The sequence below is a fragment of the Apium graveolens genome, chromosome 6 (genome assembly GCF_009905375.1).
Source record: "Apium graveolens cultivar Ventura chromosome 6, ASM990537v1, whole genome shotgun sequence".
Lineage (NCBI taxonomy): Eukaryota > Viridiplantae > Streptophyta > Magnoliopsida > Apiales > Apiaceae > Apium > Apium graveolens.
Genome location: NC_133652.1, coordinates 56,938,317 through 57,082,495, shown reverse-complemented (window position 1 = coordinate 57,082,495; position 144,179 = coordinate 56,938,317). Strand labels below are relative to the sequence as shown.

The 144,179-nt window shown below is 35.9% G+C and overlaps 6 protein-coding genes and 1 long non-coding RNA gene across 10 annotated transcripts; 6 read left to right on the top strand and 1 right to left on the bottom strand.

The window, feature by feature from the left end:
- Nucleotides 1–54,535: 54,535 nt before the first annotated feature.
- Nucleotides 54,536–57,854, top strand: LOC141668401 (uncharacterized). Of its 3 annotated transcripts, none has more exons than XR_012553050.1 (7): nucleotides 54,536–54,730; nucleotides 55,519–55,598; nucleotides 55,773–55,832; nucleotides 56,009–56,168; nucleotides 56,271–56,687; nucleotides 57,246–57,329; nucleotides 57,566–57,854. It is a non-coding gene; the product is annotated as an uncharacterized LOC141668401 (long non-coding RNA). The 3 variants fall into 3 exon arrangements; XR_012553051.1 differs by having other exon boundaries at nucleotides 56,271–56,903; XR_012553052.1 differs by lacking the exon at nucleotides 55,519–55,598.
- Nucleotides 57,855–96,785: 38,931 nt separating this feature from the next.
- LOC141667453 (UDP-glycosyltransferase 43-like) lies at nucleotides 96,786–98,564 on the top strand. Its single transcript, XM_074473957.1, has one exon. It carries the CDS (start codon nucleotides 96,936–96,938, stop codon nucleotides 98,385–98,387), a length of 1,452 nt encoding a protein of 483 aa, XP_074330058.1. The 5' UTR covers nucleotides 96,786–96,935; the 3' UTR covers nucleotides 98,388–98,564.
- A 126-nt stretch (nucleotides 98,565–98,690) lies between these two features.
- On the bottom strand, nucleotides 98,691–100,836 carry LOC141667454 (F-box protein SKIP19-like). The gene is made up of 2 exons (XM_074473958.1): nucleotides 100,373–100,836; nucleotides 98,691–99,503 (listed from the first exon to the last, which is right to left on the bottom strand). Exons 1-2 carry the CDS (start codon nucleotides 100,723–100,725, stop codon nucleotides 98,969–98,971), a joined length of 888 nt encoding a protein of 295 aa, XP_074330059.1. The 5' UTR covers nucleotides 100,726–100,836; the 3' UTR covers nucleotides 98,691–98,968.
- A 2,524-nt stretch (nucleotides 100,837–103,360) lies between these two features.
- Nucleotides 103,361–104,852, top strand: LOC141663815 (phosphatidylinositol N-acetylglucosaminyltransferase subunit C). Of its 2 annotated transcripts, none has more exons than XM_074469641.1 (2): nucleotides 103,361–103,496; nucleotides 103,852–104,852. In XM_074469641.1, exon 2 carries the CDS (start codon nucleotides 103,869–103,871, stop codon nucleotides 104,778–104,780), a length of 912 nt encoding a protein of 303 aa, XP_074325742.1. In that variant the 5' UTR covers nucleotides 103,361–103,496; nucleotides 103,852–103,868; the 3' UTR covers nucleotides 104,781–104,852. The 2 variants fall into 2 exon arrangements, with proteins under 2 accessions (XP_074325742.1, XP_074325743.1); XM_074469642.1 differs by having other exon boundaries at nucleotides 103,378–103,496; nucleotides 103,858–104,852.
- A 5,694-nt stretch (nucleotides 104,853–110,546) lies between these two features.
- Nucleotides 110,547–111,350, top strand: LOC141665098 (protein AGENET DOMAIN (AGD)-CONTAINING P1-like). Its single transcript, XM_074471080.1, has 2 exons — nucleotides 110,547–110,942; nucleotides 111,282–111,350. The coding sequence occupies exons 1-2, from the start codon at nucleotides 110,547–110,549 to the stop codon at nucleotides 111,348–111,350; spliced, it is 465 nt and encodes a 154-aa protein (XP_074327181.1).
- Nucleotides 111,351–115,112: 3,762 nt separating this feature from the next.
- LOC141668772 (polygalacturonase QRT3-like) lies at nucleotides 115,113–118,077 on the top strand. The gene is made up of 3 exons (XM_074475780.1): nucleotides 115,113–115,612; nucleotides 115,712–115,957; nucleotides 116,952–118,077. Exons 1-3 carry the CDS (start codon nucleotides 115,343–115,345, stop codon nucleotides 117,939–117,941), a joined length of 1,506 nt encoding a protein of 501 aa, XP_074331881.1. The 5' UTR covers nucleotides 115,113–115,342; the 3' UTR covers nucleotides 117,942–118,077.
- Nucleotides 118,078–120,951: 2,874 nt separating this feature from the next.
- Nucleotides 120,952–123,038, top strand: LOC141667917 (polygalacturonase QRT3-like). The gene is made up of 3 exons (XM_074474559.1): nucleotides 120,952–121,201; nucleotides 121,303–121,533; nucleotides 121,744–123,038. The coding sequence occupies exons 1-3, from the start codon at nucleotides 121,016–121,018 to the stop codon at nucleotides 122,818–122,820; spliced, it is 1,494 nt and encodes a 497-aa protein (XP_074330660.1). The 5' UTR covers nucleotides 120,952–121,015; the 3' UTR covers nucleotides 122,821–123,038.
- The last annotated feature ends 21,141 nt before the right edge of the window (nucleotides 123,039–144,179 follow it).

Genomic DNA, 144,179 nt, shown 5'->3' with positions numbered 1-144,179 from the left:
ATTAATACTTTGAGGAGCCCTCTTTTGATGTTGTGCAAAGTTGTAAGACTAAGTATTCTTATTGGTTTTCTGGCATTGTTTTTTATTATGACAATCATATGCTATTTTAAAATGGATTGATAGATAATGTTTGATCATGGTGCGCCTTTCTTTAGGGGGTGCCTTTGACATTAGTAGATATTTAGATCATGATTTTTTCCAACTTTTGATTTAGAGGGCGCGTCCACCTATAATCCGTAGGTTTTACACATCCCTTAATATAAGGAATTCAACTGTTATAGGTGAAGCATCACATCATGGATATCTTTTTGTTTGTGCAGTTTAAATTAATACAACTTTTCACAAATTATCATCATTAAGGCACTTCTAAGAAGGGCGCGCTTTATCTTTTTAAGAGTATAAACAAACAGCTGAAACAACCTTTTTCTTATATTGATAATGCACTCTAGTGTGAAAATTACACCAGTCCCATGGCTACTATGCTCTATGGGGAATTTATTTGAAAATTTTATCCTTCAGCTAGTTCCAAGGTTCGTAGTCATATATACTACCCCCATAGGCTAGGAGGAATTTATTTGCCACTAGTCTATTACATAAAATTCAATCATAGGAACGAGGGGGCCAAGGCCGCACCCTACTAATAATACTTTCGCAAGTGCTCTGCATTCCAACCCCGATGGATTAGCTTGCCATATAAATCTTCCAAGAGATAAGTTCCCTTCCATAGTATAGCTTTGACCCTGTACGGTCCTTTCCAATTAACTCCAAGCAATCCATGCTGAGCTATTTTAGTATTCAACATGACTTTTCGCAAAAAAGATCTCCCACCTTATACGGCATAAACTTCACCTTCTTATTAAAATACCTTACAATTCTCTGTTGATATGCATCAAGTTTTAACTGAGAATTCATTCTAGTTTCGTCCAGCAAGTCCAAGTGGAGCCTTTGATTGACTTATGCATCTTCCACAACGAACAAATCCCTTTACAACGATTCAGCTCCCACTTCTACGTGAATCATAGCCTCATGCCCGTAGGTTAGCATAAAAGAGCATTCACCCGTAGTAGACCTTGGAGTTGTGTTAAAAGACCAAAGGACCACTGGCATTTGCTATGGCTAATCTCCTTTCTTTTCCTCCAGCTTGGCCTTTAGAGTATGTTTAATGATCTTGTTGATGGCCTCTGTCTGGCCATTACTTTGTAGGTGATAGAATGCGGAGAAATCCTTCTTGATGTTCAAGTCTTCGCAAAGCTTCCTCAACTCTTTGCTGTCAAAATGCTTCCCCTTGTCAGATATGAGTTTATATGGGATACCAAATCTGTAAACTATAGAATTTAAGACAAAATCTTTGATTTTATTAGCTGTGATCGTGGCCAATGGCATAGATTCTGCCCACTTTGTAAAGTAATCAACAACTATGACAACATATTTCATCCCTGGCCTTAGGAAGTTCTCCAATGAGGTCAATTCCCCACATAGCAAAAGGCCAGGGACTTGCCAACAAAGTTATGGACGTTGTTGGGGTGTTTGAATAGTTAAAAAATCATTGGAAATGATCACATGCCCTAACAAATTTGAAGGCATCTTCTTTCATGGTTGGCCAATAATATCCTTGTCTAAGGATGTTAGGTTACACAACACTGTAGAAGGGGGTTGAATACAGTGTTTATACAATCAAATCAATTTCAACGCAAGTATGTAACAAAGATCAAGTATATTTAATAAACTATTTTACAATATGAACTATTATTCTCTCTCAGCGATGAACAAATATCACTAAGAGCTGCTAGGTTACAATGTATAATCTTCTCGATAATGATAACACATATGGTGTAAACCCTAAGCTGTGTTTATATAGTACACAGTTACAAGATATATTCTAATTGATATGGAATACAATTTTGTCTCCTAAAATATATCAATCAGATATCTTCTACAAGTCTTCTAGTCCTCTAACTCTTTTCATGCATATCTTCTATTGTTTTAGTCTTGATCTTCTCTTATAAATCAACTTCATTCCTTAACTGAAAGTCTTCCCGCACTTAAGTTCTAACTTCAGTAAGTCCTGATTTCAGTAAGTTCTGATTTCAGTAAGTCCTGATTTCAGTAAGTTCTAATTTCAGTAAGTCCTGATATGTCCTGTTATTAAGTTCTGTAAACTAAACACAAATCATATTAGACATGACATCTCAAATGTATCTAACAATCTCCCCCAACTTGTAAATTATGCAAAATATACAAGTTAATAGATTTGATGATGTCAAAAACATTTAAGTACAAATACAAATAAGAGTTTAACTAGATAACTAACTACAACTTACAGTCCTTGTAGCTTTTACCAATCTCACTGAGTCAATCTGAATCCAAAATGATTCTTGACAAAGTTTGATATCAACTTTTCTTCTTTAATCCTCAGGACTTGAGATAGAGTAGTCTTGACTTGCTTCAAATCTTCACCCTGACTTCCAATCTGGTAGATTTCATTCCCTAAAGCAGAAATATGGTTTCTTTCTAAACCATCACCCAGTCTTATTACCCTTGGATGAGAAGAATCTTCATTGTAGCATAGACATTTCTCTTTTAAAATCACTTCAAGTTTAGCAGAATCCTTCTTCATAGGAATTTCACTTCCATCATCTTCAACAATATTAGGAATGAATTATGTAACCCTTGAATCAGAAATTCTAGCTTTATCTCTTATGGTCTTCATTATGAACTTTGACCATCTCCTCGTAATATCAAAATTTATCCCTAAAAGATATGAAAGAATTGAAGTTCTTTCAGGGATTTGTTCAGCACATCTGATTCTGACATTTGATATGTCCTTCCATCTTCAAGAAATAGAATCGGATTTTCTTTGACATTGTGCTTGTCATGAGCATCCAGTACCACTTGAACAGAGATAACCTTATCAAGATGTTTCTGTGTAACATCTTCAAGAGGTTTGTCAGTTAACACAAATGGATCTATAGTAGAAACTTCAACTCCTGTCTTGATCTTTGCTTCATCTGAACCTAGCCCTGCTCTGTCTCTTGGTTATCTATCATTTAACCCAATAGTCATGAAATCATACAACTGGCTATTCTTTAGATCTGATGATTTGACATTTTTCCATATAAGTTTCTTTTTGTCAGCTACTTTCATCTTGTCTAAATCAACTTGAGCACTGTCACAGGTTGATGTCTTGAAGACTTTATCAGAACTTGCTGTTTCTTGTTGTTCTTCACTCTGAACAACTTGAGCTCTGTCAGAGGTTGTCTTGGATTCTTCAGTTATCTTCCTTCTTTTCAGAGTTTGAACATCTTCATCTTCAACAAGAGTATCATCGTGAACTTGAACTAGTTTGCACACAGGTTTTATCAGGATTTGAGGAATTTTCATCTCCTGTGGCTTTATTGGTTCATTAACTTTTCCCTTTCCTTTATCTTTGGGATCAATATCAATCTGTGATCTTGTTTTGGGCTTTGATGCCTCAAAATTTGATATCTCCTTGATCACAATGCTTTTTACCTTAGGCCTTGGAGGTTTCTTTGCAACAGAAGCTTTTGACTTTAGATTTGTCTTCTCAGCTTTAAATCTAGCTTCTTCCTCCTTGAGATTTTCTAAATCCATTCCTGGATTATGTTTCAGAAATAGTCTTCTAGCAATCTCTTCATCAAGTGTCTGAATCTAAGGATCCTTGTAGTAGACAATAGTCTGCTTTCCCTTGAGCTTCAGAGTTTGTAGAAACTTCCGAGAGTCTTGACTTCCACCTTGAATCAGAACATCAGGATTTGTCATCAGACTTTGCTCATTAGAACTTGATATCAGATTTTGAGTTTGAGCACTTGCTATCAGATTTTGAGTTTGAGCAGCTTCAGAACTTGTCTTCTTTTGAATAGAAGATTTTCTTGCATCAGTAATTAGTTTCCTAGAAGAAACCTTGCTGCTCTGACCTTGACCTTGACCCTTGCTAGGGTTTCCCTGGTCATCTTCATTATTATCTCTTTTCTTCAGTATCTGAGTATTAAAGCATTTGGACTTAACTATCTTCTCCCCCTTTTTGGCATCATCGGGTAATAGGAGAGAGAGAAGAAGTTCTACTGAAGATTGAATATCATCCAGTCGAGCCTTTTGAGAAGCTTGATTCTGCAGAACCTCAGTGATTTGGGCTTGTTGCTGTTCTTGAATCTTCTCAATGGCTTCAACTTTCTCAGAAATAGGTCTGATAAACCTCTTTTTATCAAGCTTGGTCTCCATATCCAGCTTTTCATCCTTTTCAAGAAGTTTGTCAACCTTTTCATGAGTTGTAGAGTGTTGACCTTGAAGAGTCTTGACACTTAGAGCTGTGACTTTGAGTTGAGTCTTAAAATCAGAACTTGTCATCAGCCTTAGCAATGTGCTCTGTCAGAACTTTAGAGCTTGGAATGAAATAAGTTTCATTCCACTTCTTGGTCCACTCCACACCTCTGTGAGTATCTTCCCAAGGAATAGGAGCAACTTGCTCAACAAAATTCTCAATAAGTGCCTCCTTTCCTAGAATGAGAGCTGGAGTATCAACAGAAACACTGTCTTCAAACCTTAAAGAAGACTCATTATCTTCTAACAGTACAAGTGTATGTGTTGCTGTTGGAGATTCTGCAGTAGTTTCATCTAAATTCTGATCATCAGAATTTATCTCCAAAATTGGTGTAGATGGTATCTTAGCATTTAAGATTGGAGAGTTGACTGTAGATGGCTGAGCTGCTGTAGGAGCTTCAAGATAGAGCACAGTTGGAATGATCAGCTTGTGGATGTCAATTTCAGGACTTAATCCTGAATCTTCAACTGTTACATTTTCATAAATTGGAGAGACGGGAGGTGTGATCACTGTATCCTGAACAATGTCTTCAGCCTGAGTAGGAGGTGACAAAGATTCAATCACAATTGGTTTTAAGATCAGAGATTCCTGATCCCCTTCCCCAGCTTCATTAGTATCCTCAGATTGAGGTTGAGCCATGTGCCTTCCTGCTTTCTGTTTCTTAGGTCTCCTAGATGGTGTAGGAGTTGCCTTAGCAGCATCAGAACTTACGGTTCTCTTTCTCTTCAAAGTATCAGAATCTTCAGCTTCAATATTTATCTGAGAAGTTTCCTTTTTAGCTGCTATTTTTATTCTGAAAATTGACATTTTCAGCTTCAACAGTCATAGGTTCTGATGCATGAACCTGTACTTGCTCCTCTTCATTATCAGATTCATCTCTGAGAATCATCCTTCTTCTCCTTGGTGGAGATTTAGGAACAGACTTTGCTCTTTTGGGCCTAGAGGATGAAGGTCTGATGGTAGGTGCTGATGGTTGTTGTTGTTGGGATTGAGCTGGTTGGAAGTATGTTCTGAAGGTAGGTTGAGTTGTTGAGGTTGAGAGGTGGTTGGTTGTGTAGTGGTTGGAGGTGCTGATGGAGGTTGGGATGGTTGGACATAGGATATTGAGCAGTATGTGGCTGGGTCAGAGTTTACTAAAAACTATTTGACTGATTGTGGAATTTGGAGGGGTCTTAGAACAGTTTTCTTATTATCAGTAGATAATAATTCAGTAAATGCTCTCTTAGCAAGTTTAAATGGTGAAATTAACTCACTTGCTAGTTGGGGTGCATCAGAGTTACAAAAGTTGTAAATGAGTTGGCAGAATCTAGCAAAATATACAGTATTTCTATCTTTTGTCATCCCATCCCCTATGAATCCTAGTACAACAGTAGCATAATCAAAATGAGATTGAGTAATTAGAGCATACCCAATTTGCCGACTTAGAATATGTAATATCCGGGATATATCGTGTAATTATTTTTGTTAATAAATAATTATTATATATGTTCAGTATCTATTCTGTGAATTAATTGTTTAGTGTTATCTGTGTTTGGATATTAAAAATAATATTAATTGAGTATTTTATTTTTTATATGTCCAAAATAAAATATAGATAATTGTCATATCTTCCTAATTATTTTTATGTTGATTTATGAATTTATAAGAATCATATGAAACTTATAAAATCTTTTTCCGGGTATTTAAAATCTATTTTATAAAAACGGAAACCAATCGACGTCATCTGTTTTTACATTTTTAGAACCCGAAACTCTTCCGAGAACTCCTTCCTAACCTAATTGCAATATTTCGAGCATTTTCCATGTTTCGACTTTTTCGATCCGGTGTACGGTTTGTCCTGCGCGGGTCCCGGCGCAACATTTTCGATACAATATTCGTTTTGGTAAATCAATAAAACTCGTATTTTTGATAAACGGGAGCTTTTTATTAAACTATTACAATTATCATCTCGTAATACGTGTAACCAGGCGCTGAGACCAAGACCGCAGTACAAATTGTACTGATCTGGATAATTATCCCGAAAACCGATACCGTTTGGATCAGCTTTTATAAATAAACGTACAGTTTTATATCCGGAATGATCCAACGGATACTAATTTTCCATAAATATAAATAGCCTTTTCCCGTATTTTATTTCGTATCAAAATCATTTGCAGACAGTTAATTATATAATTTTCCAGAGAAAAACCTTATATTCATATAATCTTTCAAGAATCAAACAGCAAAACGAAGGTGTTATTGATCTCTGTTTTCAAAGCTCGAGTACTCAATCCAAAGGTCTTGAGGTGTTCTATCAGATTCTGTGTTCCAAATCACTGCAGAAATCAAGGTTTATTTTCTGAAAATTTATTTATTTTCGAATTATTTTTATTAAAAATATGAATTTTTGTTCGGATGATTGTTTGTATGATTTGATGATTGCATGTTGTAGAGCTTATTTTCCTGATGATTTTCATATGTCATACGTCTGATTTGGAGTTCAATAACATGCTCAAAAGTGGGTTTAATTTTCGAATTTTGAAATTAGGGTTTATAACCCGTATGAATGTTTTTTTATCGTAGGTAACCCGCAGCCGCTACCCTTCGGGTGCGCACTGGGTAAACCCTACGGGTTTACGTAATAGCCTGCAAACCACGTGAACCAAGGTAAAACGCATTTAAGCGACAGGCTCTGGCTCAGGAGGCATAATCATAAATTCTCCTCCCGTGGGATTCGAACCTGTGACCAAGAGGTTAGTTTTCCTCTCTTTAACCAACTGAGCCAACCCTTGCGGGCACCCGTATGAATGTTCTTAATTGAAATTTGGGGGTTTCTTATTTCGGGATAGATAGATGTTGTGGTATAGTGGGTTGTGTTCTCTGTGAAATTTGCAATCTATTCGTACAAGTTTCACAAATCAATGAGGTCTGTAGAGAAGGGAGTTGTCATTTGAAGTCCACGTCGAGTTCGCCGGAAACTGGAGAACTTCTCGGCCAAATTCCGGCCAACTCAGGGACTGTTAGGTCGATTTGATGGCATGGTTATGTTCCTGGTGATTTGTAGATGTGATCTGGAGGTGGTGGTGGCCTGAGCATCCCTGGATCTTCTTCTCCGGCGAGACATGGCATTTTCCGGCGACCCCCCTGTTAAAATTACAGTTTAGTACCTGGACTTTTGGGGACGATGCAGTTTGGTCCCTGAAGTTTCCAGAGTTTGCAAATTTAGGATTCCTGTTTTAAAAATATTCAAAAATCATATTTCCTATTTATTTTTATTATAAAAATTCATTTTTAATTTCTGAAAATTCTAAAAATTATTATTTTAATTCCAAAAATTATTTTTAATTCAAAAATAAATCTGAATTAATTAGTTAATTAATTTCAGTTAATTTTTAATTGATTAATTGGTCAATTAATTAAAAAATTAATTGATTAATTGACTTAATTAATTATTAATTGATTTTAATTAATTATTTAATTAGATTTAATTATTTAAAAATTCCGAAAAATAGTTTCGAGCTTTAAAATATTATTTAAAATTGTTTTCAAGGCTCGATAATTATTACAAAATTGTTTCGGAGCCAGAATTGGCCAACCGAACCCTGTTTGTCTCTCCAAAATTGATCCAACGACCCGTTTTAGTTCTGAAAAATGTTTTAAAAATCATTTTAAGTACCCGAAAGCTTATTTATGACCCGAGACTTCTTTATAAATGATATATCATTGATTGTGTGATGTGTTATGTGTTATATGTGACTTGTTGGTTGACTATCGGTCTGTGTATTCGATGTTTACTTGTTTATTGCGTAACTTTCAATCCGTTAATCGGATTTGGGTGAAACGAAGGGTAGATAGAAGTATGTGTTGAATAGAATCGTATGAGTTGAATATTGATAAATGGTTATGATATATGAGCAGAAGAGGCAAGACGTAGGAAATGGAAATAGGTAATTGAGGAGTAAGACGGTTGTGATTGGAAACGAGTGCAGTGTAGTAAGCTAATACCAGGCAAGTGTTCTGAACTTTCTCGAGGTATTATAGTGATTGATAGTCCTGTTTTATATTGCAAGTGCTTTGAAGCACTGAACCCTAACCATGATTCCAGTTATTGATCTTGAGCCGTAAACCTGATTCTTTCTAGACCATTGTTTGTTGTATACCCAAATACGAACCACAAATATGCGATACTACTCCACAAATACATACAAACTAATTCCAAACACTGAATCGAATTACCTACATACTCAAACCATTGTATCTTATGCTTTGAAAGACCAAATCCTTGAAATTCTGAAACGTTGATTCCTTTGTTATCCAATTCTTTCATTACCTAGCATCCAAGCTTTGAAAATGCCATATTAATCCTTATGAAGATTGAACCCTTTCATTACTGAACGTTCAATGTTGTTAATGTTTTTGTTCATTGCTTTACATTGTTATTCTGTTATTATGTTAGAATTAGATTGTTTTTATAAAATTATGGACCATATTCGTGGTCAGACCATATAATGGTCAAGTTAGGCCAATGTGTGCCTTGGATCCAGTAGTTAGAGCAGTGTTGTGTGCTTTGCTCGGGGTTAGTGCATGACTGATCAACAGCCTAACCTTGGTTTTTTAAAATGAAAATATAATATCCAATTCTAAATCATAATCCATTGTTCACCTGATATTATAACCATATTCACCTGATGATCATTATTCTCAATTTTGTCATTGTGACTTGCTGAGCTAGTTAGCTCATTTGTGCGATGTTGTCTATGTTCTTTCCAGTTAAAAAGGAACTAGTTGGTAGCGAGGATCCCTAGTCCAGCGCGAGAGCTAGGGGTTCAGGTAGATCAAGTTGAGCTAGTAGGCTTCTTTTGGGATAATTTAAGTTTGTAAAAGACTGTAATAATGTTTAATACTCAGTTCTGAATTTGAATAGTTGGTATTTGAACGGTTTGTAATATAAGTAGATGTGTTTGGCTTGTGTGCATACTTTAACCTGTTGCGGTCCATGGTAGTTGGTAAGTAGGGTCAATGCATATTATTATTATCTTTATTATTGTTATAAGCAGGTTATAAATAAGGTGTGTGTGTGGACCCCAAACTTCTGACCCGGGTTTGGAGGGCGCCACAGGTTTGGTATCAGAGCTACAGGTTATAAGTCACTGACACAAGCCTAGGATAACGGGAATGGGTAGATGTTTAGGATTAGAAGTAAAGAATAAAAAGATAGAACGTCGAGAGATTGAGTGCTTCAATATAATAGGTACTAGTCTAATTCGCGTTATGGTTCGAGATTCTTATATTGTGATATGATTTCAAATAGCAGCGATGGCCGACTCTTTTATACCCGTTCAGCTGATCACTCAGAGCCTTCCGTTGGAGCGCCATCATCTGATCCATGTCCTGTTATTCCACCAGCATTGGCTATTCTACCTCCACCTGTGTTGCAGCCCGTACCACTGCAGGCTATTTCACCTCCAGGCATGAGGCCACCTATCAGAGGACCCCCACCTGCTGATTCAGATTCTATTGGGCATTCAGTTGCGAGTGCCCCATTCAAGTCTACCTTACCCCCAGTTCCTTACTACCGGTATGAGGCTCTTCTATTGGAGCGTGATTCCTTGTTGGCCCAGATTAGAGAGCTACAGCATATCATTAGGACTACTGATGTTGATCGTGGTGCGAGGGAGCTTCGAGAGGGGATTCATGTGACACGGAGGGTTCTTGAGGCTAGGCTACATGGAGCTACACTACCCGGAAGAGGCCCTGATGCACTGATGGGCTGGGCTACTGAGGTGATGGAGGACTTTGAGAGGCTGGCAGGACCAGAGTTTCCTTGGAGTTGAGTCAGAGATCCAGAGATGGAGAGGCTGAGCAGTATTGTATGGTGGTGTAGTATGTACAGTAGTGTGTAGTGTGTATCAGTAGACTTTTGAATTGTATTTATAGACTAGCTATGCTGACTAGTGAGTAGGTTGTTGTACCCTTTTGCTTTTACTTCCGAAGCGTCTTTACGCTTGTACTACCTAAAACTTTTGATCTATATATATCAGTACCTTTTTTTCCTTTCCAGCACTGTCATTTACTTTATTGCACATGTTTTACTTTACCTTATTTATTGCACCAGTTATACCCTTGTGATACCATGTACCCTATTTTTTTCATAACTATTTATATTCTGTAAAGAAGCATGCAATTTACTTAGTTCAATTGTTACAACTATTTTTAAAAAGAGATATTCCTGTTTTATAAAAAATTTCTTTTCTGTAAAGAATTTGATTTAAAAGCTAAATAAGTTTTTGATTCTTTACAGAAAAATGCCTCCCAGAAGAAATACCCGCACCAACACCCAGAATGAAGAAACCAACAACAACAACAATAACAACCAAGATGATACAAACCCATTTTGCAAACGCATGACCCATAAACCCAGCAATAGCCCAGATTCTTCAAATCTTGGCCCAACAAACAGTTCACCTGGCACAACAACAACAAAGACAGACAATCCCCAGGTAACTTTCAAAACTTTTGAGGCAGTAAACCCACCAGAATTCAAGGGTTCCTTAGAGCTGATTGAAGCAAATGTTTGGTTAAAAGAAATAGAGAAGGCATTTACCTTAGTGAAAGTAAAGGAAGAACAGAAGGTTGAGTTTGTAAGTTACTATTTGAAGAATGAGGCCACCTATTGGTGGGAGATGGTGAAGACATTGGAAGGTACAGATGTTATTACTTGGGAGAGGTTTAAGGAATTGTTTTTAGAAAAGTATTTTTCTCAGTTTATTCAAGATCAGATGGAGCTGAAGTTTTTAGAATTAAAGCAAGGGAATATGTCGGTGGCAGATTATGAAAGTAAGTTTGAAGAATTGTCAAGGTATGTGCCGATGTATGTGGATACTGAAATGAAGAAGGCTAAGAGATTCCATCAAGGTTTGAAACCATGGATCAGAGGGAAGGTAGCCATTTTTGAATTGGATACCTATGCAGGAGTGGTACAGAAGGCTATGATCGCAGAGACAGAGAGTGAGATGTCACAGAAGGAGAAGGAAAACAAGAAAAGGAAATTTGAAGGGAATGAAGGTCAGTCACAACCGGGGAAGTTTCCAAATTTTAAGAAGGGCAAGTTTCAGCCAGGAAGGAATTTTAATTTCAAGAGACAAAATACAGGTGACGGAGGCCAGGGCAACCGTCCAGTTAATGCGAATCAACCGAATCAGTTGAGGTTAACTTTTCCAGATTGTTAAGTATGCGGAAAGAAACATGGAGGAGTTTGTAACAAGTTAAATGTGGTATGTTTCAAGTGTAATCAGAAATGGCACTATTCGAGGGAGTGCCGAAATCAGCCAGCAAAAGAGCCAGCAAGTAAGGATCAGACTATTCGGAATCCAGCAGTGAAGGTTCCAGCCATTGGATTTATGTGCTTTAAATATTGAAAGCCAGGACATATAGCCAGGGATTGCAAGACACCAGCCCCAGTCAGTAATGCATTGAGGATTATGGGATCTACCACAGCAGTGAGTGAAACTCCAAGGGCTAGAGTGTTCGACATGTCTATGAAGGATGCTATCCAGGATACTGATATCATGGCAGGTACGCTTAATGTGAATTCTTTATGTGACAAAGTGCTAATAGATTCGGGAGCAACTCGATCGTTTGTTTCGCAAGATTTTGTTAGTAAGTTAAATTGTCCAGTTGAGTATTTAAATGAAATAATGACTGTGGAATTATCAAATCAAGAACGTGTATCTGTTAACCAAGTTTGTGGGAATTATGAGATTGAGATTTCTGGTAGTAAGTTTTGTGTAGATTTGATACCATTTAAGTTAAGAGAATTTGACGTTATATTAGGAATGGATTGGTTATCTAAGCACGATGCCCAGATAGATTGTCGAAATAAGAAGGTAATGGTGAAGACGCCAGATGAAAGAATAGTAACGTTCAAGGGCCAAAAACAAGTAAAGAAGTTTTTAACAATTATTCAAGCCAAGAAGTTACTACGGCAAGGATGCGAACATTTCGTGGCATATATGATTGACAGAAGTCAGGATCCAGCAAAACTTGAAGATATTCTAGTAGTGAAAGAATTTCCAGACGTGTTTCCCGATGAGTTACCAGGACTTCCTCCGGATAGAGAAATTGAGTTTGCGATCGATTTAGCACCTGGAACAGAACCAGTATCCAAGGCCCTGTACAGAATGACGCCCGTTGAAATGAAAGAGCTAGCGAAGCAATTGCAAGAATTATTAGAGAAATGAGTAATCAGACCCAGTGTATCCCCGTGGGGAGCCCCGATATTATTTGTCAAGAAGAAAGATGGAAGCATGAGACTGTGCATTGACTATAGGGAGCTCAACAAGCTTATAATCAAGAACAAGTATTCGTTACCCAGAATTGACGATCTATTTGACCAATTGAAGGGAGCCAAGTTTTTCTCCAAAATTGATTTAAGATCGGGATATCATCAACTGAAGATCAAGCCAGAAGATATACCAAAGAGAACTTTCAGAACAAGGTATGAACATTACGAATTTTTAGTGATGTCTTTTGGATTGACCAATGCCCCGGCAGCGTTTATGAATCTGATGAATATAATTTTCAAGGAGTATTTGGATAAGTTCGTTATTGTGTTTATAGACGATATTTTGATTTATTCAAAAACGGAAGAGGATCATGCGGAACATTTGAGAACAGCTTTGGAGATTTTAAGGAAAAAGAAGTTATATGCTAAATTCTCAAAGTGTGAGTTTTGGCTACAGGAGGTTCAGTTTTTAGGACACATAGTCAGTAACAAAGGAATCAAAGTGGACCCAACAAAGATCGAGGCAATTACAAACTGGGAAAGACCGAGAACACCCACCGAGGTGAGAAGTTTCTTGGGATTAGCGGGATATTATCGTCGATTCGTTCAAAATTTTTCAAGGATTGCAACACCATTGACAAAGCTTACACGGAAAAATGAAAAGTTTATATGGAACGACAAATGCGAAGAAAGTTTTCAGGAATTGAAGCGAAGGTTAATCACGGCACCTGTTTTGTCACTTCCAGACGATCAAGGGAATTTCATAATTTATAGCGATGCTTCTCACAAAGGACTAGGATGTGTTCTAATACAACACGATAAGGTGATTGCGTATGCGTCAAGGCAATTGAAACCACACGAACAGAAATATCCTACTCATGATTTGGAGCTAGCAACCATAGTTTTCGCTTTGAAGATTTGGAGACATTATCTGTATGGAGAGAAGTGTGAGATTTATACGGATCACAAAAGTTTGAAGTACATATTCACCCAGAGGGAACTTAATATGAGGCAAAGGAGATGGTTAGAATTGATCAAAGATTATGATTGCTTGATTAATTATCATCCCGATAAAGCGAACGTTGTAGCAGACGCGTTAAGTCGGAAGGAAAAGTTAAATGTGTTATCAGTACCCGAAGAGATATATAGAGAATTTCAGATTGGAGATTAGGGTTTGCAAGTCTGATGAAGCAAAAATGTACAGTATGACTTTCCAGCCGGAGTTGTTAGAGAAAATAAAGAAGTGTCAGGAAAATGTAATGGATCAAGATATAAATCATTTGGTAGGTGAAGAATTGTGCACACAAAAGCACGATCAAGGTATTCTTAGGTTTTCTTCAAGAATTTGGATTCCACCAGTGACGGAACTGAAGAATGAAATTTTACAGGAAGCACATAATTCAAGGTATTCAATCCATCCAGGGAGTACCAAAATGTACAGAGATTTAAAGGAGAATTATTGGTGGCCAGACATGAAGAGAGAAATTGCGGAATGGGTTAGCAGATGTTATACATGTCAGAGAGTTAAAGCAGAGCATCAGAGACCAAGTGGATTGCTACATCCATTGGAGATTCTAGAGTGGAAGTGGGAACATATTGCCATGGATTTCATAGTTGGATTACCAAGGACAAGGGCTAATCATGATGCCATTTGGGTTATAGTGGACAGGCTTACCAAGTCAGCTCATTTTCTGCCTATAAATGAAAGATTTTCGCTCGATAAGTTAGTCCATATGTACCTAAAGGAAATCGTAGTTCGTCATGGAGTTCCATTGTCTATTGTGTCTGATCGAGATCCAAGATTTAATTCAAGATTTTGGAAGAGTTTTCAAGAATGTTTGGGAACAAGATTGAATATGAGTACGGCTTATCACCCCCAGACGGACGGCCAAAGTGAAAGAACAATCCAGACAATCGAGGACATGTTGCGTAGGGCTGTAATTCGAGCCGAGTTGAGTTCGAGTTTTTTGCAGTCGAGTTCGAGCTTTTTTTTATCGAGTCGAGTCGAGCCCGAAAATAATCGAGCCTGAATTGTGTATTCGAGCTCGGCTCGGGTAATACACGAGCCGAGTTCGAGCAGTTCGCGAGTTTTCGAACTTAACGAGTTTTTTAACGAGTTTTCGAGTTTAACGAGTTTTTAACGAGTTTATCGAGTTTTTTCAAATATTTTCGAGTTATTGAGTCCTTATCGAGTTTATCGAGCCTACGAGTTTATCGAGTTTTTAACATGTTTTCGAGTTATCGGGTTCTTATCGAGTTATTCGAGTTTTATTTTTACCTTCATAAAAATATTTTTTTTTGCAATTTTGACTTATAATTTAAAAACATTAGTTTCACTATTAATAACAATAAATAAATGTTCAAAATAACATACATGTGTTCTGAGGTAAATCTAACAACATATTCAAATACATGTATAAACTAGAAAACAAATAACAACACCTTTGTTAGTATAATTTTTCAAATCATCTATTTTAATAATTTTGTTTAACTCTATCTTCATATTTCTTAAAAATGTACTTATTTTTCTATATTGTATATTATATATCTTATATATATCATAAATAAAGTAAAGTGATAATTTTATTATTGTCGGGACTCGGGGGAGAAAAGTTATTTTTTTCTTTTTTAAAACAAAAGTACGCAATAGACATTAAATCATTAATAAATAAAAATTATAAAAATAATAATTTTAATTAATAGAATACATCATAATAAAACTTTTTTAGGTGTAATTAATATCATAGTTGTATAATATACCAATTAACTTATCACTATATGATAGGGATAAATAAATTATGATTGTATAATTAAATACTGCATTAATTGTACAAGCTGTGGGCTGCTAGGCCCAATAAAAAGATATATGAAACTCAGACCAGAAAGGTCAAGCCTGATGGACCAGATCAGGCCTGATGGAATAAAAAAGGCCCAAAAGCCCTAATTATTAATTAATTTCGTAATTAATTAATAAGGGAAAAATTAGCTATTGAGAAGAGTCCCGATAAGGATATAAATCCTTATAGATTAGCCTCAAGGGGACCTAAAAGGATAAGGAATCAGCTTCCTACTTTCTAGGACTCCTAAGTCTATCCTAATTCAGAGGCTTGTCCACCAAGTCTCCTATACCAAGTCCAATTCAAGGACTCCCACATCTATATAAGGGGCCTCACCCCACAAATCAGAACTACGTTTTTTGGCTTGATTCTCTAATTCACAGAGATACGTAGGCATCTCGTAAAGGCAGATTGAGTCACGAAGTACGAGAGCAGCCATTAAAGGCCTTGAGCTCCCGAATCTTAGTATTAAATACAGCAAGTAATAACCTTAGTTTTTTATCCATAACATTTGGCGCCGTCTGTGGGAAAACGCAACAACAACCATGGCGAGAACACGGAGAACAATTGGAGCTCTAGAGGAAGGAACACCATCAGAGACAACCCAGGTGATTTCATCAACCGTGGAGGTTCCTCCCCATTCAACTTATGCATCTACTCAGGGGGAAGCCCAGACAGGGGCAACTCATCCTCAGCCACAAGGGACAACTCCCACGACTATTCAAGGTATGAATCCTCAAGTTCAGCAAGTACATATACCTGTGAATTCTCGACCCGTCGGGTATGAATATTCAATTGTTTTTACTACTAACCCCCCTTATGGGATGCCCCTTCACCTTGAGGTTGGAGGAAGCGGATATGCTGGGCGAAGTGAAGCACGAGGGCGGTCGCCCCCCTATATACGAGATTTGGATCCTATCCCTGAGGATCGGGAATTTTCTGGTCCATACACTGAGAGAGACTCCGAATCTTCGGATGATGAAGTGGCCCCGAGAAGGAGGCGTCCTGGAAAAGAGCCAATAGCCGATGGAAGGCAACGCCCCCAAAGCACCCCAGGGGCGAATCCCCAAGAAGTGCAGGAAAAGATCAGGGCTCATGAGGCTGAAATCCAAAGGCTGAGGCGTGATTTGGAGGCTCACCAAGCCACCAGACCCCACATACCTCCTAGGGGGAGAAATCCTCCTCCTATCATAGACCTGGATGGTCCGGTAAGAAGAAGGGCTGCTGTCCCAAGAACTGATCCGAGCAATCTCCTTCCCCTTGGAGATCCTGATGATCCAACTCCACCCTTCACAGAAGAGATAATGAATGCCCATATCTCAAAGAAATTCAAGATGCCCACTATCAAAGCCTATGATGGCACGGGAGACCCCGTTAATCATGTTAGGACATTCTCTAATGCACTGCTGCTGCAACCCGTGAATGATGCTATAAAATGTCGGGCCTTCCCTCAAACCCTGTCGGGTATGGCTCAAAGATGGTACAGTCGCCTACCCCCAAATTCTATTGGATCATTCAGAGAATTAAGTCAGGCTTTTATTAAGCAATTCATCAGTGGAAGAGTCCATGAGAAAAGTTCAGCATCTCTTATGAGTCTTGTGCAGGGAGCTAAGGAATCCTTAAGAGATTACCTGAATCGTTTTACAAAGGAGGCTTTAAAAGTCCCAGACCTTGATGATAAGGTAGCCATGATAGCACTGCAACAAGGAACTAGGGATGAGTTTTTCAAGATGTCTTTGGCCAAACGACCCCCTGAGAGCATGTTGCAGCTCCAAGAGAGGGCAGGGAAGTATATCAAGGTTGAAGAAAGTATGAGGAAGACCGTAGTAAGTAATGAGCCCACTGGAGGCAAGAAACGAAAAACTGATTTGGAGTATATCGCTAAGGATAAATATCCTAGAACTGAACAAAACCCTGATTCAACCCCCAAGAAGGGAGGACCTGGGCAAAAGTTCACTGAATACGCTAAGCTGAATACTCCCAGAAGTCAGATTTTGATGGAGATTGAGAAAGACAGAGATATTCGCTGGCCTAAGCCCTTGAAGGCTGATCCCGCCAAGCTAGATAAGGGCAAGTATTGCAGGTTTCACAAAGATGTTGGCCATGACACCGATGAGTGTAGGCAGTTGAAAGATGAAATTGAGTTTTTGATTCGAAAAGGAAGATTGAACAAGTATACTGGAGATGGAGGAGACAGAAATAATAATGGAAGGAAGAACTTTGAAGATCGTAGGAGGGACCAAGACGATCAGGGGCGAAACCCCCAGCCTAGAGGACCAGTTATAAACACCATTTATGGAGGGCCGAGACCTCGAGGGCCTATGATAAACACGATCTTTGGAGGTCCAACTGCTGCTGGATTGTCCAAAAATTCTAGAAAGGCATATACTAGAGAGGTTATGCATATTGTTGGAGAAGCCCCGAAAAGGGCCAGGACAGAAGTAACATTGGCTTTTGATGACTCCGACCTAGAGGGTGTGAAGTTTCCCCATGATGACCCGCTGGTCATAACACCAATAATAGGAAATAGCCCGGTTAAGAGGGTCCTTGTGGATAATGGTGCTTCTGTGGATATCTTGCTCCACGACACCTTTCTAAAGATGGGGTATAACGACTCCCAGTTGACACCAACCGACATGCCGATATATGGATTTGCTGGAGTAGAATGTCCTGTGGAAGGGATAATTAAATTGCCAACCACCATAGGTACGGAGCCAAGGCAAGCAACGCAGATGCTGGATTTCATGGTGGTAAAGGCTAGTTCAACTTATAATGCTATCATGGGGAGAACAGGGATACATGCCTTCAAGGCAGTCCCCTCTTCCTACCATTCAGTCATGAAGTTTCCCACCCGAAACGGGATTGGAGAAGAGAGAGGAGATCAAAAAATGGCTAGAAGCTGTTATGTGGCCTCTTTGAGGGCAGATGGAGTCGGGGGGCAGGTTCTTCCTATTGAAGATATGGACGTTCGAGAAAATGATGAGAATAGAGGAAGGCCAGCAGAAGAATTGGTTTCGGTTCCTTTAGACCCCGAGAATCCTGAGAGGACGACTTTCATTGGAGCCACATTAGAGGAGCCCCTTAGAGGGAAGTTAGTGAAATTTTTGCAAGAAAATAGTGATGTGTTTGCATGGTCAGCAGCTGATATGCCAGGCATAGACCCGGAGTTAATTACTCACAAGCTAAACGTAGATCCAAGCCGGAAGACAGTGAAACAAAAGAAAAGAAATTTTGCCCCGGAAAGACAAGAGGCTATAAAGCAGGAAGTGGAAAAGCTTTTAGAGGCTGGTTTCATTGAGGAGATTCAATTTCCGGAGTGGTTAGCAAACCCTGTAATGGTGAAGAAGTCTAATGGAAAGTGGAGGATGTGTATAGACTTCACCGATCTGAATGATGCATGCCCCAAAGACTGTTTTCCGCTGCCTAGAATTGATACTTTGATTGATGCCACCGCTGGACATGAGATGCTGAGTTTTATGGATGGGTTTAGCGGATACAACCAGATCAAAATGCATAAGGATGACATTCCAAAGGTATCATTTATCACTGACTTTGGTGTTTATTGTTATCTTGTTATGGCGTTTGGTCTCAAGAATGCAGGAGCCACCTATCAAAGGTTGGTGAATAGAATTTTTAAGGGTCTTATTGGTAAGACTATGGAAGTCTATGTTGATGACATGTTAGTCAAGAGTCTAGTGAAGACTGATCATATAGCCCATTTAAGGGAAGCTTTTGAGGTCCTGAGGTACCATAAGATGATGTTGAATCCGACGAAGTGTGCTTTCGGAGTAGGATCTGGAAAATTTTTGGGATTGATGGTCTCGAAGAGGGGAATTGAGGCAAACCCCGATAAAATAAAGGCAATCCTGGACATGGAACCCCCCAAAACTGTCAAGGATGTTCAGAAGCTCACAGGAAGGGTTGCTGCGTTAGGACGATTCATCTCCAAGTCAGGAGACAAGTGCTTGTCATTCTTCAAGTCATTAAAGAACATTAAAGACTTTGTATGGAGTGAGGAAAATCAGAAGGCATTTGAAGAGTTAAAGAAGTATATGGGCCAGGCCCCGTTGTTGGCCAAGCCAGTTCTGGGTGAAGTTTTATTCTTGTACTTGGCTGTTTCAGAAAGCGCCTTGAGCGCGGTGTTGGTTAAGGAGGAACTGAAAGTCCAGAAACCCGTATACTATGTCAGCAAAATTTTGCATGGTGCTGAGTTGAATTATTCAGCCATTGAGAAATTCGCTTTAGCCTTGGTAATGGCTTCAAGAAAGCTGCGTCCTTATTTTCAAGCTCACCAAATTGAAGTGCTAACAAATCAGCCACTGAGAAATATCATTCACAGTCCCAAGGCAAGTGGGGGACTGATTAAGTGGGCAATAGAGTTGGGAGAGTTCGATCTCAAGTATAAGCCACGTATGGCCATAAAAGCCCAGGCACTAGCTGACTTCGTGGTGGAATGTACCATACCCAACCAAGAAGTCGGGGGGCAGGAAGATACCATACCTCAAGACAAGGGAGTCGACAATGGGGACAAGGAGAAAGAATATTGGGTTCTCTATTTTGATGGAGCATCAAAAACAAATTCCAGTGGAGCAGGGTTGGTTTTGCAAAGCCCTGATGGATTCTTAATTGAGTATGCCATGAAGCTAGACTTCCCAACCACAAACAATGAGGCAGAGTATGAAGCCCTGATTGCTGGCCTTGGTCTAGCTGGGACACTTAGAGTCAAAAACTTAAAGGTCCGTGGAGACTCGAAGTTGATCATATCCCAGGTAAAGGGAGAATTCGAAGCAAGGGATGATACGATGGCTAAGTATGTTCGCCTAGTAAGGGCTGTGATGATCCAATTTAATGAATGCCATGTTGAACACATTCCAAGGGAAGAAAATGCTAAAGCAGATGCGCTATCAAAGTTTGCTTCATCTGAGATTGAAGAAAGTTCAGGAAGTGTGTACTTCCGTGTTTTGAAGACACGTAGCATAGATGTTAAGCTTGTGGCTCCCGTAGGCTTGGGGACGTCATGGATTGATCCCATCAAGGCTCACATTCAGACCGGTTGGTTGCCAAGCGATGCAATTGAGGCACGGAAGTTAACTGTTCGAGCACTAAGGTACTCTTTGATAGATGGGATTCTATATAAAAGATCTTTCGTGGTTCCTTACTTAAGGTGTCTCAGGCCCGATGAGGCACGCTTAGCTCTTGAGGAAGTGCATGGAGGTATTTGTGGGCAACACTTGGGGGGCAGGGCCTTGGCTCATAAGATAACTCGTTTAGGCTTCTATTGGCCAGAAATGATGGCTGATGCCAAAGAATATGTAAAGAAGTGTGATCGTTGTCAGAAGCATGCACCAGTCGCCAGACAACCCCCCGAGATGCTGACCTCTATCAACTCACCTATTCCCTTTGCTATGTGGGGGATGGATATTCTAGGGCCTTTTCCTATGGCCACAGCACAAAGGAAGTTTCTGATTGTAGCCATTGATTATTTCACCAAGTGGATCGAAGCCAAACCTTTGGCCAAAATCATAACTAAGCAGGTTGCACAATTCCTGTGGGAAAATATTATGTGCCGATATGGAATTCCCCGTATCCTCGTCACTGACAATGGAACACAATTCAACAACGAGGAATTCAAGAAGTATTGCGAAGAAAATGAAATTGAGTTACGGTTCACCTCTGTGGCTCACCCGCAAGCCAATGGGCAAGCGGAGGTAGCAAATCGGATAATCCTGGATGGACTAAAGAAGAGGATCGAAAAGTCAAGAAATAATTGGGTGGATGAGATACTTTCCATATTATGGGCCTATAGAACTACCTGTAGAGTCACGACAAATGCAACTCCTTTCATGTTGGCATATGGGGCAGAAGCAGTAGTTCCCGTGGAGATATCACATTCCTCTCCAAGGATTCAGGCTTTTGATGAAAAAGAAAATGAAGAAGGGCAGAAGTTAGCCCTGGATTTAATCGATGAAGTGCGAGATAAAGCACATGCAAAGATAGTAGAATATCAGAAAAAAGCTTCATTCTACTACAACTTAAGGGTTAAAGAGAGGTTTTTTAAACAAGGTGATCTAGTTTTGAGAAAAATAGAGGCTTCTGGTGTTGGACAGAAAGGAAAGCTCGCCCCAAATTGGGAAGGGCCGTACAGAGTCAAGAGCGTTCAGGGTAGAGGAACCTACAAGCTGGAAACTATGGATGGTTTTGAAGTCCCGAGGACCTGGCATGCACAAAACCTGAAGGTTTACTACGTGTAAGATAGGCTAAGTACGATTCTCACTTGTCATTGTGACAAATAGGTTTAAAAGCACCTGGAAGCTTTGTTTGCATAGGATTTTTATTTTTTAGCTATTATAGATCAGGGTCGAACCCATATTATGTAAGGTTTAGGAAAACTAGACTTGAAATGGAAGAGTTTGAAATTATTTCAACCTATGGATGTTTGACTTGTGATAATACTTGTGTGGCCCATTAAGCCGAGTTTGAATATTAAAGTATCGGAAAAATGAAGGAGAGAATGCAAATAAGGAAAGTAGCATAGCCCCGCAGGGTAATAAGTTTTAATACAAACAAAAGTCCAGACATAAATTAAGGATAAAATTACAGAATAGAAAAACTACTCCTCCATGCGGGAGCCTTCATTCTCTTTCTCCTTATCAGCGCCTTCAGCGTCCTTCGCAGGAGAAGCGGGAGGAGAAGCAGTGTTAGGATCCAAGATGCGATCATCTGGCTGAGGGGAGTTGAAGAGGGCGTCTATGCTGTCCTCTGACTCAGCCTGCTCAGGACTTATAAAGTCCTTAGGGTCGACTAAGCCCGGGTACTTCTCAGAAACAGCCTTCACGGCCGCATCCCATCCCTGAGTGAACTGTAGGGAATAAAGACCCTCATCATGAATCTCCATGAGATTCTTAAACTTGTCAGAATCCATGTAGTCATCAATGAGCTTATCCTTATCGCTCCTAAGTTTCACCAGCTTGGAATGAGCCTTAGCCAGCTCCTCTTTCTTCGTGTCCAGCTTCTTCTCCAGGACCTTGGCTCTCTCCTCCCACTTCTTCATCTCCTTCTCAAAAACATCAGAGTTACCCTTCCAAGATCTAGCCTGATGTAGGGCCGCCTGGAAATAGGTATTACTCTGTAAAGAAATATGTATGAGTTGGCGCAAATTCATTGGGATACAAGAAAAGTTGAAATTCACAAAAGGAAGAGAAGAAAAAAGAAAATTACCGCAGCTTGGGCTTGAGAACCCAGAAGCTCAATAGTCTCGACATCACTCCCCGTAACAATGTCAGTGAAATCATGGGGAGTGATGGAATGGTACGACCAATCCTTGGCATGTTTGGTGGATCCAACCACCGTATCGCTCCTCCTGAAGCCCCAGTTAGGCCTGAAGGAATGTGCCTTAAGTGGAGGATCCACATCGTCCCCCAGCTCGACCACCGGGACGTGGGGCTTAAGGAAAGTAGGACCGTCAGGTTTGCTCCTGGGGTCCCTGTTTAACTTGGCCCTCTTCTGGCGGCCAGATTCCCCCTCCTTGGGCCTATTGACATTATTAATAGCCTCACAAGCTGAAAGGAAAAGCAGAAGGAATATTAAAATCCAGAAAAAAGAAAAAGTGCGATTAAAGAGAAGGAAAAATAATTACGCAGGTATAAATTTACCCTTATCACTGGCCTGGGAGAGACCAACTTTCTTCAAGGAAAATTCCTCTAAAAGGGTCCAGGTGTCTGTTTTCCCATCATCTGAAATTAAGGCTTGGTAGGCCACCTCCTCCTCATCAGTTAATCTGATGCTACCAGGACTACCATCTGATACTTTGCAAAATGGCCTACGGAAGAGTGTGGCCCAATCACCCCCAGCCCAGGTCAGCCTGACAAACTCATCCCTCCATTTAGGGTTGTTCTCGACTATAGAGTTACTATCAAAGATATGGGGAATTTTGGGCCGTTGGCGAATTAAAACCCAGCCTGGCTGACTCATGGAACTATTATAGAATTGGAAAACTTTCCTAAAGACAGCTACGGAAAGAGGGAAGCTATTCCTGAGACAAAGGACCATAAAACAGATAATGTTCCTCCAGGCGTTAGGAGGGAGTTGACAAGGGTTGATTCGTACATCGGCTAGTAAACGAGGAATAAATTCATGGAATGGGAACCTAAGACCTGCGGTCAGGGCTCCTCGATAAATGAACAGGGTATCCCCCTCCCAATTACAAGTCCTATCCCCAGGGGCGGCTGGAGTGATCCTAAGGTGGGGTGGAAGTCTGTACAAGGTGTTCATAGACTCTATCCTACCATCTAACTCATGAAAAGTGTTACCATGATTATACGAATCTAACTCAGATAGAGAAGGATATTCATCACCTCTCAAGTTAATCATATCAATGAGGGAAGTATATGGAGATTGAATTTGAATGTTTGTACCTCTTTTAGAGACATTCATCTTCTGCAAACGAGCCAGGTCACGGTCCGCCATTGATATGCTTCGGTTGAAGGCTTGAAACCCAGAAATACTTGAAAATGGTGGAGCTGCGGTGGCTTTGGCAGCCGGAAATCGCCTTCTCAAAGGGAGAACTCTAGAGGAAATTGTGAGAGAAAATGAGAAGTGGGAAGTGAAGTGAGGGTTCTCACTCCACACTACACTTATATAGGCGAAAAGCTCGGAATACGAGGCGTTTTTAGGCCCAACCTAGAGGCCCATCTACAAGAAGTATCAGGAACAATCTAGAAGCTCCTGTGGAATTTAAAAAGTCAAAAATCGACCAGAACCTTAATATGGTTCGATCAGAGTCCTGATCGATGCAAAAGAGGATCCTGATCAACATCTTATTCGAACAGGAGGGAAGAAATCCTTTAAGATCGATCAGAGTCCTGATCGACACAGAAGAGAGTCCTGATCGATATCTTATTCGAACAGGAGGGAAGAAATCCCCTAAGATCGATCAGAGTCCTGATCGACAGAGAAGAGAGTCCTGATCGATATCTTATTCGAACAGGAGGGAAGAAATCCCCTAAGATCGATCAGAGTCCTGATCGACAGAGAAGAGAGTCCTGATCGATATTCCATTCGATCAGAATGGTCGAGAGCCATTTAATTCGATCAGAGTCCTGATCTAAATCGATCAGGAATCCTGGTCGATTAAGCCCGTGTAACAATCGACTAGGGTGTCACTTTGAAGGCCAATTCGGTCAGAATCCTGATCGAAATCGATCAGGAATCCTGTCGACCAGAGTGTAAGATCCTGAGCTAATTCGATCAGGATCCTGATCGATTTTGGCTGCATCCTGATCGATTTTGTCTGCATCCTGATCGATTTTGAATGCATTCTGATCGATTTTAAGCCAGAAATTAGGGAAAAAATCCAGAAATTAAGGATAAATCCCAGAAAATTAGGGGAAAATCCAGAAATTAGGGAAAAATCCCAGAAAATTAGGGAAAAATCCCAGAAAATTAGGATAAATCCCAAAAATTAAGGGAAAAATCCAGAAATTAGGGAAAATCCCAGAAATTAGGGAAAAAATCCAGAAATTAAGGATAAATCCCAGAAATTAGGGAAAAAATCCAGAAATTAAGGATAAATCCCAGAAAATTAGGGAAAAATCCAGAAATTAGGGAAAAATCCCAGAAAATTAGGATAAATCCCAAAAATTAAGGGAAAAATCCAGAAATTAGGGAAAATCCCAGAAATTAGGGAAAAAATCCAGAAATTAAGGATAAATCCCAGAAAATTAGGGAAAAATCCAGAAATTAAGGAAAAATCCCAGAAAATTAGGGAAAATCCCAGAAATTAGGGAAAAAATCCAGAAATTAAGGATAAATCCCAGAAAATTAGGGAAAAATCCAGAAATTAAGGAAAAATACCAGAAAATTAGGGAAAAATCCCAGAAAATTAGGATAAATCCCAAAAATTAAGGGAAAAATCCAGAAATTAGGGAAAACCCCAGAAAATTAGGGAAAAATTCCTGGAAATTAAGATAATTTCCGAATAAAAGGAAGATTCATTGTAAATGTGTAGGTCGCTCCACACTTTACGCAAAAACGAAACCCTGAAAGGGAACGAATAACTTCTGCAAAACCTAATCAATGTTTCCCAAAAGTTGGGGGGCAAATGATAGGGATAAATAAATTATGATTGTATAATTAAATACTGCATTAATTGTACAAGCTGTGGGCTGCTAGGCCCAATAAAAAGATATATGAAACTCAGACCAGAAAGGTCAAGCCTGATGGACCAGATCAGGCCTGATGGAATAAAAAAGGCCCAAAAGCCCTAATTATTAATTAATTTCGTAATTAATTAATAAGGGAAAAATCAGCTATTGAGAAGAGTCCCGATAAGGATATAAATCCTTATAGATTAGCCTCAAGGGGACCTAAAAGGATAAGGAATCAGCTTCCTACTTCCTAGGACTCCTAAGTCTATCCTAATTCAGAGGCTTGTCCACCAAGTCTCCTATACCAAGTCCAATTCAAGGACTCCCACATCTATATAAGGGGCCTCACCCCACAAATCAGAACTACGTTTTTTGGCTTGATTCTCTAATTCACAGAGATACGTAGGCATCTCGTAAAGGCAGATTGAGTCACGAAGTACGAGAGCAGCCATTAAAGGCCTTGAGCTCCCGAATCTTAGTATTAAATACAGCAAGTAATAACCTTGGTTTTTTATCCATAACACTATATTATAAATTTAGATCTAATTAGTTGACATCTCAATTAGAATTTAGAAAACTATCAAAAGTATGAATCAAATTTATAATAAAATATTAATATAGTAGTAATACATTATTACTATAAAGGACTGTTAGATTATGAAATAAATGATAACTTTTGAAACTAAAATAAAGGAATACTCTATAGATTCATGATTTAAACAAAAAAATAGAAACCCTATATTGAATAGATTATTTGATGTAAAATTCGTAACTGTCCTTTTTATTTTAAAATAAAATCAAACGAAACTCGATAACAATTTTACTTGCTTCAACTCCAACTTGATTCTTTTTTGTTTTACTCTTTCAAATTAATAAATTCTTATTTTTCTATAAAATATTAATAATTGATGCAATACAAATCGAATTCAGTTGAAAACAAAATTAGTTTCGAAACAAAATAAATGTTACATGATAAATTGATAGACTAAAAATGTGACCATAAATTTTTACTTCAAAAAATTTAGTATGACAAGAAATCCGAGTCAACAAGTATTTATAAATGATACGCTAGAATGAAATTAAAATATTTTTTTAATAATCATTCGAGCCCTATTTTGTGTACAATAGCAATAAAGAAGGCTTTTTAATATCGGTAGCTAAAATATTTTATAATTTATATGTATAATGGAATAAAACAATTACATATATATTGAGAAAAATTTAAAAAATCTTTAAATTAAATAATCTTTATTAAGGTTGACCAAAAAATACCCTTGGGTAGAAAAAAGGACAATATATAGGAAGACATCTGAACTTTGAAGCAACCGATTGAAAAAACAAACAAATGTAAACATTTTCAAACAAATAAAAGTATGGAAGGGGTCCCCTCAAATATACACAAAGTGACAAAGGACCAATGTCAAAATATATATACATATCCAGAAAAAATTATCAATCATGTAAATAACAAATATAGAAAGACATAAGTCATATTAATAATATAAGTAAAATAAAATATCATTAATCATGTAAATAACAAATAAATATAGCATCAAGTTATATTAATGGAAAAAAATAAATATATAAAAAAACATAAGTAATATTAATAACATAAGAAAAAACATATATAAAAAATAAAAAAATTAATAAAATATAAAAAAATTAATCGAGTTCGAGTTCGAGTCGAGTCGAGTTCGAGTTCGAGTTTATCGAGTCGAGCTCGAGTCGAGTTCAAAAAAACTCGGCTCGGCTCGAATTTTTAATCGAGCCTAAAATCTTGTTCGAGCTCGAGCTCAATAACGAGTTCGAGTCGAGTCGAGCCGAGTTAATCGAGTCGAGTTCGAGTCGAGCTCAAAAAAGCTCGGCTCGAATTACAGCCCTAATGTTGCGTGTTTCTGCTATTGATTTCAAAAGAAGTTGGGACGAGCATTTACCTCTCGTAGAGTTTGCTTATAACAACAGTTATCATGCCAGTATTGGGATGCCACCCTATGAAGCCTTTTATGGACGCAAATGTAGATCTCCAGTATATTGGGACGAGGTAGGAGAACGCAAAATACTTGGACCTGAATTGGTGCAGCAGACAAAGGAAGTTGTTGAAATAATCCAGAAAAGATTGATAGCAGCACAGGACCGTCAAAGGAAATATGAAGACCAGTCAAGGAAAGACATGGAATTCGAAGAAGGAAGCTTGGTATTACTGAAAGTATCACCGTGGAAGGGACTAACGAGGTTTGGAAAGAAAAGAAAGCTGAGCCAAGATATGTCGGACCTTTTGAGATTCTAAAGCGCGTTGGCAAAGTAGCTTACGAGTTGGCGTTACCTCCGCACATGGAGCATATTCACAATATTTTTCACGTATCTATGCTTAAGAAGTATAATCCAGACTCCAGACATGTAATAGAATATGAGCCAATAGAGCTTCAGGCAGATTTGTCATATGTAGAGAGTCTGATAGAGATTCTAGAGGAAAGAGAGAAGGTATTGAGAAATAAAGTGGTAAAGCTAGTAAGAGTATTATGGAGAAACCCAAAGGTTGAAGAGTCAACCTGGGAGTTAGAAAGCAATATGAAAGAAAAGTACCCTCATTTGTTTTCTTAGGAGATTCTGAGGACAGAAGCCTTTTAAGGGGGGAAGGTTGTAATATCCGGGATATATCGTGTAATTATTTTTGCTAATAAATAATTATTATATATGTTCAGTATCTATTCTGTGAATTAATTGTTTAGAGTTATCTGTGTTTGGATATTTAAAAATAATATTAATTGAGTATTTTAAATTTTTATATGTCCAAAATAAAATATAGATAATTGTCATATCTTCCTAATTATTTTTATGTTGATTTATGAATTTATAAGAATCATATGAAACTTATAAAATCTTTTTCCGGGTATTTAAAATCTATTTTATAAAAACGGGAACCAACCGACGCCATCTGTTTTTACGTTTTTAGACCCCGAAACTATTCCGAGAAATCCTTCCTAACCTAAATGCAATATTCCGAGCATTTTCCATGTTTCGACTTTTTCGATCCGGTGTACGGTTTCTCCTGCGCGGGTCTCGGCGCAACATTTTCGATACAATATTCGTTTCGGTAAATCAATAAAACTCGTATTTTCGATAAACAGGATCTTTTTATTAAACTATCATAATTATCACCTCGTAATACGTGTAACTAGGCGCTGAGACCAAGACCGCAGTACAAATTGTACTGATCTGGATAATTATCCCGAAAACCGATACCGTTTGGATCAGGTTTTATAAATAAACGTACAGTTTTATATCCGAAATGATCCAACGGGATACTAATTTTCCGTAAATATAAATAGCCTTTTACCGTATTTTATTTCGTATCAAAATCATTTGCAGACAGTTAATTATATAATTTTCCCGAGTAAAACCTTATATTCATATAATCTTTCAAGAATCACACAGCAAAACAAAGGTGTTATTGATCTCTGTTTTCAAAGCTCGAGTACTCAATCCAAAGGTCTTGAGGTGTTCTATCAGATTCTGTGTTCCAAATCACTGCAGAAATCAAGGTTTATTTTCTGAAAATTTATTTATTTTCGAATTATTTTTATTAAAAATATGAATTTTTGTTCGGATGATTGTTTGTATGATTTGATGATTGCATGTTGTAGATCTTGTTTTCCTGATCATTTTCATATGTCATACGTCTGATTTGGAGTTCAATAACATGCTCAAAAGTGGGTTTAATTTTCGAATTTTGAAATTAGGGTTTATAACCCGTATGAATGTTCTTAATTGAAATTTGGGGGTTTCTTATTTCGGGATAGATAGATGTTGTGGTATAGTGGGTTGTGTTCTCTGTGAAATTTGCAATCTATTCGTACAAGTTTCACAAATTAACGAGGTCTGTAGAAAAGGGAGTTGTCATTTGAAGTTTAAGTCGAGTTCGCCGGAAACCGGCGAACTTCTCGGCCAAATTTCGGCCAACTCAAGGACTGTTAGGTCGATTTGATGGCATGGTTATGTTCCTGGTAATTTGTAGATGTGATCTGAAGGTGGTGGTGGCCTGAGCATCCCTGGATCGTCTTCTCCGGCGAGACAGGGCATTTTCCGGCGACCCCCCTATAAAATTACAGTTTGGTACCTGGACTTTTGGGGACGATGCAGTTTGGTCCCTGAAGTTTCCAGAGTTTGCAAATTTAGGAATCATGTTTTAAAAATATTCAAAAATCATATTTCCTATTTTTTTTATTATAAAAATTCGTTTTTAATTTCTGAAAATTCTAAAAATTATTATTTTAATTCCAAAAATTATTTTTAATTCAAAAATAAATATGAATTAATTAGTTAATTAATTTCAGTTAATTTTTAATTGATTAATTGGTCAATTAATTCAAAAATTAATTGATTAATTGACTTAATTAATTATTAATTGATTTTAATTAATTATTTAATTAGATTTAATTATTTAAAAATGATTTAAAAATTCCAAAAAATAGTTCTGAGCTTTAAAATATTATTTAAAATTATTTTCAAGGCTCAATAATTATTACAAAATTGTTTCGAAGCCAGAATTGGCCAACCGAACCCCGTTTGTTTATCCAAAATTGATCCAACGACCCGTTTTAATTCTGAAAAATGTTTTAAAAATCATTTTAAGTACCCGAAAGCTTGTTTATGACCCGAGACTTCTTTATAAATGATATATCATTGATCGTGTGACGTTTTATGTGTTATATGTGACTTGTTTGTTGATTATCGGTCTGTGTATTCGATGTTTACTTGTTTATTGCGTAACTTTCAATCCGTTAATCGGATTTGGGTAAAACGAAGGGTAGATAGAAGTATGTGTTGAATAGAATCGTATGAGTTGAATATTGATAGATGCTTATGATATGTGAGCAGAAGAGGCAAGATGTAGGAAAGGGAAACAAGTAATTGAGGAGTAAGACGGTTGTGATTGGAAACGAGTGCAGTGTAGTAAGCTAATACCAGGCAAGTGTTCTGAACTTTCTCGAGGTATTATTGATTGATAGTCCTGCTTTATATTGCAAGTGCTTTGAAGCACTGAACCCTAACCATGATTCCAGTTATTGATCTTGAGCCGTAAACCTGATTCTTTCTAGACCATTGCTTGTTGTATACCCAAATACAAACCACAAATATGCGATACTACTCCATAAATACATACAAACTAAATACCAAACACTGAATCGAATTACCTACATACTCAAACCATTATATCTTATGCTTTGAAAGACCAAATCCTTGAAACCCTGAAACGTTGATTCCTTTGTTATCCAATTCTTTCATTACCTAGCATCCAAGCTTTGAAAATACCATATTAATCCTTATGAAGATTGAACCGTTTCATTACTGAACGTTCAATGTTGTTAATGTTTTTGTTCATTGCTTTACATTGTTATTCTGTTATTATGTTAGAATTGGATTGTTTTTATAAAATTGTGGAGCAGATTTGTGGTCAGACCATATAATGGTCAACTTAGGCCAATGTGTGCCTTGGATCCAGTAGTTAGAGCAGTTCTGTGTGGTTTGCTCGGGGTTAGTGCGTGGCTGATCAGCAGCCTAACCTTGGTTTTTTAAAATGAAAATATAATATCCAATTCTAAATCATAATCCATTGTTCACCTGATATCATAACCATATTCACCTGATGATCATTATTCTTAGTTTTGTCATTGTGACTTGCTGAGCTAGTTAGCTCATTTGTGCGATGTTGTTTATGTTCTTTCCAGTTAAAAAGGAACCAGTTGGTAGCGAGGATCCCCAGTCCAGCGCGAGAGCTAGGGGTTCAGGTTGATCAAGTTGAGCTAGTAGGCTTCTTTTGGGATAATTTAAGTTTGTAAAAGACTGTAATAATGTTTAATACTCAGTTCTGAATTTGAATAGTTGGGATTTGAACGGTTTGTAATATAAGTAGATGTGTTTGGCTTGTGTGCATACTTTAACCTGTTGCGGTCCGTGGTAGTTGGTAAGTAGGGTCACTGCATATTATTATTATCTTTATTATTATTATAAGCAGGTTATAAATAAGGTGTGTGTGTGGACCCCAAACTTCTGACCCGGGTTTGGAGGGCGCCACAGAATAGGAATTGCATCAAAGTTTGAACACTTGTTTGCAAAGGTTCTTGTGATGCAGTCAAAGAAGAAACTCCACTCTCTCCTGATGTGGGGTCTCTTTAGTTGTCCAAGCTTTGCCGAAGTCTTTTCATATCCCAGGTTGACCATTAGCTGTTGAAGAGTTGGCTCCTCAACTATGGAAAAAGTGCAGTTTTATGGTAGATGTAGAGCTTGGAGAACTGTAGACACAGTCACCACATGTTCATCCTCCCCTGTTGTGAAGATAATACTAGGGGACCCATTTGCTCCACCATCATAATACACACCACTCCTCCAAAACTCCAGCACTTGAGTTCCTAAGAGTGTGTCTGGTTGGGTCAAAGCATAACTTATTTCACTTCGAGACAAAACCTCTTGGATGAAGTGAAGTTCTGATGGAGCTTCATCCTTGCTAAGAATAGCTGAGTAATTGTTAGGAAAAAACTTAGCTCCATTGAAAACGATGTCTTTTGGTGCCATTTCTGTGAAAAATAAGTGAGAAAATAGAGTGTACACAAGGTGTTTGATAAAAGGCCTGTAAGAAAATAGCTTCAGAGAATATTAGTGAGAGAGATAATTAGAGAGATTAGAGAAAGAAAAGTAGGTAAAAGATTATAATATCTTTTAACTCCCATATATATACTCTCTTTTTGACAACTGTTATGATTGAAGTAGAACAGACTTTAGACACCTGGCAGCATATCATTAGTCAAAACATTATTAGTGGGCACGGGTAATAAGCAGTAATAAATGTGCACATACAGTGTTTCAAGAAAAATACGCTTCCCACTTACTAAATGATTATGACTATTTTTATCTCTCCTAATTATATTCCAGATAAAATATGACCGTTACAAAATTTACCACAAATAAGTCAAGTAAATAAATAATGCCACGTAAGTATCAGAGTTTGCATCAGGATTTAATATCAGAACTTGACTATTATCATATTTTAACGGTCATTAGAATATGGCTTCTGTACTCAAAAAGTGAATGTTTGTATCTGTGATTCTTCATACAAATACTGACTTGTTTCTTCAGAGTTTAATCATCAGAACTTCCATCAGAACTTTTCCTCAGAATTTATGCATATGACACTTAACTATTTGTCTAAAATAACTTAATCAACACAGTAATTTTCATCATTCATATGGAGTGATAGTGTGTGCATTAGCAAAATATTAGATAAAGATTAAAGTCTGATAAACTTCAGTACATCTTAGAAATAAGGCATAACTAAGAAAAGTGCTTAAAATCTGTCATTAATAATGAAGTCTACTATAGAATAAATTTATGCAAGAATTCACCTCAACTGTTTGTGCTTATTTTATGCATCTTTTGAAATTCTTTTTGACAGTGGCTTTTCAGTGTAAGTGAGTCATAACTGCTATAAGAATTTATGCTATTATCAGAGTATTTCTCCAGTAATCAGAGAATGTGAAAAGTCACCAAGAAAAATTTATTTGCTTTTCTAATGCATATTACTTAATACCAGCAATGCACTTGGGTCTTCCCTTCCACATATTTACTCTAGATCTCAAAGGAGTACCTGACTTCAATTTTCTTTTCTTTTCTTTAGATAAATGAGGCTTATCAAGCATGTGGTTCATCCTTAAGATTTACTGACATCAGAATTTGACAGATAACAAGCAAGAATCTAGTTTGTGACTTAGTAATAAGATACACAAAGTAAATTTGACTAAGCTCAACATCAGAATTTGCTTGTGTTAATGAATTTCCACATAAACAACTAATTCAAATATGGGATTTTTAGTATGTTAAAGACTACTAGGTCAGCATCTAACACAGTTATCCTTATTGGATTGAATAGTCACAGAACATTCAAAACACTATCAGAGTATATAAATCCATGTCAGATAACAATCAGTATTTAATGTATTAAAATTTAAGCACAGATTACATGAAGATAAGACAATCTGTAAACACTGATCATAAAGTCTGATCCATGAGAACAAAAACTAAGCAGATTTAGAGAAAGAACCTGAAATCATTCCAAGTTCATTTACCAGTCTTGTAAAAGTAGCTTCGCACAGTGGTTTTGTGAAGATATCTGCTAGTTGTTGATCTGTTGGAACAAAATGCAATTCCACTATACCTTTCATCACATGTTCTCTTATAAAATGATACCTAATGCTGATGTGCTTTGTCATTGAGTGTTGAACTGGATTATCTGTCATAGCAATTGCACTTTGATTATCACAGTAAATAGGTATTTTAGAAAATTTTAACCCATAGTCCAGTAACTGATTCTTCATCCAAAGAATCTATGCACAACAGCTTCCTGCAGCAATATATTATGCTTCTGCAGTTGATGTGGAAATTGATTTCTATTTCTTGCTAAACCAAAAAACCAATCCGCCTCTAAGAAATTGGCAGCTTCCACTAGTGCTTTTCCTGTCTATTTTGCATCCTGCAAAATTTGCATCTGAGTAACCTATTAGCTTAAAATCTGAATCTCTAGGATACCGCAATCCTAGATCAGCTGTACCCTTGAGGTACTTAAAAATTCTTTTCACAGCTATTAGATGAGGTTCTCTTGGATCAGCCTGAAATCTTGCACAAAGACAGGTAGCATACATGATATCAGGTGTACTTGCAGTTAAATAGAGTAAAGAGCCAATCATACCTCTGTAGTTAGTAATATCTACTAATGAACTAGTATCTTTATCTAACTTGGTTGCAGTGGCCATGGGAGTGGATGTAGTTAAACTGTCTTACATTCCAAATTTCTTGAGTAAATTTCTGGTGTACTTGGATTGATTTATGAAAGTACCTTCTTCATTTTGCTTGACTTGAAGTCCCAGAAAATAACTAAGTTCTCCCATCATACTCATTTGATATCTTGATTGCATTAGCTTTGCAAACCTTTCACAGAGTTTGGCATTTGTAGAACCAAATATGATATCATCAACGTATATCTGTACCAAAAGTAAGTCCTTTCCATGGTTGAGATATAACAGTGTTTTATCAATTGTGCCTCTGTTAAATCTACTTTCCAGAAGGAATTGAGCTAAAGTCTCATACCATGCTCTTGGAGCTTGTTCAAGGCCATAAAGTGCTTTGTCAAGTCTGTAGACATGATTAGGAAATTTTGGATCTACAAATCCTGGAGGTTGTTCAACATATACCTCTTCTTCCTGGAGGTTAAGAAAAGCACTTTTCACATCCATTTGAAAGACTTTGAACTTTTTGTGAGCAGCATAAGCCAAAAAGATTCTTATGGCTTCCAATCTAGCAACTGGTGCAAATGTTTCATCATAATAAATACCCTCATGTTGAGAGTATCCTTTAGCAACCAGCCTTGCTTTGTTTCTTGTAATTATACCATCACTGTCAGTTTTGTTTCTGAACACCCATTTTGTGCCAACAATTGATCTGTTTTTTGGTCTTGGCACTATAGTCCAGACTTTATTTCTTTCAAATTCATTTAACTCTTCCTGCATTGCTTGCACCTAATCAGCATCTTGAAGAGCTTCTTACACTTTCTTTGGTTCAGTCTGAGATAGAAAAGAATGATAGAGACATTCATTGATGTTCTAGTTCTGACACCTACTTCAGGATCTCCAATTATTAAGTCAGGTGTATGTGCCTTAGTCCACTTCCTTGCAGATGAAAGTTGTTCTCTAAAACTGGATCCTCCCCCATGATCCATGTTGTCTCTATCATAATTTTATGATGCTCCCCCTGTAGTTATGCACTCTGAGACTTCAGAATTTGAGTTGGAACCTTCAGGATTTGAAGAATCAGAGTTTTCAGAATTATCAGAATTTGGCTCATCAGAACTTGATGAATCAGAACTTGAAGAGCCAGTGACAGGTTCTGATGCGTCTTGAGAGTCTTAAGTTGTGGTAGGATCTTCAGCTTGCTCCCCCTGGACAGGTGCATTTTCCCTTGGAGTAGTTACCACAGTTTCAATGACATCGGAACTTAACCCGTCAGAACTTACAGGATCAGGATTTAAGTCATCACAATTTCCAGAATCAGAATTTAAATCTTCATTTTCAAATCTCAGTTGATCATGATCATTGAAATCTTCAAGTCCAGTAATCTTCATATCATCAAAAGATACATTGATAGATTCCATGACAATCCTTATTCTTAAATTGTAGACTCTGAAGGCTTTTGTGGAAAGTGGATATCCAACAAAAATTCTTTCATCAGCTTTTAAATCAAATTTTGACAGCTGTTCAGGATGAGTCTTAAGAACAAAACACTTGCAACCAAATACATGAAAGTATTTCAAATTTGGCTTCTTTTTCTTCACCATCTCATATGGTGTTTTTCCATGCTTGTTTATGAGTGTAGCATTCTGTGTAAACAAGCAGTCTGCACAGCTTCAGCCCAAAAGTAGGTTGGTAGCTTTGCTTCATCAAGCATAGTTCGTGCAGCTTCAATGAGAGTCCTGTTCTTTCTTTCTACAACTCCATTTTACTGTGGAGTTCCAGGTGCAGAAAATTCGTGCTTAATTCCATGCTCTTTACAGAACTCTTCCATTATTGAATTCTTGAACTCAGTGCCATTATCACTTCTTATAATTTTGACAGAATCTTTGAACAATTTATCCAGCTGTTTGACATGATCTTAGAGTAGATACAGTCTCATTCTTCTTGTGCAAGAAATACACCCAAGTGTACCTTGTAAACTCATCCACTATTACCATAACATATTTCTTCTTTTCAATAGACATGACATTGACTGGACCAAATAGATCAACATACAGTAGGTGATAAGGCTCAAGAATTGAAGATTCAGTTTTGCTCTTGAATGAAGATTTTCTTTTTTTTGCCTTTTGACATGAATCACAAAGGCCATCAAGAGCAAATACTGATTTTGGCAGTCCTCTCACAAGATCTTTCTTTACTAGCTCATTTATGTTGTTGAAATTTAAATGAGAGAGTCTTTTGTACCAATTCCAGCTTTCTTTAGTTGATGCTCTACTCAACAGACAGATTGCAGAACCATCAGAACTTGTTGAAAGTCTGGATTCATAAATATTTCCATGCCTGTAACCTTTCAGAACCACTTTGCCTGTAGAATTGCTTACAACTTCACAGTGTTCTTCAAAGAAATCCACATGATAACCTCTGTCACAGATTTGACTCACACTTAGTAGATTGTGTTTAAGTCCTGAGACAAGAGCTACTGATTCAATGATGATATTCCCAAGATTGATATTACCATATCCCACAGTATTTCCCATGTTGCCATCTCCATAAGAAACTCCTGGGCCAGTTTTCTCCACAAAGTCTGATAGCAGGGCTTTATTTCCAGTCATATGTCATGAAGATCCACTGTCCATCACTAGGATATTTTTCCTGTTGCCCTGCAACCATAAAGACCACTATTGGTTAGTTTTAAGGACCCAGGCTTGCTTGGATCCTTTGGTCTTTTTAAGTTTGTTAGCATTTGCAGTGGATTTAGTTTCAGAGTTTATGCTAACATGCTGTTTATCAGAATTTATATCAGACTTTGCATCAGACTTTACACTAGAAGGAATAATACTAACTTTCTTCAAAGAAGGTTTTATTTGATAATAATCATAGTACAAACTATGATATTCCTTACAAGTATAAATGGAATACCATAACTACCACAATGAAAACAAGGATTTTGTGGCTTAAACCTAACAGACTGACTCTTAACTCCTGATCTAGGAGGTAAAGAGTTTATATCTTTATTTTTCCTGCAAAAAGAAGCAAGATGGTTAGAGTTTCCACAGTTATAACATTTCTTTCTAGGAGCATTAAGAACAGGCATATAATTATTGCTTTTATTCACACCTTATATTCCATTCCTATTTTTCCTAACTTCCTTTACCTTGTTAACATTTCTAATCTCTTTCATCTTATGCTTAAGCTGCTTCTTTGTCATTAAGCCTATGTTTACTTCAAATGGTTTATCCTATTTTAATTTGTCAGAAGTTGACTTTTCTTTGACTTCTGTCCTAGATTCTTTCATCTTTTCAGAATTTGACTTTACAGTTTTTGCTACAAACTTAACAGGATTTACCTTTGACTTAGCAGTCTGTTTAACAACAATTGGCTCAATTCGCACAGTTCCTTTCTCACTTTTATCATCTCCATAACCTAAGCCCTCTTTCCAGTTTCCACTACCTAGTAAATTCTGAGTTGTTCTTCCAGAGTTAGTCCAAGTTCTAATAATCTCTCTTTCCTTTTCTAAGTCAGCTTTTAGAGATTCATTCAATTTTAACACTTCATCTCTAACATACAAAGCATCATCTCTTTCTTTCTTAGTTTGATCAAGATAAACTAACTCTTTTCTAAATAGTCATTTCTCTTTTTAAAAGCAAGATTTTCAGATGTTAATCTTTCACATGGTAAAGTCTGATCTCTATAATTAATGAAAATGGTTTTAAGATATAATCTCTACTCAGTAATATCATCAGTATGGAAAACATAAGTTGTTTGAGGTACCTTTAATTCAGCAGTTTCAGGACTGCTATCAGCATTTGCCATCAAGGCATAGTTTACCTTATTTTCAGAATCTGAAGTGTCTGTCCAGCTTTTATTCTTTGGGACAAGTGCTTTGCCTTTGTCACTTTTTCCTTTCTTACAGTTAGGAGATATGTGGCCTCTTTTACCATAATTGTAGCATTTGACATTTGAGTTGTCTCCTCTGTCAGACTTTCCTCCTTTGCCTTCAGACTTTCTGAACCCTTTCTTATCAGAACTTCCACCTTTTCTTGAAAACTTCTTGCCCTTTCTGAATTTCATGTAGGCTATCTTTGTGATACCCTTCACCATAAGAGCACACAGTTACATCATCTTTGCATCAGCATCCATTTCAGGTAAACTTTCAGTTTCTGAATCATCATCACCAGAATATGATGACTCTGAATCAGACTTTATGATGAGAGCCTTTCCTTTGCCCCTCTTTGAGGCAACCACTTTAGGAGATACCTCCTCATCTTTAAGAGCAATTGTCCTTGACTTTCTTCCATGCCTCTTGCTCTTTTGATCCATCTCAAGTTCATAAGTCTTGAGCATACCATAAATTTCATCAAGAGTAGTTTTAGTAAGGTCATAGTTGTCTCTTATGGTAGTAGACTTCAAATCCTAATTTTCAGGAAGAACTAAGAGGAATTTTAGATTTGAATCTTCAAGATCATATTCCTTGTCCACCAGTGACAGATCATTCAAGAGTTTGACAAACCTGTCATATAAGTCAGTTAATGACTCATCAGCTTTTGAGTCAAAGTGCTCATACTCTTGAGTGAGTATAGTCCTCCCGTTCTTTTTGATTGCATCAGTTCCCTGACATCTTGTCTCCAAAGCATCTCATATCTCCTTTGCAGTCTTGCAATTAATTACCCTATTTGACATGACATTATCAATGGCACTATGCAGCAAATACCTTACCCTTGCATCCTTGGCAATAGATGAGATGTCTTCAGCCGTGTAATCACCTTTCTCCTTTGGTATGGACTTTGCTGGTTGATCAGTAACTGCAACAAAGAGCTTGGTAGGCTTATATGGTCCTTCATTAATCCTATCAAGGTATTCTGGATCTGTAGCTTCCAGAAATATATGCATCTTCACTTTCCATATGGGATACTTAGAAGGTCTCAGTATGGGAACATTAATAGTCTCATATCGACTGTGGGTTTGGGTGTTTTGAGTTTCTTGAGTTTTGGTAGGCTTAGTTGGGGTTTGTGTTTCTTCAGACATGATTGTTTGGATCTTTACTGTATGTATGTTAACAGAATAGCTCTGATACCACTTGTTAGGTCACACAACACTGTAGAAGGGGGTTGAATACAGTGTTTATACAATCAAATCGATTTCAACACAAGTATGTAACAAAGATCAAGTATATTTAATAAACTATGTTATAATATGAACTGTTGTTCTCTCTCAGTGATGAACAAATATCACTAAGAGCTGCTAGGTTACAATGTATAATATTCTCGATAATGATAACACATATAGTGTAAACCCTAAGTTGTGTTTATATAGTACACAGTTACAAGATATATTCTAATTGATATGGAATACAATTCTGTCTCCTAAAATATATCAATCAGATATCTTCTAAAAGTCTTCTAGTCCTCTAACTCTTTTCATGTATATCTTCTATTGTTTTAGTCTCGATCTTCTCCTGTAAATCAGCTTCATTCCTTAACTGAAAGTCTTCCCGCACTTAAGTTCTGATATTAATTTCTGACTTCAGTAAGTCCTGATTTCAGTAAGTCCTCCTGTTGTTAAGTTCTGAAAACTAAACACAAATCATATTAGACATGACATCTCAAATATATCTAACAAAGGACTTTCAATGCCAACGAGCCATCCCCCGAGTGATTTCCACAAATACCTTCATTTAATTCTCAAAAAATATAATTTTCTTCCTCCATATCTATACATCGTAACAGTGGTTGATTAAACCCTATCTTGTATAGCACTCCATCATACTCAACGTACTTTGCAGCCTAATAACGAGGGTATCGAGCCTGTAGCTTGTCCTCTGTTAGGTCCCAATTTGTTTGTAGAAGGGGGGTTGAATGCAAACAATACCGTTTAATCGAATAAAATGCGGAATAAAATTGTGAAACAAAATTCAAGTTAAATAAAACTTTTATTAAACTTGAAAGGTGTTACAACTACGGTATCGGTTACAAGGGATTAATCTCAAATCAATTATTACAAATTTAGAATAAATTCGACATGAACTTTTTCTATTTTTATAATTAAAAGATCAAATGCTAAATGCGATTTGAGATTAAGTTCTAGGGATTTTAATCCGCTAGATTGATACACAAGAACAAGATAAGTATTTCTAGTTGATTGGATTTAACTTTACAATCTAGAAATTGATCTTGAAGTTGCAGATGAGATGAAATATTTTATCTGCTCCTTTTGCTTTTGTTCTTTTGTTTTTGTTCTGTTTGATTGCCTATCTTTATGAACTGGTCTTCTGCTTCTTTTAAACAACACAGCCGAGTAGATTGAATTAGAATGACAATCCTTTAAGCTTGTGAGACTTTCGGTAGGACAATGTTTACAACTAGCAAGACAATTAAAAATGAGCTAGCAAGACTTTCGGTATGACTATAGATTGTCATACCGATTGTCATATTAGTTCAAATAAATTGTCTTGCTGAATTAATAACTGATTTTAATCTAAACAGAAATTCTAATAAGACAATTAAATGTATTGGCATGACTTTCGGTATGACTATCAATTGTCATACCGATTGTCATACTAGTTCAAATGAATTGTCTTGCTGAATTTAAGCAGATTTTAAACCAATTAAAATCTTGTAAATCCTTAATATTAATTCTAAATTAATTAATCAATTTAATTCAATTAATCAATAAATTAATCTTTGCAGATATAATTTATTTTCTTAATTAAATTATATGACTTAATTAATTAATAGAGAATTAATACTAACCCTTAGCAGCATCCATTCTTCTGACAATCTTCTGAAAGTCACTGAGACTTATGAATCAATTCTGCCACTTCAATGCTGACACTCGATGTACTGTCTGGTTCATGAGTGACTAACTTTCGTGACGTTTCTTCATGTCTTGACTTTTATATTCTGATTGAATCCTTGTAATAAATGATACCTTGACGAGATCTCTGTCACTTGATTAAATCCACGATCTTGATTTATATCACTGAGGCATGATCAAATTCTTGAACTTCTTCCAGTGAATCTTCAAGTCTGCAGATGAACAGTGTTTCTTTATTCTTTGACAGATGTTACATTGTGAGATCTCTCTGATGATTAATCCACTATTTACTTATTACATTCTTATTTGAGTTGAGTTAAATACTCGAATAAACGAGTAGGCTATGACATATGCCTTTCAATCTCCCCCTATTTGCTTGTTAGACAATAACAACAAATACCTAGAGGATAACTCAACTAACAAATAAGAAAAAGATATAAACAGTAATGTAAAGTAAATAGCAGAAAAGTTCTGGATTATATTTAACATTTTCCAGATTCCAAATGAAATTTACAAGTGAATACAAGATAGATGTTCCTCTAGCCTGAACATATAACTACATTAGACTATCTTGATTCATAAAGCTCTAATCATATTACATTGAGTTTTGAGCTAATTGACTTCAGTTGTCTTCTCTTCTGACTTCACCTTCTTCTAAATCTTGAAGCAATTCCTTGTCAAAGACACGATCCTTTTCTGAAGTGAAGCTTGCTGGTCTGACTGGTTGAACTCCAACTGACTTCAGCTTATTCTTGAGTTGAGTGTACCTTTTAACATTCTTTTCACAATAAGCTTGAATCAAGTCAGCAGCTTGAGTCTTCAACATGGATGAATATCCAGCAGTTCTCAAATGATGTTCCATCCAGACCAGATGCTTAGTTGAGTAGTCTTTAAGAGATTATACATCTAGCTGACAGATTTGAAGACAATCAGACTTAAAGAATCTCACCTGATGAGGATTGTTGACCACTTGAGGACTAGCCCTGCTGGCAAACTCTTTAAGCCTTTCTCGAAGAACTTCATTCAATTCTGAGCTTCTTTTGACTTTGTTTAAAAGAACCCAAATCTCTGACAAAGAACGATTCTCAAATAGATGAAGTGACACCTTGAATGATCCTTCACTCTGACAATATACAAAAATGCTCATCTCATTTAGGGATCTATCAAAAGCAGCTGTGATCCTTGAGACTTCAGTCTTGATAGCATTCATGTACATGTCATTGTTAGGATTTGAGATTTCCAGCTTGTCAAGAAGATGTAAGAACTGCCTATCATTGTTAGTGCTCAGCTGAGGCATATCGAGTACTCTCCTAGCTTCATCCCATTTTTCACCAATCTTTAGTCTGACATCTCTTCTCCTTTCTTGAGCCTTAATGTCATGAAGACGTTGCTTTTGAAGAGTTTCTGTTCTTTGTATGTCTTTCCTCCTGTCAATGATCTGAGAGACCTTCTTGAGTTCAGCTTCTTTTCTTTTCATCTCTGACTGCTCCTTCTGAAATTCTTTCTCAAACATAGGATCCACTGTATCTTCCTCTTCCCAATCTTCAAAATCACTTTCCTCTTCAGCTTCAAATAACCCATCTTTATCTTCCTGAACTGGTTCAGTGGGAATGTCAAAAATATCAAAGTCATCCTGTTCTCCACTGTAGTAGACATCATCAGCCTTTCCTTTGTTTCCAGCAGAGGTATCTTTTTCTTTCCCTTTGGCACTACTTCCTTTCTTCTCCCCCTTAGTTGAGGGATCCTCTTCTGATCTTCCTTTGGAACCTCCATCACCTCCAGAGCCTGATCCTCCACCAGACGGTCCTTCAAAATAAGTTCTTTGTTCTTCATTAGGGCAATGAGAATTCTTGATCATGTAATATAGGTGCTTCATCCCTTCATTGAGATGTTCCATGCCCGTCTCTATCTTTAGAAATCTTGAGGAGTCCAGTGAATGATTCATCTCAACGAGGTCTTCAAGAGAAGTCATTCTTGTATGTAGAGAGCAGAAGTTGGATATGTCATCAGCTGATAAAGTTGGAGTGTCCTGAATAGAATTGAGCTTTGGTATTACAGTGGTCTTTAGATCTGAGATGTCGTTCCTTATGATTGCAAGCTGATTGTTGACAGAGGTGGAAGAAGAAGACCGTTCAACCACTTGTGCTTTGAATGCTTGAGCTTCAGCTAGGCTTTTAGCAAGTTCTTCTTTTAGGGCAGCAATCTGAGCTAACAGGTTTACAGTATCAGTGTCTGTGTGTGCTCTCACCTGAATTTCACTCGTGTTTGGTTCACTCATCTCACGTGCATGTGTTTCTCTCAATATAATTGCTCGTGAGGAGTCTTCCTATTGCTGTTCTTCTGTACCTGCATTAAAAATCACCCTAGCCTCTTCAAGAGAGGTCAGTGGTGGTGCAATGGGAATTCGCGAGTCCCGATCCTCAGTCAAACCTATCAAATCTTTTGGAATAGATGTCTGAATTGCTTCAGGGATAGATTGACCGAGTTGCCCTCCACTTTCTCCAGATAAATCTGCGAGTGGAGAATCCCATAAGGGAGCCAGAGGTGTTGGATCTGGGAGGGGAGAAAATGACTCTATTAAAGATGGCGGAGAGTCAGATTTTCCCTCTGAAGCATGTGACTGCTCTTCTGCCGTAACTATGGCAGTCACTATAACCGACTCTACGTGCACTCCTCGCTGTGTGTCCTGAGTATGATCTGGGGAAGTGTATGGTTCCATTGTGAGTAATGGAATTGTGCTTGACTCAGTACAAGATGCCATGGCCCTATGGCGAATTTCAATAGATGCATCCTGTTGAGAGAATGCCTCTAGTAACTGTTCATTGGCCATTTCAAAGTCCATGTCCTGTTGGGAGGACAAGGATGGGCTTTCAGATGCCTCAGAATATGTTCTTCTTTTCTTAGGAGGAGGCAGAGCTGAGGGTTCACTCATATTTAACAATGAACTACTTCCTAGTAATCTCCTGGGTAACATTTTAGACAGTGGGGGAGAGGTTGAGATAGAATGTGACTCTGTGTTTGGCTCTATGACCTGGGATTGAAGCTGTGGTTCTACAACTTCATGGTCAGCCCTATCAACCACTGGGGGTCTTTCAACAGAAGTAGGAAGAGAGTGAGAGTGAGGAATTACTACCTGTAATGGAAGAGCCTGGGTGGCTTGAACCACTGGAGGTTGAGGTTGCTGTTCATGGCCGGGAAGATTGAAAATAGGAAGGGAATATAAGTGGCCATGAAAGCAGATACAAGTACTGGAACTTGCATGAATTTGAAGGTTGTGTCTTGGCGAGTGTAAATCTTTTTACTAACTGGAGGGGGTTCGGTTACTGCAGAGTTAGCAAAAAGGGCTTTGTGTTCAGGTGCGAGAAGATGATCTGCTATAAGCATGAGAAAACGAGCATAGTAACATGATACCCTACGATTTGTAGAATGATCACGTAAAGCAGAAGTTAGACGTCTCAAGAGAATGGGAAAAAGTAGTTTGCCAAAATTGATCCTTTGATTGAAAACAACCGCAAGACCAATATACTGCAGAGTGGAAGTGATGTTATGAAAATTGGATTTTGTGCAGTTGGCAAACACTTTGGAAAGTGTATCAAAGAAAATATCCCATTCAGACACCAAATTTGATTTAGAAAGTTTGGTTAAATTGATCACCCCCTGATAGTGAATAGCATTGAAAAAATTTGTGATATCATTTTCAGAGGGTAAATTACAGAAATTGTCTAGTGGAAAATTTAACGCACGATTGACGACTGTTTCATCAACTACATACTGTGTGTTTGCGACGGTGAATGAAAAAGATTTTGAATCATCGGCCACAGTAGAGGTTGTGCAAATCAGTCTAAGTAGATCGACGTTTAAAATCACATTTGATTTAATAGCAGAGCTAACAATCGAATTGTCATTTAAAAATCTAATCCATGGCTTAAATTTTTCAACATCACATTTTTCCGGATTAAAATAACCAACCTGATTATGCGCGACAATTTGGAAATTGAGAGCCATTTAAAATAATAATAAGACACACGCTTTTCAGAATTTTAAGAGTAATATTAAGAAAATTTGAATTAATTAAATTAATTTAATAATTCGAATTAAATTAATTATAATCGAAAAATTTAGACAGAAATGTATCTCGTTAAAATTCTTAACTCACAAACGCAGTTTTGACAAACCAAAAGACACAAATCAGAAATTGAAATAAAAATAAAAAGAACTGATTTTGGGAAAAATCGATTTGAAGAAAAAGAAAAGAAAGAAAGAAAGAAAAAAAATGGGCAGCACTTCCGTAAGTATATACGTGTGTATATATCACAGGAGTGAAGTTTTAGTATGCTGAGTGAAAACTCGAGCAAAGAAGACAGACAATTCGTTGGTTTTAGTTCGAAGAGAGAGAAGAGAGAAAACTGAATACAAATACTGTTCGAATTTTTTGAGAAGAAATGAACTGATGAAATGTGGTTTAAAACAATACAAACACACGCTTTTATATGACAGTTGGTATGACAATCCTGGATTGTCATACCGATTGTCATACCAGGCAAAAGAAGGGAAAAAAAACAACAGAAATAAATACTAAAATTATAACTGGTATGACAATCTGATAGTCATACCGATTGTCATACCAGTACAATAATAAAAGGAAAATAATTATATATAAGGTTTAAAACTGGCAAGACAATTGATAGTCATACCGATTGTCTTGCCAGTATAAAACTATACTGAATAACATAATAAACAACATTTAAACTGAAATGACTTTCAGCAAGACAATTTCAATTGTCTTGCCGATTGTCATATCAGCTTTAAACACAGAAACACACATATATAAATATGTACTGGAATAAAGACTCATATAACTTAGTAAAAATATCAGAAAATATTTACAAAATCAAAGACAATATTTCAGAATTAATTATTTTTATTCCAAAAATAGATTTCTGTTGAATTTTAGCAAATAAAATTCATAGAAAAATATTTTTAGAGAAAATAAAATATTCTGAGATATTTTAAATTAACAAGAAGGGAAAATAAAACAGATAAGATACTATAAATTACATAGAATTAAGCAAGAAATATGATAAAATGATAACATAAATTTGCAAATGAATTTTTCATTTATGAAGAATTCATTTGTAAATTCATTCAAGAACAGATCTCAGATATTAACTAAATTAATCACTAAAACTATTCAACATGCCCAATTTACCAACTAATCTGGTAAATGTGGATTCGTCAAGTGGTTTAGTGAAAATATCTGCTATTTGTTCTTCTGTTGGAACAAAAAATAGTTCAACAGTACCATTCATGACGTGCTCTCTAATAAAATGATACCTGATGTCAATGTGCTTTGTCCTCGAGTGCTGCACAGGGTTGTTGGTGATGGCTATTGCACTTGTGTTGTCACATAAAATAGGAATCTTGTTCAATACAGAGCCATAGTCTCGTAGTTGGTTCCTAATCCACAAGATCTGAGCACAGCAGCTTCCAGCAGCAATATATTCAGCCTCGGCCGTTGAGTTGGAAACTGTTTGCTGTTTCTTGCTGTACCATGAGACTAGCCTGCTTCCTAGGAATTGACAACTTCCTGAGGTGCTTTTCCTATCAACAACACTTCCTGCATAATCTGAATCTGTATATCCGACAAGGTTAAAACCAGATTCTTTAGGGTACCAAATACCTAGATTTGGTGTTCCCTTAAGATATCTTAAGATTCGTTTAACAGCAACGAGATGAATATCTCTAGGATCCGCTTGGAACCTTGCACATAAACATGTAGCATACATAATATCCGGTCTACTTGCAGTAAGATAGAGTAACGAGCCAATCATACCTCTGTAGCTTGTGACATCTACCTTAATGGAGTTTTCACATGGTCCAAGCTTGACAGCTGTAGTTGATGGAGTCCTTGCTGATGCAGAATCCTCTAGATTGTACTTTTTGAGGAGTTCCTTGAGATACTTGGATTGACAAATAAATGTTCCATCTAACCTTTGATTTACTTGTAATCCAAGAAAGAACTTCAGCTCTCCCATCATGCTCATTTCAAACTTGCTGTGCATTAACTTAGCAAATCTCTTACAGAGATTATCATTAGTAGACCCAAATATTATATCATCCACATAGACTTGGACTAATATAGTATCCTTCTTATGTGTTTTAGAAAAGAGAGTTTTGTCTATGACACCTCTAATAAAGCTATTTTCAATAAGAAATTCAGAGAGAGTGTCATACCATTTTCTTGGAGACTGTTTTAGCCCATAGATAGCCTTGAAAAGAAAGAAGACAAAATCCAAATGATCTGGATCTTCAAAACCAGGAGGTTGCTCTACATATACCTCTTCATCCAGCTTTCCATTCAGAAAGGCGCTCTTGACATCCATTTGATAAACTTTAAAGTTTGAAAATGCTGCGAATGCCAGAAATATCCTGATGGCCTCAAGTCTAGCCACTGGAGCATAGGTTTCATCATAATCAATGCCTTCAGCTTGAGAATACCCTTTAGCTACCAGTCTTGCCTTATTTCTTGTAACCACACCATCTTCATCTAGTTTATTCCTGAATACCCACCTAGTACCAACAGCTTTCTTGTGTACAGGCCTAGGTACCAGTTTTCAGACTTGTTGACTTTCAAACTGATTGAGTTCATCTTGCATAGCAATCACCCAATCTGGATCAGTCAGTGCTTCTTCAATTTTCTTAGGTTCCATCTCAGAAAGAAATCCTGAGAACAGACACTCATTTTGAGTAGCACGTCTAGTTCTGACTCCAACATCTGGATCACCAATAATCAACTCAAAAGGGTGAGCTTTATTCCAGACAGTCTGTCTTGGAAGATTTGATCTTGATGATTCGCCTTGAAATTCATTGTGATGTTGTGTCCTACTAGATGATCCTTCAGCATCTCCCCCTGAGTTGTTGCCATGTTGACTTGAAGATTCTCCGTCAGTAGCAGTGGTATCTCCATTGTTGCCAAAGTTTCCATCACTATTACCTTGAGTATCATCAGGATTAACAGGTTCTTCACCAGCAACAACCTCAGGTTCTTGACCATGTTCTGATTCTGAATCTGACGTCTCATCAAACTTCAGTTTCTCAGAAGGATCTTCAGTTTGGATACTAGGGAGTTAGTGTCATCAAATGTAACATTGACACTTTCAGTTACTTTGTGTTGATAAATGATATACACTCTATATGATCTTCTTCCATATCCAACAAAAATACCCTCATATGCCTTTGCCTCGAACTTACCACGACGATCATCTCCATCCTTGAGCACGAAGTATCTGGCACCAAATACATGAAAGTATTTGATAGAAGGTTTATGTTCATTCAAAATCTCATAAGGAGTTTTCATGAAGTCTTTGTTGATTAGAGTTCGATTCTGAGTATAACATGCAGTATTGACAGCTTCAGCCCAAAAGTACATTGGAAGACCTGATTCACTTAACATCATTCTTGCAGCTTCAATCAATGTACGATTCTTCCTTTCTACCACTCCATTTTGCTGAGGGGTTCTAGGAGCTGAAAATTGTCTGGTAATCCCTTTGTCTGTACAGAATCCATTGAGAAGTGCATTCTTGAATTCTGTCCCATTATCTGACCTTACTGCTCTAACAGGGACGTTAGAATCTAACTCAATCATCTTGATATGATCAATCACAACTTGTGGTGTTTCATCCTTAGAGTGAAGAAATAAAACCCACGTATACTTGGAATAGTCATCAACTATCACAAGACAGTAACACTTCTTTGACATAGAAAGGATATTAACTGGACCAAATAAATCCATGTGCAATAATTGCAGAACACCAGTTATGGAAGATGTGTCAGTGCCTTTGTGACTTGCTTTCTTTGACTTTCCTTTCTGGCAAGCCTCACATAGTCCTTCTGGAGAGAATTCCAGCTGAGGTAGACCTCTTACCAATTCTCTTTTGACAAGAGAATTCATTGTTTTGAAATTGAGATGAGAAAGTCTCTTGTGCCATAGCCAACTCTCATCTGACGATGCCTTTGCATAGAAACAATTGACTTCAAGATTGCTTCCAGAGTTCATGTCAGCTACGAACAGATTTCCTTTCCGGATTCCCATTAAGGAGGGTTTTTCACTTTTCTTGTGCAGAATCTGACACTTCAGCTTGTCGAATAAAACATTGTAGCCGTTGTCACAGAACTGACTAATGCTAAGCAGATTATGTTCAAGTCCTTGCACAACATATACATTTTCAATGATAACATTTCCAGCTAGCAAACAGCCATATCCCTCCGTTAAACCTTTGCTGTTATCTCCAAAGGTAACCACTGGGCCAGCTTTCTCAACCACATTTGATAGCAGGGCTCTATCTCCGGTCATATGTCTTGACGATCCGCTGTCAAGAATCCACACTACCGGTTGTACCTGTTTAATGCCCTGCAATACAAATGGATTAGAACTTCTTCGGAACCCAAGCTTGGCTGGGTCCGGCATACTTGTAAAATTGGCCTTTATCAGGCAAAACAACATTCTTAATTTCAATATTCTCAACGTTCTCAATGACTGAACATTTGACCTTGTGAACAGCCTTGACAAATTTCTGGTTAGGCTTAGGCACAAATGTCTCCTTTCTAGCTTTAGGAGGACTAGCAGTCTTAGACCTATCATGCTTTCTATTATTCACATGCTGATGAGGAGTAGTCTTATCATTAGAAACATGCTTACCATTAAAATAAGCAAACAACAGATTAAAAGCATAACACATACAATCAGGAACACCACATGCTTTATGAGAAGGATTAACAATAGGCAACTTATGCATGGTAGACATGGCATTTGTGTTATCCAACCCATGTGTGTCTGAGTTAGTCTCAGTTGCTTTCACAACCTTGACTGGAACTTTTGACACACTTGACTTGGAGACATCTTTCCCATTAGCATTATCTTCAGCACGGATTTCTTCTTGAATAATAAAAGAGGTCTCATCAAATGGTTCAGCAATTGATTCTTTATAGAGGGGTTCATCAACACCCTTAAGCACATGTGGTACTTCCCTGCCTTTAGCACATACATGAGGAGGGGAGTTTATGCCTAATTTTCCAATAGCAGCATTGTAATCATAACCTATTCCATGTGTTTGATTAACAGCTTGCTTATTGTAAAACTCTTTGGACTTCGAACAAGAATTAAAGTAAGCTTTAACCTTAGCCTCAAGACCGGTGATCTTGTCTTTGAGAATAGTTTCGAGTTGTCTATAACAGTCAACTCTATTCTCTAGAAAAGATACTTGTTCTTTTAGTTTATCTTGATTAATGTGCACAAGTCTTAATTCATTGACCTCTTTCTCAAGGTCTTTGATTTGTTGATTTAACAATTCATTATCACGACGAGCACAATCTAAGGAACCTCCTAGATGATAAACTAATTCAGCATCAGTAAATTTTACCTCTTTTCTTGACGATGAGGTGCTTGCATTACTAGCCATGAGAGCAAGATTCCCAACTTCTTCATCTTCACTGTCAGTATCATCCCAGCTTCTTCCCTTTGCCAGGTACGCCCTTTCAGATTTACTCTTTTGATTAGAATCGTAAGAGTTCTTCCTAGCTTGTTTTGGCTTCCTGCATTCTGTGGCAAAGTGTCCCAACTCATTACAGTTGAAGCATCGAATGGTACTTCGATCAACCATCCCTGTTTTATACCCACCACTGCTGGTGTTAGAGGATGAAGATCCACCTTTCTGGAATCTGTTGTAGTTGGACTTGTACTTGAACTTGGGATTCCTTTTGAATCTGACATTTGAGAATCTCTTGACAATCAGGGCCATTGACTCATCCTCCAATTGCTCCAGTTCTTCCAAGGAATAATAATCATCTCCTGATTGATTTGTAGTAGGAGAATCAAATTCTGCTACTATCACATTATCTTCAACCTTGGAAGACTGTACCATTCTTTCTGACTGTTGAGATTGTTGTTGATATTGTGGTTGTTGTTGTTGTTCATCAGCTACTAGAGCAGTAGACGTGCTGACCACTCTTCCTTTCCCGTAAACTTCCTTCTGCTGAATCTGCTCCAACTCATAAGTCTTTAACACACCATAGAGCCTTTCCAAAGAAATCTCACTCAGATCTCTTGCTTCTCTTATGGCAGTGATTCTATGTTCGAGATGAGTTGGCAGTGTTAAAAGGAACTTTTTGTTGACCTCCCTGATGGAATAGTATTTACCATTAATGTTCAGGTTGTTGATCAATGCATTGTACCTCTCAAACACTTCAGTGATTCCTTCTCCTGGATTGGATTTAAAGTATTCATACTCAGAGGTTAGGATTTCTAGTTTGTTCTCCCTAACTTCCTCTGTGCCTTCATTAATAATCTCAATAGTTTCCCAGATATGTTTGGAATCTTTACAATTCATCACATGTCTATTCATCAGGGGATTAAGGGAATCTACTAAGATTAATTGAAGGCTAGCATCCAGGGAAGCTTCTTCTATTTCAGCAGGAGAGAAGTCCTCAGGATCCTTCACATAAGTTCTCGCTTTGGTGATCACCACATCATTTTCTATTACCTCTGGTTCCATAACCATAGGAATTTTTGGACCCTTCTTCAACACTTGCAAATATTTGGGATTAGCAACCTGTAAAAACAGTAGCATCTTCTTCTTCCACATAACATAATTTTCTTTATCGAAAAGTGGAATTTTAACGGTTCCAACTTTTTGTGTAGTCATTATGAATTTTTTGAGTGAATAAAAAATTCAAGAAGTGAAAGAAACACAAAAGTCTAGGATCTAGATTTGTACGTTAATCAGAAGGCTCTGATACCAATTGTTAGGTCCCAATTTGTTTGTAGAAGGGGGGGTTGAATGCAAACAATACCGTTTAATCGAATAAAATGCGGAATAAAATTGTGAAACAAAATTCAAGTTAAATAAAACTTTTATTAAACTTGAAAGGTGTTACAACTACGGTATCGGTTACAAGGGATTAATCTCAAATCAATTATTACAAATTTAGAATAAATTCGACATGAACTTTTTCTATTTTTGTAATTAAAAGATCAAATGCTAAATGCGATTTGAGATTAAGTTCTAGGGATTTTAATCCGCTAGATTGATACACAAGAACAAGATAAGTATTTCTAGTTGATTGGATTTAACTTTACAATCTAGAAATTGATCTTGAAGTTGCAGATGAGATGAAATATTTTATCTGCTCCTTTTGCTTTTGTTCTTTTGTTTTTGTTCTGTTTGATTGCCTATCTTTATGAACTGGTCTTCTGCTTCTTTTAAATAACACAGCCGAGTAGATTGAATTGGAATGACAATCCTTTAAGCTTGTGAGACTTTCGGTAGGACAATGTTTACAACTAGCAAGACAATTAAAAATGAGCTAGCAAGACTTTCGGTATGACTATAGATTGTCATACCGATTGTCATATTAGTTCAAATAAATTGTCTTGCTGAATTAATAACTGATTTTAATCTAAACAGAAATTCTAATAAGACAATTAAATGTATTGGCATGACTTTCGGTATGACTATCAATTGTCATACCGATTGTCATACTAGTTCAAATGAATTGTCTTGCTGAATTTAAGCAGATTTTAAACCAATTAAAATCTTGTAAATCCTTAATATTAATTCTAAATTAATTAATCAATTTAATTCAATTAATCAATAAATTAATCTTTGCAGATATAATTTATTTTCTTAATTAAATTATATGACTTAATTAATTAATAGAGAATTAATACTAACCCTTAGCAGCATCCATTCTTCTGACAATCTTCTGAAAGTCACTGAGACTTATGAATCAATTCCGCCACTTCAATGCTGACACTCGATGTACTGTCTGGTTCATGAGTGACTAACTTTCGTGACGTTTCTTCATGTCTTGACTTTTTTATTCTGATTGAATCCTTGTAATAAATGATACCTTGACGAGATCTCTGTCACTTGATTAAATCCACGATCTTGATTTATATCACTGAGGCATGATCAAATTCTTGAACTTCTTCCAGTGAATCTTCAAGTCTGCAGATGAACAATGTTTCTTTATTCTTTGACAGATGTTACATTGTGAGATCTCTCTGATGATTAATCCACTATTTACTTATTACATTCTTATTTGAGTTGAGTAAAATACTCGAATAAACGAGTAGGCTATGACATATGCCTTTCATCCTCTAACAAAGTCCCTGCCCAGATTTAGTTATGAATAGGGGTCATCCAAGTTTCTTGTGGGATTTCTTGCATTTGAAACACACTTACTTCTGGAATATTTGGAATTTCTTGAATTCCTAAAGGAATTTATCCTAGCAGAATGTTGTCCATCTGTGAACCCATCTTTTCCAAGGCATCCATATTGTTATTTTCTTCTTTTAGCACGCCCTCCAACTTGGCATTTCCAAAATTTCTAAGCAAACGCTGCACACATCTCATATACAACTCAATTTGAGGTCCTCAGGCCTGGAACCCCCTATTGACTTGATTTACTACTAACTCCGAGTCGCTCTGAGCTATCAAATTCACGACTCCCACTTCCAAAGCTATCTTTAGGCCATAAAACTTCAAGTGAATGGCACTCATCAAATGATGTCCTTCCGGGGTAACCAAAACAATCCTGACTCCTACTCCATTATTATTCACGGCCCCATCAACGTGCAAGATCCACGAAGAGTGTGGGAACTCTTATTTTGTTTCGAAATGAGCATTTCCCGGTGAAGAAGGTTATGCCAACACTATAGCCTTATCATCTACCTCAGAATCGAACTCGAGTATGAAGTTAGCCAACGCTTGTCCCTTGATGGCCGTGCGAGGGCAATATTCCAGATTAAATTGCCCCAATTCCACTGCCTATTTTAGCATTCTCTCTGACGACTCTGGCTTATGTCACTACACCATAGATGGCCTATCGCAATGGTTTAATCATGAGTGTTACAAAATTATGTTACCTTAGGTATGTCCATCTTAGCCTACCGCAACGTAGTATTTTTTATGTTACAATAGCCTTTGTAACATGTTACTATAGCATCAAAGTGTTACATATGGTAACATGTGAAAATTTATGTTACAATAGGCTTTTAATGGATAAAAAAAATAATATTTTACAAATAATTAAATATATATAATTATTTGACTTGAAAAATATCAATTTTGATAATATAATTAAATAATAATATTAAGATTAGCTAAGATTTACAAAATATTTTTTTGTTAATTTTGTAAACTGTACTAATTAGTGGCTGATAATTTTTTATTAATAAAAAATTTGAGCCATATTTAAACTTAAAAATTTATCAAAAATAAAATAAAATTAGGAGTAGTTTTTTGGAATGTACTTGGGCTCTTAGCGAGGCGGGCTCTCAAATTATTTGGGCTAAACTTCTCTCTCACAATCGCTCTCTCAATCTAAACTTCTCTCTCTCAATCGCCCTCTCAGCTTTCAATTGAATTAGATTAGTTTAATTGGAGCTAGGATTTTATATTGGTAATATCTCACGAATTCCAGTCAGGGTTTTTAATTGGAATTGGGGTTTTTTTAATTGGAATTGGGAGTCAAATCAGCTTGCGATCTACATTAAGGTACAGTTATATACCCTCTCGCTCTCCCTCTCCCTCTCTATCTCTTTCTGATTTTGTGTGTATGTTATGGTTTTGGTTTATTTTGTAAGAATCAAGTTCGTTAACAATCTCCATGTTTGTTTAAATTTTCATTCGGCGATTTATTTTCTGAGATTTGTAATGGTTTGGAGATTTATTGTTAAATGATTTAGTTGATAAAGTGGCGAGCGTAATATTAACGTTGTTAGTTGTCATTAGAGATATATTATAATTTAGAATGTAAATATGTATATATATGTTCAACATCTCAAAATTCAATTACCAGTCAATTTTAAGCAGTAATTATTGATTTGATAAACTACCAATCAGATAAAATTTGAACTTCTTTGTTAATTACCCACACAGGCTTTATTGAGTTTTATGGGCACGTCATTTCATATATGCTACTAGATTTTTTTTTCAGCGTGTATGTATACCACCGTTTTTGTGTGTGGCTTCATATCATAGTTTCAATGTTTGAACTCAGCTATATAATTCACAGAATGTTCTCGAGTTCTGTATATGGTTTATAGAACATAATTGATGTGAAGATCATGTATCAGGCTATTCTATAGGGGTTTTCTCAGCGCCAATATAATTTATTGAATAGATTATTTACTATATTTTACTTTTACAAGAGTTGTCCAAACTACTGCTGCATGAATATTTATTCTAATGATTTTAGCCATCTATAAAAATATTGCATTATGTGACACTATCTTAGAAGATTTGGGTTTCTTTGAGTTTGATGTTGTTAAATTTTTTTTCAGTGGCCTTCAAGCTGTCGAAGGTAAAACCTGATGATAACCCGCAGCTTCTGTATATTATCCTTTTTGGGAAGAAGGCGAAGGTAGTATTTTATGCAGTTCTGTTATTATTGGAAAAAAATAATTCTCATAGTTATGCTAATTATTAATATTTCTCTAAATTCCCTTGTAAATCTGTTTGTTCTCATTAATCAAATTACTTTAAGATTTGATCTATTATAAGTTAGCTAGGTATTCATCACAACATTATATTGCAGGTGCACACATTAAAAAAGAACATTGGGTTGTTTTCAGGCTTTGTGTGGGCTGAGAATGAGGTAAGAGCCAAAGATCTTACATCTTGAATTGCTAAGCCTTTATTTTTGTCTGATCTTTGTAGATGGAATAGCGGAGTAGACAAACAGTCAATATTTTTTATGGCCCGGCTTAGGGAATTTTACTTTTCAGTTATGATTGTGTAGTACTGCTTGTTTATTTATAGAACATTCTATAGTTAGAACAGGCTTACAAGGTACTTCTTCAAGAACAAGTTGTAAAATGGTCGGGATAAGAGACAATAGAAGTGCATTTCTCGTTCTTACACTTGATTCGACTCTTCTTCAAGGTACTTCTTCTCATCTTTACAATTGCTGAAAGCCGGCCAATTGTGACTAGTAAGTATCTGGATCCATTTATCTGTTACTTTGACTCTTGAGAATTTCACTTTTTACATTTGTGTTGCAACTTTTTTTTAAATGTTTTATTTTTATTAACAGGGAGGTTTGCAAAAGCATCAGTTCCAACATGTGATTAGGTGTTTGGAGTGAGAAGCGGAGACACTTGCTTCGGCATTTCTAAGAGTTTTTCCCTGTCAACTACTGAATTTAGCTCCATCAATCCCAACATCAATTGTGCTGCATTGTTTGTCGGACAGTGGCTCTGTGTTGTCGGAAGTGCTTGATATATTGATTTGAATCCGGAACAGTAGTTGATGAGCTCCTGCATCAACTAAATAAAAAGGGTTGGTTAACAGTTCTATAGTTGTTCTCGGTCAATATACTGCTTCTGCTGCAAATAATGTTAGCAATTGGACCGGCACGGTTTATATGTGCTCATTGATCGGAGCCTTTTTTAGTGACTCATATTGCGGAAGATTTATGACCTCTACAATCTTTCAGCTGATACTTGTGCTGGTGATTTTTCTACTTTACTATTTTGTTTGGTCTGTACTCTCACTCTCTTACGGTGGCATTGGATTATTTTACCTAGCAATTTACTTGGTGGCCTTTGGCTATGGTGGCCATCAGCCTAGTCTAGCTACCTTTGGAGCAGATCAATTTGATGAAAAAAAACCAAAGCAACAAAAGTCTAAAGCAGTTTTCTTCGGCTACTTCTACTTTGCACTAAATGTAGGGTCACTTTTCTCAAACATAATTCTTGTGTATTTCAAAGATGCTGGCATGTGGACGCTTCTGTTTTGGATTTCCACAGCTTCTGCTATTATAGCATTAATATCTTATATTGGTTATTCCAAAAGATATAGTTTTAAGACAACAGAATTTCACAAATTAGATAAATTTATTCTTGTTCAATCATAAGTGATTTATTAGATATTAGTTCCATAAACCTACCTGTACTATTCTCAAACTAGAAAGAAACAACTATCATAGTCGTACGTTTGGTTGTTTAATTTACGAGTAATTGCATTTTTATTTTGATTTGTGATTATATTACTGTTTGGTTTTGAACAGAGGGAAAGCTAATACCTATTGAACTCAGAAATGAAGAAGCAGCTCTCCGTCAAGAAATTGACCACGAAGATCAAAACACTGCTGGTAATTTCTTGATTAATTGTATTCTTTTGTTCTTAGAGTTAATTGTCTTGATTAATCGCATTCTTTTGCTGTATTTTTGTAGATAATGTACTTTTACTCTTACATTTCGGTTGTTAATGACCTTTTTGACGGAACAATATGAAGCTGCTAAACTATTTAAATTTACTTAACAATATGATCTTGTTTAACTAACGCATTGTTCATAATAATTTGCTTGATGTTGAAACCTTTTGCAGGCCAGAGTTCAGTGTGTTCAGTTGGATGGATCTATTACTATTATGACATGAGATGCTACCATCACAAGATTTACCGAGGATCCAGATTGCGAGCTTGAAAGCAGGAGGGGTTGCAATTAATCTCACAGTGGCATCACTGTTTTTTACTATCTTCTTTTGCGTACTCCAAGTGTTATCGTACTAGATTTCAGATTTTAATTTATCGTACTCTAGACTATAGACTATGTACTTGTTCTTTGGATTATGCGGAGTTGATGGTGAAATGTGTGAAAATTGAAGTAGTATTTGGTGGGGGTTTGTGAAAACCGATTTGAATTGTTCATATGTTGACTTTTATGAAAACAGGTTTATGCCATGTTCAATTTACAAATAAATCATATCAATTTTTTTTTGAGAAATATGTTAGATTAGGTACTTCAATGTTACAAACAAACTAGTATAATATAATACAGATCATTATAAAATTGTTACAGTAGGGAAAAAAATGTTACAATGATTTTGTGGCCCATAGGTAGGCCCACATGTGGGGTCCAATTTTTTTGCAAATTCTAAGTGCGAAAGTAACATACATAGTGTGATACTATAGACATAGTTTGATGTTACCTTTGACTGCTATTGTAACACAAATGTCAATGTTACACTAGGGCAAAAGTAATGTTACCTTAGGGGCCAAAGATAACTCGAAAAAAAGCAACTTAAATTTTATGTTACCTTAGGGCTTTTTCTGGCTTTGATAACATTTTTTTGGGCCTGTTGTAACATTTTCTTGGTGTTACTATAGGTCATTTATGGTGTAGTGTGTAAAATATACCTGAGAGGATAAGCGGTGCGGATCTCTATCTGATGAGCTTGAAAATATGGCCTTAACTTTCGTGCCGCAAGGATGAGGACATATACTAATTTTTCATGCGGGTGTATCTAGTTTCTGCATCCAGCAATCTCTTACTCACGTAATATACCGGTGACTGGTGACCCTCTTCTTCTTTTACCAACGCCGCGCTGATGGAATATTCTGAGACTGCCAAGTAAAGAATCAACGTTTCCCCATCTTCTGGCTTGGCTAGCATAGGAGGATTTCCCAACTGTTCTTTGATTTTCTGAAAAGCTTCCTCACAGTCCGAGGTCCACACAAAATCTTTTCCTATGCCCTTAATTGCCTGAAAGAATTCCTTGCATCTATCTGAAGATTTTGATATAAATCAATTTAATGCCGCAATTCTTCCTGTCAGACTCTACACGTGCTTAATGTTGTTGGGAGATTTCATGTCCAGCAGGGCCTTGATTTTTGCGGGATTTGCTTCGATTCATCGGTGATTTATCATGAATCCCAGGAATTTCCCCGACTCAACGCTAAATACGCATTTCTGAGGATTCAGCCTCATCTTATATTTTCTCAGAATGTGGAACATCTCTGCCAAATCCGCTATATGATCCTCTGTTTGCCTGGATTTGACCAGCATATCATCCATGCATACCTCCATTGTCTTCCCGATTTGCTTTTTAAATATCTTATTCACCAGCCTTTGGTAAGTTTCCCCGGCATTGATTAGACTAAATGGCATCCCAATGTAGCAGTAGAGACCTTAGTCGGTGATGAAGGAGGTGTGCTCTTGATTAGGTTCATACATAGAAATTTGATTATAGCCAGAGTACGCGTCCATGAAACTTAGCAAAGAATGTCCGGCCGTTACATCAACCAACCGATCAATTCTTGGAAGAGGAAAGTTGTCCTTTGGGCATGCTTTATTTAGATCGGTGAAGTCCACGTAAGTTCTCCACTTCCCATTGGGTTTTTTCACTAATTCGGGTAAAAAGATTCTTTGATTAGTCCGATGTCCAAGAGTCTGTCTACTTCTTCTGCCAATGCTACAGCCTTTTCTCCACTTACGGTTCGACGCTTTTGCCGAACTCCTTTATATTTGGAATCAATAATTCTCCTTGACCTCGGTTGCGGCCCTGAGGTGTCTCGCGATCATAATTCTGGATATCCCTATGACCGCCATTCCCCGCATAGTTATCTCTTTTAGCACGGTCGTAAGCGCGAGTATCCCTATGGCCACGATAGTTGTCGCGGCGATATATGTCCAAGTATCTACCTCGGCCTCCGCCTCTTCCCCTCCATTGAGGTCTTCTCCAACGGTCACTTCCATATCCTCGACCATACCGGTACATCGATCCACGAGGAGGATCTCTCTCATGGTCGCGGTGCCGCTCCTGATTCTCAAGGAGATTCAGGGGCACACGCGGTGAACCACGGGGCGTCACATCTCCGTGATCAACATCTATCTGCCATTCCAAAAATATCATCCTTAGATCATCATCTCCCAAGTAGACCCCAAATGCTCCTTCGTAGCATCAAAATCTCGTTGTTCATTCGTTGTGATAGATTCCGCTTGTCGACGTTCCTCAAGAGAACGCCCGGATCGGTGCGGGTGAGTAACTACTCGATTATCTGCCCGCGGCACCTCTAGTCCATCAGTATTTTCATCAATAAGTTCAAAGATCGGGGTTGTATCGTTGGAGTAAATCAGACGTCACGACGTTATTGCCACACATTCACCTCCTGATTGACCGCGGCCAAACGGAGCATCAGTCATGGGAGCTTTCCCAGGTGCGTTAGCAGAGCGGTTACGGCGAATGCCTCTTCTTTTCTTACGCCGCTCCGCCGTACTCAATCTCGAGTCGAAACCGTTTAAGGCATCACCCATACGATAGAGCTGCTCCAACAAATTTGCGTTGCTAACAAGACTGGTGGATGGCCACCGACATTCGGGGTGGGACGATTTACCGGAGTAGGAATGTAAGGTTCATCGTAGCCCTGCTCAGAACCTTCATCGGAGCTTTCTTCATCATAAGAACTTCCATCATGATATTGAGACATCTTTCCTCCTAGATGTAGATCTTGATTACCCCCTCCTTCTAGCGCCAATTTGTTGAACGAGAAATTTGGTAGCAACAAAGTCCGAGGTTCGTAGCCGGAAACAAGATTTGTGACGGTGGTTCTTCGTCGGAAAACGTGAATACTAATCGTCGTATTTTATGAACAATGTTCGTTGGGAAATATGAACAGTGTTTGGTGGTGGTGATGATTGGTGGCTGAGATTGCTTAGGGTTAGTGGTGGCTCTTTTGTGCTCTCGCTTCTGACCCCTTGCAACTTGCCTACGTATCCATATTTATCGGGAATCAAGCCAACGTAGTTCTTGGGGAAGAAGATACCTAACGGGCTTAAATCTCTTGTCCCAAGGCCCGGTACGAAAGCTACTGGAAACCGTCTTCTACTAGCTTTAGGAATGTTCGCTGATGATGCCTAACCACAAAGGCCCAAGTCTCGTCCGTGACTGTGAGACTTCACGGATAAGGCATCTCCCTGGCCAAGGATAACCCTCCGTTACCAGCTATTTCTCTAATCTGTGGGCGCAGGTATAACCATGGTTCACCCCAAATCTTGGACGCATCCTCGTCCCCCGGATAAGGAGCCCCTACCAGATTACAGGACAAGTGATCCCAAGCTTTTGGGTGTAAAGTACAGGATACTCCGAAATCTCCCAACGAGGAAACCCGTTGACTATAGAGACAGATCTCCCAAAGCACACACCAGATTTTACCCCACATCCCCAATGAGGACAATCATTGACTATAGGAGGAGGCCTTCTGTCCAGGCATATCCCTGGAGGTCTCTGACCACGGACACTGTCTTCCTGTGGTTACATTACAGGAAGGAGTTCTTCAATAGAGTACTTGCAACAAATAGGTTAGTAATAATCATCTCCATCTTCCTTGAATCCTCCAGAAAACCCGTCCAAACAGTCAAGCTAATATCTCATCAAGTCATTCTTATTACCCTAGGACGCTCCCTAAGGCCTTCTATTGGCAAATGATCTGCTCAAAGAATCTCTTAAAGTCTTCTTACAAAACAGGGCACGCCTTCCTCCTCCCATGAGGGCTCGCCTTCAATATTCATGGTCTACATTCAACGAACAACCCTCTTATTTATCTAATACACAGGGCGCGCCTTCCCTTATTCAAAGGGCGCACCTATTCCCTTGACAGAAAGGTAACTTTCCTTATTTTATCCTTAATTCTAGACATTTATATCTCAATTTTGATCACATTATCTGATTTTGACCTAGTTATAGTTTATACCAAATTTCAGGCATAACAAAAGTCTAATCAAATCATGCACCTGGTTTGGTTTTGATCCTAATTTAATAAACAAACCACTGATAACCACTACAGAAACTTTAACATGCATATTAATTAACTATAATTAATTAACATCTATACTATATTATAAAAGACGAAACATTAAAAGTTTGGTAGTCGGTCAGTCGGTACTTGCTGAAATTACTTAATTACTCTCACTTAATTATTCTGATTCTAATTATTCGGTCGATCAATTCTAATTTTAATTGATATTGAAGTCAACTTACTCTATTGTTTTACCAACTTCAATTATATTTCATATCGAACTCTATATCATTATCATTTATATTAAATTCAACTTCCTGTACCAATTTATATTTTAATTCATATCGAGTTCTATATTATTCTAATTTGTTACTTCAGGCTAAATTAAATTTAAACAAACTAAATATAATTATTAAGATTTAGTTGATATATCATGTGAATCGGGGTAAGATAAAATTATAATACTATCCATCCTCCTAAACAAATTATACTAATGAACTTGGATAAACAAAATAATATATTTTATTTATCGAGGATAAAGAAATACATTATACAATTGATTCAGACTAACACAAAACTAAAATAAAAATACAATTCGACCAACAAAAATAAAATCATATATACTAATTATTCGGTCTAAAACAAAATTATCTTATTAATCCAGACTTTTAAAAAAATAAAATTAAACTAAAAATAATTAGTTTGATTTGGTCGATGTATTATGCATCAGGATAAAATAAAATAATGTAAACCACTGATCCGAGATAAATCAAATTAATATTAGACTAAGTATAATTCGTATCCTATTGATGTGAACTCAAAAATCAATTTTTAATTAAAACATAAATATTTTTTTAAAAAAAACACACACATAATTATCAATAAAACTATATCGTTTAATCAGTAATATTGTCTTTTTTAAATATCTTTTATAGAATTATAATTAATCGATTAAGTAATCATCATGCTAAAATAATATTTTTTACGGTCCGAACAAAAAATATTATATTTTTACCCTCAATAAAATAATAATTTCGTTATAATAACATTTCCCCCTCTTTACCAATGCTATCACTTTAAATAAGTTTAAATGTTCTAAAAAGTTATGAACATATACGTCTACAAATATAATTATTATGAAGTCATATCATTTAAAGTTTTAAATGAACAAAATTAATAATTGAATTCAATTTTTTTTAAAAATATATAATATTAAAAAAAATCTATGTGATCCGTGCATCGCACGGGTTTTAAGCTACTTACATTTAATACTAGTAAACTTAATTTTCCAAAGAAGCATGCATGCAATATACAAACAGAATTAAAGCGGGCTTTGAGGCCCATCACGTCAACCTAAACGAATTAGAGCTCCCAGACTGTCCATTTGTACAACATTATTTTTATATCTATTAAGCATGGTTGTAAAGATCGGTAATCGGTACTAATCGGTTTAGATACCGATTAGGGATTAATCGGCAAATCGGGGATTAATCGGAGGAATTAATCGGAACAAAAATCGGATATATTTAATTATTTTAATAATATTTAATATATTTACCTTATTTATTATGAAATATATATTTCAAAAATAATTTATAAATATTAATCGGATTTCAAAAAATAAATCGGCCAAATATTTTTTAAGAATTAATCGGGGATTTTTAGAACACTGCTCTTTAAGTCTTAATAGACAATTTAGCACAAAATTAAATTATTATAACTACTACGTATGCAGTGCACACCAAAATCACAAAATTTAAGACATAAGCTGGAGTCTAGTTCACATATACTAGCATGCTTGTGTAGCACAATCAAAATATAAAAAATAAACGATAAAGTAGTGCAAGACTGCGAGGCGCAAGCACATGCACTCACTTTCATGCTTATCAGAGATTAAATAATCAAAAGGGTATTATGATCATGTATATCAATTTCACCTGAACGATTTAAAACCAAGTAGCATATACATGTGAACGGAAGCAACACATACACAATAAGCGACATACCTCTCGACATAAATTCGTGAACCCTATACGACTTTTCTTAATATAAGGGGGTCTTTAAATGATCATACAAAAACCTATTTTATTCTAGGAAATAATAAATTTCCTCCTAAAAATTTACAATCTCTTCAAATAAATTCTAAAAATAAAATATTTGACACACATATTTACCTAAAGTAAAAATATTTTGATTTCTTTCTTATTCTTATATTCCTTTTCAAAAATAACAAATCTTTTATCAAATCAAATAACTTGCATAAAAAGTTTCAGAAATATTCTAAAAAAATATTTATCTAAAGGAAATAATATCTAATATTTAATAAATAAATTAAAATAAAATTACGGATTTCACAAAGACTAAATTATTTTTAATAACAGTTATTACACTATATTTTTGTTACATTTTTTAAATTTGATATATTTGAATACTAGTTGACAATTTAGACTTTACAAGATCCCGGATATAATCTTAAGATTGTTTAATATTTTGAAATTCGACATAGATATCTTAAAATATTTGTCACAAAATCAGTCTAAATAGAATACATATTATTAGAAGTTTGGAATGAAGTCTTGTGTAATTTGTTATAATGTGATTGTCACACTCACACGTGATCAATGATCAATATTGTGAATTTGTAACAGTAGGGCTATGCACTAGCATTTGAAATTGTATACATGCAATTAATATCTTGTTTCTTGCATTGCCTATAAAAGCTTCTTTGTTTGCATTCTTCTCTTGTTTATTTGCTTGAATGAAAAACACACTAGTAACAATCTCTTCTTTACTTGTATTCTTCTTTATCACCTCTCCACCCCTTTTATTTAATTCAGCTATTGTTACAATATAGTTAGTATTTTATAATATGTTATCAGCACGAAGGTCTGCCAAAACTGAAAAGGTATAATTATATATATATATATATGTAGTTACACACTCTACATATAATTTAAATAAATATATATATATAGACACATGATCAAATAGAAACTAAAATTATAATAGAAATTAGAAACTAATCTAAGTTATTAGATCAATATAATCTAATGGTCTCCTCCGAAAGTACCACACTCAACTAATCTGCACCCTCCCATACACAATCTCAATTTCCCCCTTCATTTTTAATTTGATTTTTCCTATCAAACGGTAAGTTTTTTTTTAAAATCCGACTTCACTGTATTTTTCTCCATATCTCAACGATCGATTTGCATATCTTATATGATATATTTCGAAGTAATTTTAAAAAAATATTTGGTTTCTAGTTTCTATTCTAAAATTGGTTTCTATTAGGTTAACCCTATATATATATATATATATATATATATATATATATATATATATATATATATATATATATGACCGGAGTAGACGTGGTTACACCCTTTACTAATAATTTAAATATATATGGTCGGATCACTGCCTATTAAAATTATTTTACGGTACTATTTAATTTTGGGTAATACCAAAGTATAGTGGTAACCTTGATTTATAAATTGCATACTTATTTGATAATAACTTTTGTGCCATAATTAACTTATGCAGGATTTTTCACTTAAATTTATTATTTGTCGGAGATAACCTGAATACGCAGACGTCCGTATGGCGTGTGAAAATCCATTTGTTATTCTATACATAGATATGTTCATAATATCAATGATAATAACGATATATATATTGATTATTGTGTATTTATTAACGCACCCGATTAACTTTAATATAAACGTTGATGAATTAAACTATAATAATTTTCATGTTAATTCAGATTTAGTATGACATATATTACAAGCTTGTCGTTCGTTGCCTTGGACATTTCTTGCGATAATTATTTATCATGGGTACAAATATAAAGTTGCACTTGGTTTCAAAGAAATTAAGCGATACAATAAAGGCAGAAAATAAATCAACGACTGAAGAAAACTTTACCTCTATAATTTTTCTCTGAAACCACATGCATGAATATTTAAAATTTGAGTACTTAGAAGTCGATGATCCTTTATTTTATGGGAAAATCTAAAGGATAGGTTCGATCACCAGAAACTAGTTTATCTACCTGCAGCTGAAAATGATTGGGCTAATTTAAGATTTCAAGATTTTAAGAGTGTCTGAGCATATAGCTCTGCATTGTTCAAAGTAAGTTCTAGGCTTATTATGTGTGGTGAAAAAGTTACTAAGAAAAGAAAAATCGATAAAACACTATCAACTTTTCACCCCAAAAATATCAACTTAGCAGAGATGTACATGGAGCGCAAATTTACTAAGTTCGGGGATCTTCTATGAACTCTCCTCGTTGTTGAACAGAATCATGAATTGGTGATTAAGAATCATCATTACCTGAAGTAAATAACATGTCATTCTTGTAGAATTTACGTGGAAAAGGGTATAGAGGTGGACGGGGCCAAGGTCGGTATCGTGGACGAGGTCGGAGTCACGGGCATTTCCGTCCGTATAACAACTCTGGTCACCGGAAGTGGCAATCTGAATCACAGAGTAAAAGAAATGCACCACGAGGAGAAAAAACTGAAAATGTTTGCTATAGGTGCGGCATGGATGGGCACTAGACACGTAATTGTCATGCCCCAAATCATCTTCTTAATCTATACCAATCTTCTAAAAAATCAAAAGAGAAAATGGTAGAAACAAATTTCGCCAACAATAACATAGATGATTTCCCGAGAATCATAACTGGAGGAATAAGCATTAATGGTCTGAATGAACCTAACGAAACTCCCATATGGGAGGCTGAAGATTAGTTTCATATAATTACTATAGTAGTGTGTATTATGTGCTTTATTTTATGTGGACTATGTAGTGTGTTATGTTCTTATCAAATAAATTATGTTTCTTAATTATATAAAGAATGGATTCTGAAGATATATGCATTGCTGATTGTGGTACAACTCATACGATTCTACAGAACCAAATATATTTTACCCATACAACCAAAACCGAAGCTCAAGTTAGAACGATTTCCGGTATATCTAATAATATAATCGAAGGTTTTGCAAAAGCAGTTTTATCCTCCATAATGGTACCCACATACACATTCCAAATGCATTATATTCAAGCAAGTCTAATAGAAATCTTCTTAGTTTTAAAGATATCTGAATTAATGATTTTCACATCGAAACTACCTCTGAGACTGATAAAGAATATCTTATTATTACTTCCGCTAATCCTAGCAACAAGAAAATCTTAGAAATTCACTCACTTCCCTCGGGATTATATATGTTGAAAATTAGAACTATTGAGTCACATAATATCATTATTTCTAAACTCATAGATCCAAAATCTTTTACACTTTCACATGAAATCTTAGGTCATCCCGGCGTCTCTATGATGCGTCGTATTATAGAGAATTCTACTGGTCATCCTCCTAAAGATTTTAAAGTTATTTCCAACAATGACCTTCCATGTTCAGCATGTTCTTTAGGAAAATTGATTACTCGACCATCTCCTACTAAAGTTCAGTTTGAAAGCCCAACTTTTCTAGAAAGGATCTAAGGCAACATATGTGGACCTATACACCCATCATCTGGCCCATTTAGGTACTTCATGGTATTAATCGATGCCTCAATGAGATGGTCTCGTGTTTGTCTTCTCTCAAATCGTAATGATACTTTTTCAAAATTACTTGCTCAAATAATCAAAATATGAGCTCAATTCCCAGATCACTGTATTAAATCAATTCATTTAGATAATTCCGACGAATTCACATCTGCAACTTTTGTCGAATATTGCATGTCTGTAGTAATCTCAGTTGAACACCCAGTTCCTCATGTACATACACAGATTGGGTTAGTCGAGTACCTTATCAAAAGACTCCAACTTATTGCAAGACCTCTGTTATTGAAAGCAAAGTTACCTATATCTATTTGGGGTCACGCAATACTTCAAGATACTAATATTATTAGCATTAGACCAACTTCCTACAACCAACATTCTCCGCTACAACTGGTACTTGGTCAAGTTCCTAATATTTCTCACTTCAAAATTTTAGAAAATATTGTATATGTACCGATTGCTCCACCATAAAAATCGAAGATGGGAGCTCAAAGTATAGGAGGTATCTACGTTGGTTTTGATTCCACATCTATAATTAGATATCTGGAGCCTCTAACCGGAAATTTATTTACCGCAAAATATGTATATTGTCATTTTAACGAGTCTATATTTCCTCCCTTAGGGGGAGATAAACAATCAAATAAAGTTAATCCTGACATGACATGGAATGTATCAGGATTATATTTTCTAGATCCACGTACCAGTCAATGTGAACTTAAAGTTAAAAAAATTATCCATATGAAAAATATTGCAAACCAAATGCCTGACATATTTAATGATATTTAATGATTCTAGAAATATAACTAAATCTCATATACCTGCAGTAAACACTCCAGCTAGAATAGATATACCAATTAAAAAATCAGATACAAAAGAATTGCTTACAGAATCAAAGACACGCCTGAAGTGTTGTAGACCGGTCGGTGCAAAAGATGTTGCACCACGAAAAGGAAAAATAAAGAAAATTGCCTCTGAAGTGGCACATGCTCCGGAAGAAGCAAATACCCCCAAAGTGGTATTATCTCCTGAAGAGATTCCAGTCCCTGAATATACGGGATTAAGCAATCACGAAATTTTAATAAATTATGTGTATGATATTAAATTATGGGATCGAAGTTAAGCCATAATTGATGATGTATTTGTGTATTCCGCAGCATTGAATGTCGACATAAATTCTGTTCCTGAACCACAAAGTGTGGATGAATGCCGTCGAAGAAAAGACTGGCCAAAATGGAAAGACGCAATCTAAACAGAACTAAATTCATTGCGTAAAAGAGAAGTATTTGGACCTGTTGTTGGTGTGAACCTTGTTGGGAACACGTCTTATGGACTTTGTTACTGGAAACCTGTATGGTTCACTTGATAGTGAAATTTTTATGAAAATTCCAGAAGGGTTAAAAATGGATGACTTCAAGAAACCTCGTCATATATACTCCATTAAACTTCAACGATCATTATATAGACTGAAACAATTTGGTCGTATGTGGTATAACAGACTTAGTCGTTATTTACAAAAGAATGGGTATATTTTAGTAATCAAATTTCTCCATGTGTTTTTATCAAAAAATCACAATCTGGTTTTGTGATTATTGCTTTATATGTGGATGATTTAAACCTTGTAGGAACAACGACAGAGGTTGATGAAGTTGTCATATATCTAAAGATAAAGTTTGAAATGAAAGATCTTGGAAGGACAAAAATATTGTCTTGGTATACAAGTTGAGCACTTGTCATCGGGAATTTTCCTCCACCAATCTACATATACAGAAAAGGTTTTGAACAGATTTTACATGGATAAATCTCATCCGTTGACTACTCCAATGGTGGTTAGATTTTTAGAACATGATAAAGATCCATTTCGACCACGAGAAGATAATAAAGAGGTTCTTGGTCCTGAAATCTCATATCTTGAAGCAATTGGTGCACTTATGTATCTTTCAAATAATACAAGACCAGATATTGCATTTGTTGTAAATTTATTGGCTAGATTTAGCTCTACTCCGATGGACAGACATTGAAATGAGATCAAGCATATATTTTGTTAACTTCGTGGAATAATTGATTTTGGGTTATTCTTCTCGAAAAACTCAACATCTCAGTTGACCGGATATGCAAATGCTGGATATTTGTCAGATCCTCATTTTGGCAAATCACAAACTGGATATGTATTTACATATTGCGGTGCAGCCATTTCCTGTAAATCCATGAAGAAAACTATATTGGAAACCTCAACAAATCACTCGGAACTCATTACAATTCATGAAGTCGGTAGAGAATGCTGGTTGCGGTCTATCATCAAGAATATTCAAGAATCATGTGGATTACCGGACATCACAAGAAGTCCCACTGTCATGTTTGAGGATAACACTACATGCATTGATCAACTCAAGGAAGGATAATATCAAAGGAGACAGGATGAATCAAATTTCACCAGAATTCTTCCACACTCATGAGCTTCAAAAGAATGGTAAAATTGATATACAATAAATTCGATCATGCGACAATCTTGCAGATTTATTCACGAAATCATTACCGAATTCAACATTTGGGAAGTTGTGACATAGCATTGGAATGCGACGACTTAAAGATTTGTTACAACGAAACTTCAGAGATTGATTAGTTTTTCCTAGGGGAGATTGCACTATTTTTATTTCGTCAATTTTTTTTATCCCAATGGGTTTTTTCTTTGACAAGGTTTTAATGAGGAAATTTATGATCCATAATGACAATCAAAGGGGAGTGTTGTTGTAAAAGACAAGCCTGTACCTTAACAAGACTAAAGACAACTTGTCAACCCTAAGTAAGTTGTATTGTTATCTAAATTTGTATTTTATAATTGTAACACTTAAAGTCTGTAAAAATGCAAAGGAGCAGACTGGAGTCTTTTTCCTAAAACAGTATCAATCCTAAGGATTCTATCTGGAAGAAGATCAAGAAGATCACGCCTCAGAAGAATTTTGAAAAAGCTTGGAGTTGAATAAATCTGTTTGGAGAAAAATGTTATAAGTCAAGATCTCTACAAGTCACAGATTTAATGTTATAGAGAAGTCATTCGAGAACTCCAGAATGGCTTATCGAGAAGTCATTCAAACTCCAGAGAGTACCGATGAATGAGCAAAATCTACTCGATAGATGAGCAACTTCTACTCGATGGATGAGAAACTTCTACTCGAAGGATAAGCAACTTCTACTCGATGGATGAGCAGTGTGTACTCGACGGATAAGCAATATCTACTCAATGGATGAGCAATATCTACTCGACGGATGAACAATGTTTACTCGACGGATAAGCCTTATCCACCGGGAGTAGAAAAGTCAGGAAAGCTACTCGAGAACTCAAGAAGATATCAACAAGTCATTCCTTCACTAGAGAACTCAGATTATTAACAAGTCTACATTCATTCAAGAACTCAGAGATATCTATAAGTCAAAGTGAAGATATGAAGACTAGAGATCTCGACAAACTGAAGACCTCTACAAGCCAAACTCATTATGGAGTACTAGAGATCTCGATAAGCCTATGTACTTATCGAGATGTCAAGTGTTCTATTAATTCAAACTGGAGATCTCTAAGTACAGTCTCAAAGTACAGAATTGCAAATCGGTTCAATATCCAAGATAAACAATCAACAAACAATCCAACAGCTGGATTGAAAAGTCTACAAAAAATAGTTTGAAGAGTGTGCAAGATCAATGGCAAAGATTAACTAACATAGGAAGATTAAAGTAAACACGGGATGCCAAAGATATGCTAAGCCAGAAATGGAAGATTTGCTTTTCTATAAATAGAAATGACAAGTGACAGTTTAGAAAAGTTAATAGCATGTTTATTATCCATTGTGTAAACCAGCAGTTAACTGAGATATAAAGTTAACACTGGTCCTCTAGTTAGATGCGACAATTTAGATCAAAATTCTTGTAACACTCTCGAGAAGAAGCTGAGCTCATTAACTTCAAAGAGCTTAGAAATTTTGTAGCAAAACATCTTAATTTTAATACAAAAATTAATTGAGTTTTGAAGATCTGTGTTCTTTATTTTCTGCAAGCTTATATTATGCATGAACACTTTTCTATACAAGATTTAATTTACTTTGTTCAACTATTAACTTTCAAGAAAAGCCTAAAATCAGAAAAACACATTCACCCCCCCCCCCCTCTGTGTGTGATTCATTACCTAACAAGTGGTATCAGAGCAAAATCTGAAAGCAAACAGATTCAAGATCTTGGAAGAATGAATACACAGAATATCAGTAGCATCAAAATTCCCACCTTTGACAAAACTAACTACACTCTTTGGAAAAATAAATTGATGTTGTTTATCAAGATGACCAATCCACTTTACACTCAGATCCTCAAGAATGGACCTTTCATTCCTGTGGTAAGGGTTGAGGAATCTACAGATGGAGATATTGTCATACCAACTCATTTTGCTCCAAAAGATCCTGCTGAGTATACATATCCTGAAAAGGAGAAAGTTTCCCTGGATAGCAGCTTTTAAATGATATTGATTGAGTCACTTGACAATGTGATGTACAAAAATATTATCAACTGTGTTACTGCCAAGCAGATATGGGAAAAAATTGAGATACTTTGTGAAGGAACTGAGGAGGTTAGATCAAATCAAAGAAGGATACTGATTTCACAGTATGAGGGTTTTATGGCTAAGCCTAAGGAAAACATTACTGATGTGTTTGAAAGATTCAACAAGCTGATAAATGACTTGCAGCTTCATGACAAATACTATGAAGCTGAAGAGGTGAATCTAAAGTTCTTTCTTACTCTCCCTGACCATTTGGAACAAAAGATCTCAGCAATCAGGGAAGGAAGAGACTTGAGCAGAATAACTCTGGAAGTTCTGTATAGGATTCTTAAAACATATGAACTAGAGATGATTCAAAGGCAATCGCTGAGGTCTGGTCAAGGACATGTTGTGGACGGCTCAAGTGCTTTAATTTTTAATGAAAGCCACTCATTCAATAATGAACTAAGATCCCAAACTTCAGTTGCCTCAACAAGTGAGCAGAGAACAAATAATTCACAGGAGAAAGTCATATTAGAGTTGGAAAAGGATGAGTTTTACACTCTTGAGGAACTGGATGAGCTAGATCAGTCTATGGCCTATCTAGCTAAAAAATTCTCTAATATTAGAGTAAAGAAGCCAAGGCACTTCAGGAATAAATGACAATTCTTCAACAAAGATAACAGCTGGAAAGAGAAAGGGAAGTACAATTCTGACAGCAAGAGTGGTTATAAAACTGGATTTGTTGACAGATCTAATATAAGGTGCTTCAATTGTGATGAACTAGGCCACTTTGCTACAGAATGCAGGAAACCCAAGAAGGAAAAGAAAGACAAAGCTTATCTTGAACTGGATGTAAAGTATGAAGCTCTTCTGAAAAAGCAACAGAGCAAAACTTACATTGCAGAGGGAAATAGTTGGGATGATTCAGATAATGATGAAGATGAGGAAGTTGGAAACTATGCTCTAATGGCCTTGGAGCAAGGTGAATCATCCTCATTAAAAGGACAAATATCAATTCTTACCACTACTGATTTAAACGTGAATCAATACAAGGAAACTGTTGAAAAGATGAGCACAGAAATGTTTCACATTCACACGAGCATGGTTGCTTCTAATGAAGAAGTTAGCAAATTAACAAAGATAAATAAGAAGCTTGAGAGTGAGAAGCAAGAAACTGAATTGTTGATGGTTGAGCTTGAAGCTTTAAAACAAAAAAATGCCTATCTCAAGAACAAGCTCAAGTGTGCTAATAAAATTGAAGCAGTATTAAGGGAGAAGCTAGAAAAGAATGAAGTAAAGATGAAATCTTTCAAAAATACATCTGAACTGGTTGAACAGTATCATGAGAAGAATAAGCCATGTGCAAACATTGCTATTGGCCTCGACTATGAAGACATGAGTGACAAAAAGATGACTATATGTGACAAAGGGAAAGCCAAGAAGACTGAGAATGCTCCAACCTTTTTGAAAGAGGTTAATGCACCTACATTCAAAGCATGTGTAGTCAACTTCAGTGAAGAAGAATTGATAATCAAGCAAGAAATTGATGATGTAGATAAAGAAAAGAAAACTGAAGAATCGGTTCAGACTTCAAAAATTGAAGTTCTGCTCATGAACAAACACAGTCCCAAGACTCATGTTCAAGAAACCAAAGCTGTAATTGCAAGAAAAAAAAGAGAAATAGAAAAATAGGGATAAACAAAAGTAATAACTTTGCTTATATTACAAATGCTCCTAGAAAGAAGTGTGAAAAATGTGGCTCTTCAAATCATTTAACTCACCTTTGTAAAAAGGTTGTTAGCAAGCCAACTGAAGGAGCTTGCAAATACAATGAAGCTAATTCTAATGATCCCTATTCATTCTGTGACAAGTTTGACTGCATTCCTTGCAACATGAAGGTAATGAAGAGTTGCCATAAACTGAGAGTAGATCTTAAAGAATAAAGAAATGAGTCTACATCAAAAGGAAAACATGCACAACAATCACTGAATTATGTTTCTTCTAAAATTACTCATTCTACTTCTCCTGAAAAAGTTACCAAGAAGAAACTACCCAACACTGCTCGGGTTTTCAAACACACTTAAGACTCGTTGTGTACAGGGAAAGTGAAGAAAGTCATATGGATCATAGACAGTGGATGTTCCAGGCATATGACTGGTGATAAAGCCCTGCTATCATAATTTCAGGAGAAAGCTGGCCCATTTGTGACTTTTGGAGACAACAACAAAGGATTCAAAATGGGATATGGCAAGAATGTTTTGAAAATATTATCTTTGATTAATGTAGCACTGGTAGCTGATCTTGAAGTTAGTCTTTTCAGAATTAGCATATTGTAGACAATGGTCTCAAGTCTCATTCTACAAGGAGAATTGTTAGGAATATGTGTATTAGTTTGATGATAAGTTAAACAAAACACTTAAGTAGAAATCTAGTATTTGTAGCCTCAACGGATAAGACCATCTTGGCTATCCGCTGAAGGAGTAGCTTTACTTAGAAATGAGTTTAGTATTGTAGCATATTTCAGTCTCTGTATTTAAGTTGTACTTTTTAGATATTGTGGGAAATTATCAGTCATGTTGACTACCAGTGGATATGCAAATAGGAGGGCCAATTATAAATATTTCATGCCTTGTAATTTTGTATAAGTGAAATAGCATCAACTGATATTAAAGGCCTTCAACGGATGAGAAACAAAGCTTCAACGGATGTCTCTAAAGCTTCAACGGATAACATCCATCAACGGATGAGTGTTTCAACGGATAATGCATCAACGGATAAAAGCTTCAACGGATGCCTAGTTCAAATAGCAGTTGATAGTGACAATTCATAAGCTGACAGAGGCACATAGGTTGACAGAGACAAACTGGAATGTGGCAGCCTCTAGGAGGAATCAAGAAAATACAGCATTTCCATTCTGGTGCAAACAAGGAAGTATTCAAAGATTCACAGCCAAACCAAAATTGCATTGGATAGAGAAATGAAGAAGAAACATGTGAAGAACCTTTTAATTGTATTTTACAGTTTGTCTTCACTTGTAAACTTGGTGATATATAAACCAAGTAGCAGCTAGTAATTAGATGTGAATTTTCCAGAGCTGTTTAGAAAAATCCAGAGAGAAAATCATCTAGTTTGTACTAGGAAGCAGCTGTGATTTAATTCTTTGAATCACAGATTTTCTGAAATAACACATCTATGGTGGAACAACAAATCCACCAGAAAAGTTTTTAAGTCTGTTGTGTTCTTTACGTTTGTGTTTGAATATATATCTGTCTGTATTAGCTCAAAGCAATTCACACACACTTGCTCATCAAAACACATAGACTAGAAACTGCTCAAAACTTGAAAAAGTTTTGAGTTTTACAGATTGTTAGTTCACTGGGAATAACAATCGGTATCAGAGAAAGCTCTTAACATACAAAGAGTTTAAAGATCTATTCTGCTAACATCATGAGTGCACAGAAGAATCCTCCTGCTACCAACATGAGTAGGAAGGATATTGGTTTAAAGATTCCAGTCCTGGAAAAAGATAACTATCATCACTGGAAAGTGAAGATGTATTTACATCTACTATCTCAGGATGAAAGTTACATCAACTGTATTGAAAATGGTCCTCACATTCCTCATAAAGTGGCCACAGCTGCTACTGCAACATTTGTTGTTGGACAGTCCATTCCCAAGCCAAAAGCAGAATGGACTATTGAAGACATGGAAGAAATTCGCAAGGACAAGAAAGCCATGAACATTTTGTTTAATGGCTTAGATCAAGATATGTTTGACAATGTCATCAATAGCCAAACTACAAAGGAAGTTTGGGATACTGTGCAAATCATCTGTGAAGGTACTGAGCAGGTTAGAGAGAACAAGATGCAGCTTCTTATTCAACAGTATGAATATTTTCACTTTGAAGAAGGAGAATCATTAAATGATACCTTCAACAGATTTCAGAAATTGTTAAATGGATTGAAGCTGTATGGAAGAGTGTACCAAGTCAAAGACTCCAACTTAAAATTTCTGAGGTCTCTACCAAAGGAATGGAAGCCTATGACTGTTTCTCTAAGAAATTCTCAAGATTATAAGAACTTCACACTTGAAAGATTATATGGAATTTTGAAGACTTATGAACTTGAGATGGAGCAAGATGACCTGTTGGAAAAGGGAAAGAGAAAAGGAGGATCAGTTGCACTTGTAGCTGACAATGAGAAAATTGAAGCCAGGAATGAGGAGAAGACAATGCCAAGTCTCAAAATTGGCATAAGCAAATCAGAATCAAGCAAGGGAAAAGAGCAAGTAGTTGAAGATGAAGACAATTCCAGTCAAGATGACTCTGATGATGTTGATGAACATCTGGCTTTCCTGTCCAGGAGGTTTGCAAAGATGAAATTCAGGAAAAATACAAAATTCACTAAGTCAAACAAAAACATGGTGGACAAATCTAAGTTCAAATGTTATAACTGTGGCATTAGTGGACACTTTGCAAATGAGTGCAGGAAGCCAACCTCTGATAAGAAGAAATTTAAGCAAGTTGATTATAAAAAGAAGTACTTTGATTTGCTCAAATAAAAGGAAAGAGCTTTTCTCACTCAAGATGATTGGGCAGCTGATGGAGCCAATGAAGATGATGATATGGAATATGTCAACCTAGCCCTGATGGCTAATTCTGATGAAAATGAAACTAGTTCATCAAGCAACCAGGTAATCACTACTGACCTCTCTCAACTTTCTAAAAATGAATGCAATGAAGCCATAAATGATATGTCCAATGAATTATATCATTTGCGTGTTTCCCTTAAATCACTAGCTAAAGAAAACACTAGGATCAAAGAGAATAATGTGTTTTTAAGTGATAGGAATGTTGTGTTAGAGGATCAGGTAATTGAGCTTGAAAAGATTAAACTTAAATACTTGATTGTTGAGAGTGAACTAGAAGAAGCTGTTAAGAAAGTAGAAATTCTTTCTAAACAGTTAGAAAGTGAGCAAGAGGTAATCAAGGCCTGGAAAACATCTAGGGATGTTAGTGTTCAGATTGCCAAGGTTCAGGGAATTGAATCATTCTGTGAGAATGCCTGGAAGAAAAACAAAAAGGAGTTAGAATTAATTGATGGATTATCAACGTACGTGGAATCAACGAATGATGAAAGTTATCCGTTGAAGGAAGAAAAAGAGCATCCGTTGAAGGCTCATCAATTAAAACAGGCAAGTGATTCTAAAAAGAAAAATTTCAATAAGAAGGATGGTTCAACTTTCAAGAACTTTGTCAAAGAAGGAGCTAGCACATCCAAAGATGCCAGTAAGGTGAACATAGGACACATGACTTTAGATCAGCTGAAAAATAGGCTTAAATTGGTTGAGGATAAAAAGGAAACTAAAAGAAAATCTAATAGAAATGGGAAGGTAGGGATTAATAAACACAACAATTACACACCTGATAAGTATGCTCCTAGAAAAAGCTGTGTGCATTGTAAAAGTGTTAATCATCTATCTGATAACTGCAAATCTGTTAAAAATGCTCCCATGCCTTTAACTCCCTCCATGTCTAACATGTCTATGTCACCTCTGCATGTTATGTCTGTTATGACTCATCAGAATCCTCATGCACATTTTGCAAATATGTTATATGTTAATAATCCCTATTTTACTGCATTCAGTATGCCTCAGATGCCATACAACATGCCTATGTGGAATAATATGTTTGCACAATCCATGCCTTATCAAATTCAATCAAATGTGCTAAATGATTCTGTGACTAACCCTACTCTTCAACCAACTACATCTGAGATCAAGGTTGACCCAAAGTTACCTAAGTCAAAAGATGCAAGAGGAATGAAGTCTAGGAAAAAGACTAACAAGGCTGGACCCAAGGAAACTTGGGTACCAAAATCAACTTGATTGATTTTGTTGTGTGCAGGGAAAAAGAAGGAATCTATGGTACTTGGACAGTGGCTGTTCAAGACATATGACAGGAGATTTCACCCTTCTCACAGAGTTTAAGGAGAGAGCTGGCCCTAGCATAACCTTTGGAGATGACAGTAAAGGGTTCACTATGGGATATGGCTTGATTTTAAAAGAAAATGTCATCATTGATGAAGTTGCATTAGTTGATGGTCTCAAACACAATTTATTGAGCATCAGTCAACTATGTGACAGAGGGAACACTGTTTCCTTCAATTCTGAAGCCTGTGTTGTCACAAGTAAGAAAGACAACAAAGTGGTTCTAACTGGAGTTAGAAAAGGGAATGTGTATTTAGTTGACTTCAACTCTACAGATGCAGAATCAATTACTTGTCTTTTCAGCAAAGCAAGTCCAGTTGAAAGTTGGCTATGGCACAAGAAGCCGTCCCATTTGAATTTCAAAACAATGAATGATCTAGTCAAAAAGGACTTAGTTAGAGGATTGCCCCTAGTAGAATTCACAAGGGATGGGTTGTGTGATGCTTGTCAGAAAGGAAAGCAAAAGAAAGTATCATTCAGTAAGAAGCTTGAATCTGCAATTGATGAACCATTACAACTGCTACACATGGATCTTTTTGGACCAGTCAATGTATTGTCAATTTCAAGGAATAGATATTGCCTAGTGATTGTAGATGATTTCTCAAAGTTTTCATGGGTTCATTTTCTTGGATCAAAGGATGAAGCTAGTGAAATCATTATCAATCATATCAAGCAAGTCAACAATCATCCTGATTTCAAAGTAAGGAATATTAGGAGTGACAATGGAACTGAGTTCAAGAATTCAACCATGAAGTTGTTTTGTGAAGAAAATGGGATCATGCATGAGTTCTCAGCTCCAAGGACTCCACAACAAAATGGTGTGATGGAAAGGAAGAACATATCACTAATTGAAGCTGCAAGAACAATGCTTGAAGAGTCAAAACTCCCAACATACTTTTGGGCTAAGGCTGTTAACTGTGCATGTTACACTCAGAATATTTCTCTAATTAATCAGGCAAAATGCATGACTCCCTATCAATTGTTCAAGAGAAGAAAACCAACTTTAAACTTTCTGCATGTCTTTGGTTGCAAATGTTACATTATAAGGAATCACCCCGATCACAAAGGAAAGTTTGATGCAAAGGCTGATGAAGGAATATTTGTTGGTTATTCTGCTGGAAAATCATATAGGGTCTATAATCTAAGAACCAATATTGTCATGGAATCTGTACATGTTGTGTTTGATGATAAAAAGATTGATGGACTGACAGATGAGGGACATCATGAAGGACTCAAATTTGACAACATTGAGATATATTGTGATGATAGTGAAGATGAGAATGATGAAGAAGGCACCTCGAGAAGAAGACAAAATCTGCCTTTGGATAATGCACAGAATGCTGCATCCGTTGAAAGTCATAATTCAGCTTCCGTTGAAAGAAGCAATGCAGCATCCGTTGAAAGACAAAGTGCATCATCCGTTGAAGTTCATAATGAAGCATCCGTTGATCATAGTCTGTCAACGGATAATCAATTCACTTCATCAGTTGATAGAACTCCCAATTCTTTTCAAAGGATCAGCAACTCAGGGGGAGTTTCAACCAATCAACATTCTATCTCACATCATAACAATACTGAGGCAACCTCATCTAGAGCTAATCTACCACCTCAAAGGAAATGGACCAAGGATCACCCTTTTGAACTGATCATTGGTGATGGTACATCTAAAGTGCAAACTAGAAGGGCTACTCAAGATGAATGTCTGTATAGTAGCTTTCTGTCACAGGAGGAACCTAAGAGAGTGGAAGAAGCTCTATTGGATCCAGATTGGATTTTAGCAATGCAAGAGGAGCTAAACCAATTTGAGAGGAACAAAGTATGGAAGCTGGTACCCAAACCAAAGAACAAGAGTTCTATTGACATAAAATGGGTATTCAGAAACAAGATGGATGAAAATGGCATTGTCATAAGGAATAAAGCCAGATTGGTTGCTAAAGGCTATTCTCAACAAGAGGGAATAGATTTTGATGAGACATTTGCTCCAGTTGCCAGACTTGAAGCCATCAGAATCTTTCTAGCCTATGCAGCCCATGCCAATTTTAAGGTCTATCAAATGGATGTCAAGAGTGCATATCTGAATGGGGAATTGGAGGAAAAAGTTTATGTAAGCCAACCTCCAGGATTTGAAGATCCAAATTTTCCAGACTATGTGTATTATCTGTTGAAAGCACTCTATGGACTAAAGCAAGCACCTAGAGCCGGGTATGAGACTTTGTCAAAATTTCTTTTAGATAATCACTTCACAAGAGGTACTGTTGGCAAAACTCTTTTCTTTAGAAATGTTAATGGCTCTACAATACTTGTTCAAATTTATGTAGATGATATTATATTTGGATCTACAGATGAAAAGCTTTGTAAAAAGTTTGCTAAGCTAATGCAAAGTAAATATGAAATGAGCATGATGGGAGAGCTAACTTATTTTCTTGGTTTACAAGTTAAACAAGTTAGTGGTGGAATTTTTATTAGTCAAACTAAATATATTTATGATCTTTTAAAGAAGTTTGACCTAATGGACTGTTCATCTGCAAAAACTCCCATGGCCACTGCTACCAAGCTTGAATTAAAGAAGGCTGAAAAGTCAGTGGACATTTCAAGTTATAGAGGCATGGTTGGCTCACTTTTATATTTAACTGCTAGTAGACCTGATATAATGTTTTCTACATGTCTTTGTGCTAGATTTCAAGCTGACCCTAAAGAATCTCACCTAGTGGCTATTAAAAGAATTTTCAGATATCTCAAAGGGACTCCAAATCTAGGAATTTGGTACCCTAGAGAGTCTGGTTTTGATCTAATTGGCTACTCAGATACAGATTATGTAGGCTGCAAAATAGACAGGAAAAGCACAACTGGCACCTGTCAATTTCTAGGGAATAAGCTTGTGTCATGGTTCAGCAAGAAGCAAAATTCTGTTTCTACATCAACAGCTGAAGCTGAGTATATTGCTACTGGTAGTTGTTGTGCACAGATACCGTGGATGAGGAATCAACTATTTGACTATGGACTAACTGTTGACAAAATTCCTATATTCTGTGACAACACAAGTGCCATTGCCATTACTGAAAATCCAGTGCAACACTAAAGAACCAAGCACATTGACATCAAGTACCACTTCATTAGGGAACATGTGATGAAAGGTACAGTGAAACTTCATTTTGTTCCAAGTGAAAAGTAGATTGCAGACATATTTACCAAGCCACTTGATGAATCAACATTCACAAGATTAGTAAGTGAGCTAGGTATGCTTAATTATTCATAAATTTATGTCCTCTTTATAATCTGCATTGAAGCCTGAAATGAATTTGCTGCAAGAACAAAGTTGGCTTTAAGTAAAGATTATTCTATCAATGGATATTCCCTATCCGTTGAAAGCCAAAATTGTTCTATCAACGGATGTTCATTATCCGTTGAAAGACAAATACATTTCTGGTAATTTTATCCTTCAACGGATAAAAACTGTGTTAATCTTCAACGGATAACTATTTACCTCATCCGTTGAAGTGTCACATCAGTTACTTTAAGTGAGTCACAGCCGTTGATTCTTTTACTTACTCGTTGATACATATATATACACATGTGTATGTATTTGTATTAAAGGCAGTTTTCAGAATTTCTACAGTTTTCTTTATTCTCAAACGGCTGTAATTTATTTAAAAGTATCATTTAATCATTTTATTTACATTTTAATTCAAGAAAGTATAAAATTCCATTGAATTCTTATTTTCACTTTACGCTTTCTTGCAAATTTTACTCTCTTTCTCTCCCAAAACTCTCAAGTTTTTCTCTGCAACCTCTACTCACAACAATGGCACCAGTAGTCAAAATTATGTCTCAGTCTGGATTTGTTTATGAAAAGAACAATTTCATAGCCTTGGTTGAAAAGAATGAAGCCCACTCTGGTTATCACAAGATGATGGACTTCATCAAAAACTGTAAACTAAGCTATGCAATGCTGGAAGCCCCAACCATTTACTGTGAGGTAATTGAGGAGATTTGGACAACTGCAGAGTTCAACTCCACAGATATGACCATTGCTTTCTCTCTCAAAGGTAAGGATTATTGCATTAACTGTGATGATATACAGTCTTGCTTTAAGTTGCCTGAGAATAATGCCATGACACCACACACTGATAAAGATGTATCTGCTATGTTAGATTCCATAGGCTATTCTTTTAATTATGCTAGTTTAGGAAGCATTAGAAGAAAGGGCCTTAGGAAAGAATGGAGTTTTCTTGGAGATGCCTTTATCAAGGTTTTCTCTGGGAAGATTAGCAATTTTGATGCCATAACTTCATCTCTTGTTAATATGCTCTACATGCTAGTTTCTAATAGGTACTTTAATTTTAGCAACTATGTCATGCTAGAATTAGGTTCCAGGTTAGGTAACAAAGCTAATAGACCTCATAACATCTACTATGCTAGATTCTTTATGTTATTGGCTAACCATGTTGCTGAAGGTTTGGTCATAACTAATGAGAACAATAAACTAAAATGCTGGGCACAAGAGAAAAGGGTCCTTGCAGACCTTTTGAGAATCAACCTCAACAGCCAGGTGCCATTGGTATATTTACCAATAATGAATGCACCTCAGGTAAGTGAGGTAAATACTTCTGCAACTCCTACTTTTTCCAACCCCATTGTTTCTTTGCCTTCTAGTGTGGCTATGGAATCTGTGTCTTTGTCCCAACAGATTCCTACCAAAGCCACCAAAACTAAAATTCCAAAACACAAGTCAAAGAAAACCACCTCTATTGTTTCTCAAAAGACAACAGTTGTAACATCTACCAAAAACCCTGAAGGGAGTGAACAGGGTGTGAGTGGTGAGGGGAGGGGTGAACATCAAGAAACCCCCCAGGTTAAGGTGGGAGAGGTGAGTGGTACCCTAACCAGCCAAGCCACAGTCTCTCAAAAGGCTGTGGTGGTTCAAAAGGAGTCAAACACATCCCTAGTTTCATCCTCCCAAAAGGATGCAACTATTGAAAATAGTCCCCAACCAGGAACACATAACAAAAGAGGGAGGGACACTGAAGCCACACATTCACCTGTCAAAGCTTTTTCAAGAAAAAAGAAGGCTAAAACCCTAGTTTCCATACAGGGGGCACACACTGCACAGATACATCCACCTGTATCTTTACCTTCTCAAATTCAGCTTGATGTGGCTCCAGCAAATATGGAGTCACAGCCCCATTCTCTCATAATAGACACACATCAATCACCAAATTCTCCATCACCCTCTCTGGATGTGGATATGATATTCACATCAATTCCTGATTCTCCCTCTTTACAACTCAGGGAGGAGCCCCACTCAAATCCTGGTGATCATCATCTGTTAGATGACTTGTTGGATCATCAGCCAATTCTTTCAGACTTAGTTGAAGAATCTGTGTCACCTCACTTAAAATCAATTCACACGGATTCTACAATTATGTCACTTTCAATATCTACATATTTTCCTTCTTCAACGGATATCACTCATCCGTTGACAAGTGGTTGTTCTTCGACGGATAAGCTTAACAGCAGTTATCCGTTGATATCATCAGTTTCCACTTCAACGGATACTCCCTATCCGTTGATGGTCTCTACACACATAACTGATTCAATTCCAAGTGTAGAAGACATGGTTACTGTGCAATCACATCTAGGATTGAGGGAAGGGAGTGATAATTTGAGTGAGAGGCTGGGTTACTCCCAGGCAAAAGGAGAGGTTGAGAGTCAAAATATGCATGCTATTTCTTCCAGCATGGCAAAAGTAAGTGAGAGGAGTGCCACCTTAGTAGGTGAGGGTGAGGGTGTGAGGGTGTGTGTGAGCCAGGGGGAGCCCCTGATGCAAGAATATAGAGAAAATGAGAGAAAGGCAGGTACAGAAGCTATAAGGGTGGATCCGGCCATTGCTAGTGAGTCAATGATTGTGGATGATGCTGACAAGGGAAGACAATTTCAGCAACATTACCAAGCTGAAATTGATAACATTTCCTTGGATGTTGACACTTTTACTGATCCTGTTTCAGCCTATCAACTGTTGGCTGCTCAGGGCAATGTGGAGGCAGAACAAACTTTGAACATTGTACACACTTCAGAATCTCTTCTAAGAGATAAAGCTGCTGTTAATAGCCTGCCTTCTCAAGCTGGTGAGCCATCTGAAGAATTTGGAGCAAATTCTAATGATGATGACTCTAATTCTTTGGATGGGAGCATGAACTTAGAGGGAGATGCAGGCCCAAGTTCTGTTCCAAATCTACCTGAATGGGCATGGGCAAAGGAATCTACACCAGGACAGTTTGGTGTAGCCTTGGTCAAGCAAGTAATGACTATTCAAAAGGCCCTTCGGGAGACTACAGATGCTGGTACAAAGGCTATACTTCAAGCTAATCTAGACTCTCTGCATCTCTTGCAGTTGCAGCATCTAAGACAGAATTTAAGTGTGGATGAACTCAAGCAGGATATTGCTGATCTGAAATCCTACAATACTGAGAAGTTGGATTCAGTTATGCCTTATGGTACTATGCAAGATTTGTTGGTGAGATTGAGGAGAGAATCTGATGCTGACAAGAAGCTGGCCAGGTTGGAAAATAGAGTTCAAATCATTGAAGACTCTATGGTCACCATTCTTCAGAATCAATAATCTCAGACAAATCTACTAATACATCTGGCAAAAGCACAAGGCTTGACCCCTATCCTTGATGATAATAAAAAGGGGGAGAATAAAAGGGAAGGGGAAGGAGAGCCATCAACAACAGTTCAAATATCTAAAGTGTTAGTTCCTGCCATCACCACTTCTCCAACTCTCCAAATCAAAGGAAAGCTTGATGGAATTGATCTAATCCAGATAGCAGTAGCTGAGATGAAAGTCAAAGAGCAAAGGAAGAAAATTGATGAAAGGATGCAACAAATCTTTGGTTCTACAACTTCTAAATCACAATCTGTGAAGCATAGCACAAAGGTGGAGCCAATCATTATGGAGCTCAAGCCAGTTAGGAGGAATAAGGTTGGAGAGACTTCTTCCAAGAATCTGAAACTATGGTTCTCAAGCCCAACAACAGATCCAATAAGGACTCTACAAAGAACCCTCTAAGCCTTGCTCAGCTGAAAGAAGTGGACTTTCCTCTTCCAAAGCCTGATGAAGACAAGGTTTTGGGTGGTAATATCATGAAGCACAAGGAGACCAAGGATGTGGTTGAAAGGAGGAACATGGTTATTATCTTTAGAGAGGGAATCTGTGTGATACAAGGACATCCCAAATTCTCAATAGCCAAGAGGGAAGAATCCAGAAGGTTGAAGGAAGAAGCTAAAAAGCTAAAGGCTGACAAAAGAGCACAATCAAAGCTTGAAAAACAGCTAAAGTCAAGTCAAGCTGAAGATAAGAAAGAATTGAGGATAAAAGTGAAGATGCAGGTATGGGGGACATGATTAGTGATGATGTGGAAGAAAGGAGTAAGAAAAGAAAGGAATGGCAGAAAGGGAACAGAAAGAAGGCCAATGCAAAAAGAAAGATGGTAGATGAGACAGAAAAAACCCAATCAAAATCCAAACCACTACCTTCTATTCCTGAACCCATTGTGCCTGACCCCTTCATAAACATCCATGGTGAAACAGTCACTCCTAAGGAGGAACCAATTGATTGGGACACCATCAAATTGCCCACCTTCTTAACCACTTCTCCACCTTCAAAGAAACAGAAAAGGAAAATCAAATCAACACCTCCTCTAACCTCAATCAAATTCACTCAGAAGCCTAAGCCTAAGCCACAAGCCTCTAAGGATGATTATGTTCACATTTGTGACATAGAGGAATTTTCAGACATTGAACTCTATCTGGATGAGCTGGAGGAAGTAAGGGGAATAGATGCCTACAGACAGCTTCTAGAGAGACTAGTGTTCAAATACAAAGGAAGTGGGGAAAGGACTTGGCCTCTCTACAGGATTCTGAATGAAGGCTACTCTATCTTGGTTAGAGTCTACTCATCCATAAAAAGGGATTCTGGCTTTACCAGGACTGCCAAGACTGAGATTCTCAACAAGATTGCTAGCATAAGGAAGACTTGGTGGGAGCCCAATGTCTTTCCTAGAATATTACTCATCCAAGAAAGAGGAATTACAGTTCATAAATCACCTCATTGGTTGATGGAGTTCAGAGACAATAAAGGAGTCAGAAGATTTTTCAGACTTGAAGATCAGCTCAAGATTGCCAGTAATGAAACTCTCAAGGATATGCAATCTAAGTTGGACATCAATGAAGAAGATGAAGCTGATATCTACAGACAACTCCAACTCCAAATGGAGGAGAATGACAGGAGGCTAGGAAAGAAAACAAGGGGTCAAAGGAAAATAAATTAATCTGCTCAGGTTAAAGGAGCACCCTTGGAAACAATGTAATTCTTCAATTCCATCTCACCATACACATTTTTGCAGCACTTTTGAATTTCTGCTTTATTACAGTTCATATATTTATTAAGTGTTTTGTTATCATCAAGTTAAACCCAAATTTATGCCTACAATTCTAGTAGACATAAATAGGGGGAGATTGTTAGGAATATGTGTATTAGTTTGATGATAAGTTAAACAAAACACTTAAGTAGAAATCTAGTGTTTGTAGCCTCAACGGATAAGACCATCTTGGCTATCCGCTGAAGGAGTAGCTTTACTTAGAAATGAGTTTAGTATTGTAGCACATTTCAGTCTCTGTATTTAAGTTGTACTTCTTAGATGTTGTGGGAAATTATCAGTCATGTTGACTACTAGTGGATATGCAAATAGGAGGGCTAATTGTAAATATTTCATGCCTTGTAATTTTGTATAAGTGAAATAGCATCAACTGATATTAAAGGCCTTCAACGGATGAGAAACAAAGCTTCAACGGATGTCTCTAAAGCTTCAACGGATAACATCCATCAACGGATGAGTGTTTCAACGGATAATGCTTCAACTGCTAATGCATCAACGGATAAAAGCTTCAACGGATGCCTAGTTCAAATAGCAGTTGATAGTGACAATTCATAAGCTGACAGAGGCATATGGGTTGACAGAGACAAACTGGAATGTGGCAGCCTCTAGGAGGAATCAAGAAAATACAGCATTTCCATTCTGGTGCAAACAAGGAAGTATTCAAAGATTCACAGCCAAACCTAAATTGCATTGGATAGAGAAATGAAGAAGAAACATGTGAAGAACCTTTTAATTATATTTTACAGTTTTGTCTTCACTTGTAAACTTGGTGATATATAAATCAAGTAGCAGCTAGTAATTAGATGTGAATTTTCCAGAGCTGTTTCGAAAAATCTAGAGAGAAAATCATCTAGTTTGTACTAGGAAGCAGCTGTGATTTAATTCTTTGAATCACAGATTTTCTGAAATAACACATCTCTGGTGGAACAACAAATCCACCAGAAAAGTTTTTAAGTCTGTTGTGTTCTTTACATTTGTGTTTGAATATATATATCTGTCTGCATTAGCACAAAGCAATTCACACACACTTGCTCATCAAAACACATAGACTAGAAACTGCTCAAAACTTGAAAAAGTTTTGAGTTTTATATTCAACCCCCCTTCTGTAAAACTCATTGTTAGTTCACTGGGAATAACAAGAATGCAATGTTATCAGCAAAAAAACTGGTGAAGTTGCTCTTAAGGGAGCTCAACTTGGAATTATGACATTCCCAGGGAATCAATTTTGGAGTTGTTGGTTTCATAGATACAAATTCTGTCTTTTTAAGACCCGTATCCTGATTTAGCATTAAAACTTCTTGCACCAACAGAAAAACAACTAGCTGACATTTTTACTAAACCTTTGGATGAAGAAACTTTCACTAGACTTGTAAGTGAAATATGTTTGCTCATTTCTTTATCCTCAGGCAAGAACTCAGCAAATGTTGTGCAACAGATTAATCTCTAGTAAATCAACATTAATTTTATTAAATTGGAAATTAACTGAAATATGAATTATAAATATTTCAGAAATCTCTGTATATTTGTCTTTCAAAATAATTTAACTTGGAATTTTTCAAATTTTGAGTAAACTGCTTAGGTGTTAATTTACATCCTTAATATGTAATATTAACTCAAGGCAGAGTTACTAAAACCAAAAGTATCTAGCAAACTGAGTTCTCGATAAGTATAAATTGACTTCTCGACAAGTCATTTTAGGACTTCTCGAGCGAGTCCTCGATAAGTCAACTCACCGACTTCTCGATAGGTTTAAAATGACTTATCGACAAGTCCTTGTAGAGTTCTCTAATAATGTTCATTCACAGAGTTCTCTATAAGTACAATTCTTGACCTATCAATAACTCAGAAATGAAATAATTTAAACTGATAAATTAATTTGGTAAATTACTTTTGGAAAATTTATTCTAATTTTATTTCGAATATATTCAAATAAAAGTTAGAATTAATTCAGTCCACTTTTTGGATAAACTAGGTATTTATTTGACATTTCGATAAGTTAAGTTTGAATTCTCTATAAGAGTAATTTAAAGTGACTTCTCGACATGTACTTCACTTCTTTAAATGACTTCTCGATAGACAACTCCAAATATCTATTTTTTGAGTTCTCAACAAGTCATCTACTTTCACTATAAATACCCAGACTTCTCGATACATACATACTTACAGCTTTTGAGATCTAAAGTGACCTAACTTTCAATCCATAACCGTTTTCTCATTTTTCACTCTTCCTCAGAAATCTTTCCTACCCATTCGTTCTCATCAATCAACTATGGCTCAAAATGTTGCTAGGGCATCTATCCTGGAGAAAGGAACTAATTATCTTGCTTTCACTGATGTAAACCAAGCTCCTGATAGTTTCAAGGGATTTGTAAAACTGTTGTCTGAATCCTATCTTGCAGGTGCCTTGACTGCAAATCCAGTACTGTATCTAGATGTGCTGCATGATTTCTGGACTACAGCTGTAGTGAGGACTGATGCTAACAACAATTCTCTCTCTCTGGTGGTGACATGCACAATTGGAGGCCAACAAATAGAATTCAATGATCAAGATGTGAATAGAGCTTTAGGGCTGCCAACTGAGAATCTGGTGGAGGTGCCAACTCTTGATGAGTTGATAGAGTTTATGGACTTCATCAATTATGGTGGGAGAATCAACCTGTCAAGCTTAAACATAACCATTTTAAGGAAGGAGTGGTCATTCATCTTTGACTCTATAGTAAGGGTCTTTACTTGCAGAAAAACTGGATATGACAATATCTCAAGTGCTATGCAAAAGCTGGTGTATTCAATTGCCCAAAACAGACACCTGAATGTTGGTCTACTGATCCTGGAAGAACTTGCAACCAGGCTAATTATGCCCCTAACAGCTAGAGGTAAGGAAATATTCTTTCCTAGATTTATTATGTCCACTTTAAATAATAAAGTAGCTGACATACATCTGTTGAATGGTATATATAGTACTAAGATAGACAATTGTAAGCAAGTGTCCAAGATAATATTTGGCTCACTTACTACAAAGAATAAGGTCAATGTAAGTCTTTAAATCACTCCATTTATGTTGGAAAGATTTAGGACCTATCCTTATCCTATGTCTGACATGAGATCAAATGCACAATCTAGTACAACTATGATTCCTGAACTTGTGGAAGTACAAACACAGGATCACCAACATGGATCTTCCCAAGCTGTAACCATTCTTTCACAACCTTTAGAAGCTAGGAAACCAACTACCTCATCTTCTCAAAAAGGTGAGGTCAGTAAAAAGAAGAGAAAGGAGATAAACCTAGCTGTGCTAAATGAGAGTGGTGGGGAGAAAGCTGTTAGAGTACCACCTCTGGTCAAAAGATCCAAAAGAAGTAAACAAACTGAGCTGACCACTCTATCTTCCTCTACATCCTCCCAACAGGATGCAGTTGTAAAAATAACCAGGAGTGAGTCTGCACAGCCTGCACAAGAAGCAATTCAAGTGTATGGTAGGAGGAACAAGGAAGACACTTACTGTGAGAGCACATCTCTTGAAGTTCTCTCATCTATTCAGGGGGAGCTTCCAATACTCACAACTGAGCAACAATTTATTCTATCTAATATTTCTTCTATTCCAATTCCACTTGACTCTATTTCTCAAGTGCACCAAAAATTAAGTGACTTAGCTCAAGAAGCTTTGCTCACCACCCAGACACCTCATTCAGATGGTGAGAGGCTACATGCTGGGGGAGACCTTGATGACACCATCACAAACATGGGGGGTTCAACAGTCTTTACTGAAGACCCCATGGATATCTCTAATGCACCTTCATGTGCAAAACAGTCCTCACAGACTGAAAGGTTTGAGGGTAGTATTCCTGAGGGGGAGCTATCTAAATCCTCTCCAATTCAATTGGAGATTCCTTATGAAGGAACAACTCCCCTCACAACCCTAGCAGAAATTGCCTCTGCAGTTGAAGCTAGGAGTACAATTGCCCATGATCCTGTCATAGGGGAGGCAAGCTTAGCACATTCAAGTGCCAGTATATTGTAAGACATACAAGGGTTTGAGGCTGGTGCACATGACAGTAACCCAGTCAAATCCCCTCCAATTCAATTGGAGGTTTCCACTATAAGTGGAGGACAACACACTGTCATAACCGTAGAGAAATCTGTGAGTCAAACTATGATTTCAGTCACAGGAGTTTCTGATGAACCATCAAGCTCTCAACCTCAACAACCTCATATACTCTCTCAGTGGCTACAAGAATCTGCCTCTCAACCAACTCCTATAGATGATCTACTAGTAGAGCAGATTTCTGGACTGGCAAATATTTCACAGCATCTTTTAACTTCAAACATGAGCAACCAAGATTATCAAGCCATTATGCTTGCTTATAATGAAGAAGTTGAGGAGCAAAAGGAGAAAATTGTCAATGATGCGGAGCCAGATGGAAATGTGGATGCATGGCTGTCTGAGGACTTTGCCTTGGAGATGAATCAAGTTTTGGCCAGATTTAGAGAAAAGTATGTTACTATTCTGGGCAGTAATGTAAAATACTTGAGTCCAGAAGCTGTCTATGATGCCATTATAGATGTATACAAAGCTCAGCTCAAAGCATTTCATCTGTTTGGTAAGGCTCTTGAAATCAAGCTCACTGGTCATGAAGACAGAATCAGAAAACTGGTGAATGAGAAAATGGACATGATCATACCATCTCAAGAGCAGATCTCTTCGAAATTCAAGCATTTTCCTGAGCAAATGGCTAGGATGGACCTTGCCTCTATTGAGAAGGAAGTCAAAAATCTCAAACTATCCTTCACAAATCTCCATACAGTGATCCAGCAACAAAAATGAGTCCAAGGTTCAGCTAGATCAACTTCACCAGAGCAGATATAAACCTTCAACATTGCTGATCGAAGGGATCAAAGAGGATATAGGAGAACACTTTGGCACATCTAGCAGCTCTTATCAGCCTGGATCCACCTCAACAAATCTGCAAATTCAGTCTCTACAGGATCAAGTCACAGCATTGCAAGACTCCAACTCCTCTCTCACTGCATAAGTTCAGGCTTTGACATCTCTTGTCAAGAGCCAACAAACAAGTCCAAAATGTTCTACTACCAAATATTTCAAATATTTTAAAGTTCCTAAACAGTGTGTCATGGCAAACAAAAGGCTCATCATGACTCTTGAAACTGAGCTGAAAGTAAAAAGGAACTAGACTGTTGAAGATGAGGAGATGATAAAACTGTTGAGAAGATATCTGGATAATGCAGAAGCAAACTTGCCCAAAAAAAAATCAACAAAGATGATTTGGATGATGATGAGCTGAAGAAAGATGATCAAAATTCTTCTGGCTTAAATTCAAGTCAGTCTACTAAGCCATCTGGAAGCAGGGGTGGAGAGAAGAAGGAGGATGACAAGAAAGATAAAGACAAGGGGTGAAAAAGGGAAAGGAAGAGCAGAAAACCTCATGATGACTCAAAAAATCAAACAACCCTAAATATACAAACTCAACCACCTCAAACCTCAGCTCAACTCACAACATCAACTATCTCTAACATCAAATCTTCCTAAACACCTAAGCCAAAATTTCTTTACAGACAAACTGCCAACTCCTTCCTAAAAATTCCAATCACCTCAAGCCTCATAAACTTCAAGAAAATAACAACCCTACCTTTAGCCAAACCTTCACTAAAATTCAATCTCAAATATGTGGGAAGAAAGCCTAAGAAAGTCAAGCCTGTAAAGGAAGTGAGAGTCACTGAAAGGGCCATCTGTAATTGCTTCAAAGAATCTGACTTTCTACCTCTAAATTGGTGCATCACAGATGAAGATCATTTCCAAAATTCAGCTGAGGAAATTGTCAAAGTCTGGGTTATATCACTAAGAGAAGTTAGAGTCTATTTTAAGGATGGTACAACTTGGAGATCATCTTTGGCTTAAAGTCTCTTCTAAACAAAGACTTAATGGATTCTTTGACTCCTGCAGAAATTAAGAGAGTACTAAGCTTGTTAAAAGGGAAGGACACTGTTACAACAACTTGGAGATCATCTTTGGCTGAATGGTTGATTGAAAGGGAGGAAATAAAGAAAAAAGATAAGGCTGAAGATGAAGAAAGAAGAAGGAAACATGATAAAGAAATAGATATATTTATAAAAAGATCAGAAGAGTTGAAAGCAAAAGGATTGAGCAGAATTTCTAAAGATGGTAGATTTCTAAACATTAAAGTTGGTGAATTCTCAAGATTCAGGTTAGAGTATCTGGACCAAAGGTACCCTAAGGCATCAAGGAAAAAACTTGTGGAAGCTTTAAGCGGAACACTCATCATAGAAGAACTTGAAATTCTTGATCACTTGAAGGATAAACTTAGAGAAGAAGCAGATGTAAAAACTGTCTTTACCTGATTCCTGTAATCTTGGAACTTGGTGAATCTTATGTTGTACAAGTTGTAATTTTATCAAGCTTTATGTTTTAATCTTATCTTCCATCAGTTTTAAACTTGGGGTTAGTCTTGTTAACAAACATGAATTTGTGTGAAGCAATCTTCTCACAAATTTGAGGAGATTATTGTAAAAGACATGCCTGTACTTTAACAAGACTAAGACAACTTGTCAACCCTAAGTAAGTTGTATTGTTATCTAAATTTGTATTCTGTACTTGTAACACTTAAAGTCTGTAAAAATGCAAAGGAGCAGACTGAAGTCTTTTTCCTAAAACAGTATCAAGCCTAAGGATTCTATCTGGAAGAAGATCAAGAAGATCATGCCTCAGAAAATTTTTGAAGAAGCTTGGAGTTCAATAAATCTGTTTGGAGAAAAATGTTCTAAGTCAAGATCTCTACAAGTCACAGATATAATGTTATAGAGAAGTCATTTGAGAACTCCAGAATGACTTATCGAGAAGTTATTCAAACTCGAGAGAGTACCGACGGATAAACAATATCTACTCGACGGATGAGCTATATATCCACTCGATGGATGAATAACATCTACTCGACGGATGAGCAATATCTACTCGACGGATAAGCTATACATCTACTCGACGGATGAGCAATATCTACTCAACGGATAAGCAATATCCACCGGGAGTAGAGAAGTCAGGAAAGCTACTCGAGAACTCAAAAAGATATCGACAAGTCATTCCTTCACTAGAGAACTCAGAGTTATCGACAAGTCTATATCCATTCGAGAACTCAGAGATATCTACAAGTCAAGTGAAGTTATGAAGACTAGAGATCTCGATGAGTTGAAGACCTCTACAAGTCAAACTCATTATGGAGTACTAGAGATCTCAATAAGCCTTTATACTTATCGAGATATCAAGTGTTCAAATGAATCAAACTAGAGATCTCGAAGTATAGTCTCAAAGTACAGAATTACAGATCAGTTTAATATTCAAGATAAACAATCAACAAACAATCCAACAGCTGGATTGACAAGTCTACAAAAAGCAGCTTGAAGAGTGTGCAAGATCAGTGGAAAATATTAACTGACAGAGGAAGATTAAAGTAAACACGGGATGCTAAAGATATGCTAATCCAGAAATGGAAGATTTATTTTTCTATAAATAGAAATGACAAGTGACAGTTTAGAAAAGCTAATAGCATGTTTATTATCCACTGTGTAAACCATCAGTTAACTGAGCTATAAAGTTAACACTGGTCCTCTAGTTAGTGGTAACAATTTAGATCAAAATTCTTGTAACACTCTCGAGAAGAAGCTGAGCTCTTTAACTTCGAAGAGCTCAGAAATTTTGTAGCAACGCATCTTAATTTTTAATACAAAAATTAAGTGAGTTTTGAAGATCTATGTTCTTTATTTTGTGCAAGTTTAATTTCTGCATGAACACTTTTCTATACAAGATTTAATTTACTTTGTTCAACCGTTATCTTTCAAGAAAAGCCTAAAATCAGAAAAAATACATTCATCCCTCCTGTGTGTGATTCATTACCTAACAGTCTTTCTACCTCTAAATTGGTGCATCTCAGATTAAGACCATTTCCAAAATCCAGCTGAGGAAATTGTCAAAGTCTGGGTTGTATCTCTGAGAGAAGTTAGAGTCTATTTTAAGGATGGTACATTCACTCTTCTAAATAAAGACTTAATGGATTCTTTGACTCCTGCAGAAATTAAGAGAGTGTTAAGTTTGTTAAAAGGCAAGGACACTGTTACAAGGACTTGGAGATCATCTTTGGCTAAATGGTTGATTGAAAGGGAGGAAACAAATAATAGAGATAAGGCTGAAGCTGAAGAAAGAAGAAGGAAACATGATGAAGAAATAGATATGTTTATAAAAAGATCAGAAAAGTTGAAAGCAAAAGGAATGAGCAGAATTTCTAAAGATGGTAGATTTTTAAACATCAAAGTTGGTGGATTCTCAAGATTCAGTTTAGAGTATCTGGACCAGGGGTACTCTAAGGCAGCAAGGCAAAATCTTGTAGAAGCTCTAAGTGGAACACTCATCATAGAAGATCTTGAAATTCTTGATCACTTGAAGGATAAACTTAGAGAAGAAGCAGATGTAAAAACTGTCTTTACCTGATTCTTGTAATCTTGGAACTTGGTGAATCTTATGTTGTACAAGTTGTAATTCTATCAAGCTTTATGTTTCAATCTTATCTTCCATCAATTTTAAACTTGGGGTTAGTCTTGTTAACAGGCATAAATTTGTGTAAGCAATCTTCTCACAAATTTGGGGAGATTGTTGTAAAAGATATGCCTGTACTTTAACAAGACTAAGACAACTTGTCAACCCTAAGTAAGTTGTATTGTTATCTAGATTTGTATTTTGTACTTGTAACACTTAAAGTCTGTAAAAATGCAAAGGAGTAGACTGGAGTCTTTTCGTAAAACTGTATCAAGCCTAAGAGTTCTATCTGGAAGAAGATCATGCCTCAGAAGAATTTTGAAGAAGCTTGGAGTTGAATAAATCTGCTTGGAGAAAAATGTTCTAAGTCAAGATCTCTACAAGTCACAGATTTAATGTTATAGAGAAGTCATTCGAGAACTCCATAATAGCTTATCGAGAAGTCATTCAAACTCTAGAGAGTACCGACGGATGAACAAAATCTACTCGATGGATGAGCAACTTCTACTCGATGGATGAGCAACTTCTACTCGATGAATGAGTAACTTCTACTCGATGGATGAGCAGTGTCTACTCGACGGATAAGCAATATCTACTCGACAGATGAGCAATATCTACTCGACGGATGAGTAATGTCTACTCGACGGATAAGCCTTATCCACCGGGAGTAGAGAAGTCAGGAAAGCTACTAGAGAACTCAAGAAGATATCGACAAGTCATTCCTTCATTAGAGAACTCAGAGTTATCGACAAGTCTACATTCATTCGAGAACTCAGAGATATCTACAAGTCAAAGTGAAGATATGAAGACTAGAGATCTCGACAAGCTGAAGACCTCTACAAGCCAAACTCATTATGGAGTGGTAGAGATCTCGATAAGCCTATGTACTTATCGAGATGTCAAGTGTTCCATTAATTCAAACTAGAGATCTCGAAGTACAGTTTCAAAGTACAGAATTGCAGATCAGTTCAATATCCAAGATAAACAATCAACAAACAATCCAACAGCTGGATTGACAAGTCTACAAAAAGCAGTTTAAAGAGTGTGCAAGATCAATGGCAAAGATTAACTGACAGAGGAAGATTAAAGTAAACACGAGATGCCAAAGATATGCTAAGCCAGAAATAGAAGATTTGTTTTTCTATAAATAGAAATGACAAGTGACAGTTTAAAAAAGTTAATAGCATGTTTATTATCCATTGTGTAAACCAGCAGTTAACTGAGATATAAAGTTAACACTGGTCCTCTAGTTAGATGCAACAATTTAGATCAAAATTCTTGTAACACTCTCGAGAAGAAGCTAAACTCTTTAACTTCAAAGAGCTTAGAAATTTTGTAGCAAAACATCTTAATTTTTAATACAAAAATTAAGTGAGTTTTGAATACCTGGGTTCTTTATTTTCTGCAAGCTTATATTCTGCATGAACACTTTTCTATACAAAATTTAATTTACTTTGTTCAACCATTAACTTTCAAGAAAAACCTAAAATCAGAAAAACACATTCACCCCCCTCTGCGTGTGATTCATTACCTAACAAGTGTTATAATGTGATTTTCACAAATGGTCAATATTGTAAGTTTGTAATAGTAGGGTTAGGAACTACCATTTGAAATTGTATACATGCAATTAATATCTTGTTCCTTACATTGCCTATAAAAGTCATGCATTCGTGAATGAAAAACACCAACAACAATCTCTTCTTTGCTTGCATTTTTTTTTATCATCTCTTCACCCTTTTATTTAATTCAGCTTTTGTTATAATATATTTAGTATTTTACAACATAATTCAAATTATTACAAGTTTTTTAGAATTGTTTGAAATTCAAAAGGTGCTACACTCTAACCATTTTCATATAAATCATATTTATATGAGTTGGGGCCGAGCCATCATATCTTATATATGAAAAATCTAAGGCGTTTAGCAAGTCATTATATATTTTATACTGTTTTGTTTTTCTCATACACCGCCAAATAGTTTCAAAGATGCGCATGCCAGCAGTCCGCAGGCCTTATCTTATTCTATTCAGACAATACTTTTCAAAAGTTCGTTATATTATATATTATCACTTGAACCATGATTGCACCCTCACATTGACCAGTAGCAGAAACAATGAAGAAAACTGCAAATGTCGTTGTCATCGCAGCTCCGACCATCGGAAACCTTGTTCCTGCAGTCGAGTTCGCAACTCAGTTAACCAGCACATATTCAAATCTCAAATCCACTGTCCTAATCATCACCATGAATCGCCCACTTGTAGACACCTTCATTCACTCACGCTCAACAGTCAACTCCGGGAATGTGTCCTTCATTCACCTCCCATCAATAGAGCCTCCATCACCTGATGAGTACCAGACTAGCGTAGGTTTCATGTCTCTTTTGATCGAGAATCAAAAACCACACGTAAAGAATGCACTCGTTGACCTCATGCAGACTCAATCCGATTCAACTAACTCATCTATCCCACTCGCGGGATTATTTGTAGACATGTTTTGTACATCCATGATTGATGTAGCTAATGAGCTTGGAGTGAAGTCTTACATGTACTTTGCATCTCCGGCTTCTTTTCTGGGCTTCATGTTGCACCTTCCTGTATTAACACAACTAGGTTCTGAGTTAGATGACTCGAAAACTAGGTTGAGGATCCCGGGTTTTGTCAAGCCAGTTCCTGTCTCGGTGTTGCCTACTTTTTTCCTTACAAGAAATCAGGATGATAGTTGCTCCTGGTTTTCGAATAATGCGAAAAAATACAAAGAAGCAAAGGGTATTGTGGTAAATACGTTCCAGGAATTGGAGAGTCATGCTTTGGATTCTTTGTCTGCTGAGTTTAGTGACTTGCCGCCGGTTTATCCGGTCGGGCCGGTTATTGATCGTCGAGGACCGGCAGGATGGGAATTTAACCCGGCTCATGAGAAGGTCAAAATGTGGCTTGATGAGCAGCCTAAAGCATCAGTAGTTTTTCTATGTTTTGGTAGTATGGGAAGTTTAAAACCGGCTCAGGTCATAGAAATTGCGCATGGGCTAGAGCAATCAGGGCAGCGGTTCTTGTGGTCACTTAGAGAACCGGGTAAGGGCAAATTAGAGCTTCCGGGAAATTATACGAATCCAGAAACGGTATTGCCTGAGGGGTTTATTGAGCGGACAGCAGGGATTGGATTGGTTTGTGGATGGGTGCCACAAGTTACGGTATTAGGCCACATTGCGGTGGGAGGGTTTGTGTCGCATTGTGGTTGGAACTCGATACTGGAAAGCTTATGGCATGGGGTGCCAATAGCAACATGGCCTATATATGCAGAGCAACAGCTGAATGCATTTGAAATGGTGAAGGAACTGAAGCTAAGTGTGGAGATAAGGTTGGACTATAGAGGTGGGGAGAATGAATTGGTATGTAAAGAAGAGGTGGCCAAAGGTGTAAAGAGTTTGATGGAATTAAGTGATGATGCTCAAGAGTTAAAAGAAAGGGTCAAGGAGATTAGTGAAGTGAGCAAGAAAGCTGTGATGGAAAATGGCTCATCGTTTGTTGCTTTGGCTCAATTGGTTCACCAACTCTTAGAAGATGTCTAGGAACTTTGGTTTTGGACTCCTCCAGGGACCAGGAGTATCCCATAACTTTTAAAAAATTTACATGTGCTTGGTTCAATATAAAATGGCGAGTATATTAGTATTTCGAGAACATATGTACCACATTTATATATTTAAGACGGGATTTATACATTTTATAATCATCAGTAATTATTACTATTAAGCCCGTCATAATATTATTTAAAAAATATTAAGCCCATCACAATTATTGCCAAATTGGATTCATGATTTATAAACGAAAAACTGGCTGCAGAACATGAGTTAGAAGGGAGAGTTTAAGCATGATACCTGAAAATAAACATCACTACTAAATCACCAGACTTCTCATCTGGAGTTTAAGCATGATAGCAAAAAACAAACTTGTTCATAGTTTTTTAGTCCGAATCGGATGAGTTCCCTATATGCATTTGTGTGCCAGAACTTTTTTCAAAGAAGAGAATTCGAAGTAGATTTGGGTCATCACACGTCCCCAAAGGATTACAGTAAGCACCACAAGATATATCATAATTAGACAGCCCTTTATAGTCTTCAAGGTCGGGATCAACATCATCATACATGGCATCTTACATGGCACGATGGTCACCACGCATAGCACGAAGCTGCTCATTATAGTCAAGTGCAAATTTGTGGCCTTTAACCGAGTCATGAGGGAGCTTCAAATTTTTAATTCGCTCCATACACAACTTTCTGAAACTCCCATCAAGATTGATGTAGAAGCATCGACGTAGATCAAGGGTCTCAAGTTGAGGACAGCCATCTAGAATGGCCTGTAAACCCTTATTCGTCATTGCACTGCCGATGAGTTCTAGGTGACGTAGTTTAGGCATGCCTTTTGCAATAGCCATACAAAAGGCATCTGCATAATCCGCAATTTCTTGTCTAATGGGTCGCCCATCATGCATATAACCATTGTCGTTATATTTGAATATCTTAAGCATAGGACAACTTTGAACAGCATTTGCAACAGCCTCATCCGAAATAGCGGCAAAGGTCAGTTCAATTTCCTCCAATAAAGGAGCCTTTTTTAAGAAATCAGTCCAAGATTCATATATCATACCATAGCAACTTGAAATTTCAAGACGCTTGAGCTGACTTGACCTGTTACCAACATAACATAATACACGACAAGACTAGGAAGAGTTATTATTATAACCTGGGAGATGGTGAGATACACATCATAGATATCACACCTATACATATAAAAAAAGATACGTTACTTAAAACGTCAAAAAAAAAACTCAAACTATCCAGCAAGGAATATTGGATAAAGTAGGAGCCTTCGTCAAATAAACGCTTAGGCCATCCTTCAAGACTATTCATCTTAAACATGATCTCTCAAATTACTCTTTTGACTAAAAGACCTCACTTAGATATCAATGGGGATTATTGGTAGAAGTCGTATGGAGAGTACTGGCTTAGACCATCTCAAACGACTACAAAAAGCAATTCCATAGAATTATATAAACAATGAAGTATGGCATATCATACGGTTACTCTTTATACAGAAACACGACGATATCGACATTCATATCAAAATATCAAAAGATATCTAAAAATTAATCCCTGAGAAAAAACAACTTTCCTTAAGTTGATGCCTTGTATCTTACAACAACCATGCCATGTTGAATTTAGTTAGAAGCCAATTATGACCTTTACATACTATGAGCTTTCCTTGTTAAATAATAAATAATGTTTTGACATTTTAACTTTGGTGGCATATAATATGATCTTATGTGAAAAACAGAAAAGGCAGCATAGATCATTTCTAATTCTTTCAACTATTTATCTATTTTCCTACAATATAGTAGATCACTCGAAAGGTTTGCCAAAATGTATTTTGCATTATCTAGTTCAAATCTATCCATCATCCTACAATATATTCCTCCATATCTAAGAAATTAATACCAACAGATACATAAACGTATATGACAAATATTAATAAAATTGAAACGACGAAAGTGCAATACCTTCCACCTTGAGCCAGGTATTCCAACAACTCATCCTCGCCAAAAGACTCGATATTGATATCTACAAGCTGGCCTTGGCTCCTGTCAATAGCATGTCTACACATTTTGTCGAGATCATAAGGCATATCACCCAAACACCCATGATTGTGCATATCAATAACTCTCCACATAGCGGGGTCTTTGCAGATTTTACGCCAGGCAGTACAGACCTTCTGTGCACTCTCAAGAATCTCAACTGCACCCAATCTATGGAGTATGTTTGCAGTTATATCAGCAGGAAGATTCAGCCAGTTTGCTTTCTTCGCCCGCCTTTTCATTGATTTGGGTTTGAAGGGTTTTCTTCGGCGAGGCATTTTCACAAACAGTGGTAGGTGTTTTTGTATAGTTACGAATATTTGGGTAAGGTCACGATGGTAATTGACAAAATGTGTTTTTGTGAGCCTAGATAAGAGAGAGTGCAGCGGAGAATACAGCATAAATATTATACACATTATTCCAAATTTAACATCATAAAATTATATTATTAATATTAATTTCTTTTTTTAAAAGACTAATTTAATTTAATTAATGATAAATTATTATTATTTTATAACTATATATTACAGAATTAAAAAGTTAAAATAAAATTTGTTTTGCATTACTTAAAAATTATATAAGGTTAGGTAAATATTAGAATAAAAAGTTTGAGTTGAAAAGAATATTAAAGATTATAGATTAATTTATAAATCGTTAAGAATTTAAAAAAATTTAGCTCACTTAATATATGAGAATATTACTATGTTAACTTATTTCTTTTTTCATAAATAACTTATACATATATGAATGATTTCAAATAAAATTTATTATATAAATGAAAGGCATCAATAGTATAAATTTTTAAAATCTAAAAATATAACACTGCTAAGATAAAATTCTCCCGAAAATTGCTAAGATAAAATTCTCCAGAAATTATCAGATGAGAAATTTTTCTATAACTCACCTAAAGTTACCGATAAACTCATAGTCACTCATAATACTAGTCATCATAAATAAATAGTATGAATCATTAATTTAAAAATTTCTAAAAATATTTTATTAGATAAAATAATAATATCAAAAATAAATTTTACATAAAATTACAATTCAAACCATCTAACCAAACCACTTTTGGTTAGACATATAATTCATCCACAATTTATATTATATAGATACGGATACATAATATTTTAAAAATGCAAGTATCAATAATCATAATTTAATTAAATTATTTTTCAATAATATAATCCAAACGAAAAAAAGAGTAGCCTAAACCCCCTGTAATCACAAAATCAATAAATATAACACAAAATTCATCATTTACATATATTTTTTTACACACATATATATAAATAAAATATACACATATAAAAAATGCACAAAATGTCATAAACAATACTAAAATTATCACACAAATAAATTTATTAAAAAAGTGTAATAGTTCACATGATAAAATATCTAATAAAAAAAGTTTCTTACATTAGGAAACCTATATATATATATATATATATATATATACCGATTGTTTAAGTTAAATAATAGTTACATAGATATTTACATAAATTCGATATGACGGAACCAATCATCAAACTAAAATATTAATATAAGAACTTGAAAATATATTTGAGAAAAATATTAAGATTGATCTTTTTTATTTTAAGAAAAATTTAAAATAATCTTAATATAATAATTTTGATTTTGAAGATTTTTTTGAAATATATTTAGATGATAAATGATTAAATGGAAAATTTAGAAGAATATAAATTAATTCTAAAATTTAATATAAAAATTATAAAAATAAAAAAATTTATCAAAAATACTATTTTTTTTTGAAAATATTTATAAAAACAATGACCGGTTATGAAAAGGTTGCATATATTATGAAACGGTTGCATATATAATTTCATTTTGATCCCTATTTTTACAAATATTTTCTTGATTATTTATATAAAAATCCTAAAAATAAACGAGACAATTTGAAACGCTACAATTTGAAAGACAATTTTATAAAATATTTTACTACCGGATCCTGAAACTCTGGGAACCTGTTGGAATAATCTTAAATTTAGTTATTAATTATTTGTTTATTTAATTATTAGATATTTAGCAATAGATTAATTATTAGAGAAAAATATTATTTTAGAATTGTTTAGTAGTGGGGTAGTGGAGTTATGGAGTAAATTATGGACTTGTAATTTACCCATTAATTAGTAGTGGTTAGTTTTAGTAATAGTTAGTTTTAATATGTTTGTAAAGCCTATATAATGGCTAGTTTACCTTGAGTTTTAGAAGAAGAAAAGAAATAACAAGAAATATATCAGTACAAGTTCTCTGCAAAAAAAAAATGTAGGTGTCTTTTTTCTCTAAGTTTTTTCATCATGGTATCAGAGCCATATGATCCAGGGCTTATAAAACTCTTATAAAAATACACATATACATATATATATTATCCTTAATATTTTCCATGGCATCTACAAATGCAAAAAATATGGGCATCTGTCAAAGAATTGTAGATTTCAGAATGATGAAGAAAAGTTGGCACAATTGATCGAGGGAGAACCACTTCTTTAGAGTTGTGGAGAGAAAGTGTTCCAAAGTGTTTTTGGAGAGAAAGTGCTCCAAAGTGTTTTTGATGAGATAGTGCATCAAAATTGATGGTGGTAAGAAGTGCATCGCAGACGAAGAGAAAGTGCTTCGTAAATTTAAGATTATGGGGTGAATGTTGGAATAATCTTAAATTTAGTTATTAATTATTTGTTTATTTAATTATTAGATATTTAGCAATAGATTAATTATTAGAGAAAAATATTATTTTAGAATTGTTTAATAGTGGGGTAGTGGAGTTATGGAGTAAATTATGGACTTGTAATTTACCCATTAATTAGTAGTGGTTAGTTTTAGTAATAGTTAGTTTTAATATGTTTGTAAAGCCTATATAATGGCTAGTTTACCTTGAGTTTTAGAAGAAGAAAAGAAATAACAAGAAATATATCAGTACAAGTTCTCTGCAAAAAAAATGTAGGTGTCTTTTTTCTCTAAGTTTTTTCATCAGAACCATTAACCATTACCATACTCATAGTCATAGGCTCATAGCAGCGCAAACAATCAGGTAATGTCATCTTTCTTCAGTTAGTTGTCCTTATATTTAGACTTCTATCTTATGTATTAACTGCTAATTTCACTCTTTATAATGACTTATGTTAGTGATTCCAATTTACTGGGAGATATTTATAAAATTTATTACTGTTCATTGATCCTCTTTTATTATTGAACACCAACTGTTTGATGAAAATCCCCTGAGATCATTTTGTGTGACTAATGAAAATGTAATGCTTTAGTCATCTTTTATGTTTAACTTTCTTGTCATAATTTTAATTATAACAGCTTCTTGTATGTGATGAAATAAGTCAGTTACTCTACTCTTTTAAGTGTGGTGCAATCTCAAGATTTTAGTATTGGTTTAGGTGCAGGCGTAATTCAAATGGAGACTAATCGTACTGAGAACCCTGCGTCTAGCCAACCCAAGTGGAGGAAAGTTGCATATGGTGGAATGCAACCCGGGTTTGATGATAACCACATTGACGACTCTTTCCTTGCAGAAATGGTCATGAATGCTAATGTTGTTAAACGGTCAATGCTGAAGGTGATGTTAGACTCGGTTTCAATCTCCCAGTATCTTTGCGTTGTTGCTTTAGTGGTCTTAGTTTGGACCTACACTCTTCAATCTACCATCAGTGAAAATTTTCTATTGCTTCTTGATGTTAGCGTGCTCGGATTAGGTTTTTTGGTTCTTGTCTCTACTGCGGAAATGCTTTCCTTTAGTCTTCTTCTCAATTATTTTCTTAAAATATCCTTTTTCATTACTGCCTTGTATGTGTTGTCTCCCATTTATCACACACTAACCAGGTCTATAAGTTCAGACACAATTATAGCACTTACAGCTTCACTTGTAATGCTCCATTTGTTCCTGCATAACTACTCAGGGTCCACCGTAAAAGCTCTCGGTGCTCTAGAAAATCCTAGTTTTACAAGCAATATCTCACTAAATGCCTCGATTGTGGCTTCCCTCTTGATTGCCTCCCGCCTTCCTTCCAGACTTCATGTTTTTGCTATTGTGTTCTTCTCTGTTCAAATTTTCCTCTTTGTTCCTCTAGTCACTTATTGCATCAAGAAATATTCATTTAGGTTGCACATTTTCATCTCCTTCGTATTGATGACAGTGACATTGACCTTTGTTTATAGGTTGCACACATTACTTTTTGTACTGTTTTTTAGTGTTTTGGTTTTCGTTAATTTGGTGTGTCCTTATTGGTTGATAAGAATTCAAGAATACAAGTTTGAAATCAATGGTCCTTGGGATGAAGCCAGGCTCTGTTTTGATATAACTGAATGAAAATCCCTTTTGTAACTTTGAGATTTATTGTAATTGGTTATCAATGAGAAACATTAAGCAGTATTACTAATATTCTTCTCTGTTACTATTTCACCGTCTTGTTAAGATTTAGCAATTTGGTTAAGTATGTTAGGCATGACTATTCTTAATACTAATTCCGTGTATTGATTTTCTAATAATAAAAATTATCAAGTCATTTACTTGAGATGATAAGAAACATGGTTGTTGACTACAGAACAGTTTTATAGATTTGTAATACTAAAGTACACGTGTGGCTTTCTTTATATATTTACTGTCCATATTTCTATGAAACCATTTTCTTCGTGCATTGCATCATTTATTGGAAATTCATAATGAACTTTGATCCAAATCTTTTTATCCAGTTTAAGTTGAGCTAAAATTGAGTCTTAAATTTAATTGACATACAATTTAACAATTTATACTTATGTTGATACACTGTAAATTTTTTGTTGGAATAAATTCATCATTATCCAATCCATACTTTGAGATTACAAAATGCAAATTACAAACATTACTAGAATCCTTTATCCGCTACACTAATTATTAAGCTATTAGTTTACACAGCATTATTCTATGAAATTGGGTTCTTGTATTGCATGGCTGCCGGATGGTAAACATCTTGTCAGTGGGAGTAACATCTTGAATGGAAAGGTAGAAGGCAGCTTCTTATTGTAAGTTTAGACTATTCAAAATAAAAATTATGATTTGTGCTATTTTTGGTGTTGCCACAAACCTACGACATGCTTATTGAGGACCAAGCAAGTCATTTCTAGTTAAATCCTCAATCCCTTAAGGGCCTGCAGGGTGTCTGCAATAGTGTAATGTACTATTTTGGAGTTCAAACTTTAAGGTAATAATATAGGTACATAAAAGAGGACATGGTTTTTTTTGTTGTTCATTGTGCAGCTTCATAGACTTAGCTACAAGGAGCTATATGCATCTGAATTTCCTTACATATGTGTACCTATCTTTCCTTTTCAGTTTCTCACTGAAAGCAAATTAAGGCATATATCTTGTTCGTTGGTTTTAAGCATCCCCCTTCACTTTATTGCTATTTTAGCCTAAAATATAAACTCAAACTCACCGTGAGAAATCCCTATGATCTTTATGCTTTGCACATTAGTTAATGTTGAGGTAATTATCTTTAAGATTTAGATATTATGTAAGTTTTACACGTGATTTGCATCTTCACAATCTTATATGTTTAATAATACAGCTGGTTGAGTACCGCGATATCCAGGATCTCAGTTGCATTATTTGATCTTACTAATTCAATTGAACCCTTCCATCTTTTACACATCATGTTACTGTGAATACTTTTCTGGGTGAAGTGACTTGATCTGTCAAATTATAGGGTCATAAGAAATGGATTGCTAGTATATCCTGGGAATTTTTGCACATACAATCTCACTGTCGTTTTGTTAATTTCCGTAAAGATAGCTATGCACGCAAATGGGATGTTACGTTGAGAAAACTTTGTTACTTTCCATAGTGGTTGCAGTAGCTTGCATAAAATGGGGGTGTAGATGGAGTTAAATATCCAAGTTGTTAATTCCTTTTTGAATTAATGTTTAATTGGCATTTTTGAGTGTGTGATCTTTATAGGCTTACTCGCAATGTTCAATTAATTCTTGCTTCATATAATTAATTTTTTCACCTTTTTTTACGTTGATAAATTTATTCTTAACTTCATTTTTAAATTCTCGGGTTCTTTCTTATTTCTATAGTTGTTGGTTTAAGTTAATTTAACTAAAAACAATAAGTAATGTTGTAATTTAATATGGCTTGTAATTTTGCTTCTCATTTTTTTGCTGTGATTCATGTTTGCTTTACACAGGATACATTAGTGTTGAAAAAGGTGTAATCTTTACGTATAAGCTATAGTGTTGGCCTAACTTTCTTTCACTTTGAGTCATCTAGAGATACGTAACTTATTGTTTTGGTTTTACTGTTATTTTCTGTATAATTTCCACTTCTAATTTTGGGGACTGTCACGCTTTATGTTTACAATATGCAAGTTTAGCAGTGTATTTACCGAAAAGGACTGATATATTGACATGTGAATTGAAGTCGGCCCAAGTAAAAATAAGAATTGATAAAATGTTCTTATGCATGGTAATTTTTATTCCTCTTATGTATTTGTGTGTGTAATTCTTGTTTTTTTGATGCAGAAACAATTTTGATCGGGTGTAATCTTGATGTTGTCTGTATAGAGTTGGCATTTTTTTGTTTTGCACATCAAATTATTCAAGAGAGATTATCTTTCCCTGTTGTTCTGTGCATAATTTTTGTATTAATTATGAGTGTATCACCACGTATTTTTGTTTAATGCCAGTTTTGCAGTGTATTTGCTCAGGAGACTGTGACATTGACTTTGAACTTTTGTAGTCTCAGAAATTTACATACATCATATTAGAATTTAATTCTGGAATATAAACTATGTAAAAGGCAAAGTAATCTGATAGGTGCTATATAGGCAAACATGGTCTGTTATTACATTATAAGTAACACCCCAAGGCATGCAGGAATACTAATGCAACTGCTGATTTCATAATAACAAGATTATAGATTGTGAAGTGAAGTTATTTATTATTTAAAACTTCTGAAATGATTATAGAATGACGTGATCTATGATTTACGAACTTTCAAAATGCAGTGCATTTTTGTAAATAATTCATTATAATTACGATCTCTCTATAAACAATATAATATCCTAAAATTGTCCAGATAATTAGCAAAAGTCTATTGTGTCGATTTTGCTTCGACTAGTTATTTACGTGTGTTTAAGGTCTTCTGTTTGGACATGGCTGGAAGATAACGAAATTTAAGATTTTTTTCTCATCAAATTGGAGAAGGTTTTTTCCAATCAACTGTAGGAAGATATGCACTTTTCCTGCTTCAAAGTTATGGAGGTGCTACTGAAGTTTTGTTCCTTTTTTGGACCATAAAAGCACAATAAACACATAAATAAGTGATAACTCCGTACTTTCCCCCGGTCCTCTCTGTGTACTAGTTTTTGCAAGTCGATATTTCTTGAATATTGAGCATAGGTTGCAGGATATGAGACTCTGTTAATACTCCTTTCTGAACAGATCTTTGAGTTTCATGAGCATAGAAGACTCTGTTAGAGGTTCTTTTGTGAAGGTAATTCTTTCATCTTATTTTTTAACTTCTACTTGAAATCTCCAGCTTGCCAGCAATTATTGCATGTCAGATCTTAGTAAAAACTACGCATGTGTAGTCCCCCCCCCCCTCCTGGTAAGCTATTTCGTCTGATTTTACTATCATTTATAATGAAATTGCATTATTTTATAACACTCTGACATTTCATGAAATGGTGATTGTTGAGATGAGTGCATTACAGCTTACAATTCGATAGAACTCTGGCAGCAAAAAGGAGAACACGGTATTCTCATTTGCACTGCTAGTGAATTATTTTAGCATATAAGGTAAATCTACTGTGAAGGTACGATTCAGCTAATCTCTTTCTTTCTCAACGGTCATGAACTTACTGCAGTTTGTAGGATTCCTATACCTTCACAAAAATATAATAGTTTTTGACATATGGTCCCTGTCCATATAATTGTTCGTAATTCATGAGATTTGGATTTGGTTGTAAATTTGACTTGGATATGCTTCGTTTTTTGATAACAAGACACTTCCTATACTTTTATTATGTGTGATGAATTTAGGGCCTAGGGCACCGTGTGAATACCTTGGCATTGAGCACTGAATATATCTTCTTTGGAACGTAGCTTTTGACCATTCTCACAAACATTATTCATCTCAAACATAAAGGATGATGCAAGTAAATGAGTTCACTTAACATTTAACTGCTTGTGTCCAGGTTTACTTTGGAATAATGAGTTTGGTCTATGTTCCCTAATTATAGCCAACTGAGCTGTAGAACTAGCTTTTCCATTCAACCACTCTCGTCTCCAGCCTCTAAGAGAGGCGTGTAGGTCAGATCTATGCGTATCATCTTATGCCTTGTAGAATATTGTAAAGCTTTTATTACAAGGGGTACCTAGGTACATCAAAAGGGGGGATAAGTTACATCTCACAAGCAGCCTATGCAACACCAACTCCAGTGATCAAGTGAAATGTTTCAAGGATTCACGAGGCTGCTCAAGAAAACACACTTGTTCAGTTTTTGGCACTGCATCTAATAATTTAAATAACAATCTCAAGTTCACTATATTTTAATTAAATCCATTCAAAATCCGTCATTGAAGTCGCCCATAAACCATCTAACACTAACAGCCACAAATACCCCTTGCGTTTTTCATTTTTGATCACCAGCTTAATTTTTTAAAAAGATTGTTCTGAAGTTCTTTTTTTTAAACCAATTGTTTAGAAGTTCTTATTATGAACTGATTTACCCTGTTTTTTTGTTATTAGGCTTATATGTCTTATAAAATTTGAGGGATGCGAGAATCGAATGGTATTGTCCCCACATGTCACTATTTGACCGAGAAAAACCCTCAATATCACTTTAGGAAAAAATGGCCCTATATGTCAATTCAAAACGGAGTTTCGGTTGAAGTTTTTGTTATTAATAAAAAACACAATTTTGTCTGATATTTTTTTTTATTTTTTCTATTTTCTAAATTGAAAAATGCAATTTGAAATGAAGTTATTCAAAGAAAAAATGTTATTTGAAATTGTTTTTATAGTCTCAACGCTATATACATTGCCGTTTTCCACCTTTTTTTAACTTTTTTTTACCCAAAATACTCAATAAAGTTATGTTTTCAAGCTCAAAATTTTATTCTAAAAGGTGTTTCGTTCGTATTTTATTCATACATATAAATAATTTAATATTTTTAAAACCCAATTTGAGAATTGGTGAATCGTAAAATATTAAAAATGGTTGATAATTAGATTTCGGTTCCTAAGGTTTAAAGGCCCAAAACCTTATAATAAATTAGGGTTTAGGCTATAGGTATGTTTTATTAATTTATTTTTTAATATTTCTAAAACCTAAAAGGGGATTGGTGAATCCTAAAATGTTAAAATTTATTAAATTAGGCGTGATATTATTTATTTTTAAATATTTCGAAGCCTGAAAGGGAATTATTGAATCCTAAAAAATTAAAAATAATGAAATGGGGCCCACACTTGAATTTTAAAAAATTAATTTTAAATTTTAAAGTTTCTGAAAGCCAATAAAAAATATATGAAAAGCAAAATATTAATTAAAAATAATTGAAAACGTATTTTCAAGTTGAATTTTATTATTAAAAAATGTAAGATAAAATGTTGTTTAGAGTTTTAAAAGTGACTTGAAGTAATGAAATAAGTTAAAAGAAAAAAAAGGTTAGAAAACAGCAACTGAAGTTGCATTTTTGGTTTTAGCTGAAAATGTAAATCGAGAAAGGGCCTTTGTTTTGATAGGACGACAAGAGATAATCTTTTAACTAATTGAGTTATTTATATAATAATGCTCTGATTTACCCCGTTTTAAAATATTGTTGTTCAAATTTTGCCCAACACATTTTAAATAATTTAACCACAAAATTATAAATTATTTTTGAAAATTTTATAATTATTTTTTTGATTTAAATAAGCGTTCAAAAATCAAAAGTAGTAAAAAATCAACAAAAATATTTTGAAAACAAGGAAAGAAGAACATATTATATAGTTCGGACAATATAATTAGATTTTTCATACGTGCTACTCTTGGACTGAAACACTTTAGTTCTCATTCACTGCAATCTGCTGCTACTAGTCTCTAGGGTTTGAATGGCTGCTTTCAAAAGAGGAGATGACGTGGAGATCATAAGCCAAGAAAAAGGCTTCGAGGGCTCTTTTTACGAGGCAGTTATAATTTCCAAGGTTTCAGACAATGACTACATTGTTCAGTACACTACTTTAGTCAAAGAAGATGATTCTTCTGCTCCCCTCAGAGCCTTCATTCCCGGCGATGAAATTCGTCCGGTTCCGGAGGATTCCACGCCGGAAAATGGGTTTCAGGTAAAACAGATGGTTGATGTTTATTACAATGATGGGTGGTGGACTGGTAAAATCACCGGGAAAGTTGGGAACAAGTATCGTGTTCGTTTTGAGCATCCCAAGGATCGGGGTGTTTACTCTCCCACCCACATTCGTATTCATCGAGATTGGATAAATGGTGAATGGGTTTGATTTTAATCTTAATTTCTAGACAATGTGGTAATTTTATTGTTAATGTCTTTCTTGGACTATGTTGGTTTGTGTGTAGATGTTACGTACTTGGAGTTGGAGGTTTAATGTTTGATGGGATATTCTGCTTTTGCATGGTTTCGGAATGTTTTTAATTGTGTTGTGCACAATGTATTTGTTTGGTTTCAGAATATATGCTATATATTTAAACGGGTATGTTTTTGTTTTGTTGTGCAAAATCCTATTTGTTACATTAAGGTAGAAGATGACCCAAATATGTCAGATTTAGGTGGAAAAAAATTGTGTGGATGTTTTGACTTCTTTTTAAATTGCTAGATTAAGGCGGAAACTAAAATGTCAAATTGTCTTATTACTGCTCCGATCAATTCCCGCCTAGTTGATTAATAGCTAGAAGATACTTTAAGTGTCTATTCTTGACTAGCGTTTTTTATGACACTGGTATATTTAATGGAAACAGATAGGCAGCCAAAGAATACAATGTAAAACATTGCCGATTTCTGACTTAGATTCAAAGTTCTTTCTTTTAATCTCAAACTATATGTGTTTAAGACAGTGAGAGGGAAGTCAGGTCAGAGAATGATTGTTCATTTTTAGCACTGAACTTGGTGAAGGTCCATTTAGGTAATATTTTTTCCCTTTTGTTTGCACTATTAAGATCCTGTGCTCATAAAGAAAGAATAATGTCTTCCTGATGGTTACTATGCTTACTGATGGTTAAATGTTCATTGTCCAGAAAAGTAGGATCGACGTGACAAAATTGCTACCCGTGTTAGAAAGGTTTAGAGTTTGCCATACCCCCTCTTTGGTTTCCACCCCACCTAAGAATCAAGTAATTAAAATTATTCTGGGTGTTTGACTACAAATAAAGAATAATTTCTTCCTGCAGATTTAAATACCAGAGTTATAGAATGTTTTTATTGTTCCTTTTCAGTGTTTTGAACCTTTTGTGTCCTGCCACCAAGTTCCACATTTTATGTTTTGGTTTCTTTTAACTGTGACTGTATTTCCTTTTATAAATTATAGATGAAGAGTGCAATTTGCTCCAATATCAAGCTTGATTGATTCATCATACATTCATAAATATGCATATATTTAGCTCTTTTCTTGGAGATATTGTGGGGGTGGCCCGACATGTTTTGCACCTTTAGTTACCCAAATATGAAAAAAATGATTAAGTTAGTAAACGAGAGACTCTACGATTTTATTTTCTAAGAAAATCATATGTTTACTAGGTTAATGAATGTCTCAACTATTTCCATGTTCACCTTCGTGAAAACTCTCTGTTATTTAAACACTGATTATTAGGTGCTACTGCACACTAAAAGTGAAATGTTGTACTGCTTTAGCTCCTGTTAACGGTGAAGTTACCAGCTCCATCAAAATTTTAAGGAGCTAATAATATGTATCATGTTTCAATCAGGTTATACATTTCAATAACTTACCTCATTCAAAAACCCGTGGGTTTTTACTCTCCAAGAAAGATGTGAGTTCATCGAGATTGGGTTAACGTTGAATGGGTTTGATTCTTAATTTCTAGAGAATGTGGTAATTTTATTGTTAGTATCTGTATTGGACTATGTTAGTATGTCAATAGATGCTATTTACTCTGAAGGTTTAATATTTGATCTGTGCTAATGAAATTATTCTGCTTTTGCATGGTCTCAAAATTTATTTGCATAATATGCTAGTGAAGTCCTGACATGTTTCTATTTTGTTGTGGAAAATCTATTTGTTTGGTTTCAAAAGATATGTGCACAATATGGTTCTGTAATACAGGCATGTTTCTATTCTCTTGTGCAAAATGTTTGTTATAGTAAGTTAGATGATGCGAATACTGGCATTAGGTTAATTTTTTTTGGTTAGGCTGATCTTTTAATTTTGTTGAATTGGACCGGTCTGGGTTAAGGCAGAAATTATATTTTTTTGCACAAAAAAAATTAAAGTATGTCCCATTAATGTTTCGATTAATTTCCGCATAGTTAATCAATCACTATTAGGTACCTTAACCGTCTAGACTGGCCTAACAAATTTTACGACAACGGCATATATAACAGAAAAGATAGGCAGCCAAATAATACAATGTGAAACAAGTGGCTGATTTATGACTGTTTTTCCATTTCAAACTACTTGTTTATTGCCATTAAGAGGTCAGTCAGGGCATTAATTGTTTAATTTTTGGCACTGAATTTGTGAAGGGCTGAATGAGGAATGCATTTTTTTGGTCAGTTATATGATTTTAATGTCGCCTGTTTTTGTTTGGACTAGCGAGATCCTGGCATCCTGCCCTCATAGTGAAAGAAGGAGAAAAATTAAATCCAAGAGGTTTTCATTCCATTAGATTATGCACACTGGCAGTTAAATGTTCATTTCCCAGAGAAGTAGGAGTGACTCAGCGTGACAAAATTGTTACTCTTGTTACAAGAGGTTTAGAGTTCCCCCCCCCCTGGTCTGCACCCCCCATCTATGGTATCAACCCCTTAAACTTAAAAACCACATAACTGAAATTATTCTGTGGGTTTGAATACAAATATAGAGTAATAATGTCTTCCTGCAGATTTTAGTACCGAAGCTGCAGGATTTTTTTTATTGTCTTTTCCCAGTCTTTTGAACTATCCTGCAATCAGATTTTCAGATGTTATGTTTTGGCTTCTTTCAACTGTGACTGTTCCACCTTGGACGTTATAGAAGAATAGTACGGTATGCTCCAATATAAAGTTTGATTGATTTATCAAACCTTCATACATATGCATACAATATCGGTAAGGTAGAACATCCATGCCCAGACTTTTAGCTCTTTTCTTGGAGATATTGGGGGTGGCCCGACATGTTTTGCATTTGTTCACTTCTTTAGTTACCCAAATATGAAAAATATTAATAGTAAGAGAGACACTCTACTTTTTGTTTAAAAAAAATATCAGGTTACTACGTTAATACCTGTGGACTGGAAACTCTAATCATAAAAAAATTGATTACTAGGAGATGAGCGTGGCTATACCTAACAACTCGGATAACCGGATCGTCAACTGCATTTTGTGTTCCTTACTTTCTACGATCTTTTTAGTGTCCAACTTATTCCACATCTGGGCAAGTGATTCAACTGCTTCTCCTATCTTTATGACAACACTGAACATGGTACTTGTATTCATTTGTTGTATTAGTACCAATTGAGAGTTTGACCGTCAACCATTCTATCTGGCAACTATGAATTGCAACCACAAAGCTTGGTTTCTCACAAATTCTATCCGTTTCATTCAGGCCCCTCCCCTTGGCATGAATCACAACGTTTGAACCACTGCTACAAAAGCTCACATTTTAGGAAAATATATTTTTAAGACAATCTTAATAATACTTCAAATCATTAGATCATGTCACGCCATTTAACCAACTCTAACATATTTTTCACGATTAGATAAAAGTAGATAACCAAATCCTCTTAATTTTGCAACCCAAACAAAAAGAAACAATGTTAAAAGTTTATATGCACATGTAAGCGTATATATATATATAATATATAAATGTCCGAGTAGAATCTAATTCTTTTCAAACACCAAAGATCATTATAGTCACTGTTTTAAACTAAGTGCGGAGAGTTTAGCTTATTTTGATAGGTGGAGTTTTTGTGTATGTAAGGGGTCCACTATTATTAATATACACGAATCAATCAAAATAAACTAAAATTATGATATTTCACGTTTAGTATGTATTAACAAGTTAATAAAATGTATCTAGTCGTTGCAAGACAATTTTGTATATGCTGACAATTTTGTATATGCTAACAAATGAATGGTGCAATATTTGAGTTCTTATCCCTTACGGAAGGTCAAATAGTTCGACTTTTGGGATATTTGTTTGTAATTTAATTATTTTATACGAAGATCTTGGCATAACTCTAGATAATCGAACGTTTGTATAAATATGTCTATTGCTGAAAGTGCATGCAATCTATTACTTGCATCAAGAAGAAAATTACTTGTGCAAAATGTCAAATACTATTGATATCCTAAAAGTAAAAAGTTGGTAATTGCTTGCATCGTTTTCGCTCCTGTCTAAGATAGAAGTTAGAAACAACAATTCATACAAGTCTTTATAAACCAACGCAATTTAACATCACAATAGACCCCATCTGAGACACTTCTAAATCTTTCAGTGTTGGTTTGTGTGACCCAATTTCATATCAAAAACTTTTATTTTCCTTCCTCTGTCCTTACCCCTTGCTTTCTTCATGTCTTTAATATAAGAATATTTACACCTACAAGCATAAATTAGATATCATCATTCTTTAAAGACCCATTTCTTTGGATTTTTGAATCATCCCTTCTCTTTGCATGACCTGAATTTTCTCCTCATTATAACAGAGAGAATAGACAGGGTGAAAAATGGTGGGAAAGGCCCCAATTTCTTTCTCCATGATTATATGGCTGCTGAATTATGTCACAACAGTTCATGCATACCCTGATATTCCATCACCACCCCATCATTTTTCTGCCAAACACTACCCCGATAAAACACGAAAACTGCAATTAGACAAGCCCACATTTGCTCCACTTGACACCACATTTCGGCCACCTAGTCCTTTTCTACCTCCATCCCCAAGTATTCTTACAGCAGCTCTATCTAAAACTACTCCATCAGTATCATCAGCCTCAGTAAGTACTAAGTACACATTAACGCGCACACACGTACAAACACATGAATAAGTAGTAATAATTATGGACTTTGATGACATATTAATGATATATATGTAGGCTACAAGTGGCACAGCAAGAGCGCGAGAGTATCACGTGACAACATACGGGGCAGATCCAACAGGGGAGAAAGATAGCACAGATGCAATTCTCGGAGCAATAGCAGATGCAGTGCAAGGACCAGGTAATGGGGAGCTGATGAAAGGAATTGTAAATTTGGGTGGTGTAAGGATTAATCTTGATGGCGGAATTTACAAAATTAGTCACCCCTTGCGCCTTCCCATCGCTGGCCGAGGTAACCTAATGGTAATTTTACTTAATCCTAGTTATTACATTTTCTACATGATGCATTTTCCAAGTGTCAACATATGTGTGCATGATCAAATTTCTGGTCCTTGATTCTCTTTGCCTATATCTATTTTCTTCCTACTTTGTTTGGTAAGCTACTATGAACCATAACATGTGAAATGTCTATTTTCAAAATATGATTTAATTGGCAACAAACACCGGCACATACAAGGCATAGAGAGTAGATTGCTATGAATTTGGTAGAATTTGGTTTAAAGATAAGAATTGTAATACCATAGTCATGCCTACTTGCTATTTGCCCCTCCCCCTCTCCGAAAAATCGAGTTATATGCTGATGTATTCATTAGAAAATGTATCAGCAATTCAGCACTAAATAAAATGCAGTTGAACACGATGTCCTCACAAAGGTCCTGCTGACATGGCGTCATAACAACCACGTTTGCATGTTGGCTGGAGCGGATGGAAAAATATGACAAGGACTAGAAACAGAGTTATAGGCCCCCATACACAGACATTGACAAACGTTATTCTCATTTTGACAATAATAATAGACTCCTAAGTAAGTTTCAATATGTGAATAATATAATTAGAGACTTTACTCATGTGGGGAATGATATTTACTATTTAGAGGGGAAAATATTCTAAACTACAATTCTTCTCCATTACAAAGTTCTGTTTTTCTATTCTCGCTGCTTGTTTTTCTCCCTGCTTGATTTATATGAACTTCAAATTATTAAAGTTAAAATAAGTCAAGAAACATCATGATTATTTTAATGTTATTCTTAGGCTAAGTTTTTCACTTTAGCTAATAGAGATAGTAGTGCTTCTACACACTACAGAGAATTTATGCTCCGTTTGGTCCGGGGAAATGGAATGACATAGTTCTACAAAAAAGTTAGAGTGGAAGAGGAAGGAAGACTAAAAATAATAAAAGAGTGCAAATTTTGTATGATACTTTAAGCTGATTGTGATTCTTGATGGAAATTAATAGATACACGGAGGAACCTTAAGGGCTTCAGATGACTTTCCAAAAGACGGCTATTTGATTGATCTATCAGCTTCATCTGACCTTGAGTACATTTATGAATTCGTAACACTTAGAGACCTACTGCTAGACTCCAATTACAGGGGTGGAGCAATTCAAGTTGTGGACTCACTTAGAACTAGCATTGACAATTGTTACATCACACATTTTACTACCACCGGTATAAATGTACAAGGTGGACATGAGACATATATTCGTAATTGCTACCTAGGACAACATATAACTGCTGGTGCCGATCCTGGAGAGAGAGATTTCTCAGGCACTGCAATAATCTTGAATGGCAATGATAATGCAGTTACAGATGTTGTAATTTTCTCAGCTGCCACTGGCATTGTTATCGGAGGTCAGGCTAATACGCTTTCTGGGGTACATTGTTACAATAAGGCTACAGGTTTTGGTGGGGTGGGGGTTTACTTAAAAGTGCCTGGTTTAACACAAACCCGGATTGTGAATTGTTATATGGATTACACTGGTATTGTCGCGGAAGATCCTGTGCAACTTCACATTTCCAGTAGTTTTTTTCTCGGGGATGCATTTGTTTTACTCAAGTCGGTTAAAGGAATTGCAAACGGAATAAACATTGTTGATAATATGTTCTCCGGATCAGATAAGGGAATCGACATAGTGCAATTGGATGAAAGAAGTTGCAAATTTAAGAATGTGAAACAAGTAATAGTTGATAGGAACAATGCCAAGGGAATGAATATCAAGTCAACAATTGCTCGTGGGACTGTGGAGGGAAATAATAGCTCCTGGATGGTTGATCTTAGCCGAGATTTGTTATTTCCTAACCTTATAAAATCTGTACAATATTCGTTACAGGCCACCGGTGATCAATTCCCAAATCATGCATTGCGTAGCGTGACAGATAATCGCGTGGTGATAACGACGGATGTGGTGGTTCCAGCCAGTGTTACTGTCACAGTGGATCAGTGAGTGCCTGGTTTGTGCCACCTATTCATGAATCAAGTTTGGATGATACAATTACAAGAAATCTAAGCAGGTTTAGATGAAATGTATACTATGATTGATTTGCAAAAGTTGTTACTATATAAATATAGTTTGAATGATAGCATTTTTTTTTGACAATGAAAGAGAATATTTCATTTGCAGCCCTGTAAAATTTGACACACAGATACATAATATTTTCTTGTCTCCAGAAAAACCAAAGCAGCAGAAGTTAAGTACTTGAGTACGTAATTGTGGAAAATTCACAAAATATAATCCTCCTTTGACTGCATAATGAAGGAAGTTACTTCAGATTTGGTGAAAATTATGTCTTCAATTCCTTAAGACAACTCATACAGACGAAAAAGTGCATTTGTTTATTGTGCATCAACTAGTGAAAAATGTGTTGAAGCATTTGAATGATTAAGTGACCAAAACAGATAGATTTGTGACTAATCTTAAACTAATCTTGTGTTAATGCATTTTAGTCGCTATTCATGCCAACGCATGTGGTGGTTTAGTGGTTGAAATTGTTTGTTTGGAGTTGGTAAACCAATAAACAGTAAACGATGATGGCTCGTAGCGTTGATATATATAAAACCTTATAGAAAAATTTACTAATACAGACTTCTTTAGAATATAGATTCAGTTTGAGATTCTAAAGTGACTAATTTCTTGACATAAAGAATTCAGATTACTTCGAGACTTAGGTTCGAGTTTGACTCCCCAACACTAATATTCTCACAGTTTCGTAATTAATATTTCAAAATTTGACACCCGTTTTTTAACACATACAATTCATAAATTTGGTGAATTTAACCGTAAAAATTTGAAAAAGTGAACGAGGAAGTATTTCTTATTTTTCTAACTTTAATCGATTATAGCTAATAAATTTAACCAACTATTACACAAAACTGCACCGGAGATGATCTAAGGATTCATTTTGAGAATCTAACATTGGTTTCTTTATTTTCCATGGGACAACTATATATAAAGATAATTATATTAGTAGATAAAGAAATATTAGATTTAAAACTAACCTGTTTGTTTAGGTTCGTTATGAGAAACTTTTTGGTCAAGTAATTTAAAGATGGAGGTCTTTTTGTAATTTACACTAAAATAACCTAAAGTCATATACAGTTGTCTAAACATTAAACATGAGTAACACATTAAAAGGCTAAAACTTTTATGGGCTTCGTGGAACGCAGGCCTTTTATGTTGTGCTCTGGGTTAAGGGTGTTGCTAAAACTTAGTACTAGAAATTTACCAGTATATTGAATATTTAGAGTAAAGTGCCTGCTCAAACGGGTCAAGTCAAGTGACCCCCTTTAGGACAGTACAACATTTCTGAAAGTTGAATTTGCGAAGAATATATATTAACAAAAGAAATAAATGGGTTTTTTTTTTGGTAAGAAAATGTATATCGTGATCCATAAGCATGTTGATTAATATTTACAAACAAAAAAGAGAAAATTCGTCAAGTGTCCGACACGTATTTTAAGATGCATATAAAATATTATTCCGTAACTTAATTTTATAATTTTATTTTCTAAATAACAATTAAATAGTTAAATTTTTATTCAAAAATAAATATTATAAAAATAAGTTACAAAACTATATTATATACACATCTCTTAAAATGCGTGTCAGGTACTCTTTCCGAAATGTAAATAATTGAAAGAGACGGGATGAAGTATATATTAACTTATAACTGATCATGTAACAGAGTTTAGTCGTTAAAATAATATTATGTGAACAGCCTTTTTCTATAAACCTAGGTTTTAGAATGAGTGATTGCGTAACATGATAACAAAATTAAGGCTAACGGGAGAATTTAGCTTCGATTCTCTAACATTCCAATATTTTCATAATTTATCATGACACGAAGATAAAATTATATCTTTGAATGTTCGTGGACACCCCCAATATTTCTCATATTTTATAGTGACACAAAAGACATAATTTCCTAAAATAAGGATCATGCGCGAGAAGTCTTAACTATTGACACGAAATATATAATGTCTCAAAAAGATGGACGTCATGAACGCTATGAGTATTAGAATAAAATCCCTTCTTTACAACCTTGGCAGAGTGTTGGAATAAGATCTATGAAGTATATTTCTTTACAACCTTTAGAGAGTGTTAGAATAAGATCTTCGACATTTCTTTATAATCTGTTTAAGTAAGATGTATATACATTTCTTTATCAGTTTCTCGATATTATTGAACTAAGATGTATATACATTTGATTGATTAATTATTCCGATTAATTTGGTGTAATCCGTGTTTTTCATGAATTTGATATTTATAATTGTTTTACGGTTTTTTTTTTTTGCATTTAAGTAATAAATATAATTGTTAGGGTGTGATTGTTGTTTTTGTGCGTTTATGGAAGTTTTACATTAAAAAAATATATAAATTATAAATTTTTAGTTACAAGAGAAATTAGTTGGTTAGGTATAATTGATTCTAATAGTAATATTTTTTTATACATTTAAGAGATTATGGTTCAGGTTAGTATATGCAATTTTTTATTAATTAAAAAAGTTGGAAAATATTAATATAATTTTTTTTATTTTGAAGTAAATTTATTAGGATTGAAGTTTAACAATACTATGAATTCAGTTCAATAAAAAAATTACCATTTCTATTCATGTGAGGTCTAGAAAACAAAATTTTCTTGATCTACCTCGTAGAGTAATTATTAAAAAGGGAAAAAATTTCCTTCATCTAGAATTGAATTAATTAATAAATTAAATCTGAAATGCACGAGTTAAAGGCTTAAAGCAGGAGTTACCGCAAACAGTCAGCAAAACGTAACCGCATTGTTTGACAAGCTGGGGAATAATATTCATTATTTTTTAAACTTTAAATCCCTCCCTCCTATCCTAGCTCTTTCTTGAATTTCAAGTGCACCAGCAGCATATGTACAGTGTATTTATCATCTATAAATATGCACCCTAACTTGCATCATTCCATGCACATATACTCCCACACACACTCTTTCTTGTCTCTTATAATTCAGATCTCATACTTAATATTTATCTTTAAGCTATAAAACAATGAGGATGCAGCCGTTTCCATTTAGATCAACAGCCCTTTTGTTCTTGATTATGTTTCTTTTCGTAAACGAAATATCTTGTAATTTCCTCAAACAGAAGAAACTATATGAATTCGAAACCAAGCTTGATCACAAAACCGCAGCAGCAGCAGCAGCAGCAGCTCCCGTTCCTTCAACCACCCCTAAGGTATGCACATGCACATTCTTGGACAAAACAATTTCTATGTTTATAACCGATTTTTCAATGTTATTTTATACTGACCTAAAATTCTTGTAAACGACAAACAGAGTGTTGGAAGAGTGTTTTATCCCATAGGGTACGGAGCTGACCCCACCGGGGCGCATGACAGCAGTGCTGCAATACTTAAAACAATTGAAGCTGCAATAGCCAGTGAAAAACAAGGGCTGCAACTAATGCCCGGGATTACAGACATGGGTGGTGTTATTATTGATTTACAAGGCGGCGGTTTCAAAATCGACAAGCCCATTCGCCTCCCTGCCTATACCGGCAATCTCGTGGTAATTTTATTCACTACCTAGTATAAAATATAGACCAATTTCTTTATTCATAAACCAGACGGCGCATGTAAATACAATGTCATGCATGGGAAAAACATGTTTTACGTAGCTACTCCCTCTGTCCCTCTTTTTATACGACACTTTCAATTAAATTGCAAGGAATATGATTTATATATCCCAAAACTTACCGATGCTATTTGGAATTACCAGATACAAGGAGGAACATTTCGCGCATCAGAGACATTTCCAACTGATCGGCATCTAGTTGAACTATGGTCACCACACTCTGTCAAACTCGATAGTACACAAGTTGCTAAACTAGATGGTTTCTCCGACGAAAAAGTCCAAACTAATGGGATATACTATGAGGCCATCACTTTCAGAGACATTCTCTTCGATTCAGGTTTCCGAGGAGGTGGCATTTTTGTTGTTGATTCAGCTAGAATCCGAATAGTAGATTGCTTCTTTCTCCACTTCAAGACGCAAGGTATTCAAGTACAAAAAGGTCATGAAACTTTCATTTCAACTTGTTTCCTTGGTGCACATCCAACTGTAGGGGGCGATAAAGGTGAAAGGGATTTCGAAGGCACGGCCATTGACCTTGCTAGCAATGATAATGCAGTCACTGATATTGCAATTTTCTCAGCAGCCATTGGAATTACATTGAGAGGTCCTGCTAATATGATTACAGGCGTACATTGTTACAACAAAGCTACATATTTTGGCGGTGTTGGAATTTTGGTCAAGGCCGGACAAACTAGAATTGACAATTGTTACTTAGATTACAATTCTATAATCATTGAAGATCCTTCTCAAGTTCATGTTACCAATGGATTTTTCCTCGGAGAAGGAAATGTTGTGCTTAAGGCAATTAAAGGGAAGATATCTGGACTGACTATTGTTGATAACATGTTTACCGGAAATTCTAAAAGTTCAAAACCAACAATAAGTTTAGATGGCAAATTTACAAATATTAATCAAGTTGTGATTGATCAGAACACTGTCAACGGAATGAGACTGAAGACTACGGTTGGGAAGTTAGTTGTGGCTGCAAAAGGGAAGAAATGGACTGCAGATTTTTCGTCACTACTGGTGTTTCCAAATCAAATAAATCATGTTCAGTACTCAGTATATCTCCCGGGATCTAAAGGAGGGTTTGCAGGGCATGCCTTGACAAAGATTTCGGAGAATGTTGTGGTGGTTGAAAGTGAAAAGGAGGTTAATGGCTTCATTTCTGTTGCAGTTGATCAGTACAACATGGCTGACGAACCCAATCTACTGATTTAGGTTGCAGGATATCGGTTTATTCTTGGTCTCATAGAAGCATTTGAGCAAAGACTAATAGGTGGTGCATTACTGAGTGTTTATTTGATCAAAATTTGACGATTATTGCTATTTTCAGTTTGATTTCTACGTCACATCAATGTATTTTTTAACATTTCTCAGTTATCTGTGTCATTAACTCATCATTATAGCCGTTCTATGTGGTACAACTTGACACTTGGTGGCTAGACCTCAACCTAATGTTTCACTGTGTATTTGTATGCTCTAGCTCACGGGGTTACGAGTTGACAAATTGAGCCCCATACATTCTACAGACTACTCACTACTCACAATGAATCATTCAGTTTAATCATTTACAAACCACCGACTAATTCGGTAAATGAGTTAAGCTACTCCCCACTAATGCAGAATTATTATGAATGAATTGAATATGTAAACTCAAGAATTCTTGAAACTGAATTTATAAATATACGAGCCAGATAATTGACCATCAAATATTTGATTTGTTCGTTATCATCATCCGATTTCTAACAAATCCAGAAAGGAAAAATGGAGTAATGGACTAGATCTAAATTAATAGTCCAAGTAAAACAGGCGGCGAGTCAACAATGAAAGCTAAAATATTCAACAAATTAATTTTTTTTTGTCAGAAAAGAAAGAGAAAGAAAACACACATCCATTTTTCTGTGATTCTTTTTTTTTGTCAGGTCTAAAAAAATATGACTATATCGGTGATTGTCAATATTTCAGAAACGTCAAAAATGTGAATTTATTTTACCGTCATAATCAAAACACAAGTTACTGACATGTTATAATATATCGGTAACTGTCAAAATTCCAGAAATGTCAAAAAATATGAATTCATGCTACCGTCACAATCAAAATACAAGTTACTATGCGTCTCATTTATTACACACGGAACCTCGAAACCAAACGACATAATTTCGTCTCTAACTTTCATTTTAAATTTAGAGTAAATAACAGAGTTTTGACCGTAATTTACATCGATTTTTAATAATAATGGTCAAATTTTCAAATTTTCAAATTTTCAAAATAGTGGTCAATTTTTCTTTCCGCCTTTCAAAAAAATGACCGTCGTTAACTCCCGTTAAATTTTCTCCGTTAACTAATTTATTTAAAGTGTAAATTGCATACTGGTGGCCGTACTTCACATTTATTTTTAAAATAGTGGCTATATTTTTTAAAAATTTTAAATAATGGCATTTTTAAATTTTAATTTTAGGAAGAGTTTTAAAGAGTTTTTCTGGATTAATCCTAATACCGGGTGTCGATTAACAAATCATTATCACTTTGGTTATAAGTTTTTTTAATGGCCGGATACTCTTTTCTATATTTTTGCTAAATTTTTAGGACTTTTTTGAAAAATATCCAAGTCTAAAAATATTTTTGCAAAAATATTGTCATTTTTTAAAAAATTTTGCAAAAATACTTTTTAATTTGCAAAAATACTATTTTTCAAAAAAGTTTGCAAAAATACGTTTTTTTGGCAACTGAAATCAACTGCATGCAACCTTTGACGAGTTTCTGCAACTGCATGCAACCTCAAATCAACCAAAAAAACTTTATTCAACTAGTTGCATATCTGGTTGATTTTGGTTAACTTTGGTTGATTCCGTATTTTAGCAAAAAAAATCAGAAAATAGTAAAATCGCAAAAATACTTAGAAAAGTTAGTATTTTTGGTAAATTCTCAATTTTTGTTCATATTTTTGTGTGAGGAGGTTGAAAAAATATAGAAGTCAAGCACTTGATTAGATTAGAAGAAGTGATAAAATTAATAATTATTTAAGTTGTGTTTGTACCTATTTATTTATTTAGCGATATCATATGTTTTTTTGTGACAATAAAGATGTGAGTCCAGATAGTAATTTGACGAAATCATTCTTTTAAAAGGTGAAAAAAGATTTCAACAATTTATAAAAGTTTAACCACTATTTTGAAAATAAGTGCGAAGAACAACCACCATTCTGTAATTTACGCTTTAAATATATTATTTAACGGCGAAGACTTAACGGGAGTTGACGACAACCATTTTTTTTGAAAGGCGGAACAAAAAGTTGGCCATTATTTTGAAAATTTAAAAATTTGGCAACTATTTTGAAAATCGATGTAAAATGACCACCACTTTATAATTTACTCATAAATTTATATTATGTAAATTAGATTGGTTGCATGTGCTATAAATAGGACTCTTTTTCCGAACAATATTGAGACACACGAAACACTATGTTAGCAATACAAATTAACAAATTACTCACAGCTCTCCTTTCTTCTTTTTTTTATAAGTAATTTATATATAAGTTATATAATACGTTATCGGCAGAGTCTTTGCCGGAGCTTAATACGAAAATACTGTTCATTTTAATCGATGAAGAAGGAGTCTCCGTCTAAACTTATACTCGAGAAAAGGAAGATATAATCGGTTCTGGCAAACGAAGGAACCCGAATCTTTACTGACTTAAACTTGGTTCATATAAGAAGTACGACTTAATTTTATTCACAAATCTGTACCAACTGAAATTTTTCCAACAAAAAAGGGTACATTTTAAATTTAATCATTTGATTCTAAATATTATCGTTAACTACATATTTATTTATATTAATATTTAAATACTATAAAGATGGCTATGTCGTCAAGTATTACTCAAAAGTTTTATGGTTGGTTATGCCGTAATAACTTTTTATTAATTATATCATATATGTTATTGTTTGAAAATAATTGTTTAAATATTTATGTGACACATTATATCATATTTTAATAATTATTTTACATTCACAATGGTAAATCTTGCAAAATTAGATTTTGTTGCATTAGATGTGTCTGGAATAATTATTTGTCTTGGGTGCTTGACGCGGAATTATATCTTAGTGCTAACGGACTAAAAGACACCATAAAATCAGGAAAGACCCCAACTATTGAATAAAATACCAAAGCTATCATTTTTCTTAGACACCACATTCATGAAAATTTGAAATCTGAGTACCTCACTGTCAAAAACCTACCTACCCTTTGGACCAATCTCAAAGATAGGTTTGATCACAAAAAACTTGTCCATTTGCCACATGCATGTTATGACTGGATAAATATAAGGTTGCAAGATTTTTTATCTATCGCTGAATATAATTCTGCCTTGTTCAAAATTAGCTCAAAATTGTACTTGTGTGGTAAAAATTTCTGCCTTGTTCAAAATTAGCTCAAAATTGTACTTGTGTGGTAAAAATATTTGTGATGTTGACATGATAGAAAAGACCATCTCAACCTTTCACCCCAACACTATGACTCTGGCATAACAGTATAGGGAGCACAATTTTCGAAAGTATAGCGAGCTGAAATCTCTTCTTCTCGTCGCTGAAAAGAATAACGAGTTGTTACTGAAAAATCATCAGAGATGTCCCACAGACTCTGCCCATTTACCTGAAGTACATAAAATGTCATTCCAGAAGAATGAGCGTGGAAAGGGCATAATAAAGGACGAAGTTACGGACGAAACCATGGACATGAAAACTTTCGAGACCGATTTCAGAATTATTATCACTCTTGCCACCTGAAGTGGCATAGTGATGGTTACAACAACTCTGGCCACAAGAAATGACAACATGAGGTGCCAAATAAAAGGAAGGCACCAGAAGAAGAAGATGTTAGGGATATCTGTCTCGGATGTGGGGTTCATAGGCACTGACGACGTATTTTTGCACACCTAAACATCTAGTTGACCTCTACAAAGAAAATAAAAAGAATAATGAAAAAAGGATGGAAACAAACTTCGCTATTCATAATCTAGGTAAAGGACCAGACATCAAGACATCAAATGAACTAGACCGTGGTGCCAACCTTTTTATGATTTAGATGATTAAATTTCATTTATATTTCTTTGATATTATGTTTCAAAGGTGCCAACCTTTAAACTGGTATGACAATTGGATTGTCATACCGAAAGTCTTTCCAAGTCTGTTTAGGTTGTCTTGCCGATAGTCTTTCCAGCTTAAAGGATTGTCTTGCCGATAGTCTTACCAGTTCAATCAATAGTCTCACCGATTGTCTTGCTAGTTCAAAAGGATTGTCTTGCCAACAAATCAGGTGGTTGTTTGATTACTTAAACAACAAAAGCTAATTTTCAACAGCAGAGCATTGAATATCAAAACCAACTCAAGAACACTGAACAAAAAAAAAAGCAAAGAACTTATTGCAATTTCTCAGGACATTAATTTCTAGTATTTATTGTTAAATCTAAACCACTAGAAATCCTTCTCTTGTTCTTGTATAACTATCTAGCGGATCAAAATCCCTAGAACTTAATCTCAAATTGCTTTTAGCATTTGATCCTTTTTATTTCAAAAATACAAAAAGTTCATGTCGAATTTATTCTAGATTTGGAATAATTTATTTGAGATTAATCCCTTGTAAACGATACCGTTGTTGTAACACCTTTCAAGTTTAATAATAGTTTTATTTAACTTGAATTTTGTTTCACTTTTTTATTCCATATTTTATTCGATTAAACGGTATAGTTTGTATTCAACCCCCCTTTTACAAACATATTGGGACCTAACAATTGGTATCAGAGCCTTCTGATTAACGAACAAATCAAGATCCTAGACTTTTGTGATTCTTCCAATCCTTGAATTTTTTATTTACTCAAAAATTCATAATGACTACACAAAAAGTTGGAACTGTTAAAATTCCACTGTTCGATAAAGAAAATTATATTATGTGGAAGAAGAAGATGCTCTTGTTTTTATAAGTTGCAAATCCCAAATATCTGGACGTGTTAAAGAAGGGTCCAAAAATTCCAATGGTTATTGAACCAGAGGTTATAGAAGATGATGTTGTAATTACCAAAGCTAGAACCTATGTAAAAGACCCTGAGGATTTTTCTCCTGCTGAAAAAGAAGAAGCCTCCTTGGATGCCAGCCTTCAATTAATTTTAGTTGATTCCCTTGATCCCTTGATGAACAGACATGTGATGAACTGTAAAAATTCCAAATACATCTGGGAAACTATTGAGGTGATTAATGAAGGCACAGAGGAAGTTCGAGAGAACAAGTTAGAGATCCTAACCTCTAAGTATGAACACTTTAAATCCAATCCAGGAGAAGGAATCACTGAAGTGTTTGAGAGGTACAATGCATTGATCAACAATCTGAACATAAATGGAAAATATTACTCAATCAGGGAGGTCAACAAAAAGTTCCTTTTAACACTGCCAACTCATCTTGAACATAGAATCACGGCCATAAGAGAAGCGAGAGATCTGAATGAGATTTCTTTGGAAAGGCTCTATGGTGTGCTAAAAACCTATGAGTTGGAGCAGATTCAGCAGAAGGAAGTCTACGGGAAAGGAAGAGTGGTCAGCACGTCTACTGCTCTAGTAGCTGAAGAACAACAACAACAACAATCTCACCAATCAGAGAGAATGGTACAGTCTTCCAAGACTGAAGAAAATGTGATAGTAGCAGAATTTGATCCTCCTACTACAAATCAATCAGGAGATGATTTTTACTCCTTGGAAGAACTGGAGCAATTGGAAGATGAGTCAATGGCCCTGATTGTCAAGAGATTCTCCAATGTCAGATTCAAGAGGAATCCCAAATTTAAATACAAGTCCAACTACAACAGATTCCAGAAAGGTGGATCTTCATCCTCTAACACCAACAGTGGTGGATACAACAGGGATGGTTGATCGAAGCACCATTCGATGCTTTAACTGCAATGAGTTGAGACACTTTGCCACATAATGCAGGAAGCCAAAATAAGTTAGGAAGAACTCTTATGATTCTAATCAGAAGAGTAAATCTGAAAGGGATTACCCGGCAAAGGGAAGAAGCTGGGATGATACTGACAGTGAAGATGAAGAAGTTGGGAATCTTGCTCTTATGGCTAGTGATTTAAACACCTCATCGTCAATAAAAGAGGTAAAATTTACTGATGCTGAATTAGTCTATCATCTAGGAGGCTCCTTAGATTGTGCTCGTCGTGATAATGAAATGTTAACTCAACGAATCAAAGACCTTGAGAAAGAGGTCAATGAATTAAGATTTGTGCACATTAATCAAGATAAATTAAAAGAACAAGTGTCTTTTCTAGAGAATAGAGTTGACTGTTATAGACAACTCGAAACTATTCTCAAAGACAAGATCACCGGTCTTGAGACTAAGGTCAAAGCTTACTTTAATTCTTGCTCTAAGGCTAAAGAGTTCTACAATAAGCAAGCTATTAATAAAACATCTGGAGTAGGTTATGATTATAATGTTGCTATTGGAGAATTAGGCATAAACTCCCCTCCTCACGTTTGTGCTAAAGGTAGGGAAGTACCACATGTGCTTAAGAGTGTTGATAAACCCCTCTATAAAAAATCAATTGTTGAACCATTTGATGAGACCTCTTTTATTATTCAAGAAGAAATATATGCTGAAGATCTTGCTAATGAGAAGGTTGTTTCCAAGTCAAGTGTGTCGAAAGTTCCAGTCAAAGTTGTGAAAGCAACTAAGACTAACTCAGACACACCTGAGTTGGATAACAAAAATGCCATGCCTACCATGCATAATTTGCATGTTGCTAATTCCTCTCATAAAGTATGTGGTGTTTTTAATTGCATGTCTTGTGCTTTTAATTTGATGGTTGCTTATTTTAATGATAAGCATGTTTCTAGTGATAAGACTACTCCTCGTCAGCATGTGAATAATAAGAAGCATAATAGGTCTAAGACTGCTAATCCTCCTAAAGCTAGAAAGGAGACATTTGTGCCTAAGCCTAAAAAGAAATTTGTCAAGGCTGTTTACAAGGTTAAATGTCCAGTCATTGAGAAAGTTGAGAACATTAAAGTTAAGAATGTTGTTTTGCCTGATAAAGGCCAATTTTACAAGTATGCCGGACCCAACCAAGCTTGGGTTCTGAAGAAGGTCTAATCCATTTGTATTGCAGGGTATTAAATAGGTGCAACCGGTAGTGTGGATTCTTGACAGCGGATCGTCAAGACATATGACCGGAGATAGAGCCCTGTTATCAAATGTGGTTGAGAAAGCTGGCCCAGTGGTTACCTTTGGAGATAACAGCAAAGGTTTAACTGAGGGATATGGTTGTTTGCAAGCTGGTAATGTTATCATTGAAAATGTGTATGTTGTGCAAGGACTTGAACACAATCTGCTTAGTATTAGTCAGTTCTGTGACAACGACTACAATGTTTTATTCGACAAGCTGAAGTGTCAGATTCTGCACAAGAAAAGTGAAAAACCCTCCTTGATGGGAATCCGGAAAGGAAATCTGTTCGTAGCTGACATGAACTCTGGAAGCAATCCTAAAGTCAATTGTTTCTATGCAAAGGCATCGTCAGATGAGAGTTGGCTATGACACAAAAGACTTTCTCATCTCAATTTCAAAACAATGAATTCTCTTGTCAAAAGAGAATTGGTCAGAAGTCTGCCTCAGCTGGAATTCTCCCCAGAAGGACTGTGTAAGGCTTGCCAGAAAGGAAAGTCAAAGAAAGCAAGTCACATAGGCACTGACACATCCTCCATAACTGGTGTTCTGCAATTATTGCACATGGATTTATTTGGACCAGTTAATGTTCTTTCGATGTCAAAGAAGTGTTACTGTTTTGTGATAGTTGATGACTATTACAAGTATACGTGGGTTTTATTCCTTCACTCTAAGGATGAAACACCACAAGTTGTGATTGATCATATCAAGTTGATTGAGTTAGATTCTAATGTCCCTGCTAGAGCAATAAGGTCAGATAATGGAACAGAATTCAAGAATTCACTTCTCAGTGGATTCTGTACAGACAAAGGGATTACCAGACAATCCTAGAACCCCTCAGCAAAATGGAGTGGTAGAAAGAAAGAATCGTACATTGATTGAAGCTGCAAGAACTATGTTAAGTGAATCAGGTCTTCCAATGTACTTTTGGGCTGAAGCTGTCAACACTGCATGTTATACTCAGAATTGAACTCTAATCAACAAAGACTTCATGAAGACTCCTTATGAGATTATGAATGAACAGAAACCTTCTATCAAATACTTTCATGTATTTGGTGCCAGATGCTTCGTGCTCAAGGATGGAGATGATCGTCGTGGTAAATTCGAGGCAAAGGCATATGAGGGTATTTTTGTTGGATATGGAAGAAGATCATACATGGTGTATATCATTGATCAACACAAAGTAACTAAAAGTGTCAATGTTACATTTGATGACACTAAACTCTCTAGTATCCAAACTGAAGATCCTTCTGAGAAACTGAAGTTTGATGATATGTCAGATTCAGAATCAGAACATGATCAAGAACCTGAGGTTGTTGCTGGTGAAGAACATGTTAATCATGATGATACTCAAGGTAATGGTGATGGAAACATTGGCAACAATAGAGATACCACTGCTACTGATGAAGAATCATCAAGTCAACCTGACAACAACTCGGGGGAAGATGCTGAAGGATCAACTAGTAGGACACAACATCCCAATGAATTTCAAGGTGAATCATCAAGATCAAATCTTCCAAGACAGACTGTCTGGAATAAAGCTCATCCTTTTGAGTTGATTATTGGTGATCCAGATGTTGGAGTCAGAACTAGACGTGCTACTTAAAATGAATGTCTGTTCTCGGGATTTCTTTCTGAGATGGAACCTAAGAAGATTGAAGAAGCACTGACTGATCCAGATTGGGTGATTGCTATGCAAGATGAACTCAATCAGTTTGAACATCAACAAGTCTGGAAACTGGTACCTAGACCTACACACAAGAAAGCTGTTGGTACTCGGTGGGTATTCAGGAATAAACTAGATGAAGATGGCGTGGTTACAAGAAATAAAGCAAGACTGGTAGTTAAAGGATATTCTCAAGCTGAATGCATTGATTATGATGAAACCTATGCTCCAGTGGCTAGACTAGAGGCCATCAGGATATTTCTAGCATTCGTATGTAGAGCAACCTCCTGGTTTTGAAGACCCAGATCATTTGGATTTTGTCTACTTTCTTTTCAAGGCTATCTATGGTCTCAAACAGTCTCCTAGAAAATGGTATGACACTCTCTCTGAATTTCTTATTAAAAATAGCTTCATAAGAGGTGTCATAGACAAAACTCTCTTTTCTAAAAAGCATAAGAATGATACTATATTAGTCCAAGTCTATGTGGATGATATAATATTTGAGTCTACTAATGATAATCTCTATAAGAGATTTGCTAAGTTAATGCACAACAAATTTGACATGAGCATGATGGGAGAGCTGAAGTTCTTTCTTGGATTACAAGTGAATCAAAGTTTAGATGGAACTTTTATTTGTCAATCCAAGTATCTCAAGGAACTCCTCAAAAAGTACAATCTAGAGGATTTTGCATCAGCAAGGACTCCGTCAACTACAGCTGTCAAGCTTGGACCATGTGAAAACTCCATTAAGGTAGATGTCACAAGCTACAGAGGTATGATTGGCTCGTTACTCTATCTTACTGCAAGTAGACCAGATATTATGTATGCTACATGCTTATGTGCAAGGTTCCAAGCGGATCCTAGAGATATTCATCTCGTTGCTGTTAAACGAATCTTGAGATATCTTAAGGGAACACCAAATCTAGGTATTTGGTACCCTAAAGAATGTGGTTTTAACCTTGTTGGATATACAGATTCTGATTACACAGGAAGAGTTGTTGATAGGAAAAGCACCTCAGGGAGTTGTCAATTCCAAGGTAGCAGACTAGTCTCATGGTACAGCAAGAAACAACAAACAGTTTCCAATTTAACGGTCGAGGCTGAATATATTGCTGCTGGAAGCTGTTGTGCTCAGATCTTGTGGATTAGGAATCAGCTACGGGACTATGGCTCTGTATTGAACAAAATACCTATTCTATGTGACAATACAAGTGCAATAACCATCACCAACAACCCTGTGCAGCATACAAGGACCAAACACATTGACATCAGGTATCATTTTATTAGAGTGCACGTCATGAATGGTACTGTTGAACTATTTTTTGTTCCAACAGAAGAACAAATAGTAGATATTTTCACTAAACCACTTGATGAATCCACATTTACCAGATTAGTTGGTAAATTGGGTATGTTGAATAGCTTTAGTGATTAAACTAGTTAATATCTGAGATCTGTTCTTGAATGAATTTACAAATGAATTTTTCATGAATGAAAAATTCATTTGCAAATTTATTTTATCATATTTATCATTTTTTCTTGCTTATTTCTATGTAAGTTTTATTATCTTATCTTCTTTATTTATTCTACTTGTTAATTTTAATATCTCAGAATATTTTATTTTCTCTAAAAATATTTTTCTATGAATTTTATTTGCTAAAATTCAACAGAAATCTATTTTTGGAATAAAATATAATTATTTCTGAAATATTGTTTTTTTGTTAATATATCCTGTTAGTGTAAATTCTGTTTAATTTGTTTTATAACTGCAATGACAATCGACAAGAATTGTCTTACTGAAAGTCATTTCAGTGTATATGTGTTTTATTTATTTTTTCAGTTTAGTTTTATACTGGCAAGACAATCGATATGACTATCAATAGTCTTGCCAGTAATAAAATTTATGTCATATATATTTCTTTTTTATTTTGTACTAGAATGACAATCGGTATGACTATCGATTGTCTTTCTAGTTTATTCGATTTAATTCATGTATTTTATACTGGTATGACAATTGGTATGACTATCAGATTGTCATACCAGTTATTTTTTTCCTTTTTAAATTCCAACCGTTTGCCTGGTATGACAATCGGGAAGACAATCGGTATGACTATCCTCGACTGTCATACCAGTTGTCCTACTTAATAATCTTTGTGATTGAATTCAGTTTTAAAATCATTTCAATAGTTGTGTTTTTTCTCTCTTCGATCAAAACAGTCTCAATTGATCTTCTTGCTCGAGTTTTTACTCAGGACACTTAACTGTTATATATACATATTCGTGTGTATACATACAGTGAGGAGGTGCTGTCAATTTTTTATTTTTACTATTTCACTTCATTTTTTTCTCAAATCAGTTTTAGTTTGGTATTTCAATTTGGTTTTGTGTCTTGTGAGATTGCAAATCTGATTTTGTGAGTTAAGAACATTAATGAGATACATTTCTTTCTAAATTTTTCGGATATAATTGATTTAATTAGAATTATAAATTTTTTTATTATTCGAATTTTCTTAATTTAATTCTTAAAATTCTGAAAGTGTGTGTTTTATTATATTTTTAATGGCTCTCAATTTCCAAATTGTCTCGCATAATCATGTTGGTTATTTTAATCCAGAAAAGTGTGATGTGGAAAAATTTAAGCCGTGGATTAGATTTTTAAATGACCATTCGATTTTTAGCTCCGCTATTAAATCAAATGTGCTATTAAATATCAATCTGCTTAGACTGATTTGCACAACCTCTACTGTGGCCAATGATTCTAAATATTTTTCTTTCACCGTGGCAAACACACAGTATGTAGTTGATGAAACAGTCATCAATCGAGCGTTAAATTTTCCAATGGACAATTTCTGTAATTTACCCTCTGAAAATGAGATTTCAAACTTTTTCCATGCCATTCACTATCTGGGGGTGATTAATTTAACTAAGCTGTCTAAATCCAATTTGGTTTCTGAATGGGATATTTTCTTCGATACACTTTCCAAAGTGTTTGCCAACTGCACTAAATCAAATTTTCACAACATCACTTCCACTCTGCAGTATATTGGTCTTGCGGTTGTTTTCAATCAAAGGATCAATGTTGGCAAATTACTTTTACCCATTCTTCTGAGACGTCTCATTTCAGCTAAGTGTGATCATTCCACAAATCGTAGGGTTTCTTGCTATTACGCTCACTTTCTCATGCTTATAGCAGAACATCTTCTCACGCCTGAGCATAAGGCTCTTTTTGCTAACTCATCAGTAGCTGAACCCCCTCCTGTAAGCAAAAAGATCTACACAAGCCAAGACACTTCCTTCAAATTTATGGCCACTTTCATTCCTTTACCAATTTTCAATCTTCCCGGTCATGAACAGCAAGCTCAACCTCCAGTGGTTCAAGCCACCCAGGAACAAATATCTGATGCTCTTCCACTGCAGGTAATAATTCCTCACTCTCAAACTATTTCTACTTCTGTTGAAAGACCCCCAGTGGTTGATAGGGCTGACCATGAAGTTGTAGAACCGCAGTTTCAATCCCAGGTCATAGAGCCAAACACAGAGTCACAACCTATCTCAAACTCTCCCTCGCTGTCGAAAATGTTACCGAGAAGGTTAGTAGGAAGTAGTATGTTGTTGGATGTGAATGAACCCTCGGCTCTGCCTCCTCCCAAGAAAAGAAGAACATTTACTGAGGCATCTGAAAGCCCATCCTTGTCCTTCCAACAGGACATGGAATTTGATATGGCCAGTGAACAGTTACTAGAGACATTCTCTCAACAGGATGAATCTATTGAAATTCGCCATAGGGCCATGACATCTTGTACTGAGTCAAGCACACTTATATTACTCACAATGGAAGCATACAGACCAATAGATGATACTCAGGACACAGAGCGAGGAGTGCACATTGAGTCGGTTACAGTGCCTGCCATAGTTACGGTAGAAGAGCAGTCACATGCTTCTGAGGGAAAATTTGACTCTCAGCCACCTTTAATAGAGTCATTTTCTCCCCTCCCAGATCCAACACCTCTGGCTCCCTCACGGGATTCTCTACTCGTAGATTTATCTGGAGAAAGTGGAGGGCAACTCGGTCAATCTACCCCTGAAGTAATTCAGACATCTATTTCACATGAAAATATAGATTTGACTGAGGATCGAGACTCGCGAATTCCCATTGCACCACCACTGACCTCTCTTGAAGAAGCTAGGGTGATTTCAATTGCAGGTACAGAAGATCAGCAATAGGATGGCTCCTCACGAGCACTTATATTGAGAGAAACACAAGCACGTGAGTTGAGTGAACCAAACAGGAGAGATATTCAGGTGAGAGCACACACAGACATAAACACTGAAAATCTGTTAGCTCAAATTGCTGATCTGAAAGAACAACTTTCAAAAAGTCAGGCTGAGGCTCAAACATTCAAAGCACAAGTGGTTGAACGGTCTTCTTCTTCCACCTCTGTCAACAATCAGCTGGCATTCATTAGAAATGATATCTCAGCTTTGAAGTCCACTGTTGTACCAAAGCTTAACTCAATCCAGGCATCTCCAACTTTATCAGCTGAAGACATTTCAAACTTCTGCTCTCTCCATACAAGAATGACTTCTCTTGAAGACCTGGTTGAAATAAACCATTCACTGGACTCCTCCAGATTCCTAAAGATAGAGACGGGCATGGAACATCTCAATGAAGGGATGAAGCACTTGTATTTTATGATTAAAAATTCTCACTGCCCTAATGAAGAGCAAAGAACCTTCTTTGAAGGGCCGTCTGGTGGAGGCTCAGGCTCTGGAGGTAATGGAGGTCATGGAGGGTCTAGAGGAAAATCTGTAGAGGATTCCTCAACTAAGGGGGAGAAGCAAGGGAGAAGTGAAAAGGGTAAAGAAAAAGATTCTTCTGCTGGGGACACAAGGAAGGCTGATGATGTCTACTATAGTGGAGAACAGGATGACTTTGATATTTTTGACATTCCCACTGAACCAGTCTTGGAAGATAAAGCTGGTTTCTTTGAAGCTGAGGAGGAAAGTAATTTTGAAGATTGGGAAGAGGAAGCTCAAGTGGATCCTGTTTTTGAGAAAGAGTTTCAGCAGTAGCAGTTAAAGTTGAAGAGAAAAGAAGCTGGACTTAAAAAGATATCCCAGATTATTGACATGAGGAAAGACATTCAACGAATAGAAACTCTTGAAAAGCAACGTCTTCATGACCTTAAAGCTAAAGAAAGGAGAAGAGATGTCAAACTGAAGATTGGTGAAAAATGGGATGAAGCTAGGAGAGTACTTGATATGCCTCAGTTGAGCACAAATAATGATAGGCAGTTTCTACACCTTCTTGACAAGCTGGAAATCTCTAATCCAAACAATGACGTGTACATGAATGCTATCAAGACTGAAGTCTCAAGGATCACAGTTGCCTTTGACAGATCTCTAAATGAAATGAGCATATTTGTATATTGTCAGAGTGAAGGATCTTTCAAGGTATCACTTCATCTGTTTGAGAATCGTTCTTTATCAAAGATTTGGGTTCTTCTCAACAAAGTCAAAAGAAGCTCAGAATTGAATGAAGTTCTTCGAGAAAGGCTCAAAGAGTTTTCCAGCAGGGTTGGTCCTCAAGTGGTCAACAATCCTCATCAGGTAAGATTTTTTAAGTCTGACTGTCTTCAAATATGCCATCTCAATGCACAATCTCTTAAAGACTACTCTACTAAGCATCTTGTCTGGATGAAACATCACTTAAGAACTGCCGGATACTCATCCATGTTGAAAACTCAAGCTGCTGATCTGATTCAAGCTTATTGTGAAAAGAATATTAAAAGGTACAATCAGTTCAAGAATAAGCTAAGTCAGTTGGAGTTCAACCAGTCAGACCAGCCAGCTTCACTTCAGAAAAGGATCGTGTCTTTGACAAGGAGTTGCTTCAAGATTTGGAAGAAGGTGAATTCGGAAGGGAAGACAACTGAATTCAATTAGCTCAAAACTTAATATAATATGCTTAGAGCTTTATGAATCAAGATAGACAAATGTAGTCATATGTTCAGTCTAGAGGAACATCTATCTTGTATTCACTTGTAAATTTCTTTTGGAATCTAGAAAATGTTAAATATAATCCAGAACTTTTCTGCTATTTACTTTGCATTTCTGTTTATATCTTTTTCTTATTTGTTAGTTGAGTTATCCTCTAGGTATTCGTTGTTATTGTCTAACAAACAAATAGGGGGAGATTGAAAGGCATATGTCATAGCCTATTTGTTTATTCGAGGATTTAACTCAACTCAAATAAGGATGTAACAAGTAAATAGTGGTTCTATCGTCTGAAAGATCTCTCAAAGTAACATATGTCAAAGAATTAAGTAACATTGTTCATCTACAGACTTGAGGACTTAATTCACTGGAAGAAGCTCAAGAAATTGATCAAGCCTCGGTGGTATAAACCAAGATTGTGGATTTAATCAAGTGACAGAGATCTTGTCAGGGTATCAATTAATTACAGGGATTTAATCTGAAGAAAATCAAGACATGAAGAAACATCACAGATGTTAGTCATTCATGAACCAGACAGTACATCGAGTGTCAACATTGAAGGGGTGAAATGGATTCATAAGTTTCAGTGATTTTCAGAAGATTGTCAGAAGAGTGGTTGCTGTTCAAGATTAGTATTAATTCTCTATTAATTAATTAAGTCATATAATTTAATTAAGAAAATAAATTATATCTGCAAAGATTAATTTATTGATTAATTGGTTAATTAATTCTGAATTAATATTATGCATTTTTCAGAAATGATTTTGAATTAATATTCAAAATTAACTCAGCAAGACAAATATTTGAACTGGTATGACAATTGGATTGTCATACCGAAAGTTTTTCTAAGTCTGTTTAGATTATCTTGCCGATAGTCTTTCCAGCTTAAAGGATTGTCTTGCCGATAGTCTTGCCAGTTCAATCAATAGTCTCACCGATTGTCTTGCTAGTTCAAAAGGATTGTCTTGCCAACAAATTAGGTGGTTGTTTGATTACTTAAACAACAGAAGCTAATTTTCAACAGCAGAGCATTGAATATCAAAACCAACTGAAGAACACAGAACAAAGAAAAAAGCAGAGAACTTATTGCAATTTCTCAGGACATTAATTTCTAGTATTTATTGTTAAATCTAAACCACTAGAAATCCTTCTCTTGTTCTTGTGTAACTATCTAGCGGATCAAAATCCCTAGAACTTAATCTCAAATTACTTTTAGCATTTGATCCTTTTTATTTCAAAAATAGAAAAAGTTCATGTCGAATTTATTCTAGATTTGGAATAATTTATTTGAGATTAATCCCTTGTAAACGATACCGTTATTGTAACACCTTTCAAGTTTAATAATAGTTTTATTTAACTTGAATTTTGTTTCACTTTTTTATTCCGCATTTTATTCGATTAAACGGTATAGTTTGTATTCAAACCCCCTTCTACAAACATATTGGGACCTAACATTTGCAACTGATACTAATTGAGTCACTTGACAATGTAATGTATAATAATATTGTCAACTGTGACACTGCTAAACAGATCTGGGAAAATATTGAGATACTCTGTGAAGGAACTGAGGAGGTTAGGTCAAATCAAAGAAGGATATTGATTTCTCAGTATGAGGGTTATATGGCGAAACCAAAGGAAGGTATTACTGATGTGTTTGAAAGGTTTAATAAGCTGATAAATGACTTGCAGCTTCATGATAAATTTTATGATTTTGAAGAAGTGAATTTGAAGTTCTTGCTTACTCTCCCTGATCATTTGGAACAAAAGATCTCTGCAATCAGAGAAGGAAGGGATTTGAGTAGAATCACACTGGAAGTGCTCTATGGGGTTCTGAAAACTTATGAACTTGAAATGATTCAAAAGAAATCATTAAGGGCTGGTCAAGGATATGTAATGGACGGTTGCTAAAGGCTACTCACAAGAAGAGGGAATTGACTATGATGAGACTTTTTCTCCTGTTGCAAGACTAGAAGCAATAAGAATTTTTCTGGCATTTGCTGCACACTCAAATTTCAAGGTGTATCAAATGGATGTCAAGAGTGCTTTTCTTAATGGTGAACTAGAAGAAGAAGTTTATGTGCAACAGCCACCTGGCTTTGAAGATCCAGAATTTCCTAACTTTGTTTACAAATTACTCAAGGCTCTATATGGATTGAAACAGGCACCTAGAGCCTGGTATGACACACTGTTAGAATTTCTACTCAAACATGGTTTTACCAGAGGTACTATTGATAAGACTCTCTTCTACAAGAAGCGTGGTGAAGATATGATCCTAGTTCAAATCTATGTGGATGATATCATCTTTGGATCTAAAAATGAAAAGCTTTGTCAAAGATTCTCTAGGCTAATGAAGAGTGAGTATGAAATGAGCATGATGGGAGAATTGAGTTACTTCCTTGGCCTTCAAGTTAGTCAAAGAAGTGGTAGTATTTTCATCAGCCAAACAAAATATGTAAATCTCTTATTAAAGAAATTTGGTATGGTGGATAGCTCACCTGCATCTACACCAATGTCTACTGCAACCAAGTTGGATGAAGACAAGAAAGGAAAGAGTGTGGATATTTCAAGCTACAGAGGGATGATTGGATCATTGCTTTATTTGACTGCTAGTAGACCAGACATCATGTTTGCTACTTGTCTATGTGCTAGATTTCAAGCCAATCCAAAGGAATCACATTTGATGGCTGTGAAAATGATTTTCAGATACTTAAAGGGAACTCCAAACTTGGGATTATGGTATCCTAAGGGAACTGGTTTTGAAGCTGTTGGATACACAGATGCAGATTTTGCTGGATGCAGGGTTGATAGGAAAAGTACTAGTGGAAGCTGTATATTTCTTGGTCAAAGACTTGTATCTTGGTACAGTAAGAAACAACAATCTGTGTCAACTTCCACAGCTGAGGCTAAATATATAGCTGCTGGAAGTTGTTGTGCTCAGGTGCTTTGGATTAGAAATCAACTAATGGACTATGGTCTAGTGTTACACAAAATTCCTATTATGTGTGACAATACTAGTGCCATATCTATAGTAGCTAATCCAGTTAATCATTCTAGAATAAAGCACATTGATGTTAGGTACCATTTTATCAGGGAACATGCTGCAAATGGTACCATTGAGCTCATTTTTGTTCCAACAGAGAAACAATTAGCTGAAATTTTTACTAAACCTTTGGATGAAGCAACCTTCACTAGACTTGTGAGTGAAATTGGAATGCTCAATTCTTCATCCTAAGGCAAGAACTCAGCTAATGTGTTGCAGCAGATTAATTTCTAATAAATTAACCTAGTTTGATTTAATTGGAAATTAACTGAAATATGAATTATAAATATTTTAGAATCTCTATATATTTATTTTTTTTTAAACTCAAAAATTAACTTAGAATATTTCAAATTCTAAGTAAACTGCTTAGTTGATAATTTACATCTTAAATGTGTAAAATTAACACAAGGCAGAATAACAGTACTCAAAGGTATAGAGAACTGAGTTCTCGATAAGTCAAAATGACTTATCGACAAGTCATTCTAGAATTTTTTCGAGTGAGTCCTCGATAAGTCTATTTACAGACTTCTCGAATGACTTCTCGATAAGCTCTATTATAACTTATCGATAAGACCATGTAGAGTTCTCTAATAGTATTAATTCACAGAGTTCTCGACAGGGATATTTTGAGACTTATCAATAACTCAGAACTAAAATAATTTAATTCAATGAATTATTTTAGACAAATACTTTTGAAAAATTTATTCTGATTTCAATTTGATTCAATTCAAATAAATTAGAATCATTTTTAGTCCATTTTCGGACAAACTGGGCATTTATCAAAGTTCTCGATAAATCATTTCTTAGTTCTCGAAAAGAATTAATAAAATGACTTATCGAATGTACCTTTTTCAAATTCAAAATTACTTCTCGATAAGTTTAATATCAAACGTTTATTTGACTTCTCGATAAGTATTTTACTTTTTCTATAAATAGCCAGACTTCTCGATACATACACTGTACTTACACTTTTTCGAGATCTCAAGTGACCTAGCTTTCAGACAAAAGGCGATTTCTCTCTCATTTTTGCTCCTTTCTCAAAACTTTTTCTTACCCACTACTTCTAAACACTAAAATGGCACAAAACATTGTTATAGCTATCATTCCAGAGAAGGGAACCAATTTTATTGCTTTTCTTGATGCTAACTAAGCCCTTGATAGTTTCAAGGGGTTTGTGAAGTTTCTTTCTGATTCCTATATTGCAGGTGCTTTAACTGCAAGTCCTGTGCTGTATTTGGACGTTCTTCATGAATTATGGACATCAGCTATAACTAGGACAGTTGTTCTAGAGAATGTCACTTTTATGGTGGTCACCTGCACAATTGGAGGCCAATAAATTGAGTTTTCAGCTGCTGATATGAATACAGCCCTGGGATTGCCAACTGAGAACTATGGAGATATGCCAACTGCAGATGAGCTGAGTGAATTCATGGACTTCATCAACTACAGTGGCTCAATCAACTTGGCAAGCCTGAACAGGACAAACCTTAGGAAGGAATGGTCCTTTGTGTTTGATTCTGTAGTGAGGGCTTTCACCTGCATAAAAACTGGCTTTGACAACATCTCAAGTGTGGTGCAGAAGCTGGTGTTCTCAATAGCTCACAACAGGCATCTGAATGTTGGGGCTCTAATTCTGGAGGAGCTGGCTACCAGGCTTACTATGCCTTTGAAGAATAGAGGTAAATAAATCTTTTTGCCAAGGTTTATTATGTCTACTTTAGCTCATAAGGTCAATGACATACATTTGTTAGCTGGTATTGATAGTAGTAGAATTGGCAATAGTAAGCAAGTGTCCAAAATAATATTTGGCTCACTTACTATAAAGAATAAGGCGAGTGTAAGTCTTAGAATCACTCCATTTATGTTGGAGAGATTCAGGACTTATCCTTACCCTATGCCAGATATGAGGGCTCTTCAATTTGCTAGTTCAGCTATGGTTCCTGAGCCTGTGGAAGTACAAACACAAGCACACCAACAGGGACCTTCCAAAGCTGCAGCCCCTTCTTCTAAACCACTAGATGTTAGCAAACCAACCACTTTAGTCTCTCAAAAGACTGAAGTGAGTAAAAAGAAGAGAAAGGAACCAACCCTTGCTGTTGTAAATGAGAGTGAAACAGTTCAAACTGAACCAGAGTCACCCTTGGTCAAGAGACCAAAGAAGAATAAGATACCTGAGTTGACCACTCAAAACACCTCCGTGTCCTCCCAAAAGGGCACAGTTGAACAAATGGGGAGTAAACAGTTACTAGATGCATCCTCTCAACAGGGTATATCTATTGAAAAGAGCATTCACCCCAATGCACCCTGTACTGAGTCAGCACAACCTACACCTAGAGTGTATGGTAGAAGAAATAAGGATGGCACACACATTGAGGGCACATCATTTGAAGCTCCCTCATCCATTCAGGGGGAGCTGCCAACACTCATAACTAAACAAACTTCTCTAATCTCTCAAATTTCTTCATCATATAGAGCACTTGAATCTGATTCTCAAGTGCACCAACACTCAAGTGACATGGTTCATGAAATTGTGATCACCACCCAGAACCAACATCTAGATGGTGAGAGGCTACTAGCTGGGGTAGACCTTGATGATACTATAAAAAACATGGGGGTTTCATTATTTTTTACTGAAGACACCATGGTCACTCTTGCACCTTCATATGCACAATCATCTTCACAGATGAATAGGTTTGAGGGTAGTACTCTTGAGGGAAAGCTATCTAAATCCTCTCCAATTCAATTGGAGGTTCCTCTAGAAGGAACAACTCCCCTCAAAACCCTATCTAAAATTGCCTTGACAGTTGAAGCTAGGAGTACAATTGTCAATGACCCTGTTATGAGAGAGGCAAGTTCATCACATTTATGTGACAGTGCTCTGCAAGGTGCACAAAGGTTTGAGGCTGGTGTACATGACAGTAACCCAGTCAAATCCTCACCAATTCTAATGGAGGTTCCCACTACATGTGGTGAACAATAAACTGTCAAAACCACATATTTATCTGTGAGTCAAACTATGACTTCAGTCATATGTGGTAATCTGGACAATTCTCAACAGCCATCCACATCTCAATCCAGCCAACCACATGTCATGGCTCAATGGCTACAAGATATAGAAGCTCAGCCTTCTACAGTTGATGACATGTTGGTAGATCAAATCTCAGGCTTGGCCAATCTCTCTCAGCAATTGCTCACTTCAGACATGGGGAACCAGGACTATCAAGCTATACTGTTATGCTTCAATGAAGAGGTTTAACAACAGAAGGAGAAGATAGTAGATGAGGCTGAAGATGATGGAAATGTAGATGCCTGGTTGTCTGATGACCATGTGGCAGAAATGGATGAAGTTTTGGCTAGATTCAGGAAAGAGTACATAACTATCATGGGAAGCAATGATAAATCTCTCACTCCTCCTGAAGTCTATGATGCCATCATAGATGTGCACAAAGCTCAACTCAAGGCTTTCCATCTCTTTGGAAAGGCCCTTGAAGTAAAATTGACTGGACATGAAGATAAAATTAGGAAGCTGATCAAAAAAAAGATGGATGACATTGTGCCTTCTCAAAAGGACATCAAGAATAAATTCCAGTCTTTCACTGAGCAAATGTCAAGGATGAATCTGGCCTCCATGGAGAAGGAAGTATCAAATATGAAGAGTTCTTTCAA

Excerpts from the sequence above, each read along its gene's own strand:
- LOC141667453 (XM_074473957.1), top strand. The coding sequence starts at position 96,936 with ATGAAGAAAACTGCAAATGTCGTTGTCATCGCAGCTCCGACCATCGGA.
- LOC141667454 (XM_074473958.1), bottom strand. The coding sequence starts at position 100,725 with ATGCCTCGCCGAAGAAAACCCTTCAAACCCAAATCAATGAAAAGGCGG. Across the intron at positions 99,504-100,372 it reads TACCTGGCTCAAGGTGGAAG|GTCAAGTCAGCTCAAGCGTC; the intron begins GTATTGCACTTT and ends TGTTGGTAACAG.
- LOC141663815 (XM_074469641.1), top strand. The coding sequence starts at position 103,869 with ATGGAGACTAATCGTACTGAGAACCCTGCGTCTAGCCAACCCAAGTGG.
- LOC141665098 (XM_074471080.1), top strand. The coding sequence starts at position 110,547 with ATGGCTGCTTTCAAAAGAGGAGATGACGTGGAGATCATAAGCCAAGAA. Across the intron at positions 110,943-111,281 it reads ATTGGATAAATGGTGAATGG|ATTAAGGCGGAAACTAAAAT; the intron begins GTTTGATTTTAA and ends TTAAATTGCTAG.
- LOC141668772 (XM_074475780.1), top strand. The coding sequence starts at position 115,343 with ATGGTGGGAAAGGCCCCAATTTCTTTCTCCATGATTATATGGCTGCTG. Across the intron at positions 115,613-115,711 it reads CATCAGTATCATCAGCCTCA|GCTACAAGTGGCACAGCAAG; the intron begins GTAAGTACTAAG and ends ATATATATGTAG. Across the intron at positions 115,958-116,951 it reads CTGGCCGAGGTAACCTAATG|ATACACGGAGGAACCTTAAG; the intron begins GTAATTTTACTT and ends GGAAATTAATAG.
- LOC141667917 (XM_074474559.1), top strand. The coding sequence starts at position 121,016 with ATGAGGATGCAGCCGTTTCCATTTAGATCAACAGCCCTTTTGTTCTTG. Across the intron at positions 121,202-121,302 it reads TTCCTTCAACCACCCCTAAG|AGTGTTGGAAGAGTGTTTTA; the intron begins GTATGCACATGC and ends AACGACAAACAG. Across the intron at positions 121,534-121,743 it reads CCTATACCGGCAATCTCGTG|ATACAAGGAGGAACATTTCG; the intron begins GTAATTTTATTC and ends TGGAATTACCAG.